We start from the raw sequence: 144179 nt of genomic DNA, 5'->3' as shown, positions 1-144179 counted from the left end.
TGATTAGTTATCACTCCTTGTTTGTCCAGCAGAATGTAAGAAGAATAAGTGGAAAGCAGCTATATTTGATAAATACAGCTGTATTTGATAAATACAGCTGTATTTGATAAATACAGCTGTATTTGATAAATTTGCTCCTGTATTTGATAAATAATAGAAAGTTTCCTTTTGTCTACATTATCACTGCAATTACACTAAGATTATTGCAGCCTTTCTAAGGGTCTCCTGACTTCAAACAGGAGGAAATTCAGGAGGAAAGCTAACACAGATAACAAAAAAAAGTCAGCCCTTTCTTTGGAAGGCATATAAGTTTCAATTAAAAATCAGAATACAATATTTGTTGGTGTTGAGTCTCCCTGGAGAACATATTTCTGCCTGTCATACCCATTCTGTCATTTTGAAAGTCTAAGCACAATGTCAAGTTTTATAAACATATTTTATTTTTTAATTCCTATTTGATGAGGTAAAAGAGGAGATGTTCAGGAGTGTTATCTTTCAAAGAGCTAACGGGAAAATGAAAGAACTGGCTGTATTAATTGTGGTGTCTTCAAACACAGTTCACATCAATTTACAAAACGCATACATGCCTGTGTAGATTTTGGTTGCCAGTGCACTATGAGGTTTCATGCCCAGTTAAGCCAAGATATAAAGGAAGGCCTTAGCAGTGGCATGTGGCCACTGCCCAAAGGGGCTCCAGACTCATGCTGCAACCTGGTTAGTACCTGTGGCACATCACTGCGGGCTCTGTCCTCGCTTGCAGTCAGAATTCGGTTACCATGCAGTAACACATTTCTGTATTGTGTTACTATCCCTGGGCTGCTCATTCATGCTTACATAGTGCTTCTACACATTGTTTCACAGTGGCACAGGGAAGGTTTGAAACACAAATATCAGCCCTCAGCAAATCTTCATTTACCATTTTGCCCCTTGAAGAATTGAGGTTTCAGCATCAGTCCTTGAGCCTTTTTTATGTCTCATCTTAAATGGGGTCGTAACTCAAAATCTGAGTTTCTGGACTCCATTTATTTGCAGAAAGCACATCTGGACACAATATTGCCCAAACAAAGTTTCTAGACTCACTGCCTACACTTGCTCTCAAGCTGCTAGCCTGTGAAAAAGAGTTTTGTGACTAAATATAAACTGAAATCAATTTCTTTACAAAGCAGATTCGTGTCCAGGGAAACTTCTTGGTTTCAGTCACTACATGTCCTAAACAAGAATTTCCATTAAAATTCCTTTGAGATGTGACTACAAACATGTAAGCAGGTTAAATATGGATAAAATTGAATTTTGTTTGTGACTTTGTTGGATGCTATAGCTAGGTCCTTTTACATTTTTCATCCATATTTCACATCTAAATACTGAGACTCTTTTTTCCTTTTAGTATTTGGGACTTGACTTGAAAAATTTAGAGTCTCTTTTTCAGAAGGTGCAGGCTCTGCTTTAAAAAATGAGTCCTATTATGGTTGGGAGCTTTGGGACACATTCATTTTAATGCTTATATGTTTTATCCCACTTATCAATGAGGCAAATTAAATCTAATTTTGTATCTTCCCATATTTACTATAAATACACTTGCTTGCTGAGAAACATCCTGTGAGAACAAAGAAAGAGCAAGTTCCCTGCTTGAGAGCTCAAAGGATTAGGCCAGTTGCAAAAGTTTCCTTTCCTGAAAGAAAACTTAGCCCAGGAAAACACAGCAGTTCGCCCCAGGCTTAACTCACTAGAAGAATCAAATCTCCTGCCAGATATTTTAGCTATGGATTAAAGCCGTTTTGCCATAAATTTTGGATATCTACATTTACTAGCCAAATGATACACTAAGATTCTTTCAAAGAGGTCAGTGGCACATAGGTGAAACCCATACTGGGTACAGTTGGGGAAACAGAGAAAGATTTTCTATAATTATGTTTGAGATTTGAAAAGTTAACAAACATGTTGTGCTATGGGGTGGAGAATGCCCCTGAGAAAATTCAGTAGTTTCCATACACTTCTCTGGTTTTGTTACTCATCCTCCCACATTTCTCTTTCCTTCCTCATTTCCGTCACAGCTGCACTTTAAATAATCTGGGCCTGATTTCCCTTTCCCTTGCCCCTGGTTTCACTACAGTCTGTTGGGGTTAGAGCTTGTTTTCTTTCTTTACTTCAGGTAATAGTAATGTTACACCCAGGGACATGAGGATTGAACTTGCGAGAGTGACATAGAGTTTGAGAATGATGCTCTGAGACAAAAAGAACGAAGACTATCTATTTACACATGTCAAGTGGGTAAACTATGGAGAAACATTTTGTCCAGTTCCTTGTCTGAAGACCAAAGCATCTGTATACAGAAAGTTTTTTCCAGTTATGCACGGGCTGTGGATGACACATCATGTAAAAAATAGTGTTTACTGATTTGTGAGAATTTTGCTCCAGATATTACATTAATGCATGTTGCAGGTAGAAGTCAATTACAGTAATTTCAACACAAAAAAGTAACACTGTATCTATGGTGTACTGGAGCGTATTTAAGAAATTTTCTTTCTATTTTCAATGAATAATGTCCTAAATCATTTGTAAGAAAGAGAATGGATTAGTGTTTGAAACATGCTTAGGTCTACAGCTCTAGAACTTCTAATAGTGAATTTCTAATTTCTACACATGTAATGTAAACAAAAGTAATGCACTTTATGTTTATGAAAGTTGGCACAAATAAGCTGTATAAGTGGAGGCTTCTGTTCCTTGAAAAGGATCTGTACCTGAAGAAGGAACCCCTATTTCCCTTTACATTCTTGCAGTGGCACTTACCAATGCCTTTTAAAACTACATGCTGCAAAGGTTTTGGAGACAGCATCCAGGTCTTATTCTATCACTGAACAGAATAGGTCATGGTTGCTTGGATCTCTTCATGCACATGATCTACTCCCTCAGGAGACCTGGAGTCCCCATCCAGATGTAGCCCTGGATAAAACATAATGTGTAGATAAAACCAGCAGATTTCCTGCTGATGACCAAAAGATGGGAGCAGGCCTCCCTCTGCAGAGCACTAAGACATGGTGTTTACATAACATCCTTAATCATTTTTTTCAAATGTGTCACACAGAAGTTTTACAGTGCTACTCATCTCAAATCTTCTTCCTTTCACGGTAAGAAAAGGGGCTGTTCTTGAGTCCAATCCAAGGTATTGTTCCAACTAAAGACAGATTGTGTTGCTGCATTCAGCTGTTTATAACAGAGCTTTTATATTTTTTGTGTTTTAAAGGTAGATACAGGTCTGGTCCCATCTCTCCAAGCCTTCAAAAAAAAACCCAATAGAATTTATTTAATTAAAAGAAGAGCTTACATCTACATGTACATGTTCTGTACATGTATAATGTATAAAATGCAGGCTCAATCAAGATGAGAAGGGCATTGAATGAAGTGCACATTGTAAAAAATTGTTAAATTATGACAAACAACTTGAGTTTGAGTAGCATATGAAGTATATCACAGAACTTATTCCTAAACAAAATCAACAAGACCTTTAAAAAGTTTTCCATTTGGCCCTCACTTTCTCAGGTTATTCAAGGAAAATACACCTACAATGAAGTGTCACTGATTCAATGCACAAAGCTTAAAAAGCCAAAAATAATATTAGAAGGAAAACTTACTTCGCACACAACATTTCATACTGCCAAGCTACTCTGTTTTCTTTTACATCCTAGAGATTTTAGCATAAATTATTGTTTTACAATTGACAGCTGTTAACATTCATAGTGTTCAGTGCACTCTAATGAACTTCATTTGAGATGAATTATATGAAATCATTCCCCAGTTAGCAGGCTCTCCATTAGCAGTGACTTCTGATGATTCCTTATAAAGGCAGGACATAGCGAACATATTCTTCACTACATCCACAAATCACATGCTAGGGTCAAACAACCTTAAGACTGCAGAGCAACCATGGAATTGTAGAAGTTGCACAATGTCAAGAAAAATACTCCTTCCAGTTCAGGCCTGAAGGAGTTGTTTAGCATTGAGAGACTAGCAACCTCAAAAGAGGATATGCACATTCAAACAAGGATAGATGATACTCTAAATCTGCAGCAGTTTGTCCCACCATTAAGCCTCGTATAGAAATAAATTGAAAGAAGACAGTTCCTAGGCATTAGCTTTGAAAACAAACATTTATTAAGTTATTTATTTTTAATTACATATTAAGCAAGTTAAAAGCTAGCAAAGGGCCATAACAGCAAAAGCCAATAGCCTCCGGGGTTGCATTAGGTAGAGTGTTGCCAGCAGGATGAGGAAGGTGATCCTTCTGCTCTTTTCAACAGTGGTGAGAACAATCTGGACTGTTGGGTACAGCTCTGAGCCACTCGGAACCAAAGAGACGTGGACATACTGAAGTGAATTTGGCCAAGAGCCATGAATGTGATATGCATATGACATTTGAGGAAAGGCTGAGGAAGCTGGGACTGTTCAGCCTAAAGAAAAGAAGGCTCAAGAGAACCTTATAAATGTATGCAAAAGCCTTCTTATTCCTATTTGAAATTTTTTCTTTGTTTTTTGAAATGTAGGTTATATCACTGCTATAGTTTTCACATTAATAAATCACTTATAAGAGACCCTAATTGCATTAGATAGTGGCAGCAGCTGTGAAGGAACTAAGGGCATCTGATTTACACATCACTGTCATGCTTTTGGGCAAAGGCTGTATTTTAATCTGTTCACATACCACCCCTACATATAAAGTGATTTCTGATGAAACAAGGTAATGCAGTTCTAAGTATATATTCACAGACAGAAAGGACAGCAAGTTAGAGCCAGATCTCTCTTCAGGGCTTTGTATTATGTTGCCCATATACATTACTTGCTAATTCCATTCTGCGTATATAATTTCTACACTTAATGAACTTTACTTTTCAGAAGTTACCTTGCTATCAAGAAATGCACCAAGCGTAAGGCATGAAAATAACTAGTACTAACAACTTAATAAAAAAGTCCTAGAGCCATAAAAGTGTTCAGAAATAGAAAATACATTTCAGGAAGCAGCTTGATATATGGTTATGGAACAGTTTGAACAGAGAGCGATCACACAGCACATACAGGACAACCAGGGGATCAGGCACAGCCAGCAGGAAAGGCAGGTCCTGCTTGACCAACCTGATCTCCTTTTATGACCAGGTGACCACCACAGTGGATGAGGAAAAGGCTGTGGATGTAGTCTACCTTGACTTCAGCAAAGCCTTTGTTACTGTCTCCCACCACATTCTCCTGGAGAAGCTGTCAGCCCATGGCTTGGACAGGTGCACTTTTTGTTGGGTTAAAAACTGTCTGAGTGGCTGGGCCCGGAGAGTGGTGGGGAGTGGTGCTGCATCCAGTTGGCAGCCAATCGCTAGTGGGGTTACCCAGTTTCGATATTGGGGTGAGTACTGTTTAATATCACTATTGATGATTTGGGTGAGGAGATTGAGTGCATTCTCACTCAGTTCACAGACGACACCAAGTTGGGTGAGAGTGTTGATCTGCTGGAGGGTAGGAAGGCTCTGCAGAGGGATCTGGACAGGCTGGATCAATGGGCCAAGGCCAACTGTATGAGGTTCAACAAGGTCAAGTGCTTGGTCCTGCCCTTGGGTCACAACAATCCCATGCAGCACTATGGACTAAGAGTAAAAGTGGCTGGTAAGTGGTCCAGTGGAAAAGAACCTAGGGGTCTTAATGAGCCAGCAGTGTGCCCAAGAAGGGCAATGGCATCCTGGTTTGTATCAGCAACAGTGTGGCCAGCACGACTAGGACAGTGATATTCTGTACTCAGCATTGGTGAACACACCTCAAATCCTGAGTTTGTTTCTGGGACCCTCACTAGAAGAAAGACATTAAGGAGCTGGAGCATGTCCAGAGAAGGACAACAGAGCTGGTGAAGGGTCTGGAGCACAAGTCATATGAGGAGCAACTGAGGGAGCTGGGGTTGTTTACCCTGGAGAAAAGGAGGTTGAGGGGTGACCTCAATCACTCTCTACAACCACTTGAAAGGAGGTTGTAGCCAGGTGGGGATCAGCCTCTTCTCCCAGGAAACTAGGGACAGGACAAGACGAAATGGCCTCAAGATGCACCAGGAGAGGTTCACGTTGGACGTTGGGAAGAATTTCTTCAATGAAAGAGTGGTTAAGCATTGAGACTGGCTGCCCAGGGAAGTAGTGGAGTCACCATCCCTGTAAATGTTCAAGAAATGACTCCATGTGGCACTTAGTGCTATGGTTTACTTGGTATGGTGACGTTCAGTCAAAGGTTGGACTCAATGATCTTGGAGGTCTTTTCCAACCTTGATGATTCTATTCTATTCTATTCTATTCTATTCTATTCTATTCTATTCTATTCTATTCTAATAATGTTACAACTACTCAGAAGAATCGCACATCAAGCTCATTTTACAGTCACACTTCATTCCATTTTTACTGTCTCTACTCCAGACAGCAGGCTAAGTATAGGTATCACAAACATACAAAACCAGACGGCAGCCAGTATTCTGGCATAGCTTCCAGCTCAGCTGTCATCCCAGCTGATTCTCAGTGAGCTCAAATGTAATCCATTGAAGATGTCATTCCCACAGGAAGCTGAGGATCAGTTCACACAGGACTTTGTGTTTGTTTGCATATGCGTATTCACTGTAGTTAATGTCATTTTACTGACTGCACTTAAAAATTGCCTCCCCCCGAACCGTGTGAAATGAGATTATCCCTCAAACCATGAGATTGTTTCTGACAAAACACACGCAAATCAAGCCACAGCTAGTCTCCCACGTTCATGAGAACTACTGGTTTCAGAAAAGAAGTATCTAAATAACTTTACATCCTATTTTCTCTGCATTACTCCTAATAGAAATAATGGATTGGCTACCTTTTAAAGCTTATGGTCCAAAATGATTGCAAAGTGATTATAAGCAAATCTTTTATGTCTCTGACAAATATCAACCTTTTCCTTCAGAATGCTATGTCATATCATCTTCCTAGGATAAACTGGAAAAAATGAAACTGTTTTGACTGAAACAAAATTACTGTAAGGATAAATGTGCAAATTAAAACAGCAAAAACAGGACTAGATAATAATAACAACATTATTAGCTATTGTGCAATTCTAAACCAGCAAAATCCAAATGAAGATTTGTGATATATCTGTTACCTGTTTCTGACTGGCTGTGAAAAGATTACATCTATTTTCAAGAAAAATCTTGCTACAACACCTTTTAGCCAGCTAAATCTATTGAAGTAAATGGAGTCACATCAATTATTGAAAGATTGCAAGCGAATGAGGTAAAATCCTTTTTAGCAAAGAGTTCTCTAATAGGGAGTAGTTCCATGGCAAAAAATTACCTTTATTTGATACACAAAGCAAAAGAAGAAAAAAAATTACTAGACAAAGTGGCAAAATTCTATTCTAGAAACAAGCATCTGTCCACAAAGAATAGGGAATAATCATTGTGTGATAAATGTGTGAGGTTCCAACACTGACTAGAAATGCATGGCTGTAAGACTATATGGACAAAAACATGCATTCCACAAAGCTGATTAACTCATACAACTAAGAAAGAGAAAAATAGAAAACAAAATGTTGCCAGCTAGGATAATAAACATGCAAAAAATTCTCATCTTGTATGTATTGTTAACCGTAGGATGTCTGGTATCTTTTCATAGTGTGTCAGAAATTTTTTAATGTCTTGTATACCCTAGAATAAAAGTAGAGCATCTTATGCGGCACAGCTTCCAACCATAACAAAGGCAGCCAACGTTCACTCATCAGTTACGATGCGTTAAGTCTTTACACTGGTGGGACTGACCACCAGTTTACACTGTCTGGATGCCTGAGTATCCAGTTCTGGTATTACAGGACAAATCTTTTCAAATCCTTTAGCAACACTGCTAATACAAATATTATCCTGTGCCAGCACACTGTCAGGAGCCGTGATGCTGATGCTGTCCACAGTAGTCTCGAAGAAGAAATAAAAGATGAGGAAAGTGAAGTGTAAATATGAGATCATGGAAGACAAGTTGGAAAAGTTGGATAAGGATCTTAGTACTTCTGCTTAAGCAGGAAGTGTGGAAACATCTTTTCCCCTTAAACTTTCCCTCTCCCAGTCTTCAGCCTTTGAAAAGGTGTCTGGGACACTCTTCCAGGAATCCCCCTCATTTCTTGACCCGGTTTCTATCCCACAGGTAAATTCTTCTGAAAATCAGAATAGCTTCATACTTTAAGACTCACAAGTTGTGTGGCACCCACCTTTTGAGATCTTAATTCTGGGGCTTACCCAAAGAGTCTCTCTATCAGAACCCAAACTTCATTTCAGTTGATGAGGCCAATGCTGATACATACTTCAGTATACTTAATTCTCCTGAAGAATACTGTCAAAGTTGGCCAGGAAAAAGCTTTGAAAGATCAGACCCAAAATCCTTAATGCTTTCTGGTTTATTTCTGTTAGTTGGGTTTTTTACATTTTAGTAAATATGAACAAATTTTTAACATTTACCGGAAAAATAGATAAATATTCAGGCACAATCTGGAGTAACAAATGTTTCCAGGGAAATTTGTGAAGTAGTATGAAAACAAAAATCCCACCTGGCAAAAAGTCAGCTAATAAAAGGATTTCTGCAATACACAAGCATGCTAATTCCAGAACATAATATGACAAAAGCTCTGATAAACATCCTGAATGCTTCATCCCCAGAAAAATTCCCTCCTACATAATGACTACTCTTGCTGTGTGATCATCTCCTCCTGCATATCCCTGTGAAGAACTAGTACTCCAGGGACATTTGCCTTTGATGACTGATTTGTCTCAGCAGTTGTTGGGAGTTTGCCCTTGACTTCTGCAGAAGCTGGGTCAAGATCCAGAACAAACGGTGACAGATTTCTATTTGAATTTGCACAAACTTGGTGAAACTCTCCCCACCAAGTATAGGAGAAGGGGTAACAAACTTAATTTAAGGGTAGGGGAGGTTCTTTACCTGAGACATCTAACAACACATCAATTGATACTGTAGGTCAACTAACTTTATATCAAAGCAGAAGCAGTCAAATTAAGATACTATGTCCAATTTGGCAAACTTATCTGTTGTTTTAGTGAACAGGCCAAGAATTGACTAGACACTAGATCAGAGCTGGCAAAAACCCTTGCGGTTGTACTAGATTGATTTATGCTGACTGAGGATCTAGCAATATATTGTCCTCTAATAAACTAAGGTATACAAGAGACAATGTGCTGAAACTTCTGATAGTTTTCACTGAATCTATATTACTAAGAGAAGACTTCAGAATTAATTCTGGAAACACTCAAAAATATCCATTTGCAAAATTTTCGGAATAAAGCCATTCTAGTAGCAAATATTTGGAATAGATTTGAAAGGTATTCTCCATAGAAATCTTTTCTTGAAAAAAAGAGTGCACAAAAATTTTACACTGTAGACCAGAAGAAATGGAAGCCCTTTTCATTAGGCATAAACTCTATTTTAGCAATTAGACATAAAAAGAAAAGGATTTTCATACTAGCATTACCATTAATTCAAGAGATTGCTACTGATTACATCTATGTATAATTTCAGTGAGATTATTTCTGATTTGAATTTACCATATCTAAAGCTGATCCCAAAATATTTCAATTTTTCATCCATTATAAAAATATTGTATAATGCCAGAGGAAGTATTTTCTTCATGCAGTTACTCTTCTAAGATGCTTGCCACCTTCTCACTTAAGAAGGAATCTCTTGTTATTGCAAATTACATGAGAGTAATTTTGTTAATGTAAATAGAATTCACTGGCTCTAGAATTCACTAATTATAAAATAACAATTGCAGTGATTCAAGTAAAAATTTCTGAAATTGAACAGGTAAGAATTAAAATAGCACATGGTCAAGAATCTGGAAATATGCCATTATCTTTGTTTCACAGTTCTTTAATCCATTATATTATCAGCGTACCTCTGTTGCTAGTATTTTAGTTTCCCCAATTTTTAATTTGACTTTATACACTACCACCATAAATTATTTTTATATAGATTCTCCTCCCTGATTTAATGGGACAACTATTCAGTGTGTGTGTGGGGGGGAAACAACTACTCTTTTCACAGATCACAGATTTTTTTCTATTTAAATATTTACTGTGCTCACATGTTGATTTATAGCTAAGGTAACAGAAATGTAACTATGCAAAGATCCCAAGGGCAGGAGTAGTCATAACTGTCCAGCTAGTGTTGGCCCACTGTCAGGCTGATTTCTGCTTTCCTCCTGAAACAAAACTGTGATTCTCTGCCAAGATTAAAAGTATGTCATGGGAAGCAACTCTTACAATTAATGTAGCCTCTTATCACTCAGCTTTCCTAATGTCATGCTTTACTAGACTTGTATAAAGAGAATGCATTTTAAAACCTAAAGTCACAAAAAGTAGCAGAAACCTAATATTTAAAATATATGATCTGGATCTCCAGCTGGTACAAACTCTACCTCACTGCAAATATTGACATAAGATCCCATTTGCAATGTTCTTTGGTTCTACAGTTCTCATATACAAGATCACAGAAGTGGATTTTTCAGCTTAACCTCCTCTCACTGGATCTGATACATCACAGAGAAAGCCATCACTTCACACAAGTGGAACGTCCCTGAATGCAGCTGTTTGCAAAAACAAAACCCCATCGCACCCAGTGAGCATTATGCTGAGGTTCACATTAGACAGAATTATGGAGCTTTACCTGGTGATTCTCCAAGTATTATCCACACTTACGTTGCTTCTGTGCACACAGCTGCTACTTGTGACAGAATAGCATTTCACCTACATAAGGTGTACAGACCTCTACCAGACTTGGGATGGACTGTCTCCTGGAGAATTGTTTTCTTGGTCACAAATGTCTGTGTATATAAGGGCATTCATGGCTGGGCAGCATTATGATAGCACAATAATAAGTTTCTCTGTAAAAAGTTCCTGAGTAGATGATGGAAAAAGAAGTGTCTTACTAAATGAAAAAAGAAAAAGTTAGGACATTAAAATTTCTACTAAAAAAGAACTTTAAAAGTCACTGCATGTGGGAAGCGATTGAGCTGTGGACAGTTTGGGCCCTGAATTTGAGTGGTTGCAGCTGTGAAGTTGTGAAGGAATGTAAACAACGAAGATTAGAAGGTGGACAAGGAGGACGGAGCTGCGGGGCAGCTGTGATAGCCAGAGAGCCTGGACTGTTTGCTGAGTGACCCTGAGTTGCAGAAGCTATAGAGGAGCCAGTCTTAAGATGTGTATGTAGTAAGGGCACCAATGGTGGTGAAACACGCTGGCTAGGGGAGACTATAAATTGGCCATGTTTGTATGAAATAAAGGCTTTTTCTGCGTGAAATTCCAGTGTGGTGTCTGTTCCGACAACGACAACTGCACATTGATTTCTGTGGAATTATCATCAGGTGACTCATTTTGCATCTTTCTGATATTAAAAAACTTATTGCCACATGTAGTGGGTTGACCCTAGCTGGATGTCAGGTACCCTCTAAAGCTGCTCTCTCACTCCCCTCTGCAGCTGGACAGAGGAGAGAAAAAAAACCCAGCTAAGGATTCATGAGTTGAGATAAGAGCTGGGAGAGGTCAGTGACTGATTACGTTCACAGGCAAAACAGACTTGAAGTGGGGATATTAATTAAATCTATTACTAATAGGATCAGAGCAAAAGAGTGAGAAATAAAATAATCTTAAAACCACCTTTCCCCCATCCATCCTTCCTTCCATGTTCTCCCTCTTCCCGCCCAGTGGTGCAGGGGGACTGGGAATGGCGGTTACGGTCAGCTATTGTTTCTGCCGCTGCTCAGAGAGAGGAGTCCTTTCCCTGCTCCCGTGGGGTCCCTCCCACATGAGACAGTAAGAGATGGATCTATCTGGCGTGAGTCCATCCCTTGGGCAACAGTTCTACATGCAACTGCTGTCCCGTGGGTCACTCCTCCATGGGGTGCAGTCCTTTATGAATGAGCCGTACCAGCATGGGTCCCCCACAGGGGCCACAAGATCTACCCAGGAAAAACCTGCTCCAGTGTGGGGTCCTCTTTCCACGGGCTGCAGGTCTCTGGCAGGACCCTGCTCCATCTTGGGCCTCCCATGGGGTCACAGCTTCCTTCATGCATCCACCTGCTCCAGCAAGGGCTCCTCCATGGGCTGCAGGTGGGTCTCTGCATCCCGATGGTCCTCCATTGGCTGCAGGGGCACAGCTGCTCCACCGTGGTCTGCACCACGGGCTGCAGGGGCCTCAGCTCTGGTGCCTGGAGCACCTCCTCCCCCTCCTTCTGCACTGACCTTGGTGTCTACCTTGTTCCCATGTTCTCACTCTGCTCTCCCCGGCTGGAATTTTTGCCTGCGCAACAACCTTCTGTTCTTAAATACGTTATCACAGAGGCATTGCTATCACCCTTGATTGGCTTGGCCTTGGCCAGTGGCAGGAAGCCTGTCCTGGAGCCAGCTGGCATTGGCTCCATGAGGCAGGGTAAGCTTCTAGCAGCTTCTAACAGAAGCCACCCCTGTAGCCCACCCCCTCCACTACAAAAGCTGAGCCACAGAAACCCACTACGCCACACATTGTAATTTCCCAGCTTTGAGATTGGTTTGTACGTTCTTAAAAAATTTCCAAAAAGATTTACTGAAAACATTATATTTATCAGTAAAAAGCATGATTCGCAGCCAATTATGGAATGGAAATAGTCCCAGTAACATCGGTGTGCATAACTTTGTAAATTTATTGCAAATCATTAAAAATTATACCAGGAATCAACAGGAAATCATATTGTTGTATTATATGATTTAGGAATTTGAGAAAAATAGTGAAAGGGGGAAACTACCTGATTTGCATTAGCAGCCATACATGTATGGCTACTAATTGATTATTCAATGAATGTAAATGAGAACAATAGATTTTTGACAACTAAAATAGTGTGAAATAATCACAGAAATAGAAAAACTGATATATATTATCTCAGGCAGATATACTGGGAAATGCCCCTCAACATTCAACCTCCTTTTTGGTTTAAGGTATTCACATGGACAATTAAAGCTTCCATACTCTCAGATCAAGGCCAAGCAAGGCTTTGCTGGAATCCTTTAGCTGCCAGATGATCAGAGTCTCAGAATTTTCAGAAATTTTTCTTGCATCCTCTTGCAATGAAATGACTGCCAAGGTTAACTGTCAGATATTTGTAAGGAGCAGTAAATCTCACAGTGAGAAAGGCATTTCCCATTGTTTAGTTAAAAAAAAAAATCTCTTTGGAATATGTGTGAGAGGGAAAGACAAACTGTGCTTTGAAGCCTGGGCTTTTTTCAAGGCTAAACATCTTGAGTCTTTGCACTAAAAAACATTTGCAAAGAATTAATATGTGAATGGGAGCTAGCAGTTCAGCAGCCATTACGGAGAGAATTATAGGCCGCAGTTCGAGGCTTTCCAGGGCACAGCCAGTTTTATATACTAAAAGAACAAATCTATTAGCCTAATTTCTCCTGGTTTGGCTATGAATATAGCTCACAATTAGTTTATGGTTTCTTTTGGGTGGTTGTCCTGATTTTTCTAAATATCTAAATAAAATTCCTTCAGCAGTGTTTTCTGGCCTGCATAACTCTTGTTCCTGTATATGGAGCACTTCCAAATTGGATTGCTTACCATAATCTCTTCCTGCAAGCTATATTCCATCAGAAACACCTGTGATTTTTAAATTCTTGCAGCATCTTGGTATTTATAGATTAAGATCTGATATTTACACTGTACAAGGAACATTCCTGCTGGTCCTCTAGCAAAAGAATAAAAAAAATATAACCAAAATTGGACAGTACCATTTTTAATCAAGATAAGAATGCAATTAAAATACAAAAAGTCTTCAGGATTGCTCCACCGAGCTGAAAGAAACAATAGAACCTATTTATTTTTTTTCTACACAACCCTTATTTCCCTGCCAAGGAATGAGATGGAGTTTCTTTTCTTCTTTTAGTTTGAGTGATGGAGCTTTCAAAAAGTAATTCTACTTGCCCTCAATTGGCAGAGAAATTCTCCAAATAAGGTTTTTATTTCTTCCTTAGAAGCAGTTTCAAATGTCATGTAGCCTGTGATGGCTACCATAGATTAGAGAACACCCATATTATCTGAATTTAAGTAATAACTATGGTGATGGACAGTGCATCTGTTAACACTCATCTTCCTATTACTTATTGCAACATGCTGCCCCAAAAAAGGTAAATATTAGATTGTGCATGAGCTTTCATTCAGATTCCTCTCTGTGTTGTCAGCCATCAATTATAGGTAAAAAAATAGCTCCTTTCATCTCGGTTTTCACACAACTTTTAGAATATAAATGACAGAACAGATTAAAAAATAGATACGGATATTTTCACATTAATAGCACTTAACAATAGTGCTCCTAAATAAAAGATAGAGAAATAGGAAAATTAAAATGAAAAATTATAGGTGCAACACAGTGGCCATGAAGTCAGCAAACAGGTGACTTAATGGGAACTAGGCTGAGCTCTACACCATATATGAAGGAAGATCAAATAATTCAATAGACTTAGCTTCTGTAAATATGCAAACTGGAAACAGGAGAAATTCTCTTTCCGAACTTGTTCCCTCTCAAATATCAGCCATGAACCACAATCTAGATCCTATTTTCTTCCCTACCTAGAGCTGGAATAAATATCTTGGATATGAAATTAAATAATTCATTCTGTGAAATGAATCTAATCTAATCTAATAATCTTAAACTCAGTATTATATATTCTATATGGAAATCACTGTCTGAGAAACTATTTATTCAGACCAAAAATAATCTCAAAGATTTGAGGATCAATGCTGTAAAATACCTTTGTGTTATTTTTGTCCTATGAATACCTTAATTTTCTATAGAGATCATCTTTTGCTAGTGGTGCCTCCAGTGTCATTTTAAGTGTCTAAAACAAAAGGCTTTTGGCTACTTCTGTGTTAACAAATCAAGCACTGCCAGGGAACATTCCTGGGCACTGAAACTTGAACATGTTAAACTCTTAGAGCATTCCCTGGCACCATTTTTCCTAGGCCAGCAATTGCTCTATCAAACAATTTCCAGGTGTGGCCTGAGTGTTAATGCAATCCAGGGACTGATATCAAAGGATGTACAACCTGCTTTGTTGCCTAAGATGACAATGGAATGAATCTCTTCTATGACCCTTGGCCTCAGTGCCAGAGGATAGTCCCGGGTGCACAGTTGCCTTGTAAATATGTAGCCTTTTGTGTCAGGTCAAATAAAGACAGACTTGAAATAACGTCTCAGATTCTGCACCAATGTCTTCTCATATTTTTGGCCATGAGTTTTAACTGTTCCCAAAGTAAAGTCACTTTATTTGACTATTTTCAAGATGTATTTTGGGCTTAATTACCTTGCTACTCTAAGCCCCTATTTTCTGTCATTTTTCATATTATGACTCAGATAATAAAAGTTTCTCATAGACAATTTGTTAGGCATAGCATGCCCTTTTCCCTTGTAAAAAGGTTTAGTTTGGAGTGGGTCTTGAATGTTTCTTAGTTTTTTATCTGCCATTTTTTTTCACCTGGCTTTGTTAGTTCCCTTCTCTAAAAAAAAAAAAAATCTAGCAGCTTTCTAAAGTACAGTATGAAAAAAAAATTGAGACCCATAGTTTTCTACATTGTCTTTCAAGCTTAGAATGGTCTAGGCAGGACTTTTACCAGATAGAGGCTCACATTTAATAACAGTACTATGGGTATGTAATGAGCATTTAATGAACTCATGGCAGTCTACCTGAAAAACATTTAAAGTACAATATTTGTGAATGTGAAGTCTGCCTGTCTAAAATCAGTGCCTGAGTTCCCTGTTTAGAGGATGGAAACACCTCCTTAAACCAGGAAAGGGACAGCCATTCTGTCCAGTAGAACCACCTTCTGCAGTTGCAGTAACATACATCAAGCCTGCCTTCCTCTCCAGATTCTGGGTAATTTAGGAGTCTACATTTGTCTTTAAAAGTACACAGAACAAGGATGCAGCCCATTCTTGGCTTTGTCTTGATAAGACCATGTATTCAGAGGGCATATTTTTCTTTGGTGTAACAGATTAATGATTAGAGAATTCAAGCAGCAAAGAAATAATTCAAATTCTTGGCTCAATTTTGTTCAAAAGAGAAATATTTAGGCACAAAACCATGGAGTAACTGAATGTAAGCTCCTTGCCTTCATTCTCTTTTGAAAGAAAAATGCTGAGTGCAGAAGTAAGCCAGATCTTGTGTTAGGACAGTAAGCAAGAAGGCACCACTTTCTATGCTGTTGCTCAAGTAATTAGGAGAGACAAAGCAGAGACAGCGATTTGGTGACTGCTTGCAAGAAAGTTTTATTTGTTTTATTAATAGTCCAAAATAAAACATATGCATCTTCCAAGGAGCAAGATCTAAAAACATGAAGTGTCCCAGTGCTAGTCATTCAACAACATTTAGTTACTTCTTCCTTAGTCTTTTTTCGTGCTAAGCAGTTTGCAGACTGAACTGCACAATGGGTTTGAATTAAAGTGAATAATATTCTCTACATTCATGACTTATGAATTCAGTAACTAGTCTGGTGCAGGGAGTTCAACATCTTCGCATTTTAAGCTGTGCCTCCCACTTTCTGAATTAACACTTTAACCACCTGGGTATTGTCCAAAAAATAGGTTGTCTGTTGAAATATGGACAAAAGCAAACTTCACAACAGAAGAGTCCCTCTGAAGAAGAATGTTATGAAGAATGTCTGTAAATTGTCTTGGGAACTTCCAAGCTAAGTTAGAATGTGCCTAGTAAATACTGATGCCCAGAATTTTAGGACATCTCGAAGTTAAGACTGATAAGATTCCTGTCTGAAACACGATGAGTTTTAGAAATTCAAATTCTTACTTGGGAAGGAAGGAACCTTAGGACTGCAGTTATGCTAATAAGTTAAAAATACCCAGGAACTGCTTTTGGCACCAAGGCAACCTAGTGTGAAATAGTCTGTGTCATTAACAATAAATATTTTTACCCCTCTAAAGCAGGATGTCTTCATACAAACTGCAGGCTATATTTTTTATAGCACTATTTGATTTATTGCTATACATGTTTTAGGTGAAATGGATCTCATCCAAAATTAGCACAGTTTGATATCTGATGCAATCTTCAGCAAAGTACTGTATTTTATCAGCTGTTTTTCTTTTCTGTTTTCTTCCACAAATGTGAAACCTTTTTCTATGTTTGATTAGTAGTGTCCACGGTCCTTAACTGCTTGCTCAGTGTTATAGGAACAAAGATTTATGTTATCCATAGTGCATATTTTCCAGTTTTCCAAGAAGCAGTCATCTTAACACCTACAACCTTCTATTACCCTGGATCTTCATTTGCGGCTATTATTGCTATAAGTGGAAGTTTGATATGGGGAGTAAAACAAAGCTTTTTCCATTGGGGATTGATGTTTAACAACACTGAGTTATCACATGTGCTCCAATGCTGTTCATTTACTCTCTGCTAAGATATTCCCATATATTTTATGGGCTGCGAAGAGTGAACATATTTTGATAAGAATCAAACATGATATTACTGAAGCCAAATAGCTTAGCTGTTTGTATGAATAGTAAAATTATCTGAGGACAGAATTTTCTTTGATGTATAAGTCCTCAGGTTTTAGGTATGAACCAGTTTCCAACTGCTGAAGAAAGAACTTCGCCATAGGTAGTATCTGCCACGGCAGACTGTGACACCAAGTTGAAATGTCTGCTTCCAGCCACTGCTGGACAGAAATACACACATAATTCTCTGACGATAATTAACATCTTTTGTTGCTTTCACCATTAGCAGCATTCTTCACAAACATTTCCCACAATCACTCATAGTTCTAACATAGTGAATTTTCCAGTGTCATGCCCATTGTTTATTATCATCTTTCATCATGTATGAAAAAAGGTGGGAAACAAGTTGGTGTATGCATCTGAGTCAGAAACTCAATTACAAGAAATCTATCAGCCAATGGGGGAAAAAATAAATACAGATAAATCGTACAAACTTAGCAAGTAAAGCAACAGGGCCTGACTTTTGCGTTTCTCTGTTTGACTGCCAAATGAAAAAGTAGAGTCAAATAGTAAGATATCCAGTCCTGTCAAAAGTTACTGAGAATACACTGAAGCTCAAATAGTAAAAATTTCCAGGAAAACTGGAATCCCACTGTATGTTTTTTGCAGAGAGGTCTTGCAGCAAAGCAGATTGGACTCATGCACATGATTAATTACTATGACCTGCCAGGAGTCCACATCACCATGATCCAAAAAAGAATGCAGAAAGGATAGCAAAATTACAAAACAGAGTATGAAAAAAAGTCTTAAGGAAGGCAGAAGTGAAAAGGGAGCCAGTAAACTAGCTGTCAGGCTGGAGAAAACAAGACAGGAAAAGTAGTAACTCAACGGGAGACAGAACGTTCAAGGGCTCAAGCTGTCATAATAGAACAGCTGGAACAGAAGAACCTTTTCCTATGGTAGCTCTTTCTTCCCATTTCTATTTTATGCTAGGATCTTGGAAGAAGAAACAGACTCCATGTATGACTTCCCCTTACTTTGTTTAGGAATTCACTGGAACATGAGGACAGAGATTACATGAATGTGATTTAAGACAAATAAATTAGAAGTTACATTAGCAGAGATCCTTGCTGGTGAAGTGCTCTCTAATATGACCTAGCAAGCTCACCATGTTTTGTCCAAATGTGAACATGCACAGCATGTTTAGTTTTGAATATCCATTAAAACAGCAGTTTAAACAAGAGGTCTCCCAACAGGAAACAGGCAAAAATGTCTAAAGCTTTGGGAAGAATGCGTTTTGTTCCCGTTTCTGCCAGTGAACTGCTGTTCTTTCTCCATCTGTCAGGTTTCACAGGTCATAGTTGACAGTAATGAAGTGTTGTGTAAGAAATAAATATACCATAAATGTGATAAAGAAGCTTGATAAGAAAATGTTATTAATTTTAATTAATGGTGTTGAATTAACTAAATGACCATGGGCTGTTATTGCCATGGACTTTTTTTTTTTTAACAAACTAAAGAAACCAAATAGCTTCAATTACTTCCTACCCTTCTCTTTTTTCTTCTCCCTCTATTGCCTAATTAAACATGATGCAAAACAATAGTAAAGAAATTACAAAATAACATTGCATGTGGTTTAGGGTCATAACATTTTCGTTGGTGGGTATCTCTGGAGGCTATCTAGTCCAACTCCTGCCTCAGGGCCAGCTACCAAGCCAGGTCAGGTTGTTCAGGGCCTTGTCAAGTTGTTTCAAGTGTTTCAAGCATGAAGACCCTGTAGACTCTCTAGGCAGCCTCCTCCAATTCTTAACCACTGTCACAATAAATCTGGAATTACTCTTGCTACAACTTGTGGCTGTCGCCTCCTTTCACTGACCATGACAGAATCACAGAATAGTTAGGGTTGAAAGGGACCTCTGCAGATCAATCCTCTGTTAATTGTGTAGGGGTTGATTCAATCTATCAGAGGGATCTGGTGTCATTTGAAAGGTCGTAGGATCTCCTTTTTTGGCATCTTGCTGCCATCCAGTAGGGCCCAGATGTTCCAAAGTTCCTGTACAATCTCTGTCATTCTACTGTGGATGTCTGAGCCAGCCTGGGGCATTTCAGATGGCACTCAGGAACCACTGTTTTGATGGCTGGTTAAGTAAGTAATCCTCAAATACTCATAAATCACACTGAACCATATTTTAATTGCCTGTAGTGGAAGTTTAAGCACTTAAAATGCCTGTAGATAACTAACCCCAAGTGTGGAGGTGTCTTTTGTGCCATCAGTGTCTGGGCTATCCTAATGCAGAGTGACAGAGGTGGCACTGCAAACATTACCTGTGGTAATGAGGCATCAGTGACAGTGGCTTTAGCCGCCTTCTGCTAACGAGAGTGATTCTGAAAAAAAAGCTTACAATGGAATCACTGAGCAATTTTAGAGAAACCATCTGGGGAAGAATACAATGAATACATTCAGCAGGAATGAATGTCAAGTTCTGCACATAAGAGCGATCAGCTGTATAATGACAGAACGAATAATTGTGATCTCTGGTACTACAGAAAAGGGTCTGAACTACGGTGAGTCACGAGTTGAAAATGATTCAATGCTAAACTGCTACAAAAAACCAGATCATACCATACTGAGATGGATAAACAATAACTTTGTCTGCAAAACACGTGAAGTAACTCTTTCATTCTACTTGTCAGTAGCATGACCTCAGGGAGAGCACTGTGCCCATTTTTGGGCAGTGCAGATTAAGAAGAATGTGGGTCAGTCCAGACAAGCAACAAGAATGACTGAAGGTCTTAAAAACATGGCCCATAAATGTTGAAGGAACCAGGACTGGTAATCCAGATAAGGCTGAGGGAAGAAAACTTGGCATGACTTAATCTTTTCTGCCTTTAGCAGTAGCAAAGAGAACAAGGAGAAGAGAAAGGCACAAGGCCATTTCTGGTGCTGATCCATACTAATGACATGTGGCCACTATGATTTATTTCTCCTATGCATGTGTATCAGGAGCAGGGTCCATGCAGCCAGTTCGTCCATCACTACTGCTTAGCTCACCCTTATGAGCTAGGCTTTTGGTGGCAGAAGGCTCTGAGGAAATGTGGAGCTACAGCCAAACACTGAGGACTGTCCAATCTTGTAACTTTTTTCCTCTATACTGTGTATCAGCTTGTATTTGCACAAAAGGGTGTTTACACCACATAAAGAGCTGATTTTAAGGATAGCTGTATTTAACACTAATTGATTCTACATAGCACTTTAAAGGCCTACAGAAGGCAGATAAAAATTTAATAAATACAATGATTTATCACCAAGCCTGACAGAGTTCAAGAAGCATTTGGATGATACTCTCAGGCACGTGGTGTGACTCTGCGGGATAGTCCTGTGCAGGGCTAAGGGTTGGATTCAATGATCCTTGTGGGTCCCTTCCAACAAAGCACATTCTGTGCTTCTGTGATTCTGCGATTTGTTCATTACTATTGAATTCAAATATAGACATTTCTACCAACATCAAAACACAAGATGTATTTGTTAATAAATATGGACTGCAGGAAAGATTTTTGGTCTTGGTTTAAACTTGAAGGTTTAAGTTTACCAGAATTACAGTTTGGGTTGGTGGCAGAACCAACTGTGACAAAATGTTTTTTAATAGTTATGTGGTTTTGGAAAAAAATCTCATAAAATCTCCTGAGAATTGTTGCTTTTGAGAATCTTGGCTGCATCTCAAATGGGAAACAGGCTCTTCCAGCTTTGGAATCTTACTGGAAACCATAAGCAAAGTAATGATGTTGAAGCTGGGAATTCAAATGTTTCCCCACCCTTCTTGGCTACAGATTAGATGAGCTGAATGTGACATACTAGGTTCAATCCATCTGTTCTTTCAGGCACTATCAGATGCGTGGCTCATTTCACTGACAGCAAATGCTCCAAATAATTTGTATTACTTGCATTCTGCAATAGCCTCAGTGATCTGTTCTCCTTCCCCAGTTCCCCCACAGACACAGACTTAGCTATTCATCATGTGCTCCTCACCTCATTGTACTATGAGACAGCTGTGCTCTCATGGATTGCTTGAGACCATTTGGCTGCAAAAGCTGGCTGGCAATTCCGTACAGCTGTAACCTTGGCCTGCTAACTTTCTAATGAAAGCCATGCCACGGTGGGTACCAAAGGGAAAACAAATACCCTTTTGTCCACGGAAAGTCTGGCAGGGAAGCAGATCCACTTTTGATTCAATAACAAATTTTCCTTGACTGCAGCCCTCCCTTTAATTTTTTTCACAGTTAGTCAAATTGACAGAATAGCCAAGGGCAGGATGAGACCTGCAGTACTTTGGGCTACTGCTGCCAATTATTTGAAACAAAGAATCTATGAACAATTAGCAAAGAAACTGCTAAATCCTGTCTTACAGTGCTGCCTTATGGGAGGTGGTTTCATTCCTCCAACTGGTTTCTTTTTGGTACGCACAGACATTCAGTAGAAAAGCCTGGAGCAGTGAGGAATGTCTGGCATTTCTGCTGTCAGTGTGCATGTACATTGGAGTGCGTATTTTTAGAAGCCCATCACATCCAAGTATGCATGAATTCTCACGTAACCTCATAGTGTGAACAGCTCATGGAGTCAGGGATGTGAGGGTTTATCAGATTAAGCACACAACTTGGTTCCTGCTGAGTGTTCTCCACACAAACACATGCTGCATATTCCAATCCAGGGGCAAAATATGCTGTATGATTTAAAAGGAGAAGAGAAGCAGGAAAGACTATGGTAGCTGGGGTATAGCATAGCTCTGCAGGGCAGAGGTAAAGTTCATTAACCTGGAGACAGCATGGGGAAATCCGGATGTTCAGTGCATTTTAGACAGATACGTGCCTTTGCAAGTGGTTTTAAGAAAACATTTCTTTCTTAGGGGAAATTTTCTGTAAACAGGAGATTTCTGACCCATGTACTTTTCTGACCCATGCCCAGAAATGAAGCCTTCCTTTTTCTCTCTTGGCTGGACCATCTGACAAGTAGCCTTTAAGTCCCTTCACAGTAGAAGAAAAGCAGGGTCAGCTTTACAAAGAAAGCCCAGGGAAGGTCAGCTTCAAAGAATTTCTGATTTGAGACGTACAGTTATTTATATAAGAAGAGAAAGCGACAAGTTTGGACTAGAATATTCTGGAGCTTTTTCAATTTCCCTTTATTTCCAATAGGGAAAAGGATACCATTTATTACAACACCAAAGCCCAGCAAATGTAAGGAAAACATTTAAGAAAATATCCCAGTGCTAGAGAAAGAGGCTTTACTGCCTGAGTCACAGAACAATTTTACAACACACTTTCAATTAAAGAGGGCACTGTTTTAAAGATAGGGTAAGAGTCTCTAAACTGTTGAGCGATTTTAGTTCTTTGAAATTTTGTAGGCCAACCGAAGGACAGTTTAAAGTGCTTTGCATATCTGCTTTAGCACTGAAACATCCAAAATCACTTGACATGTAAATAATTAGGTGCACTGAAAAAATAAACAGGACAATATTCCACCAGGGTACTTTTGAAAAAACTAATTTTTTGCAGGAAAATAGGGCAGAAATAAATATGAACCATGAGTCAAGAATTTTTTTTTTCATGAAAGGTTTAATCAGACTTTCAGAATCTAATTTTATCACCAAAGCTTGGGCCTAAAGTCATTTACTAAGTAAAATCCAGGTTTAAAACATAAATACAACATTCCTGCATAATGCAGCTTTGATCTAATGAATATTAACAAAGAGGTCATTTTTGTTCTATTACTCCCAGAACACAAATGAAATAGCTTTTATGTTAACTTTCTCTAATCTTGATTACATTTGTATGTCTTGTAGGTCTAAGACAGTAAGACAAAAGTAACTATGATTCTCTTGGCTTAAGGGCAATCTCTGCTTTTGGATCCAGAGATTTTTAAGAGGACTGAACTGACTTTTTTCTCCCTTTTTTATTTTAAGTTTCTTTAAAAAAAAACAAAAAACAAACAGAATGAAGAAATGGAAAAAGAAAAAAAGAGCTAATGAGATGGCTAGTGCTGTTTGTTGCTTCTTGTGAAGTTGCCCAGAATTCATAATACATATTTCCTTCAAAGAGGAGATAAAATCTTAAATAAATAAAGATAACATATTGTCATGCTACTGGAATTGTGCAGGCTCATGCAGCCTGCAAAAACACTGTGTAAGAATATGCTGAATGTCTTTCTAGTCCCTATGGTAACCACAGGAACAATCAGTTGCTCTGAGGACAAGTGGGAAAAAATGCTATGAGAAAAACAGATCCTTTCTGACTAGAGCAAAGGCATGATCTCTGCAGCCTCCGAGCAGTAATGTACACGGTCGTTATAACTTTAAGTATGCAAACAAAGATCCAAGTATCACAAAGGGGATAAAAAATAAAGAGCTGGCACAAGACTGGAATTTTATGATCAGGCTTGAGGTACAGAGGTAATTTTCAGCCTGTAATTAATATTTCCCTGCTGCTGCCAAGGCTTCCTTAGACTAATCTCTCCTCTTTCATGGTTCCTAATTGGATATCCTCTGAACAAAGTCCCATGGCTCATTTTGCTCAGCACCCAACATCAGTCATCTTTAGAGGTGCATCCAAGCCACTGCCAGGCATAAGTGGGATTTCCTTACTCCAGGGCAGAAATACCTATTACCACCAGCATATTATCTCTGTAGCATTCCTGTCAGAGATCATTAAGCTGAGTTTGTTGTCACAGCATTATCTTATGTGAATTTTCACAAGTGAAAAATATGAACTGCTCATACTTGAATGTATAAAAGATCAGCTTGGTATACTAAAGATAAGTAACCCTGTTGTTTTTTCTGTAGAGATCTCAGAGAACCGGAAGGAAACTTTCCTGAGGAACATGGGGGAAAGGAAGAGGATCTGGAGCATGAATTTTCAGCAGAGAATTGGAGGAACTAGCTGGGGGAGATGAACACCTGGCATAGCAATTGAAGTTCATAACATGATTTTACATTTGAACATTAAATCTGTACCAAACATTTAAAACTGTGCATGTTAAATACAGTTTCTAAACCCATATATCTGTGCTCCAAAACATATAAAAATGTCACTAGTATAACAAATACATTAATAACTGTAATAATGAACAGTTTATAGCCAGATAAATATTACACTTGATTGTAATAATTGTCTAAATAACTAATTGAGCATCCCACAATGCTCAAACTAGCAAAGTAGTCTTTTCTACTAAATACATGATTGCTTAAAAGTATTTCTTGAATCTCACTCTAAAGGTTGAAGAGTTCTTTCCTGCAGCTCACCAGAGCAATGACTGCCACTGAAAGGAACCATTTATGTTATGTCTCTGATCTAGAAAACATTGGCTTTAAAATACCAATTTAGAAATTCTTCATCATTCTCAGCAGCCATTGCCTCTTGAAAACTCTCTCCCCAATTATTTGAAAAGAAAGAAAAAGAAGGAAGAAAGAAAAATCAACATATTTATTGTGTTACATAGAGAAAATATGTTTTTCCTTCCTGTATATCACTTCCAGAATTTCAGCAACTAGTTACTGAACTACTAAAGCTTCTGAGACCAGAGAGGCTGCTCTGCCCTAGGTAAGATAAACTGTTTTCAAGGCATTTTTTGAGTGGCACCTCCCAGGCAGAAATATTTGTACATGTGCTCCACCACACAAATGGAATGATCTGGACAGACACCCAGGACACATGTTCCCTGCATGTGATGAACAGATTGACCTCTCAGAGCAGAAGTGTACCTTTGCAATAGGTCTGGTCCATCCAAAATATGATCTATCAGTGAACTGTATGCACAATTCAGTTAATACAGCAGTCTCAATATGCATCAGGCATTACTAGCCTCCACTGTAGTAGCTGTTGTTAGTTGCTAACAAATTGTCCTCACTGGTCCTTGCAACCCTCAAATTTCATACATGTCCATCTGGTAAAGAACTTTACTTTCAGGGAATATTAACAGCATGTACCAATTTACTTTCCAAATCCAGAAAATATATCTTTTATCTCTTATAACTCATGAGGCATGTGAGGATAACATCCTGGGCTGGGCATCCAATTTGGGTATCCAAGTGAAGGGCTGTTTTTTACTCCTGCACGTGCTAAGGGAGAGCCTTAAGGAAGTTGTACAAAGGCAAACTGAAGATCATTGCTTTCCTTTGCCACACACTTCTTGGCCAAAAATCGGAGGGGAACTGATGGACACTATAAATAAGGGAAAACAAATACAAAAAGATTAAAAGAGGTTACAATAAAACAGAAACTGGAAACATGCATAAGTCAAAAATAAGAAACAGTCTAAATAGAGACAGGCTGGCATCAGTGCAAGGTGTGGGACTTAAGACAGTCACCTTTAAAAAGAAATCATAAAAATGCCTTGGTTGTATCAACAACTTAAGTCCTTCTACACAGTAAAACCTCTGTTTGTCTCTCTTTCTTTCATGCATCTTGTCATTTCCCTCAGGTCCCACCCCTCACAGACAAATTTTCCTCATCGTCAGAAAGGCATTATTCAGACTACCTAAACCCAGGGTTTTTTTTAATTATACTGATAAGCTATGGTATTGTACTGGGTCTTTGACAAGGGGTGACATTTTTAGATAATACTAAATTATTATCCTAATTTTTGGTACATTTATTTTACTGTGTTATGACTCAAAATAACAAGACAGTTAAAAGTATTGACAATTCTGAAGAGACAAAAATGCTTAATCTTTGCCATCTATAAAGATGAACAAATAAAAAAAACTAACATATGAAAATGAGGTTACCATAATAAATAATAAAACATAATAAAACAAACTAGAATCTTTAAGGGAGAACATTTTCTGTTGTTTAAGTGGGGATAAAACGTTGTTGAAAATTCTTTTAAAACTTTTATAAAATGCCCTGTTAAGGAAACATAAATGATGTTGGCTATGCCCCAGGTAGAAACAAGCTAAAATATCCACCATGAGGTCATAATGGTTTCCCAGAAAGTCCTTGAATGTGAAGTGTGTTGCACAGAGGATTTTCCTGATGAAATATCTTCAAAAAAGTAAGCAAGGGAGTTCATTCTGGCAGAAGGGATCTGCTTTGAGTTATTTAGAACTTGCTCTCTCCTCATGTATTGCTGACAATTTAAATCAATGGATACTACAGCTCAAACCACCAGAGAAAAGTAAAACCTGGGGCTGGTAACCCAATTACCTCATTCCCAGTCATAGATCTTGGGCTGCTGGGAACCATCTCTGTCCCTTTTTGGTGCAGTACAAGACACTGTTCAACCCATCTGTCTACCCTGCTGCCTTCTTACCACTCTACACACACATACACACTGAGGAAAATCTAGTTGCAGTTAGCTAGGTTAGAAAAGATAATTTGTTCCAAGCTGTTATGTTTCTCAAGTGAATGTCATATGAGTTAATAATTATGGGAACTCTTGAAACATTTCCAGCTTTACACAACATAGCTGTTTTAGGGCTCCAGTGACGTCTGTAATGTGTAGGTCTCCCGAGATTTGGAACAGATGCATTATTTTTCTCAGCCATCTGGAAGAAAGCAGAATATTGAAAAAAGCTGGTTTATAAGGACTCCCTGGTGTCCACAAACTGGTCTGGTTAATAAGAAAAAAATATTTCTGATTTTTTCAACTGCAAAACAAATAGCTAAACATACAATTGCTGCTTTCTGTGAAGCAAATAAAAATGTCGTGAGACTTTCAAGGCTTAAAATCAACACACAGTAGCTTGCCCAGTGTCCTGTTTTGGGGGTGCATTAAAGATTTATGAATGTAATTTTCAGACCTGTCCTGTAAACCAGAAACTGAAGAGAGAACTCAAACCTGTGTGCAATTCAGTGTAGTAAACTAGGCAGTTTTAGCAGGAGTTAGAGGAAATTCATGAGGTTGTTTCAAGTTCCTAAATTCTTTTACTGGGGAAAAGACATACTTGAAGTTTAAGAGCAAAACATCTCTGGGAAAAAAAAGTGGCCAAGTTCAAACGGCAGCCCACAAAACGGGCTTTTATTCAGACAGAGAGATGTTCAGCTTGCTGTAAATGCCCTTGAAATTAACAGGCAAACTACTTCACATCCACAAATATCACCAGCCATGCTTTTTGCTTCCTCTCAATGTAATGAAATGTGGCAAAATCCTTTGTAATCTGCATTCCCTTCTTTGAAAGATAGGCACCTGTCTGTTTTTAGGCTGAAAAGAGGAACTCTATGTCTGCAGCCCTGAGCCTGCGAGCAGGCTGACTGGACTTCATCTACCAACAGTGACTTTGTAGCTCCAGCAAAGTCTCAGGAAGGGATCAGGAACACGTGAGGAGACCCTGCTAAGCTGCAGGGCTCTGTCTGCTGCTCTGCTCATATATGTTCTCATGGCCTCAGAGATGGTGCCATCCATTACAAGAAATCCCCAAGTTGACTCAAGATGGAGCTTCTCTTACGTAGTTATTGTTTCTTATGTAGTTATTGTTTCTTAAAGACAAGATATAATGAATCTTCCTTTATGCAGAGGTCATGGGCTGTTACAGACCAAACTACAGAACCTCGATATTGGCAACCCCTATCCTGATGCTTTCATATCCAGGATTTCTCATGTGGTCAAGCAAAAACTTTTACTTTAAAAATGTGTTTTAAAATGTCTTCACAGGCTGACCAGAGCTTTCCCACATTAAGATATACAAGGTTTTGTCTGAATTATTTTCATAAATTGACCTGAAATGTCATCACAGTTAGGTGAATGAGGTAAGGTGTTTCTTAACTACTGCTGGGAATAGAGAGGACATAGTATATACAGCAAAAAACATTTGTCAGAGACAAGAAATTTTGTCCAAGAGACACACATTTCAGCAGCAAATGTAAAGACCAGTTGCTTCACCAATCATCCTGAGCTGCTGCCCTAAAAATAATATGGTTGGGTAAATAATGTTCTAAAGGAGAGAACTCCATGGCCAGCTGTGTTTGCAGGCTTTACAACCCTGAATGTTCCTCTCCTTTACATGCTACAGCTGAGCTCCAAGACATATACACTGGAATTTCCAAACAACTAGGTTTCAGACCTATTTATTCCATTGAAATTATTTTTTTGCATTTCTTTGGAACTATAAAATTTCGAAGAGAACAATCTGCATCTATTGTCAAGAGAATATCAAGTTGACCTGAAGTTATCTTTTGTTTCTGCATTTCAGAGGTCGAATGGCAATTATTAAAATATGATTTTTGCATCACTAACAAAATTCCTGCATTGTTGTTGTGTGCTGGACAATGTATAAGACCAACTCTTTACCACAGTCAGTTCATCTCATCTTTGAAATATTGTGACATTTACATGGCAAGAGCTGTGTAAAGGGATCAGTGTGAGAAGTAGTTGGCACTTCTCAAAAAAAAAAATAAACCAGATAAAAAGTTTCTTTTCCAAGCCTCTCCTTTGCTAAGTGGGATATAATATAAAGAAATTTAGTTATAATACTAAGAAAACAAAATATGGAATACATTCCTCTCCCTTCACCCCCCAAAATCTAAATCTTCATTATCTAGCAATGTATAATGAGCTACATCTGCAAAACAGCATTGCTGCATTTGAAAATCCCAAAGGTTTAGTGCAATTCCTAACAGATGTATCACTACTTTTACACAAAGAGGAATAACGGTTTGATTAGCTCTTCAGCCCATCAACCACAAGAAATACATCAAGTTATATCTCTGGTGATGGATATAACATCTGGTGGTGATATCATGTGCCAACTTGTTTTTTCAGCATCTTACATGGACCTAGAACTAGGTCTGGCTATGAAGCTCAGCAGAGAATTGCACTACAGTTCACTTCTTATTGCCTTTTCAAAAATGCTATGGAACATTTCACTGAAGTGATAATGCATTTATGAAGTCTATTATTTAATGAGCCATTTGTCATCTTTACATCATGGATATAACCCAGGTATCAGGTTTATAGGAAACGTCTGCTTATGTTAGACTCAAAATTGCTCTGCTGGGGCTTGATGACACGCTTGATTCTTCCAGCTAAACCCAATCTGGAGCCAAACTGGAAGTGAGATGAGCATACTTGGATAAAAAGCTAATGGGAGTAGAAGGATTAAGATGAGGAGTTAAGGATACAAGGAGGGGGAAAAGAGCAAACAACCAGTACAGTAGAGAAGGCAAGCTGAAGAGTGAATCAGAGAAGTGACAGCATGGCTAGATCTGAACAGGGATTGTCAGCTAACAGAGAAATTACATAGAGCTGTAGTCTTCAAGTAGCTCATGTAATTGCCAGTTATTCAAGGCATCATTTAGTCCATTGGGGTTTAGATATCTAAAATTTGCCACTCTTTAAGATTGGCCTATTTGTGCTGACTTTTTGGAAAGTGCTAGTTGGAATGTAGATGAAAATATGCAGGTTCTTTCAAAAAAAAACAGTCAAGTTTGCAGGTATGAAGCTGGCAGTGTTTCATTTACTGTCATACAGAGCTTCATCATTCTGATCCCTTGGAGTCAGCTGCATGTCAGCATCACTGTCTGGGATTACAATCAGCTGTTCTCACATACAGAGCAGCCAAGCCTTTGGATAAAGTTGTTCTCAAGTGTGTGAATTTTCTCTGTCTTCATTTCATGAACATTTAATATTAGACACCACTTAGTTCTCAGCCTCTCAAGTACTCCTCTGACACTTTACAAACCATCAAATTACTGTCAAAGCACTAAAAAAATAAAGTCTCAGTAGAGTTTTAAATTAAGTGTTGGGAAGTAGCTGAAAATTAGCAGTAGCATGCCTTTTCTCAGTTACATATGAAGGAAAACGTGAATTCAGAGTGATTGTTTTAAAAGGGTGGCTAAAGTGTATGCTCAATGATGTTCCTTGGAAGAAAGAATGGTGCTTTGGATTCCAGGGCAAATGGAATATAAAGTCCAGACAGGGTGACATTTAATACATAACCTTAGTCTCAGTGTGTCCCTTTGGCTTAGTGTAGGTCACTCACTGTTCAGCACATTCTTTCATCATATATCCCATTTTTAGTTTCTTAACTTTCATTGTGCATCATATTAAGTTTAATATCCAACACTTAGATTTTAGATGCTTTTGCTAGACCTGAGTATCTAAAAGAAAAATATTTATTTAAGGACGTTCTTCCATTTTAAGACAGGTACTTTTGAATATGAGGCAATGGGCACAAACTGAAACACAAGAGGTTCCCTCTGAACATCACGAAACACTTTTTTACTGTGAGGGTGACTGAGCACTGGAAGAGATTGCCCAGAGAAGTTGTATAGTCTCTCTTCTTAGAGATATTCAAAAGTCATTTCAACATGGTCTTGGACAATGGGTGGCCCTGCTTGAGCAAGGTTGGAGCAGAGGTCCATTCCATGTCAGTCATTCTGTGATTCTGTGACCTGATACAATAAATATGGTTTACATACTATCATCATCAGCAGTGTATTTTCAGCTTTTCTTTTACTTTGACAGAATGCAAAGTCAACCTAGGTTCAAGATTTCTACAGGTGTGAGTAAATCAGTTTGACACTTCTTTAGTTATATTTGCCTGATCAACTCACAGGAAAGGAAATTTCATTATTACCCTTAATGTGCTACTGTCTGTATTGTAGCACCTACTACTTGCAAGCACTTCTCGGTGTTCAACATCGAATGATGTTATAGAATTCCTCAAAGACTGGATGCTGGATATTCACACTATCACATAAAATCAAATAATAGCATGATTTTTACATTTAGCAGCTAATCATAGAATCATAGAATGGTCTCAGTTGGAAGTGACCTTACAGATCATCTAGTTTCAACATCCCTGCTATGGGTAGGGCTCACCTTCCACTAGATCAGGTTGCTCAGAACCCCATTCAACCTGGCCTTGAACACTTCCAGGGACGGGGCATTCACAACTGCTCTGGGCAAACTGTTCCAGTGCCTCACCATATTCACAGTCAAGAATTTCTTCCTAATATCTAACCTAAACCTACTCTCTCTGAATTTGAAGCCATTGCCCCTTGTCCTGTCACTACATGCCCTTGTAAAATGTCTCTCCACAGCTTTCTTGTAGGCTCCCTTCAGGTACTGGAAGGCTGCAGTGAGATCTCCCCAAAACCTTCCCTTCTCCAGGCTGAATACCGATTCTCTCAGGTAGGAGAGGTGCTTCATCCCTCTAATCATCCTGGTGGCCTCCACTGGAGTGATCGAAACTGAAAAAGTTACTATATTTGAAAAGACAGGAAAATCTTTTGATAGCTCTGTATTTTTTATTCAAATATACAAATTGAAAGGATACACCCTTTTCTTTGATAACGTTCTTCCTCATTCACTTCTTCATACCCCTCTTCTTCCTAAAGAGCAGATTTAGACCAGCTATCTACGTGAAAAGGTCTGTGAGTTTTCAATGACATCTTGTTCCTCGGAAAGAGTAAAGGATACATGTCTTTTGCAAGGTCCCACTGATAGTTACTTATCTACATTTTTATCCTGTGTTAATAAGAAAGCAAACCATTATTCTATGAGGAGTTTATATTTTTGCAAAACAACATTAATATTGTAAAAATATTTGCCAATGCTGCACTTTGGGAAGGCCATTGGAGAGTACTACACAGCTAATACAAATTAGGACACTAATCCTGTTTTTCATTTGTGGATGTCTTATAAAATATTGTTTTGTAACATGGAAATGGGAACTGTGGAAACCCAGTCGTATGATGTCTTTCACCACTGCAAAAGTAGACTAGCACAGTGAGAATTCAAGGAGTTTTCAAAAAGATTAAAAAGTTGGTCTGCTTCTATTATAACAACAGCATGCTTATTCCACCATAGGGTACTTAAATGCGGAATGTTCATCAAGCAAAACTGGAATATCACTCCTGGATTCTTGAGTATTTTTAGACATCACCTAAGCAGAAAAAACCACCATCACCACCACAAAAAACCACCTTATCCTGGTCTCCTGCAACTGTAGACTCCTCTTTCTTGGCCTCTAAACACAGCCTGACAAAGACAATCTGTGGTATCAACAGAAAGACACTTCAGTTCTGGCCTGAGGTTATTAGAAACACGATCTTGGTATTCAAAGTCAAGCCTGAAGTAAATTCTAAAAGTATGAGGGCAGTGCTTAATCGCTATAGAACAACAAATTCCTGAGATGCCCAAAGTGATGTCATTGCAAGATTGTAGATGTTACTACTTTTATATCACAGTAATACTAATATTAATGTTTTTCTAAACTGTAAGAAAACTTCTGTGCTGACAATTTTCAAAATAAATAGTAAACACACAGACTCAGGAGCTGTTAATCATGAATAGTTGTTCTTCCAGCAGAATTAAAACTGGTCTTATCCACCACAATGCAACTCTTTCTTGTGGACCCTGTAAACATCCTCGAAAAAGAGAAAACTTGGATTATTTTATGGAAATGTGGAAAAAGCAAACTGTGAAGGTCTAGAGTTGCAAAAAAGGGAAAACCTATGTGCTATTTAACATTTCATGCCAAGAGGGTTTTATCTCATGTCTTTCTCTGACCATAATTTTAGTGGTATTTCTGATAAAGTAACTATCTTCAGATAGATTTCTACTCATTGGAGAAATGTTATATTGATTCTGTGTCTACTATTGTGCACAGTATTTTCTGTCAACAGCATGGAGACGACTACAAGGTTGTTCTTCACACTAGGAATAAATATAAATTTATTTTTGATGTTACAACACCCTGAGATTAGTTTAGTTGGTTAGAACACGGTGCCAATAACACTCAGGTTGTGGGTTTGATCCCTGTATGGGCCATTCATGTAAGAGCTGGACTCGATGATCATTGTGGGTCCCTTCCAACTCAGAATATCCTGTGAAGTCTTCCAACATCAAGCAGCTAATGATCATCTGGAAAACTTGTAAGAAGATCACTGGTGATTATCATATGAATCTCTTAGTAAAAACACCCAGGTAAACTAGATAAGGAATTTGAAGACTGACAAAGAGTAAGATATCTAGGAAATTCTTTGCTTAATTCTACCTCTGCTCAATTTTTTACAGGGAAATCTCTAACTGAACTTCTTGAGTGGAATTAATACTGCTAATTCCTTTTGGAGGAAGGGAATGAAAATGTAATTCATGCCCATAAATATATACCTATCATCAATCAGAAGAATTTGAATGCAGAAGTGAAATAGTTAGACTGTCTCTCATCCTTTATAGGGGGCATTTGTGAAAGGGGGCATCTCTACAACTTTATCAAGAAGTCTGTGATACAGAACTTGGAAGAAATAAACTTGTTACTGAGGATGATTGGATATTGCATGCAGAAGCTCTAGTGTGTTGAGAAAATGGAAGTATGTCTCATCTGATTCCATGTCTGCTTGGGAAAATTTAAGGAAGGGAAAGATGCTAATAGGCTGCAAAGTCAGCATTTTCCAGATGAATTCAGACTGAAGATTGTCTAAAAACAAGCCAGAAATTCTGATGAAAGATTGGATTGAAGACTCATCCAATATCCTGGAAAATTAACTGATGAAAACATGCTTGCGTGTGCCTTGTCTGATGATGATTTCAAGTTCCCTCAGGCTCAGTGAAATCCTGGGATGTTTTATGATTGTTTACAAACTATATCGACTGACATTTCTCCTTCAGTTTAGTTTCAGATGGGTAATCTGAGGTTCAAGTGATTTGAGGATTTATTTTTAAGGGCATAGGCTATCTGACAGGAATTAGATATGTGTAAGTTTGGTCTCACTAATTGTTCACATGCCTAATTCCATCTACATGAAAGGAAGGAAGAAAAGACAGAGAATGTCACTTGTAACTCTAAATCTCCACTATAGAGCAGCTGGTAGGAAATGACAGGCACTGAAAGGCCATTACCAGCTACTCTCAGACCTGAAAAACTTCTATGATAATCAGATCATCTAAGACTCAACTTCCCTTTATGGTTAAAGTTCATGGAGGTGTTGTACATGTCAGATTTGTCTTCTTTTGGTAAACCAAACTCCTATTCAAAATAAAGGCAAAGATCATGAAAATTAAAAAAAAAAAATCAGGGAAAGGAAATAACACATAAGAAGGAAGAACAGTAAGCTTTCTCTGAGACACAACAGGCCACCGGTCATCTTCAGAAGACTTTAAAAGGCTTTAGAGAGGCCTATATTATCATGTCTTTTTTACACATGGCAGACTTCAACACTGAGAGCTTAAATTAATTGCCTGAGCATGATGAAAGTTAACCCAAGAGCAAAACCATGCTGTCTCTTCTCTTCAAGACCAGTCTGCCTTCAATTAACTGTTCCAAATCTAGCCAAACAATGGTTAAGAGATGTTTTCCTCTCTTTCTGCCTTGGTCCAGAATATTTTTTATGATAAAGATGTCAAATAACATCAATGTAGAATCCAACAATTCTGGAGACAGGAGAGTGAGCAGCTCAATTAGCCATGTGTCCTTTTGAACCACCCAGCAGTCCAGATGGTTTCTTTAGAGCTCTTCTGATAAACAATCTCTACAAACATGTTGCAGTGCTGATAATATAGTAATGTTTTTGTTATTGCTGAGCAGGGCTTACCCAGAGTGAAGGCTTTTTCTGCTTTTCATACTGCCATGCTGGCAAGGGAGGTTGGGGGTGCATGGGCGGTTGGAAGGAGACACAGCTGGGACAGGTGACCCAAACTGACCAAAGGGATATTCCAAACCATATGATACCATGCTCACTATATAAAGTTGGGGTAAGAAGGAGGAAGCGGGGGACATTTGGAGTGATGTTCTTTGTCTTCCCAAGTAACTGTTGTGTGTGATGGGGCCCTGGTATCCTGGAGATGGCTGAACACCTGCCTGCACATGGGAAGCAGTGAACTATTTCCTGTTTTGCTTTGCTTGTGTGTGCAGCTTTTGATTTCCCTCTTAAAGTGTCTTTATCTCAACCCATTAATTTTCCAGCTTTTACCCTTCCGATTCTCTCCTCAATCCCGCTGGTGAGGGAGTGAGTGAGCAGCTGCGTGGGGCTTGGTAGCCGGCTGGGGTTAAGCCATGACATACTGTCATGTTTATGTCATTAACAAAGGAGTACACAATTTAGTAATAGAGTAATAGCAACTTACCACCTTTTCAAATACTGCAGATAGTTCTTATACTGCATTCTTTTCACAAAGAATGGAACTTTCTAGATGATGATGAATAAATCAGCATAAAAATAAAAGCAAGTATGATGTATTTATAGATGCTGCAATTCTTGAAAATAAGCCATTTACTATATATTTATTTTTGTGCATCTGGCACTTCTGTGCAAATTTCACCATGTACTGAGCAGATGAACGTGCTCTGTTTTACTTCAGGGATTATTCAACATTTTGAGGAATTGAATAGAGTTGCTCAGTGCTCAATAACCGTTCTTCTCCTCCAAAACTGCATTCTATTTAAACCACTTCAAACAAGCCCTTCCTTCCATTTTCCCAAACATTTCCTTTGAAATAACTGTGAATTGTTATTCAGACACTTTACGATGGTTGTTGGGTAAAAGCTCTTTTAACTCCTTTAAAAAAACCAATCCCTGTTTTTCTCTTAGATCCATCCCATTTGAGAGAATACTTTGGGCAGGACTTCAGATCTTTTTTTAGGTTCACCAGTGTCATGTAATAGAGAGGCAAGCAAACTATAGAGGTCACTAGAGAGGCATAAGAAATATCATATGCATCGTAGAAATAAGTACATATAATCACTACAGTCAAAGATGGCATTATCTCAAGTAATATATTTCATGATTAAAAGAAAATATATGTAATAAAGGAATACCATTTTCAGTGGAAGTTTCCTTCCTGCCTACAGCAGGAAATTCATGTATTCCATAGAGACAGTCTAACTAATTGGCTCTCAAGTTTACAAGACAAAAGGGAAGTATGGTTTTTCTGCCTGATTGCCAGAGATTTTATTCAGGGCCCAAGAGAGAAATGTATTTATGTAAGTCATGATCCTGTGCATGCTTCCTTGGTGTGCTGTCCAAGATTGATGTAATAAGCTCTGGAAATCTTCACTGAAGAGTAAAATGTGCTAACTGAGATCTGAGATAGCAGGCATCATCCTGACAGTCTGGCAAGCTGCCTAGGAGAATTCCTGAATCTGCTGGGAGAGTTACACGTCTCTAAAGAGTGAAGGATTTCCTGATATCTGGCCCAAACCACAAAAGTTAGTTTTTATACGGATTCCAATTTCATTTGTAGCTAGGAACTCACAGGGATAGACCTTGTGTAATAAAAATTACACAGAAAAAAATGTAAAAAATATTTTCTAGAATAATATCACCAAGGTTTTTGTTGATGGTGTCCTGTAAAAGTAATACACTTAGTGAAATCCTGTCCTTAAATTGTAGTCACATATTATTATTGCCTAGCAATTGTATTAGGCAAGACTTGTAAGTAAATTGGTTATGAGTATTCCTTGGAATACTTCTGTTTTCAGGAGTTGCAACTTGAAGTTCTCTGTTTATTCAGTTTTGTTGTACTGGGTACACATGTAAATAAACAAAAGTCAGGACACCATCTTGGGATGTTAGAGAGAATAGGATTTCTTCCTAATAAAAATATATTGTTCAGTGCTGTCATATTGAACTCTAGTAGTTACTACAGTTACTGATGTTACTGAAACTGATCTCCTGATCTTGTATCTTAGACACCAAATTCCTTCTTCCTCTTAATACACTAAATCCAGAACTACAGGAAGATTATTCGATTATCTGGGGGGAAATCCTGGCTCAACAAGGGTCTTTCCCAGGACTGACCATGAATGTCGATGACGTTACCACATTGGCCTGGTAGAGACAAGATTCCAGTGCTGTCTTTTAGCTCCTGTTCAGATTTTTATGGGCTTTCAGACTGCAAAAAAGGCCACCTGCCTGGATGACAGGTGAAACAAAAAAATAATGGTCCATTTAGGAAAGCAGTTTCTACAGCACTTTTGCAAGGTCATACCTTGTTAGGATCTTAAATCGTAAGTGCTTAAATTTTCTATAATCCCATAGGAAAATTAAAGAACATGATTTTAAAACAGCTAAAATGAGCTGGCACAGTCATTGCCATCAGTTTTCTTCAGACCAGACGTAGTATTACCATCTTGTTTGCTTTGCAAGAACCTGTGAAAGTGAAACTATAATATTTTCTGTGAAAGTCTGGGATTAACACTGTAGTTTGTATCTAGTAATAAGCAGTAAACTTTTGCAACTGGACGTGTCTATCTCGTATTGGCCTTTTTAGCCACCAACGCGCTTGCAACAAACGTGGGTAGAGCCCTTCCCAAATCTTCGTTCACGAAGCCCAGCCATGATGATGATGATGACGACTCAAGATTTTGTTTACAAAATAAATGCGTGGTTGTTGTGGCATTTGTATTTTCTTTTTCTATTCTATCCCTTTTATTTTTACTATTTAAAGTAGTAATTAATAAAAAAAAATACCATGCAAGCAACTTTTCTATGCATAAATATTCCAATAGTCCAAATAATAAATATTATGGATTTTAAAGTAGCCATAGTTAAATACTACTGCTAATCTGCATGCTTCTAGAAAACAGGTAAGATGGTTTGCAGTGTTTCTAATGGAGAAGCAAAAGCATTATCAGTAATTTTGTACAGAACAGGGAGAAACTCCTTTCTACCAGCTTGTAAACAAGTAATATCACAAAACCCACCAAGACTAGTACTTACTTGCAGTGTTAGTCTCAACAGAGACATCAAGGCTTGATTGAACTCAGGTCTTCATCTGTGTCTGAATAATTTTCCAGAGTTGTGGTGGATTTCATGGGCACTAGGAAGTCTTCACATCTGCTAACCACGGCTGTTCCGCAGGCCAACAAGGCATTTTATTTTCCAGTGGTGCAAATCCAACACTAAAATATGTAAAATTCCTGACCACAGCTATAGCTTAATGTAGCCCAAACTCTTTAAACTTCTAATATAAACAGTTCTCCCAGCCATATTTTTCTGTTCTTTCATAAATGTGGGCTATTCTCGTTGTAATCTAATTTAAATTAAAGACAGAACTACAGGCTGCAATTCAGACAGACTGAAAGGGAAAGGAAAGACATGATTATCACTAGAAATACACAGACAACACAGTATGTTACTACAGCGTAAATGTGGACTTTCCTATCAAAGCCTTCTCTCAAAGCTCTCACACTTAAATAGTGCGTCGAGAGTGAGGCAAACAGCAGCAGATGTGGAGGAAAAAAAGCTAGACAGTTGCCAGCTTTTTTTCATTTGTGAACATCTTCTCATCACAGAAGGGAAACGGCAGCTCAGCCTTCATTTATTTGTCCTTTACTTTCTTATTCTCTCAAATGTAGTCAGTCATACCTGGCTAATTTTTGCTACAAGGAATCTAAGAGAAGGATTTACCTGTAGCTGCATTAGAACATCTATACCAGATTAAGTAATTTGAAACCTTAAGTAAATTATTTTGTCTAATGAAAATTAAAATAATTACTCTAAATCTGGCTTCCTTTTTAGACTGAGTTTATCTCATTAGTGTAACATAGTTAAATTAAAATTATTCACAGGGGAATAAAAGACATGACTCCTTCTAACAAAACTTGGGCCCATAAAATAGCTAAAAGCATCTCTAAGGTCTGGCTGAATGTGAATTCTTGGTGTGATTCAGTGAACAAAAGTCACCTTAAAACTCTGAATGTGCACCCATCTAAACCTCATAGGTTTTAAATTAAAAAAAAAACAAAAAAAAGTCTGATCTAGTTTAAAAGAGTAACTAAGGGTTAGGATGAGCATTTCAGTACCTGAATAGCTGCACATACACACAAACTATAGCAGGCTGAAACTTTTTGTGAGAGTAAGTAACTCCCTACTACGCAGAGGAAACATTTTAAAGTTTTCTATCAAGACTGTATGTCTTTTTAAGACATTATTCAAACACAAGATGTGTTTTCATATAAGAAACAGTGGATGAATTGAGTTTACTAGACAAGGCTACAGCAACTTTTCTGGGGATTTTAAAAGTCTATTAATCTCAATCAATTTGCACATTCCCAATGTGCAAAATCATTGAATTAAAAAAAGTAAGGTGATGTTTTCTGAATATATCTGCAGATCAAACAGAAAATATTAGTTGCTTGTGAGGTAAGATTTGGGATAACAATAGCATTCCACCACAGAAAAAAAGAAAGAACATAAGCTGAAAGTTTTAAAATCCACACTAACATTTGCCTTCAGCAGAAACAAGCTGTCCTTTTGTGACCGTAAGGCATCTATTGTTTGTTATTGCTTGAATTGATTGTTGATATAAAAGAAAATCCAAATAATCCCACAACAATCTTTAAATACTCTCAATATAAGAGAACAGCCTGACAACATGTAAGGCTGTATGTAATCATGCCAAGACAGTTCAGCTGGAAGAAAGCATTTATTCCACTTCTACAGTGTCTCCAGCCTGCTGTACTGCATTCAAGAAGGCTGTCTCTAAAAAGCCTGATTAAAAAAAAAGAAATTCTTTTCCATGACAGCATTTGAGTTTTTAAATAAAAGCGTAGGTTGTAAAATAACTCACTTGCACCCAGACAGAGAGAAAATGTTTTATTAAAACAGCTTGAGCATTCCTTCAGCAACTGGGATAGCTCCCTGTACATGAAAGCTGTCACAATTGCCTCTCAGGTGTAGCAAGAGGATGGCTTTCCAAAGGAAGAGTGACTTAGGAAAGAGCAAGCCCTCAGCTTGATGTCTCCTAGCAGAGTTCCTTGGAAGTGGGAAACCTGTGTTATTGAAATCCATAGCTGACAGTGCCAAGTCTGTCACTCAAGCACAGGAAAAGAACAGGAACCCAGTATGCCCCTTTGGGTAATGTTTCTAACTGGTTGACTCTGAACCCTCCTCTTAAGGCTCCTCTGAACCCTCCTCATTCAGGCCTCTCTTGTCCTCATTCACCAGCCAGGACCTGCCATTCTCAGGGGTCAGGCTGGTGATTCGCCCCAATAAACATCTTGGCCTACAGTCTCGAGTTCATATTAGTTGTGAAAGCATGAAGGATGAAAAAAGAAAAGGTGACCTGCATTGAAAAAGGGGCAATGCCTCAGAAAGGAGGTAGAGAACTAAAAGCCTGCCTTACTACCACTCTATTAGATGGTTCAATAACTGGTGAAATTGCTTCCCAGTGCCTGAGGACTCTCTATTGCAGTATAGTATATGTGTTGCTTTGGTATATTTAACTTTTTCCTATATTCCTAATGATCACAAGTATAGAAGCCATGGTACTGAGAACGCAGCTGCGATGGGCAGGGCACGTCTCAAGGATGAAGGACCACCGCCTCCCTAAGATCCTACTCTATGGTGAACTTGCCACTGGCTGCCGCATGAGAGGAGCCCCGAAGAAAAGATACAAGGACTCCCTGAAACAACATCTCAGCCTTGGCCATACTGATCACCACAACTGGTCTACTCTGGCCTCAAATCAGGAGGCCTGGAGACACACCATCTATAACGCAGCTGTCTCCTTCGAGAACACACGCAGGATCGCTCTCGAAGAAAAAAGGCAGCGCAGAAAGAACCGTAAATTGCAGAATACACCATCTAAGGAGTCTTTCTGCTGTGCCTTTTGCAATCGTTTATGTCTGTCACGTATTGGCCTCATAAGCCACCAACGTGCCTGCAGCAAATGTGGATAGAGCCTTCCCAAATCTTCGTTTGCGAAGCCTCACCATGAAATGATATTCCTAATGAATCGTTGCATCTGCCTGAAAAAATTCGGAGTCCTTGATGACATCATTCCCTTTTTCTCCCCACCAAAACAAAGCAATAGTTTATTTGCCTTTCTCAGGACAATTTCTGATTACTTTTTTTACCCCTCAGGGTACTTTTTTTATGCTAATCTCTATGAAAAGAGAGATGAAGCACTTAACTGTTCCAATCCTTGGAATGGCTGCAAGCCCAGCTGACAACTGACAGCATCTCATATAGATATAAGTAGGTAATGAGATTTGTTTTGGCAATTCAGCAACGTTTTGAAAGCATGTGACTTGTGGGAGTGTAAAGTTGTGTCACTGAGGGAGGCATCAAACAGACACAACCATCTTTAGTGAATGCAACAATCAGGTTCATTTACCACAGGAATTGCTGTTCTGTTCCATTTCCGAATCTAAACAGAGATATTAAATTTATAGCTTTTCAGATAAACACAGTTGGCCAGATCTTCTTGTAATTTAGACATATCTGATCTGTACTCTGCTCTGTCTGTTACCAGGCTGGAATGCTAAAGCACAGTGAAAGGACCATTCATAACACTGCCGGCTGGACAACAAATACATCAGGCACAAAAGAAAAGGGGAAGTAGTTTGGAGGTGCAGAGGTTTCCTTGCCATGTCACATCAGGCTAAGTGTGAAAAAAGGAAAGAAAAGGAACTAAGCAGCCAGGACAGCTGCAAAACAAGTGTGATATTGTTAGGGTGTCTGCTTTAAAATACACTATTAGAAGACAGCACTGCCTTTTCATGATTCAATATAATCTTCCTATTTGGTAAATCATAATGTAAGAACTGGTCAGGACAGTATTAGTATCTAGCAATTTATTTAATATTTAGCAATTATTTGGTTCACATTGGTTTTAATATGAATAATGTTTCATTCCACTGTGAGATTGAGAAACTTTCAGCATGAGCAAGATACGTGCATACGCTCATGTTGGTATTTTTGTTGACATATTCTACCTAACAAGCTTTTTTTCATGTCAGATCTCATTTTTTCTTATCCATAACAAAAATTATCGAATTCTGAAATATACTTCACTGAACCCTCACTGTAGATGAGAGACCATAAGAGGACAGTAAGCAGTCTTTCTTTCTACTGGTAATTTTATAATTGTATTACCCTGTATATGCTTAATTTAATCTATTTTAACAATACAACAATAAGATAATGCAGGTGTTTTGAGAAAATTAGTCAAATATACCAGCTTTTGATACCTTATTCTATTTTTCAAACTAAAGCCATGAACAGTTCCAACATATCTAAAAATCTCACTGCAAAAATTACTGATTTCGTATATATTGTAGGCAAAAAGTGTGAAACTAGTAAGGAACTGAAAAGAAAATATAAGGAGAAATCTTTTAGATCATATAATGGCACATGCTATGGCAGCAAAATATTTTACAGAACAAAGTTACTAACTGTGGGAGGTCATTCCCTATAAAGACAACTTTAATCATAGTGTGGCTAAATGATTCTTAACTGTAATCAATCAAAAGGAATAAAGTCAAATTACTTGATTTATTTCAAATATAACTGAGTCTTCATCAAAATATATCAGTATTAGTTCAAGAGTTTTTTCTAAATGTCTACACTTCGTGGTTTGTTGGTTTTTTATAACTGTTAGCGAACTTCTTAGCAATTGACCCTGGCTATTATCTTGTTTGGACTAACACAAAATTATTTACTGAAAGAAAACATTCTCTTCAAGTCTCTGCCTTAGTCTCGTGGAAAAAAAAAATGTTGCTGAAATGTAAATACTTAAGTATTAATTATATTAAGCTTAGGAATTTAGGAACTGACTGTCTGTTAAAAGAAGCATGCATTACCCATCTAAGTTACTAGAAAAATGTATAGCAGTACTTTGCTAAACTAATTTTATCTGAATTTGGATTAAAAAAAAATTTTTAATGGATAGTGACTGAGTATTACTCATCAACATTTTTGATGAGCAACATTATATTCATCAGCCTGCTAGAAAATACCTATTGCAGTTCTGGTTGTCTAGATTTGCCTTATGTAATACTCAAACTATAGTGAAGCACAGTTAATTGCAACCCGAAAATTATTCTGAACTTTGTCTCTTGAAGTCCATCTTTAACTTCTCCCATTTCACTGTAAGGCAACTTAGAATTATATTAATTTCAATGATTTTGCATCACAAAATTCTTCACGGAATCAAATTATGAAGAAACAGATGAATTCCAGGTGGATCTGACAAAGGAATTGTCCCAGAGATCCTAACACCTTAGTAATAGATGAAACTAACTCATTATGTGCCCAGTAGTAATTTATATCCTGTGATGGAGAAACAAGATGAGGTAAGTAAGATCTCTTTTGCACAATTCATTTTGAACTGAGATTGCATGAACATGAATATCCATCTGTGAAATGATGTGAATAAAGAATGAATGTCAAATCAAGCGCTTGGGAAGGCAAGTCATGATTGGAGCTATTTCAAGACATGAGGAAGTGAAGAAACTGTGTAAGAACAGGGTGAAGTATGTATGTATTTGTATGTAACTATTATGACATTCCCATAAAAAATAGGAAAAAATGTTCAGCAGTAAGAGTTTTCAAATACACATTTTTGCTAAGAAATAAGAATATTTTTAAATATCCTTTCTAAGCCTATCATATCTTTTTCTCATCACCTAGAAGAAAACAGAGAACAGATACTTTAATTCTATGTATCATAAAATTACAAAACCTACTGAATCTACATGACTCATTAGCACACTGCTTAGTTCTCAGAAGATTCTTGATCACGACAATCCTGCTTAAGATAAGTAATATGAAACTTTGATAAAAGTCTATACACTGGAACCTTCAGAAAATAATCTAAACAATATATGTACGAGAAGAAATCACTTGACATTTACTTGGAAATGTGGCCCATTTTATTTTAACTGAAAAGCATTCATTATACAGTGCAAACAGTTCTTTGGTAAATTTACTGATTAAAATAACAACAACACTGACTTTGTTTTAGATAACATTAAAAAAAAGAAAATAAATATGTAAAATTTGCAACATAGTACAGCAATACTCTCACAGTGGATACTGAGGAAATGGTCAGCTAACCATTGGCCACTGTTTCAGAAATGTTAAAATCAACGCTGATTCTACAGACACTGCAATAAAACTGAACTAGTACAATCCATGACTGATAACATTTTAAACTGTGGATAAAGACCTGTTTTTCCTGGTTTATAAACACATGGATGGCAGAAAATAACTCAATATTACACTTGTTACACTTGTTTAAGCATATTCAGGCTCCTAAGCCCATTTTATATACCATATGAATAAACAGTGAACACCAAAGAAAACCTCCCACTTTACTCTGGAGGCTGGAGAAAAGAAACAATCAGATATAAGGTACTATTTTAAAATGTATAAATGGAAACTCTCTTCTCCTATTAGCAGAAATCTTGAGAAAGTTTATTTAATATAAAATTGGAATAAAAGAATGCAAGTAGTAACCAGCTGGATGTATTACTGCCTTACTTAACTGTTTAGACAGTTAAATTATATTTGGGTTAGTTCTGCAATCCTTTCTCTTTGAGGAATTTCTGCTATAGGTCAATGGGAGTTCCATCTGAGTTGGAATTACAGGGCGAGACGTGTGGTTTGGACTCTCAACAAAAGTCAACAAAATATCAGAGTATCACAGAAATACAGGAATGACAACCTCTAGGAACCATATGATACTCAAACATGCTCGCCACACACAATTTCTAGATGTATTAACATAGAAAATTACATAAATCAAAACACTGTATATAAAATCAATTAAAATATTCTTAAAAATATAAATTGTAGTTCCATGTGTACCACACACCTTTAACACAGCACTCACATGTACATATTGCTTCTACCATAGCATGAAACAAGTTTCTGTAGTAAGCTTTAAAGATACACCAAAGTTTGAATGTGTGTCATGGTAACAGTTTATCAAATTAGAAATTATCAATGTTAGTAATCAGAGAAATTATGTGCCAAAATATGATAGTGGATTTCATATTGCCATCCTAGGTTAGTTATTAGACATGTTCTACCATGTAACTATTAAGTATTCAGTCTGCTTGCATAATCTGAAATGTTTAACATATGAATGTTTAATTCTGTGCAGATTTCTTCGATACCCAAATCTCTGTCCCCTAAATTTTAACACTAAACTCAGAAGTCAGTGACTAAAGAGCAGGTCTGGTTCTAGTTAGTCCTGATTTAGGATTAAATGACAGAGTCATAAACTCTAACATATTAAGTATTCAGGGAAAGAATCAATTCTGAATAAACACAGAAAAGAGCTGTAAAATGAGGTATGATAGTTGTCCTTCACTCAATATAATTCCTGGTCAAAAATATGAAGTTTGCCTTCTAAAAAGTACACAACTTTGAAATCCTAGTGTAGACATATACTCTATAACATTAAACATTTATTAAATGGGAAATAAAGTCCATTGGTAGACCATTTTTAACATGAAAGATAAAAATATTGAGGTAAAAATATATATGCATTAGATGAAACTCAAAAAAAAAATAAAAATCAAAGACCTTGTCAGAAAAAGTAGTCAATCCACATTTTATCATGCTCCTTGACCTTGATTTTTCTTTTTTTTCAAACAGTGCCACAATATAATCAGGAACATATGTCTATTGACAATATGCACAATGAATCAGTAGGAATCTTTGTATAGAAAATGGCTTGTGACATCTTTTCACATTTTCAAAACAGGGCCATACAATTATGTGAGCTGATCTGAGATCAAAAGAAGTATGCTGGACTGGATGCTTATTTTAAAATTATTTAAAATAAATGAAACAAAAAAAAAAAAGTTGCCAAGCAATTACATATGTTTTGACAAAAAAGGATTATATTCATTTTTAAGATCAAATGCTACTCTGCCATGTATGTTTCCCCAGAATGAGGAAAACCGTCAATTACATCTATAATACACATTCAGTTGCTTTTTGTATCTTCCAATTACATTTATTTATATTTCCTTACTATTTCTAGCACTTTTTTTCCCTAAAAATTTTGATTAATTTTGCTCCTTGAATTAAGGAAAGGATTTGAAAGATGCCATGTCGTTTAATTGTTTCCTTGCTGGTTCAGATGCAGAAACCATAGTGTGAATTTCCACGCACTGATGTTTGCAGGAACTGGCCCAACACAACACTGCTTTGGGCACAGTGAGGTCATGTTTTCCGTTTCTCTGTGTCTTACTAAATAACAACAAAGAGCTAAATATCAAGTCAGACTGGTACTAAAAAGGGACAGTAAACTTTCAATGTTGCTAAATTAAAGATAGGAAACAAAGTGTTCATTTTAGAGTAAATCCTAAGCCCAATCATTTTGGGTACCTAAAACTACCTAACAGTGTTCTTTTAAAGTAGCACCAGTTTGAGTTTGTCTAACCTGAGAAGTATAACACACAATTAACTTTGACCTGTTTGCTAATTTCCCTTTTGTTAATTTTTGCATTGTGATTTACCTTCATGGGCAGAAAATAAAATGATACATTAAGTCGAACTGTTACAGCACCATTAGAATATTGTAAATCTTGATTTCTTGCTGTTGTTAAGACTGTAGTTACCTGGTTTTGCCATCAGCAGGCACTGATACGAATTGAGGAATATGCACCCTAAATTCATAAAAAGCAGGCTTATGGCTTCTTTTTCTTAATGTTTTGTTGTAAGCAGACTGGACAGCAATCTCCTTTAACCTTCACAGGCGCTTCGCAGTCAGCCGGTGGGCATGATTCTACAAAACAGGTAATCTGACCAACCTGTGTCAGGAAAAAAATAACAAAACCAAACCACTCTTAGCTATGTGTTACAAACAAGAAATAAATTTTTCATATTATTCATTCTCTTTTAAGATCCTAACTATTATGATTAACTCCACATAATTTGTTTCAGTGTAAACTTCTATTGACAAGTCTAAGGTGCTCTCTGTACTACCACGTCTCTTTAATGAAGCAGCATATACCCTCTTATCTAACATTAAGGTGCTACTGGGGTACCAAACACTAACATATTTCTTTAATTAACTTTCTAAAAATTTTACTAGGATAAAAGAAAATTAAAGTCTAGCACTAAGTCAGACGAGCTTTTACTGATTTTTATGCATTTTAGTAGACTTTTTCAGGAAATGTCTCACTTTGCAGTTAATTCTACCCATATAACTATATATTAATGAAAATGGAAATATAACTAAGATAGATAAAGGCTGGATTGAAAAACAGTGTCAAGGACAGGGATATCTGAAAATATAATTTTCTGCACAAAATAACTGAAAATCCATAAAAAACAATTAGCAAATATTATCCAGAAATTAGCAGGCACAAAACTGGGACTGCTGTTTTAGAAGTAGAAACTAACATAATTTCTATCTCAAAATGAATTTCCAAATACTTACTTTGCACTCACACACAGTACAAGGGTCCCTTTTCCAGGTTTCATTGCTGGAATATGATTTACCCTCTTCATCAGTGCAATCAGAATTACTGAGGCGTGATTCAAGTTTTTTTATCTGAAAACATTTTAAAAAGTTAATTAAAAAGTTAAAGGTTTTTATTTGTGCAAGGTATTCTGTCTTTTCTCTTATACTACATAATACGTGTTAAATACATTTCTGGGTTTTTCTTCTCACTACTTAGTTTTCATAATGCTAAAAAACTAGAAACAAGTAATATCTATGGAGTCAGTCTTTCAAAAGAAAGCTAACAGAAAATATATCTTTCCTACCACTGAAATGTTCAGCTAGAGCATACAAAGAGAACAAAACTACATGTGTTATATATGGAAAATTTAAATTGTCAAAAATGTTTTGAAAAGGAGGTGATTTTTTTAAAAAAAACCCCACTTTAATTACAAATGTTTGCTTTGATTTTTTACTATCTCCTATATGTTGTACACTTTAAAAATGGAATTCCACTATGGCTTAATAAAGAGTATACTTGCAAATATTGTAAAAGTCTTCTTAAAGTGATCTAGATCTTAACAATATTTACAGCTGTAGCCTGGCATATTACTTCCTATGAAGGCTACATTTTAATCATAGCTTTACATAGATTCCATATACATTTCAAATAGGAAAATAGATTTTATTAACACTACACAGAAATTTTTAGAGAAAGGCTAATTCCATGCTTAGTACACAATGGTTACACAAGGCTTCAGGTTCAAAAAGTCAAGAGCGTCTAGTTGTAGAGTACTTCAGTATGATTTCAAAAGAACATAGAAATAAAGAATAATAACACACCATGTTCTGTGTTGTTTTTTGTTTGAGATACTATGTGGTGGATTTTGGCTGCAAGGGATGTCTAAATAATACGAGTGGTGTCAGGAAAACATTATGAATTAAATCTACAATTAGACACTGTTCATTATAGCATCTTACCTGATTTCTGAGGCTTGAAATAGTTTTTTGCATTTCCAAAACAAATTCTTTGAAGTCATTCACTGCAGGTACATTTCTATTTTCATTAGATGCTGATGTGGCATTACGAAAAAATTTACTCTGTTTCACAGAACTGCAACAAATGAATGCCAAGTCAGGATATTCATCTAACTCATTTTTATTTGGCTAGATATTTTGGAACACCTAGCAAAAATGTAAAAGAAGAGCAACTAACAAATGTAGGAACAACAGGAACCACAACAGCATGCAAGACCCACTGGTGCTGAAGACAGACTCAGGACAGGTGAGCTCTGGCTCTGAATTATTGTTAACATCATCAGCAACAGGGAATTTCTTCTACTTAGAAAAATTATGTATTTCATACAGGGGTACATACAAAGTTGTCATCAGTGACACTGTAGAGCATCACCTTAAATTCACTCTTGAGCCTCCAATACAAAAGCAGACATGAGAAATCATTCTAGATATGAAGGATTAAAATGTGTCCCATTTTAACTAACATTTGTACTGACTACAGTACACAAAATATAAAGTCTTTTGTCTGTAGCACTTTTCAGGTGATATCTCTTAACAGATGTGCAACCCTAAATTCTGTTAATCAATTCAATCTGTTGATGAGAAGGAGCAATCAAAGGAATTGTCCATAAATAATAATTTATTATCTAGCACCACTTAACAAAACATGAATTCAAAACCAAGGATAACACTAATTTCTAAGTTACTTATTAGATTAAGATCCTTGTATCCATAGAAGCATTTCTATTTTGTTAACATGTCATCTCTGTTTCAAAGGGATACTCCAAAAAATGAAGAGGCAAAGAAATTCCCATATAACAGGGCTCATGATTTATAATATTTCTGCATAAATTAAACCAGCACTTACTGGCAGGGCTTCAAGCTACTTAGTTTCCCATAGTTTTTCATCTAAATTAAAGAAAAAGAACTCTAAACAACATAACATGCCAAAATTCAAGTAAACCAGCTGCTATTGTATAACAAAATGTTTAATCTTTCCCACCTGGTCAAGTTATTGAAAATGAGGAGGAAAAAAAGAAAGGAGAAAAAGAATCTTCTCACCACAAATGCAATTTAAATACAATGAGCAAGAGAACTGATGGAAACATTAAAGACAGGTTGCTTTAGTTTTATTTATGCTACAAATAAAGTATTGTAAATTTCCAGTTCTGTATTCCTAATTAGTAATTGGACTGTTGAAGATTTCTGAAACACAGTCAAACAGCAAGCTAACAGAACAAGCTCCTACTCAGATACAAGTGTTTACTTTTTCTTGCTTTCATTTTTATTTAATTTAACCCTTTTACAGTTTTAGAATTATGGAACTAGCATCCTTAAAAAGTGAACTGCTGTTCTGCTACCAGTTCACTTGAAAAGACAGACAAAGCATACTTCTTTAATGATTACTTTAAAGGAACCTTCCTTTTCATATTATCTATAAGCCAGCTTATACTTAGCTGTTGTCTTCTCTTGTCTAAAATCTTAAACACCTAAAGGCTCTGTTACTTCAGGACAGATTCCTAACAATTAAGTGAAATAATCGTGGTGTTTCTTCAAGTGCTAGAACACCCACATGAGTATTTGAAATTGCTGAAATACATTTACCTGTCTATGCATCTGTCTAGATGCTTTCCTTGCCAGAGTAGGTAGACTTTGCCTGGTTGTCATCACCAACAAAGTACATAATTTTATTTGCTAACAGAATGTATGCTAAATGGAAAGAGCTATAATTCATAAGAGCTCATCATGAAGGATCTTCAAAAGAAATGCTTGGTCTGAGCAGAACTCATTTCATGTCACTAATTCATAGGTAAGTTTTGATAACCTGGAAAGGGCAGGGACCCTGTGCAGCTGACAATTTGTGACCAACACTCTGATTTACTTCCCCGCTACAGTATTTTGAGGATTAGGGAGTTACAAACAATATTGTCTGTAGCACTACTGTTCTCCTTTCCTGTTCTGAGTATTTTGGTACCAGAAGCCATCCCTACTATTATCACAAATTTTTAAGCCAGTATAATCAAGACTTGGTTTTCTCCATTTCTACAGGAGGAACTAGGACCTCCAAAGAGGAAATGAAATAATTTAGTTTGGTTACCGCTGGCACAGTAGGAACGAGGGATTTCAAGTCACCAAATTATGCTTCATTACTGAGTTTTTTCATGAAAAGCACAGGAATAACAAAAGCACTATGCTATGTCACTCACAAAGAGTCTTACACAAATCTGAGCTTGAAAAAAAGTGGGTTTTTGTTAGCAGAGATGCAGAAGTGTCAGAATGAAATACTGAAATGCTTGAAAAAGTAGGCACTGGAAAACAGTGGTATTCACTAAGAAAGAAATGATTCAGTTTCATTCCATTTTGAAAACAAATGGGATTTTATACTTCTTAAAAAAAAAAAATCTCACCTTACTGTTTTGGACATTTTCATTTTCTTCAGGGGCTTGTCCTCCTGAAAGCTGTAGTCAAGAGAACGTCTTCCTCGAAAGTGATATGAAAATGCATTGAACTGTCCTCTAGTTCTACAGTCTGAAATTAGACAAGAATTTGCATATTATAAACTACAGTATATTTCAGCAGTTATAATATTAATATGGGTTTGCATTGTCTTCTGAATTGATAAAGGCAAGTCATACATTCAGTTGATCCTTCTGGAATCAGTTGATGGCAGATGAATATGTCTCAGTGTTACAACATTTAAACTAGCTGGATGCAGAGAATTTGATTATTCACAGACCAGCTTTTTAGTGTCAAACAAAGGGATAAACCCTATTTTTACAAACCTATCCAGAGCTACTTTAACTATTCTTTTCACTTCTGAAATTTCCACGCTCTTGGCTTTTAATTATTTTCTACTTTTCAAAAGGGGCAGTTACATATGAAGAAAAACAATGACAGAAAAACCACCCTTTGGCTTCCTCATCTATCCCAGGAATTACTATTTGTTATTTTTGCCATGTGAAAGAGAATTTATAATTAAATCCTGGAGAACGTTTGCAGACACACTTTATAGGCTGACCGGCCCCATTTCCAAATTTCAGAAATTTGAAGGTATCACTAAACTCTAAAGCTCTTTCCACCACAGAGTGAAAATCTCAAGCCTGAGAATAATCTACGACAGAAATCTGCTAAAATCCTAAAAGGACATCTTGACAGGATGAAGTATGTCTTTCCTTCAGTTCACTTAGCCTTCCAAACACAGTAAGTATTTGGAAGGAGTCCCATTTAAAAAATAAAAAGAAAACAAAGCAAAACTGCAACAGCACTTTTGAAAGGAGACAATGAGAAAAAAGTTTTCATTTCTGTTCACAGAAGCTTTAAAGCTAAAAGTCATAACGGGCCAAGCTGAAGAAGGAACCAACAGTATGATCAACATTTAAAAGAAGAGTCTGTTAAAACAGAAGGGAAAATGGAAATACAGGATGCCATGGACGTATCCCAGCTAAGTCTGGTATTAGCAGAATGAGGCATGAAAGCAATTGAACATGGAAGGAGCAATTTTCCATAAGTTTCTCTGCACCAAAACAAATTAGTTCAGAAAGTCAATATTTTTCTGAATCTTGGATTGAATACCTAAAGTATTAACAAAAATTATTGCAGAATGTAAAGTTGCTCAGATTATACAAAAATAAGCATCTTGGACTACTCTTAATTACACTGGATTTAAAGTAGACTATTACAATTACCCTGTTAGGAAAAAATTAAGTTTGTCCATGGCTTAATATCACTTAGGACAGAAAGAAAAAAATTGAATGGCAAAAAAAATAGAAGTACTGATTGAATTTCAGTTCAAGAACAATACCTACAGATCATTCTTGAACACAAGTTATCCACAATTCTCCTTCCCTTTTCTTTCCTTACAGTTCTTTAAAAATTCATTACCATCCTGCTATAACAGCACCACCGAAGAACTAGATGGTATTTGCTGCCAACATATTGTTCATTCTTTATATGTGTTCTGCTTTTTCTCACATAATTTTCTTGCTGCCCACTCAGAAACTAAGCACTTTCAGATGGGAACAGACCGATGTGTCTGTTAGATGCTTTGCATGAAGGCATTTTAGAACACCCTTAGACACTCCTGTATTTAGTACAGTGAGAGAAAGGGTCACACTCTGAAAGGAGAAAGAACTATCTTTGGTCAGAGGAATTATTTTCTTAATGTGTTGCTTAAAGTTTTCCTGAGTGTCACAAAAACTAAAGTTTCTTGCACTATGTGAAAGGTTTCTACTATCCTGCTTTGTTTAATAACTGCCAAGGTCATCTTGCATAATATAGATAATTTTTTTGGTACAATAACACAATGGCCCATTGTTTTTTATTCCTAAATTGATTTTTAGAAACAAAGGTTTGAAATCCTGGGAAGGTTTAATCACCTTAGGCCAGTAAATATGAGAACCATATGTTCAGTGACAGCTTTAAGTACACACACCTGATTTTCTGTGTTTTTTAAAGACTCATATATGTATTGCCAAATTAACAACTCTTGTTCTTCGTTTCTGTTTCAGGTACAACCAATTGGATTGCCGCTGCTGAGAGGTGCAGGACAGAATGCTTTAGCTTTCAGAAAGCCTAAACCAAGAAATTTCATCTCTTACACTTTTTTTAATTATTTTATTTTTAATGAAGAATACTTTAGCAATAGCAGTAAATAAGAAAAATAAATCTAAAATTTTCCCTTTTTTTATGCCTACCTAAAATGTCCCCAAATTAGCAATACCCATTCCAATTTATTTTCTGCAGAAAAAGTGAATGTTTAAAAGCAACATAAGGTATTGTTATACTGGAAGTGTCAAGACGATCCATTTACAGAATCACAGAATCATTTAGTTTAGAAAAGACCTCAAAATCATCAAGTCCAACCTCTGACCTTCTCAACTAGACCACAGGACTACGTGCCACGTCCAATTGTTTCTTGAACACCTCCAGGGAATGGTGACTTCACCACGTCCCTCAGCAGTCCATTCTAATGTTTAACAACCCTTTCCATAAAGAAACTGGCATTTCCATCTGTATATGAATGCCCTGTTTCCCAGAAGGTTTTGAAAATGCACCTATAATGTAAATTGGATAATAAAATCCCTGACATTCAGAATTACTGAACACTCCTAAATTCCCCACAAATCACTCCTCAAAATCTGGGCCATGGAGAATTAATGTAACAGTAGATTCTAATTGAAACAACTTGAGAGACTAAACAAAAGTGAACAAAAGCACATATAAATATCTATTTGATAATAGCTTGATTCTCTGAGATTTATTGTAGTGAATTAAATTTCTGTAACTGCAAGCATTTGTATATATCTAAGCACCTGTAGTCGTGCCAGTGGGAGCAGTAAAGTGGAGGAGAAACACTGAAAATGGTTGATGTAAAAATATTTTTTGAGCAGATGTTTTCATAAAGCAGTTACTGACAAACTGGACACAATACAGGAAAATGACTTTTTACATGAAATGAAGCCCTAACCCAAAATAGCTGGTTTTGTTATTGCTAAACAGGCCACATCCCTTCACATTGCCCTGCATTTTGAAATTTCTTCTGTTGAATAAGACTTTCTAACAAATGATAAATTAAACAGCAGTAAAAAAATGTAATATGGTGGTGTTAAATCCAACAGTAATCTGCTCAGATTGGAACAGGTGTATTTTGTATAAACATTTCTTAAACATCTCAGAAAAAAATGGTAGAGAAGACACTGTCTTTAAATGTAAATTTAAATGTAAAAAGATACATTTGAATGTAGAAAGCAAAAATAATTTTCTGTGTAAACAGAAAATGTTTTCAGGCATAAATTGCATACTTTTGGTATTTTGAGGAGTCCTTGTTGAACAATTTCCATTGTCACAAAAGAACTTCCAGTCTCACACTAAGTGTGCTGGTAACATTTTAAAATGTTATTTCCATTATATATTCCACAGAATTTAGTACTTAGCACAGCATTGCTTAGTATTTTCATTGAAGATGAAAGGGCACAATAAAAAGTGCTTAATAAGAGGTAATGTGGTCAGTAGAGAAGCAACAGCATAATTGTTGGTCTGATCTTAAAATACAGGACTTCATAAATATAGGCCTAATCTACTAGAAGATCACACATAAATGCATTCAGATTAAGAATATGTCTTAATTCTTCGAATGAAATTCAGTGAGATTTAAACACATCTAATCAGAATTTATATAAGGTCATATTCCTGAATTAAACCAAAAAAAGGACAATATCTAATAGAAGAGTGTCTTAGTTTAACAAGATTACAACTTAGAAATTAAGAAACTTCAGGTGGAAGTGTGGAAAAGGAAAAGAACAGCTTTTTATTAAAAAAATCTGAATAAACAAGAAATGGTGCAATCAAAAACTTTCAGAAAAAACAAAACAAAGTCCCAGTTCCCCAGGTCGGGGGGGTGGTGGTGAAGAAACCCGTGGCAACCTGGGGCGGGGAGGGGGAAAAGAAGAGGGAAAGGCAGGACTGTTCCAGAAGCTCAACAGCTGCTCGCAGCCACATGTGCCTGCAGCAGCCAGCAGCTGGTGGCTTCACAGCCAGCAATGAGAGAGTCCTTTTTCCCACAGGCAGTCCCGAGGCAGAATACCTCACTCTGAGATGGGTCGGTCTCTCAGTCGTTCTCTGCGAGGTGTCCCGTGGGGGAAAAAAAACTTTCCTCTCAGGAAAAGAGAAGGAGTCAGCTAAAACCAGGCTCCTCGCTCTGTTCGGTCGGCCAACAAAAAACAAAAAACCTCCGAACAAAAGACTCCCGAGCCGCCCGTCCGTCAACCCGCCTTTCCCGAGAGACCTCCCCCTTCCTCCACTGCCGCGCTGCCCAGCGCGTGCGGCTTCGCTCCATCCCACTCCCCCCGGGGGACATGAGAGAAAAAATTCCAACGTCTCTTTTCAAACCTATGACAAAGAGATATATTGTTTGCTAACTGAGAAACTGTTAAGAAAAATCATCTTCCTAAATCAGTTCACACTTATGAGGATGACTTGCATCTTATCTGAATCAACTCCTCTGGGGTTATTTTCCATTGTTCTCCTAGGTCTATGTGAAACTTCATGGGTTTTGCCATAAAACAAAAGGTGAAAGAAATTTTTCATTTCAATTTAGAAAAAAAACCACCCTCAAAAAGTGTGAAATTTTTGAAGATTCACAATTGAGTGATCACAAAAGTGTACACTGAGTACTTTTAAAAAACAAAATCAAAATACACTTTTTGCACTAGACAGCCTGAAAAAAAGCACCAAAATTTTCTTATTCGGAAAATCTGAAGCTCAAATGCTACTTTGCTCGAATAAAGTAACCCAGTAAACTCATCATCTCTGACAAGACAAAGAAAGGTTAGTAAGTGAAGGAAAACAAAAGAAAACGTGTGTACTTCAGTGGACGCCCTACTTTTTGCCATCATAAACTAGTAATTCTGTTGTAGAATTTGTTAATTGAAATCTATAATTTTGTTATTATTATAAAGAGGAATAATGCTTTGCTTTATAAGAAATATATACTAGCTTTACTTAAGAAATCTACAAGGTAGCTTTTGGTAACTAAGAAGTTTTTTCTATTTTTCATATAGAAAAGTATTTTTACTTTTAACAAAACAGGAAAGATAATAAAACCAGATGTGTTTCAAACCAGGCTGGAACAGCTGAACATGGGTCACTAATGAAACATATGTAAAGTGCAATGAACAGTATTCTACACTCGAAATTTTAACTTAGGGTAAGTTCAACTACAAAACAATTAGAAGCATTTTAAATGTGGAGAATGGTTTAACTTTTTTCTTTTAAATAATAACCAATAATAAATTCAAAGAAACAAACCCCCACAATGTATACAACTCAAAGTGCCATTCCAGATTGTATGCTCCCCACCTCAGAGGAGTGGTGAGTCCCTAGCGCCATGGAAGGAAAGAAACTTTTTAAATTAGTTGCTTAAACTGGATTCCCACAGAAAATGTCACAGTCATTCATCCAAGCAAGAAAATAGTTCAAGCCATGCATACTTTGCTTTTTCCTCATTAACCTCTGCAAGGCTTCAGGAGTTCAGAAGTAGGGGATAAATATAGGCAATTTTTTAAAGAACATTAATTATTTACTCTTTCTTTGGCTTTGCAGTTGTCTGACTGTACTGCATCCAGCAGTACCCTCTGGTAGCAGCATTCTCGAATGAAAATACAAGCTAGGTTGTTGAACAGATGAATACTCTAAAGACTTTCCAAAGATAACATCTGCTCTAAAAGGCTCAGTGATAACATAACATTTAGAGAATCAACACATAATTTATCAGAACAGTTTTACTATTTTTCCAAATTGATAAAAAATTGTATTTTTGAAACTGTCTGTCAAGTTTCATGAGCCATGCCAAAGTGAACTTATCCTGAACAGGCAGAATATGCTTCATTTACAGTAAAGCACTTGAAGAGTGATAACTGATTTTCTCTCAATTCTGGCACGTCAGGGATTTTTTTAAGAGATTCTGGAAGTCTTTGTATTAAAATTGCAATGTGTCAATTATATCTAGATTTTTATAAGCTATTATTATTAATTTGGGAATGGCAAACCTGGTAAATATTTAAAAAAAAAAATCTGAAAAGCCTTCAAAAAAAAAGCTATAAAAATTAGAGTAAGGCCTGAAACAAATTATATTTGGGAGATGTATTGTACAAGATTTCACTGAAACCTAAAGTATTTATTTCTGCTAGTATCACACAGATAACTTTTATTTTGAACTGAGTCTTCCAGGGAAGAATTTTCTTAGAGTGTTGTTACACATTTAAAGTCCCTGCTTGAATTTTGCCATTGCCACCAAGTAAGGGCGATTGCTGACAACGAAATAAAAGCACAGAGCGTTCAGCACATTTTCCCCCTTCCCCTCCGGGGGAGGGGGGCCAGCGCTTTAAGGTGTGTGCCACCATGGGACCAGGGGTGGCAGGGGAGATCAGATCCTGCATGTGAGATCCTGGGTCCGAATCTCACAATTACTGATACGGTTTGCAACCAACTCACTGTGAGTGTGTGTGTGTGTGTGGGGAAGGGCTGGGCCTGGACCTGCAGGTACATGGCAGAGCCCGAAGGCCTGCATGTAAGGCCTGTGCTGAGGGCACAGGGCAGAGCTGAAGGCAAGGCCTGCTGCCCACGCAGAGCACACGGCAGAGCTGCAGGCCCTGCAGCCGGGCTGTCAGTCAAAGCAAAACTGCCTGGTAGCCAGCCCACACCACATCCCTGGAGCCTGTGACTGGCTACAGCACAACTCACTCTGGCCTGGAAGGCGCTGATGGGATATCCTGCCTGGGAGGGAAAACTGAACTCTATAAATACACGGGACTCCATGCGCTCTCTCTCTCTCTCTCTCTGCTCCCTCTCCAGCTGACATTGTGTGAACTATCGAATCTTGTCTGTAACTATTTTCTCCTCTTGCTTCTCTCTCCTTCTATCTTTCTTTTTTCCTTTTAATCTGTTTTTTTTCTGTTACTCTTTTCCTTCTCTTGTGGGTAACTTAAAACCAGTGAATTGTGCTTTACTAAAGCTGGTATATTGATTGTTTTTAGTGGGTGTTTTCTGTGGAATGGGTCTTTGGGCTGAATGTTTTAGTGAAATGCTTTTTTCTTGGTTGTATTTTACTCCTGTAAAAACCTTTTGAAAAAAAATCATACTTTTCTCACTAAATTAAAAAGAAATTCTCTTAGAGAAGAGTGTGTGACTCTTTCTCTGGACGCTAATTAGAGGTTATAATGAGCCAAAAGGCTTTTTTAAAAAGTCTTAAATAAAAATGTAACCACTCTGGGCAGTTTATAGCTTAACCGGAGCACAACATTTTTAAAATGGCAACAAAGGTGGCATTAATCTTGAAAAGCAAAGAGAAACTTATTTTTGTTAAATTATGTCAGCTTCTGGCCAATGTTTCAACACTTGCAAAAAATACTGGAAACTTGTTTTTTCTCTTTTCATTTTAAGTTTTTCTAGCCCTCAGAAACGGTGCTGAGGAAAAACGGGTAAAAATTGGTATTTTCACCAAAAAAATAGTTTTGGCAAAAGAAAATAAACCCCTCACAAAAAGCAGTTTTTGCCAGGAGAAAAGAAAAAAAAAACCTTTTGCCGAAATATGTTATTATTGTCACTAAATGTAGTGGTTTGGACTTTGTTTTCCCCCAGAGGCTAAGAAAGTGGTAACCCCCAAGGGGTGGTAACCCCTGGAAGTTTTGAAGTTTTGTCCAATGGGCGCTCCTGCAAAATGAAAACATTCCACAAGCTGACCGGAAGAGACGAGCGGTAGTTTTGGTTGTTGTAGGGAGGGTAGCCATGTTGTAAGGCCACGAGGAAGGGGCTCGGAGCCCCTTGGAGGGCTCTGCCCCCCCCCCAGCCCCGGCTGGGGGGGCTGCAGAGACTTGGAACAGTGTTAAGCTGGACTAAGTGTCTGTAGCTGAACCTGGAGATGTTTCTTCACTCTGAGCAGCAGCAGCAGAACTGCACTGACCGGAGCGGTGGCAGAGAGCCAGAAAAGATAAGATGCGGCAGAGGCATTACAGCCAAGCAGGAGAAACACAGTGTTGTCCGAAGAAAGAGAGCTAGCAGCAGAGAGACAGAGTTTGGGGTAAGAACTGTACCAGACCCCCCCAAACTCCTTTGAGACCTCCTGGAAAGGAGCCTTGAAGTGCGACATGCACTTCAAGAGAGGAGCTGAGAAGCTCAGAGCGTCCCGAAGCTGGACCGGGACAGAGAAGGAGTGCGGGGGGAGTTGACCTTGGCCCCCCCCGCTGCTGCTGACAAGCCTGGCAGCCTGAGATGGAGCACAGGAGCTCTGGTAGAACTCTTGAGGCAAAGGCTTGCAATTGAATGCTGCCCAAGATGTTCTGACTCAGGGGTGAACCCCTGAGGAAGGGACTTTCACGAAGATGCCCCTGCATTTCATAATATACCTGTGGTGAAGCGAGTCTTGTCCCTGCTACGCAGTCCACAGGTGAGGCCTTCGCTTGGACCAAAGGAGAGCCGAGGGGCTTGGAGACCCCCTTGTGTGTACTGAAAAGAGATCCAGCTACAACAACCCAGTTGCAATTGCTGCATGGAAGACAGATGAGGAGGACCTGCTGCCTCAGAAGATACTCCTGCTTAGAGACTGGAAGGGATCTGTTCTTCTTCCCTCCTGGACTTGCATTTGGAGGGGAGAAGAGATCTGATCCATTGTAAATACTTATGTCATGGTAGAGATAGTTGTGATCGTGTGTATAATGTATTATAGTATTTATTTGTACAGTCATTGTAATATATTCTCTTTCCCCCATTTTGAGTCTGGTGTGTTTTGTCTGGAAAAATCATCTCACATTGGATTGAGATGTGACAGGGGGCTAGGACTAGGGAATTAGATTTTGGGGCTATCTCAAACCATGACACTAAATTAAAAAGAAATTCTCAGAGAAGAGTGTGTGACTCTTTCTCCAGATGCTAATTAGAGGTTATAACGAACCAAAAGGCTTTTATAAAGTCTTAAATAAAAATGTTACTGCTCTGGGCAGTTTATAGCTTAATCCAGAGCATAGCACCGCGCAAACTGATATGAGAACAAGACGGATTAAAAGCGAGAGCTGTGCCCGCCATAGCTCTCTTGCTGTCTGGAGCAGACCCGTTGTAGATGCTCCACCAGCTCCCTGCTGCCTGGAATTGCCGTGTGTCAACCGCCACAGCAGCTCTTTTTTCTTCTATCCAGCATTCCGACAAGGAGGTGCCTGCAGGGATTCATGAAACCTCTGCCTGGCTTCCGCAGCCCCCACATTGGCTTGCTGCTGCAGATGCAGTTGTACTTGCCAGTGCCCCGCACCTACCACTGCAGCAACAACTTCGGGAGCTCCAGTGCGGCTCTGCCACTTCCTGCTTGCTATAGGTGTCTGCCTTGCATGGCACTGCCTCACCGTCCTGACCTGCTGGTTTCCCATGCCCATTGGACCCGCACTGACCCTCCCTGCAGACCCCACATACACCTGCCTGCAGCCACGGCGGCTGCTAGAGCTCGAGCCACTTGGAGCGTCCGCTGACACCGCGCATCAGCTCCCGCCACCCCCAGAGCGCCCACCACTGCCAGGAAAGCCTGCCAGTGGCACCTTCTGGTTGCGACTGTAACTGTACTAAAGAAAAGCCGCTTACCAGCTCAACAACACAGAGGTGGATGAAGTGTGTTTTTCTGGGTGATATTCTTTCTTTGTTATTGTTTGTTGTTTCATGTTTGGTTTTGACTTTTGTTTTGCCTTTTTTTTAGTAAAAATTGTTACTTTTGTTTCTATTTCCTGTGAAGGATCAGGAATCAGAATGGGGAAAATCTCAGAAGTGGAAAAAGATGTACAGTGACTGAAAGGACTTTATGATACAGACTTTACAGTTATTATGTATATACACATTGTATGCTTCCCCAGAATTTGTATTTCCCGGGCATGTCCTGCGAATTGGCTGGAGAAGCTGCAGAGAGGGGACAGCCTCCATTCGCCCCTTCTCTCCCCGGTTCCTCCCACGTTCCTCCCTCTTTTGCCCGTGTCCCTATCCTGGTTTGTCCCCCCGCTTGTCTGTCTCATGCTCCGCCCTATGTTCTGGCCCTTTCCCCTCCCGAGCTGATAAAAGACTGGGTGCACGCATGAATAAAGCATTCTACCTGCATCCCACCTTTGTGTCCCAGACTCATGTAGTGCCATGGTCCCCCCCCTTTCGGACCGCGGCAATTTCCTCCCTCATGAGTGTCAATTGATTTTCAAATTCACATTAGGATTGGGGAAAAGGGGGTTCGCTATTCCATCTAAGGTCCTGCTTCCCTGGCAATATTGTCTTTAACCCGAGACAAGAGTGATTTATTTTTTAAAGGCTTGTTTACCTTACAAGACAATACACTAGCCAGTTTAAAAGCTAAGATGTGCAATAACTTTGAATAGTAAATCTCTATCTACTTTTTTTTATTTTTAATGATATCTGAGTTTGTTCTCATGGTACAGTCACATCACTTAGAATCCTTCCTTAGTATTTACTGTATCTGTAACAGATTGCAGGGACATTCTCCATCAGTTTAACTTTTACCTTTTGCCTTGAATTCTGAGCTGTATCACATAATAATTCTTTCTCACTGGGGACAACCACGTCTTACCAGAAGAGTTAAATAGAAACTAGTGAAAGATTGTGACTTCTCTCAGAAATGCAATCCAGTGATTATTTATTCATGCATATCTTTTGACAGAATACTGAATAGCAGACTCAGCAATAGCAAACTCAAGAGAATCAGCAGTAGAAAAGACAAAAAACATAGATCTGGATACCTTTCATCAGCAAATCTACAAGATATTGGTACTGAAAGCTAGAAGATTCATATACATATATGCTAATTATGGAATTTGGTAATTATCATAAACTAGTAGTACCATTATCTTCTCAAGAGCAAGTTTTCTCCAATTAATAATTTGTTTGAGAGCAATTTCTAGATAGTCACAGTTCAACAGCTAAGTTCCCAAAATTCCTGAATATACTTTTACAGCCTGGGCATGCCATTCAAGTTTTGTTAAAAGAAAATGATAACAACATTGTCAAGGAGACCTCAATAAAGAGACGTCATTTTCCTCTGAAGTATTTTGGTTTTGATGCTACTGAAAATCATTCTGCATGATCGAGAAAACTCTGTTAGTTTAAAATCCTCTAAAGGGATTTTAACTATGTCGCAGATGCAGTGATGCCCGTTGGACACGGTTAAGCAACCGGGTGAAAGGTGGAGATGAGCTTTGGTTAGGCCCCCTTTTCTAGGCCCCTCTCCATGTGGAGCAAGCAGTGCTCTCCTTGAAAAAGGCTGCTTGATCATTCAGGGTGCTGCCCAAAGAGACTGTCTCTCTGGGGTCAGTCTCAGACAACCAATGTCCTGTATGCAGGGTTGGATCTGCGGCTTTCAGTGCACTTCATCACCTGCCGTTTCAACCCTCACCTGTTGCTACAGGGCTTTTCAGATGTGGGTATAGCCTTCGAGCCTGCGCAATGGATTTTTTAGTAATTTCTAATTAGTAATTTCTAATTTAGTATTTTCTAATTGCGGTCAAACAAAGATCAAAAGACAAAGGCATACACCAGCCTTCAAAGGCATACCCAAATTGACACTCGCACGCTGGAACATCAGAACCATGCTTGATACTGCCATTCTGAGCATTGTTCTACCCTAATTGCCCACGAACTGTCACGTCTCAACATCGACATTGCTGCTCTCAGTGAAGTTCGTTTCCATTAGGAAGGTAGCCTTAGAGAACATGGTGCTGGTTACACACTCTTTTGGTCAGGTAAACCCAGAACTGAAAGGCATGTCTCAGGAGTTGGCTTCATAATTATAAACTCTATTGTCCCTAAACTCGAAAATCTGCCGACAGGTCATTCTGATCGCATTATCTCCTTACGCCTTCCACTACACAACAAGCAACATGTTGTGGTCTTTAGTATATATGCCTCAACTTTCCAAGCTGACCCTGCCAAAAAAGATAAATTTTATGCTGACCCGCATCGCCTTACCCAAAAGGTTCCTGTAGATGATAAGATCATTATCCTTGGTGATTTCAACGCTAGAGTAGGAAAGAACTTTGAAGCCTAGAAAGAAGTATTAGGTAAGCATGGTGTTGGAAACTGCAACGATAATGGTCGCCTTCTGCCGAAATTCTGTGCGGAGCAGCAGCTCACCATCACCAACACTATCTTTCAGCACAAAAATAGTCTGAAGACAACCTGGATGCATCCTAGATCCAAGCATTGGCACCTCATTGATTATGTCTTGGTGCAACATAATCACCAAGAGATGCCCGTGATGTCCACCATACCCGCGTGATGCCCAGTGCAGAATGCCAAACACACCATTGACTTGTGCGCTGTAAACTTAACTTCAACCTTAAGTTCAAACCTAAAAGGGGTGGTATTCCAAGGAGAAGACTCCAAGTTAACAATCTTCAGTCAGCCACAGTGAGAGACAGCTTTCAGGCAAAGGAGGCTAGAAGATCATTCCATAGATCCCTCTCCTGAAACACTTTGGCAACATATTAAAAATAGCATCCTTCAGTCCTCTGAAGAGTCCTTAGGGTTCTCCTTCAAGAAGAACAAGGACTGGTTTGATGAAAACAATCAAGAGATCCAGGAATTGTTGAGGAAGAAGAGAACTGCTCACCAAGTACACCTTGCTCAGCCATCCTGCCATGTAAGAAAAGCAGCCTTTCGTCTTGCATGCAGCAAGCTCCAACAGAAACTCTGTGACATCCAGAACAAGTGGTGGATCAATCTAGCATGAAAAATTCAATTATGCGCAGATACGGGTGATTACAGAGGATTCTATGAGGCCTTGAAAACAGCATACGGGCCCATGTATCAGATCCAAAGCCCTCTACTCAGCGCCCATGGTCAAACGCTTCTAACAGATAAAACCTCCATTCTGAACCGATGGTCTGAACCACTTTCAGATTCTTTTCAGTACTAGCCATGTAGTGCAAGACTCAGCAATTCATTACATCACACAGCAACAGGTGAAGAACGAATTGGATATTGCCCCTACTATGGAAGAAACTCTTAAGGCCATACAGCATGGGGGCCAAGCACTTCGTGCTTGTGGTGGTTTCACTCTGGGCCTTCCTGGAGACCAGCTTGTAACCAGGAAGGCACTAGGAAAGTGATCACGGAAGTATTCCATGCTATTCCTTTACGTAACTTGAGGTATAAATAAAGCCAGCAGGAGGGACCTCGATCTCTTCCTCTCTGGTGAGGTTCGAGAACGGTGGGTCCCTGTCTCGGTCTTGCTTATCTGGAGCTGAGGCCTACAGTGACTGCTGTTATCTGCCACGTGTGAGGGGAGAGCCCTGGGCTGTGTCTAGCCATCCTGCCTGTTCGAAGGGAAGTGGTGAGATTTTTTGCTAGTTTGCCTTCGGTTGGCTGGTTGACTCGCTCGGTCCTTTCCCCTTTTTGTCCTTCTCCCTTCTCCCTCCCCCTCTTCCCTTTTTGGGAAGCTGTGTGGGATTTCTGGAGTTGTGGTGTGTGGTATTCTCGTTTTGTGTATCTGTCTCATATGTAAAAAATATATATATGTATATATATTTTTGCTATAGCTTTGGCTGTTTGGGTTCTTTCTTTCTTTTCTCTTCCCTCTCTGGGAGACGGGTCCTTGTTGTCGGGTTTCGGGGGCTTGGCAGGAAGCCAGCTCGAAACTTGCACAGTGCTAAATTTCACGAGTTTATAGTGCGCTGTTGGGAACTAGGCGAACTACCATCAGACCTTCATGATGCGGTCATCATCACTTTGTATAAGAAGAAAGGAGATAAATCAGACTGTTCAAATTACCATATTACTCTGCTCTTCACTGCTGGCAAAATCTTGGCAAGAATACTTGTGAACAAACTAATACCCGCCATAGCAGAAGGAATTCTGCCTGAAAGCCAGTGTGGTTTCAGAGCCAACAGGAGTACCACAGACATGGTATTTGTTCTCAGACAACTGCAAGAGAAGTGTAGGGAATAGAACAAAAGACTCTATGTAACCTTTGTTGATCTCACCAAGGCTTTCGATACTGTGAACAGAAAAGGTCTATGGCAGATTTTGGAACGTTTAGGATGTCCCCCCAAGTTCCTTAAAATGATCATCTCACTCCATGAGGATCAGCGCGGCCAAGTCAGATATGGCAATGCACTTTCTGAGCCTTTTATAATTACCAATGGTGTGAAACAAGGCTGTGTTCTTGCACCAACCCTATTCACAATCTTTTTCAGCATGATGCTCCAAAGGGCCATGGCAGACCTTGATGATCAGGATGGTATCTACATTCGATATCGTACTGATGGAAGCCTATTCAACCTAAGGCGACTGAAGGCCCACACTAAGACCTTAAATCATCTTGTCTGGGAGCTGCTTTACACTGATGATGATGCCCTCATCGCCCACACAGAAGTAGCTCTGCGGCGTTTAACATCCTGCTTCGCAGACACTGCTGAGCTTTTTGGGCTGGAAGTCAGCTTAAAGAAGAGAGAAGTCTTCTATCAACCTGCACCTCAGGAAGTCTTCCATCATCCCCATATCACCATTGGCCAATCAGAGCTCAAATCAGTTCAGCAGTTTAATTACCTAGGTAGCCTCATCTCCTCGGATGGTAAGATTGATGGAGAGATAGACAACAGGTTAGCAAAGGCATATAGAGCTTTGGGAAAACTCCATAAAAGAGTTTAGTGAAATAAACACCTGAAGAAAAGCACGAAGATCAGTGTTTACAGAGCCATTGTGCTGTCTACTCTTTTATATGGGTCCGAATCATGGGTCATCTACTGCCACCACCTGCGTCTCCTAGAACGCTTCCATCAGCGCTGCGTCCGTACAATCCTAAACATCCACTGGTCAGATTATGTGACCAATATGTCTGTTCTAGAACAAGCAGAAGTTTTGAGTATTGAGGTCATGTTGCTGAGAACGGATCTGCGCTGGGCAGGGCACGTCTTAAGGATGAAGGACCACCACCTCCCTAAGATCGTGCTCTGTGGTGAACTTGCCACTGGCTGCCTCAAGAGAGGAGCCCCAAAGAGGAGATACAAGGACTCCCTGAAACAACATCTCAGCCTTGGCCATATTGATCTTCATCACTGGTCTACTCTGGCTTCCAATCAGGAGGCCTGGAGACACACCATCTATAAAGCTGCTGCTTCTTTTGAGAACGCACGCAGGATCACTCTCGAGGAGAAAAGACAACGCAGAAAGAATCGTGTCTTGCTGATACCGTCCAAGGAGTCCTTCTGCTGTGCCTTTTGCAACCGGATTTGTCTATCTTGCATTGGCCTCTTTAGCCACCAGCACGCTTGTAGCAGATGTGGGAAGAGCCCTTCCCAAATCTTCGTTTGCGAAGCCTAGCCATGATGATGACGATGGAGATGCAGTGAAGTCTGATGTGATGCTGGCTAAAGACAGGCTGTGTAGAAAATCTATATGAGACAGAAGCCAACATACAAGCCACAAAGCAGTGTCCTGTGCTTCACTCAGTTAAGTAAGTGCTATTTCAGGAAAAGAATAAAAGGTTATTTCTGAAGAAAAACAAATCACCCCACTCTCCTAACTTTTGAAGATGGCAATGAACAAGAATATTTATCCACAAAAGAAAGAAAACGAGAAAACAGTTATCTACACCACATAATGCTCAAATCTATGCTATTTTTATACTGTGTCTATTGAACATAAAATATGGAGAATTTGTAATGTCTTAACAAAACCCAAACAACAGTAAAATACATTCTTTAAATAAAATGGACACTCAATAAGCTGCACATACATCAATGCCCCCAAATCCACTTGTATACAGACCTTCACAGCAATCTTGCCACATCCTGAGGTCCAGTTTAGGAATATCTTCACAGCTACTATATCCATGTGGGAATTCAGCCACCTTAAAGACATCATGTTGTACCCTGGTTATGTTGTCACCATTATCACACAAAACTCTGGCAAGAGATGTCTGCTTGATCTGAGTTAGCTGAGCAGGCGTGAACACACCGGGGTTCTCATACCATAACCTGTAATCTCAAAGAAAAGACAAGTTTGCTAGTGAAAAAAGAACAAACAGGCAGTTTTCCAAAGATATTTCAATACTGTGTTCAGTACTTGTCACCAGTAACGTGGAGCTCATATGGCATATATTTCTCCTTTTACTCTCACTGCCTTCAGGAATGAGAGTTCTATGGTTCACAGCTCAATTTTTAAACAGATTTTATGCAAGAAAGTTTGGTGTTTCTTTTAAAAAAGCATACAAAAAGGTTTGAGTTATTGACTACAGAAATCAAAAAGTCTTTATAATATCCTAAGTAGCAATGTGATAACTTAAATAAATAAAATAACAATAAATAAAGTGAATCAAATGTAATTTCCTAATTCTTCCTCTGTTTCTCTGTCATTAGGATGAGATTAATCAGCCTCAATATTTCTACCTTCATGCCATGAGAAAACCAGGATTCTAGGTCACAAATTATGTTAAAATGAGGGAAATGTTGATTTTCAAATATTGAACGAGTGTGCTGGAAGTATGTAAAGGAGATCTGGCTGCTGTGACAATAGCAATGAATATTCTCTTATTTCAGGTACACCAGAAACTGAAAATGAGAAATTGCTTATAATGTGTTCTATAATTACATAAAATAATTAAAAAACAGTTACCAAATTGTGTTGATTGGGTTAACCTGTCTGCTTTTAACACTCTTTTGGTGCACAGACTGCTTGTAGGAAGTATGTATAGCGATTATATAAACAGAGTGATACTTTTCCAACTTGTGCTTAAGTAACAGAGATGGTAAAAGTGTCTCAACAACCACAATCTCTTTGCCAATAAAATGACTAAATAACAATGAAAGGACATAAGTATCATCCACTTTTCAAGAAGGTAAGTGACTTGAATATCTGGTAAAAAGAAAGAAATTCAGCATGTGTTGGCTGTTACGCTATTTGGGAGTCAGTATGACATACTCATAATAAAAATTAAGAGATTTTAAAAATAATCATGGCTTCTAACAATGTTTTAAACCTGTATTCTTCATCTTTTCAATTATATTTCAAAATCGTAAATGAAAATAAAAAGGAGTTTAGTTTGGAAACATGACATTGAAACTGTTACTAAGCATCCTCAATTTAAAATTAATTTTGGTTTCCATGGTATTTCAATTTACCTGTCTCCATCCCGAATACGCCTAAACTGTGTGCTTAACAGGCACATCAAAGTTGGCCCCAGACGGCTCCCTGGAACTAAGTCTTCTACCATTAGAGCAGGAAATAAGTCTATGTTCAGTGGGGACCCATACAACCTATAAATTGAAAAACACAAATATTGAATAACAAATATTTTACAATTACAAAATAATCAGTATGGCATGAAGCTAAGGGCAAGAGATACAAATAAATCACAGTAAAAATGCCAGTGCTACATCCTTTGTGAACAACCTGTGGGTGTATGTCCAAGAAATCCTGCAATGTACGTTGTATGTGTCTGTAACACCATGGGGGTCTAAGTCTACTCCACAATTTCCTTTCTCCTAGTATCTTTCTTCTGATTTCTTGGAATTGTTTCTTTTTTATAGCTTCTATTTCCTGCCCCTCTGTACACACTTCTTCTTTTACTCTAGATGAGACTAATTCTTTGATTTTGTGCAGATAAACTAGGAATGGCAGGTAACTGAAGACTTATTTTCAAACACTGGAGCTCTAAAGAACAGATTACTGGTAGTGAAGGAGGTTCACATGGCACTACAGTGAATGATAATGCAGTTTGTTTTACTGTTCAGAATGAATGGAACTGAACATGTAACTACTTGCATGAGACTGGCATTAAATATGACCTTACACTGAAATAGCACTCATATTTAACAGCATTTACAAAATCAAATTAATAATTTCTTGAACACATACTGTATGTATTAACTTATTGTTCACAGAGATGTTTCTTAAAATCCCTTTAAGTCTTTCTTAACAAATATCTTTTTCTAGATAAGGCATTTAGTAACTAATTTTGCATGCACATTTAGATAATTGACTGTTTTTCTTCACCTCAGGCTCACCTGCTAAGCTTCTCCCTGATTTCAGGATTCTTAATTTCATTTTTCAGATCTTCAAAAGTCTGAGCTGAAGAAAGATTACAGTAAACTCTAAAATCATGATAGGGAGGAATTCCATGATCTCTGCCTCTCTGAATATTCATAGCTGCCAGATCTAAAGCCACAGTACGTGCCATGGAGAAGAGTCTTTCTGTTAATTCTGTATTGAGTAATTGTGATGGGACACGCATCTTACCAGCAACACCAAAAAATCCCCTTAGAAGTGGATCAATGCCTCCTTCATTTACAATCCGAAATGGAGAGAAGAATGCCTTATGAAGAGGTAGATGGCCTTGTGGAATTGGTTCAAAGTTTTCATCCAGTCGATACAGAAAAGGATTAATGAGTGTGTGACCAAACCTAAAAGCGGCAGTTGCAAACTCATTAGTTATGCCAGAATTAACACTGGGATCATAACCCTTATATTCGCCAAGCATCTTCATGCCTACCTCTCCAAAGATCTTAGGGAGCCAGTGGCTAAATGTTATGTGTTGCATTTCTGCACCAACAATTTTGCGTGTTTCGTGATATATTGTGTCACCGTCCCAGTGCGGATTGAGTTTCAGTAGCTCTGTGGCAATTCTGTTGTGTTCTCTAAACCACAGCGTGTGGATGCTGGTAAGACCCAGCTGTTCATTGGAGCGCTGATCACCAGCTAAAAAGCAGGGTATTGGGCTCTCATTTTCATCTCTCATACATTCTGTTGGTGGGCCAGTGGCAAATGGGAGAAGAGGCTTGCCAGATCTCTGTACGATGCCTTGTCTAAGAAGACCCCTTTGACTCGCCAAGTCTCTGATTTCCAGTGCTTCATGGTCCGAACTGCCGTACACATTTGACGCATCGATGTATGAAGTCAGCTGGTTGATCTGTTCTCGGGGGTACACAGAATTCATCAGGAGAGATGTCATACCACTTCCACAAACTGGACTGGAGCGTACGAAAAACATGCAGCGCGCACCGTTTCGAACTCTGGGATCATTTGGTGGTATCATAATCGAAAAGCACGGAGGATCATTTGTACAAACAGAACTGCAATGCTGACCATCTGAAAATCTGGCCTCACTTAGGGCAGCTACGGTGAGGTCAAGGTCATGGTCAAGAAACTGACCCCACTGCATGAGCATGTGAGTGTACTGGTCATCAGGAGTTACTGTTTCTGTCCCAATCAGAGTAGTTGAAACCAAGCGAGGCATTGGGAGTGCATAACCATTAGAGAGCCTCCTGGGTTCAATCCCTCGAGGCAAATTAAATCCATTTTCATAGACTGACTTTAACAGACGTTCAAAAGCTGTCAGAGAAGCACCCCACATGGGATGCTGAAGGTTGTTGCATGTTCCATCGTGTGTCCTGTACTTCTGGTGAAAACACATATCTGAGCAGTTGTTCACTCGTCGATGGGCTGTACAACCTGAGAGATTAGCTATCAGATTCAAGTACTGGGGAGATACAAGGTCATTATAGTGATAACCTGAAACCAGAAAAGAGAGAAAGAGAAAAATCAAAGGCTTTATAGACTCATTGTCCCCACAAATTTATTTAAAATTTTATTTTATTACATTTCCCACTAGATTAAACATCCTTATTTTTGAAAAGGAACAGTAATAATCATATACGTGTATTTGAGCATTAGGTCATTTGAGCAACAATTTGACCACTACTAGGTCAGGAGGAAACTTTCTAAAATGCCAATTAAAGTACAACTTTTACGAAATTATCAGAAAAGGAGCTTATTACTTATTTGCTTACTTAAGAGAGCAGAGATATTTTCAGAAATAAAAGCCTTGCATTGAGACAAATGGAACATTTTCCCCATATTAGTAAAAGCATTTAAAAAACTATCATTAACACTTATGTGGACTTCAAGTCTTTATCTTTTTAGACTTGATAATTCACTGAACATTACTACTTTGTTTTGCTTTATTACAGTGAAAGTTGCAGAATTTTAAGAAAAAAAAAATCAATAAACACTATAAAAGAAAATAACCACTAGTAAGATAGCCAAACATGGAGTGTGATCTCTAGGACAAGTGATGTGGAGTAACTCCTATTCGCACTACCCAGGACAAGTTTCTAAAGAAAACTGGTGTTTGTGTAGCACTTGGCACAGGTTTCCTCTGCAGTCCACACCATTTTCCTCTGGAACTAAAACATACTTATCATTTTCCTGCATTTTTTCTCAGTTCATGGAAAAATAATATATACAAAATATATACCATAATTCATTAAAATTATGTATTTAGAATCTCAGATTAAGACTGTGTTGCATGATCTCTGTTGTGGTACGACAGCATGTGGAAGGATTGAAGACCATAAGGTCTCCTAGTATAATGTTGGATGACTGCGAATAGTAGAAGAGTCAGGCTGTGCCTTGTCCCTGCTGCCTATTAGGAATCATTATAAAAGTGATTTTTACCTAGTAACATTTGGATTTAATATCAGGAAAAACAAAAGTCATTGACTCTGGCTATTCTGCTACATCTACATTATCTGCTTGTGTAGACCAACAGAAATGTGTCTGTAAAGTGAAATTTTTGCTGCTGAGAGACATGTGCCCACTGTATCCATTGTAGAATTGGAGCAGGTTTCCTTCAGAAAATCTTTAGTTTGTTCTCCTGGATTGAGTGTGGCCCTGAACCTGATTTTTCATTTAAGTAGAAAAGAATTCACACTGTTCAAGACCATATCACAAATCACACCAAAGCACAGTAAGTGGGGACACCTGGGAGATTCACTTCAAAGGGGAGCTGCTGATCCAAAGCAAAAGGCACATCTTGAGGGACTAATGTATATACGGATGAACGAGGTTCCAGGATCCAGGAAGGAGTCCAGGAGATGGAATATTTGGCAGTGTAGCTGTATGTTTAGCGAACTAGAAACCATCACACATCACCATGGACCTTAATCTGGAAAGCCTTCAGTCAGGAATAAAACCAAACTAGCACTACATCGGTAAAAGGAAAAAAGGAAACGAGTGAATGTACAGTGGTACCGTGTTCCCACAGGCTCAAGGGGTTCCCAGCATGATGGTAATCGGTCAAGAATATGAACTGAATGCAGTTTTGCAAGAGGTTGGAGCTGGCTATTTGCACACAGTCGGGAAATGTTATTTTTAGTCCTGAGCTCAGTCCCAGAGTGCCTGCAAAGACACTGGTCTTCATCTAAATTCAACACATAAATGTGTGTTAGGCACGCTGGATCTCTGCCAACTTCCACAATGCAGGGCAATTGCAAACAAACCACCTAAATTCCCACTTTTTCTTTGTTGAAAGGGACTAGATTGCTCATAGCTGCCCAACTGTGACAAGACCTGTGCTCAGTCAGGGCAGCTATGTTTTCTCAGCCTCAGGCTACAAGTACTTTACATGGTTTACAAGTCAAAGCAATCAGAGACCTAGTGCTTCCATTAGGCAAAACTAACAGGCTCACGTAGACATACAGAAATTATTTTATAGAATATTCCAGACTAGGAAAAAGAAAAACAAACCACAGAGCAAAACCAGGAAGTGCCACTGAGTAATGCAGCAAAATACATTCTTTAAGGATATTATTGATAGCCTATTATAATATGCTGGCTACCAGGGCAGTTTAATTCTAAAACTACACCCAGAAAACATATCTTCGTTATAATAACACTCCTGCTTAAATGATTTTCATTCAAGTTGGAGTTCTTTCCTTATGATCATTATTCATTTGAATAAACATTTGTCTGCTGTGGTTATCCTGGTTGCCATCCCCATTTCTGAAATCAAGCTGTGAGCAAAACTTGACTGTGGGTCATCTTGTGGGTGGAATAACCTTCAGTACTAATTTAAAATAAAAGGTTCAGCTTCTCTTTTTAGAAGTTCAAGTGGGATGCAATGTCTCATTACAGATTAGAGTTCATAGCTTTCTGATGCCAGTCTTTAATCCTTAATTACCCCTCATGCTGTAGGCACTAACTCTATCTCTGCTTTTGAAAAGGCTAGGTGCTGAGCACTTCCAGTCCTTAGAACCTGGCTAGCTTAACTCACATAATATTACTCTTTTTTTTTTTTCTTCAAACTGCAAGGAAGAGGTTTCATATAATCATAGAAATATTGATTAGAAGGGGGAACTCTTATCCAGACCAAGCTCCTGCTTAAAGCAATGCTGTCTTCAGCACTAGATCAGCTCAGCTGTATACCTGCCTAGAGGGCTTGAAAACCTTCAAAGGCTGAGACTCCTCAGCCTTTCTGGATAAATTGTTCCAGTGTTGCACTGGCCTTCTGGTGAGAAACTGTTTCCTAAAATCCAATCCGAACCTCCAAAGCAGCAATTTGTGGCCACTCCCCTTGTTATACAGTCTGGCACTGCAGAGGAGAATTTGGCTCCATATCTCCTTGAGATATTCCAAGGTTTTACGTTAAAAAAAAGTCTCTGAATGGGAAATTGTAAAGTTTCTCAATTGTTCCCAATGCAAAACTGCTAAATAACACCTGCCATTGGGCTCTCCATTTCGAAATAAAATGAAATAAGGACAAAAATTACCATTAAAAAATCTGAGTATTAGGCTATTCAAATGAAAACAGATTTATTTCGCTATTCGAGTTTCCCTAAAAGCCAGGCTTCTGTGGATTCTGTATGGCCAAAAAGCATACTCTGACTGTTAACAGAATTTCCCGTATCACAGTTGGCTGATTTTGTGTTCATTTATCTGTATCCATAGGCTTTAATACCACTTTTTGGTAAACTTTAGGTGTTTGACTACTTTTCACCAGGATTTGTAATAGTGAACCAGTTCTCACACACTGCATTTCATATGTTGCTAGTATTATATTCAATACTCTTGAATATGCATCTAATCAGAGAACCAAATCAAATTAGCTTGCTCTTATAAAACATCAGCCTTCAAAGAATTTTGAATAAGTTTTTGTGGTAAACAATTCATCACAAATTATTTACTCAGCCTCTAATAATGAGCTTCTTTTACTAGTAAATGTTGCAGTACTCCACAAACCTTGCAGCCTTTGGCCCCATAAATACTAGTTCATAGTCAGAGTTAAAGTTTTCGGAAGTTACAATAACTACTCAATTATAAACATCAGAAAGAATATAATAAGTAAAAGTATTTCCTCTAGATTTTCAGTGTAGTTTTTGGCTGTGTCTCAAATCTCTAAAGCTCTCCTAAAACTATCATTATTTCCAAACGTTTCAGTACTATGTTTCAAGTCTATCCACACACATCCACACATTAGCTGTATATGCTCCAGCTGGACTTCATGAATTTGAACTTGAACTCCAATACCTAAAAGGCAGAAACTAAACTTCACCTTTTTTTTGCTATTTATTAAAAGCAATAAGAACTGCATTTCTCAATACATGAGCTCAGTGTTAAAAGAAGCAATTAGCTCAGTTCAATGTGCACTTATAGAATAAGTAGCAAATAATTCTTTGAATACTATTGTGGTACATGCAGAAAGCTTGGTTTCTAAAGTATACAAATCCTTCTTGTTATATCATTTTTCCTCCTTGCCAAGGCATGCCGACACTAAATGGTTTTTCTTAAAGAAACAGGAACAAAATACTGCTTATTTTCAACACACAACAGAAAAGTCTGTTCTGCTATGAGACAACGGTCCTAATAAATTAACACACATGGAGTTAAAAACCAGGATGCATTATGCACTTCCATTATACTAATTTTGACCAGTAGAAGAATTTGAATCTGAACTTTTGCCTAATATGTCAACATGAGAAAAAATTAAAACATTCTACTTGGAGAGCTCAAACAGAGTTACATCATAATGAACAATGTGCAAACCAAGGACTGAATTTTGTAAAGTTTTGCAAAGTCAAATACTTCACCAATTTCAATGTAATGGTTCTGTAATTGGGACCAAAACTCAGAAAATAAATGTCTCCTGAAGTATAATGAATTAAGAAGGCAAATACACTTCAACATTTTAAAATAAGGAAAGAGTACTGACTTGTTCCATTCAGGTCAACCATCAGACCATCTTGTACATGATCTTGAATAAGCTGTAATGTCCTTTCAAATATTTCCCCAGCTCTTGCTTGCTCAACAGTGTATGGGTCCCTTGGGTATCGAAATAAGGCTAGCAAATCATTTGGAGAACGAGGACGACTGATAGATAATTTGGAAAAAACAGTAAATGTACACAGGAGTTACAAAACAACAATACTACATAAATCATGTAAATGTTCAGCAACGTGATTAGTACATACCTTGGTCATTCATCTCAAAATGGAAGGCAAACCAAAAAGGAAAAAAATTAATAAAATAATAATACATTAAATATTTAGTCGCATTTTAATACAAATTATCTCAGCAGAAAAACTGCTGCAGGAAACAGAGATCTCAACAGGACTGTATAAACAATAGGAATCCTTACATGTTAAACTGTTAGCTTCTCAGAACTAACCAGATGTTAACAATGTCTTTTAAATAATAAAACGGTTTCTTGTTTAATAAATCTTCCATTATTTCTAGTACATACAAAATTAATTCTGACTTCTCAGAACAAAAAACCCCGAAGGAGATACCTGTCAAACAGATGTGTACGTGTTGAATTTATTGCTCTGTCAACAGTCGCAATTGCTTCCACAATTGATGTTTGTACAAAAGGATCTCCATTTCGGCTGACATTGGGAACTACAGAAAGAGGAATTCACGTTTTATTGCAAAAATGGCCACACACAAAAAGATACTTCTGTAAAACAGAGTCTAGACACGACATCATTTCGGTTGTACAAAATAAACCCTTGTTCATTAAGCATTAGTTCATCCAAATTTAAAATTCTTAACCATTTTCGAATTCTATCAAAGCATATTACAGTGGAACAAAACTTATTTAAAACAGAAGTTAATGTAAGTTTAAAAGTCATCTTGCTTATAACTCTAAAACAAAATAAAGATAAATACATATAGTGTTTGACTGTCCATTAATCAGACCTACAATTTCAAGTACAGGTGATCAAATAAAAAATGAGTTGTTATTATGAATAGTTTTTTTTCTGGTGTGGTGTATTATCAAGTTTCAGGTGTTGGATCAAGAGCCTGACCTATATCCTCTGAAATCAGTGCAGCTTTCCCTTTTGATTTCAACTAGTACTGAATTAGTATTGAATTCAAAGAAAGAATTTAAAGGGCTTACAGGAATATGTTACAAGTGGTACATAATGCACATATTTTACTGTACCTATTTGGTACAGTAAATTAATATTGCTCTTCTCTCGAGCACAGTATAATAAGTAACACACAATAATTTTGAAGGGCAGTAAATATTTTATCTATTTTGATCACTACTTTGTTTTCTACTTTAAAATTATCTTTTTCATACTAGATTAAAAATCACATGCTTAAAAGTTACTTAACAACTCTACATAATACTGGAAACTCACTAATGGATAGGCATCTGCCTTTTAATGGAGTGGTCAGTTACAGCTGGACGTTTGTACAACTATCTAGGGCTAATAACCTGCCTTTCAATCTAAACAAAGAACTACCAGATTCAGGGGTAACAGCTAACAATTTCCAAAGGGTGTTTAGATGGGAGAAGTCACACAGGAAGAAGAGTAGAGTAGGAAAAAAGTCCAAAGCAAACATACTGGAATAAAATCAGCAGATGTACAAAATCAGATGACATAAAAACTGTTGTTTGCAAGCTTTTCATTATTTTTTTTTTCTAGGCAGTTTTTCATTATTCCTGCATAAATGGCAGCTTAAACTGTGTCTATGAGTTTCATACTCTAGACCCAGGCAATCAAATCTAACTATCTATACCATCAAATAAAACAGTCCCTGGCACTTCATAGCTGTAGATGAAGCCCCGTTCTGTGTCCTAAGGCAAGCCTCAGGCTTCTGACAATCTACTCCTAGCATCCAAAATGAGCTGACCCTTTCCATGGTTCCTGAGGGCAAATAGTCCCTGATCTGTCCTAATTACCAAGTGTCCTCCTTGCTTGACACTTTCATAGCAACCATAGAGAAACATTATCAGATAATATAATTTACACGTTTGCTAGTCTCACTTTAGTTGTTTCAGAGAATGTTTGTGTGCCACAAACCATCTGGATAGAGCAACACTGCAGACTGTAAAAATAAAACGGCTGGTTAACTTCCCTAGTGCTGTCTACATTAGATGCAAGCTTGGTGTTCACATGCAGAGCTATTTTTCCTGATTAGCGGTGCATGTGGGCTGAATTATAAACCTCGGTCAGAGTTTAACTATACTATACTTGATTTTTGTTTAGACTATTTATTGCTAGCAGTTCTCTTTTTAGGCTGAGAAAGATTAAAGCTCCTCGCAACACTTTTCACAAAATACATTTTTTTTTAATTTGGGGAGGAAGGGGAATGATTTTTACAAAACAACAGAAAAGGACAGAAGAAAATGGCAATAGAAAAGGCAAACATGGCCAGCAAAAACTGCTCCCCAGCTTGTCTTTATTCTGTCTCAGTGTTAAGAAAATATTTTTATGCTTTAGGAATACTGATAAAACATTATCCTGTTTAAAAGAAATGTTGACATGCAAGTTTTTAGGCATTTCTGGCTATGCCATTATTGATACTCTCCATGTAGCAATTATCCAGTTCTTATAATTTGTCCACTTGTCCTTCTTGCTTCTCTGAGAGCTTCATTTTTTTAAAACAACCACAGAGAAACAGTATCTGATATCCCATTAGTTTTAAGGAAAAGCATCATTTACTGTTTCATATTGAATGCAGATTAATCAAGGGTAGTTTCACTAATTTTAGGTATATTCATGCTACTGTTTACAAGAAATTAACCACATTACAATTAACTACTGCAGATCAGCTAGCACCAGGTTTTGTAGTTTGTTGATTTCAGTGGATGAAAATGATCAGTTGACACCTTCACTACATGAATGAAACTCATTACCACTAGGGTTTTAGTTCAATTTATGGTTTCAGAGCTCTTTCAGAGCTCTTATTGATTTGAGATCTGGCTAATATTCCCTAAACAAGAACATTTTTTTGCTATGCATCTCCAGAGTAACCAAGATTCACCGATTTCTATGGACTTCCTTTCCTTTGTAGACTTCATATATGTAGATGCAAACTTATTACTGAACAATTCTTAGCCCTACAATTTTTGTCTCCTCAATCATCTTTACAGGTTGAAGAAATATTACTTTTTATAGAGGAAAGTATAGATTAAGTCTATTAAAAGCAACTTAGGCCAGGGAACATCATAGTTTTATTGATAGTATGTGATTGATATCATGGCAATCAATAGATTAGAAAAATCACTGACATATTTATTAATAGCAAACAAAACACAGAACATCAGAAACAACACTGGGAAACAATATGCAATATGCTGAAGAAATCACTGCTCTATACTAATTTTTCAAAGATACAAAAATATTGTCTCATATTTTCTACTGAAAGACAGAAATCACAGAGTTTTCTTTTATTTTCCATCAAAATAATCGGAAAAATCAGCAGTTTGTCAATAAATTAGAAAAGCGGTATGGTCAATCTTTGTAAGAAAGTTATTTCCTTAGCTTCTTTGGATGTTTTATTATGAATTATTAGATAGAAATAATTGATAATTATTATTTGCCATTATTTCTTTTGAATAATTAGAACAAGATCAAATACTCTCCTTTTCTTTCTGTTTTCTCTTTTAGCTTCTCAAGATCTGTATGAATTTCCTCAATTCTTTCACAATGGTTGCAGCCTAATTTTTAACCAAGTACTATAAGTGTCCATTTGAAGATGCCAGAAGAATTTTGTCAAGTTATCCCTAAAAATCAGATTGTGTATTTGACCAGCAAATTCTAATAGGTTCAAATAATATCTTAAGAAAGTTGAAAGACTGACTTGAGTCCAAAGCATAGTTTCTTTTGAAGCTTAACTCCTAGAGACATTCCTATTCTAACATATCCCCATCTTATTCACATCTGTAAGATTAATGATGGAAAAAAACCGAAAAACAGAAAGAGATAATTATGGAAGAAAAAGAAAAATTTGAATAAAAGAGCAAATTTAATATTTTATTAATTTTTTCATCTTACACATTAAGCAATTAGAACAAAACTAATTATCTAACTCATACCTCTCAATCATATATCTTACCATTTACACTAAGCACCATACTAACAGAGGAGTATCCTATGGTGTTCCGGGCAACACATTCATATCGACCTTCATCAGCTGTTCCAACATCGCGAATGGTAAGAAATCCCTCCGGACTAACATGAAATTTTCCACTCTCAGTCACTTGTACTCCATCCTGCAGAAAAGCCCAGAATTTAGTTATTCGAAATACACTTGTTTTCATACATGAATTTTTTGTCATCTTTTTCTATTCTATTTTTATTTTTTTATTTTATCTTTCTATTTTGTATGCCAAGATCATAGTCAGATATATTTAGATAAACTTATATAGGAAAAGTACATGTAATTCTAAATTGTACAATGTATTTCTTTACTTTTAGAAGTACTCATTATTATAAATCTAAGTATTTTAATAGCTATAGGCTCTCATCAACTAAAATCTATGACCCAAAATAAGATAGTACCTCTTTAGAACATATATATTTAATTTTTCTCAAAATTAACCAGCAGAAATAGATCTCAAGAGCTTTATGTGTATCAGTTCTTCATGTGCTATGCATTTAGAAGCTATTTAAGGTTCATTAAAGTACATTTTCTAATGCTTGCTCATTGAAGAGATGAAGATAATCAGAAAAATTGAAAATCAATATTAACAACTCATTAATTCACTGGTAACTCTGCTAATAGCTCTATAGTTTGATATAGCAATTATTACACCAATGGAAATCAAAGCCACAGAGAGGTACTAGTTACTGAAGCCTGTCCTGGATGAAGTGTCAACCTAACAATGTCAAAGAGTTCAGCAATACAGTATTTTTTATTGTTTTATATCTATAACATCATTGAAAGCGTGATTATTAATAAGATATTTGCACAGAACTGTCTCTAAATACAGAGACACTTTAAGGAATATATGTTATGAATTTTAGCTGGTCTGTATAATGATTTGCATAACTATATATGTATATTTATCCCTTTAAAATTCATGTTTAGTATTTATATACATGCTCTGTATTAAAGATTTACTGATTAAACTTCAGGTAATGTTTTCAGACACCAGAGCAAGCAATAATTTGATAATGTGCACTTTAGTTGGCTAATTACGAAGTGATAGAAAGGCTGCTGCCCTTCTGCAATAACTGAATATCTAGTACCTTATTCCATGTAATGACTGGCTCCGGCTCTCCTTGAGCACTGCATGGGATCTGCACATTTGTGCCAACCTCCACTGTCATGTCACTGGGAACACTGGCAAATACAGGGGTCACTAAAAAAAAACAAATGATCCATTGATAAGGTATGAAATACAACTTGTGCAGAAAATCTAAAAAGAGGTCAGCACTCCTATTTTTATTAGTTACTGAACATTTCTTAATCTATAATACTAGTCTATCTGCAATTTTTTAATTGCTTATAACTTTGTCTTAAAGATCAAATTCCTTTCTCCTGGAGAAACTGGCTTCCCATGGTGTGGACAGGTATGTTCTTAGCTGAGTTAAAAACTGACTGGATGGCCCAGAGAATGGTGGCAAATGGAGTTACATCCATTTGGTGGCTGGTCACAAGTGGTATTCTTCAGTGTTCAATACTGGAGCCAGCCTTGTTTCCTATCTTCAAGGATAACCTGGATGAGGGGATTGAGGGTACCCTAAGCAAGTTCACAGTCAACACCAAGTTGGGTGGGAGTGTTGATCTGCTGGAGGGGACGAAGGTTCTGCAGAGGAATCTGGACAGGCTGGATCAATGGGCTGAAGCCAATTGTATGAGTTTCAATAGTGCAAAGTGCCAGGTCCTGCACTTGGGTCACAACAACCCCATGCAGCACTACAGGCTTGGGGAAGAGTGGCTGGAAAGCTGCCCAGTGGAAAAAGACCTGGGAGTGTTGGTTGACAGTGGCTGAACATGAGCCAGCAAACTGGCCAAGAAGGACAAGGGCATCCTGGGTTGGATCAGCAACAGTGTGGCCAGCAGGACCAGGGAAGTGATTGTCCCCCCGTACTCAGCATTGGTAAGGCCACACCTCAAATCCGGTGTTTAATTTAGGGCCTCTCACTACAAGAAAGACATTGAGGTGCCAAAGAATGTCCAGAGGAGGGTTGGTAACAAGAGACAGAACAAAAGGAAATGTCCTTAAATTGTACCAGGGGAGGTTTAGATTAGATATTAGGAAAACTTTTTGCATAAGAAAGGGTTGTCAAGCACTAGAACAGACTGCCCAGAGAAGTGGTAGAATCACCATCCCTGGAAGTGTTCAAAAAACGTGTGGATATGGCACTTGATGACATGGTTTAACAGCGAACGTAGTGGTGGTGTTACATTGAAAGTTGGACTTGATGATCTTAAAGATCTTTTCCAATCTTAATGGTTCTATGACTCTCTTCCTGATGTCTGCTTCAGGGTGATTTTAAGGTACTGTTAACTTCTAACATAACAGGCTAGTACTTGTCAAAATTATTTGAGTTCCATAAATTTAGAGCTCTGGAAAAAAATTCTGTCAATAGCTAAATCTGTACAAAGTCATCACAATGAACATTCCATTAACTTCTGTCATCTATTTTTAAGTTTGAACTTTTTAAGTAGCAACAACAGCAATTTTTAGATGATGGAAGCAAAACCTTCCACAACACATTCAACCATGAAATTCCCAGCCTGACTTGCTGAGGTGCTAACTCTTGACAGAGTTCCTACCTCCCTGACACCAGCAAGCCTTAGGCCTTAAACCATCCTCCAATTCTAAGGACAGAGTACACACTGTTACCTAAATCTAGTGTGAAGAAAATTAATGTATTTTTTAATTCTAATTTTTTTCAAATCCAGATTGGCACCTGGTACTCAGATATCATGAGAAGCACACACCAGATCATGAAGACGTTAAGAATTGTATTTCTTCTGTAATGTATTAGTGTTTTGGGGGGAGTGTGACAGGGCAGAGGGCTGTGCTTTTACAGAAAATTATTTGGCCACACAACATACATTTATACTACCAACCAAATCTGGCCCTTCTGTTAAACTGTTCGTAAGCAAATGGCTATCAAGGACCAGAAACTATTTCAAATAAGGCATCCAGAGGCTGGTATCCAGCACTGCGGGATAAGAGAGCTTGGCTCTATGGATGCGAGCCACACCATGCCAGCAAATAGGCCTGGACCACTAATCCGTATTCATTAACACTGATTTAGCCACAGTGACCACTGACTAGACATTCCTCAGATGAACAGTCCTTTTGTTACAAGCCCAGAATTAAAAATGTTCTCTTCTTGCACGACTGAAAGCAGCATCACAATTAATCTATGGAGAGCTCCAGTTTCAGGTTGTATATTCAGCATTCAGTCTTGTATTTACTATCTTTTAGTGACTGGAGTTTGCAACCTGAGTTGCACAAAAGTCCTTATATTAAATGTTACTCAAATTCAGTGAAGTTTAACACAGCTGGAAAGTTACAAAACTTTTTAAAACTGAGATTTGTTTAATGTAATTCTAACCAACAATTTTATATAAGTAGAAAAAATTATCTCAATTTTGACAAATCTATCTTAGTACTACTCTTAACCAAGAAAAATCAATGGAATTTTTTTTTATAAACTTATAAGTTTAGGAAGACATTTGAGTCCCTTTTGTTAAAATACAGTTTAAAATTTGGTCACTAAAAAGAAATGCTTTGAATCAAATGGTTAATCTCCTTGAATTTAGTTAAACATCAAAGTACTTAAATAAGTTATGAATGTTAATATGATTATAATTTATCCTAGAAGCAGCTTACTTAGAATTTACTTGAAGAAAAATATTAAAAAAATAGAGTTTGGGGTTGGTTTTTTAGAGGGTTTTTTTGTGTCAATTTATTTTAAGTATAAGCAATGACTTTTCTTTGTGAAGTTCATTCTGCTGTTGTAAAATAAAGTGTTCTGTTCATGGAGATAAAATATTATGTGAATAACACTATTTAATTAACAGTATAGAGCCCTACCAGAAAACAGACTTTTCACAAAACATTTTCCCAAGCATAGGAATACTGTCATCCTCAAAGAAAACCTCCACTCTTTACCAAAAAAAAAAGTAAATCAGATAAATCTCTTTTCAGGAAGACAGACTGTTCTAAAGGAATGATACCCTGCACAAATATTGGTAAGTATCCATACATGTTATTTATTAAAAGCCACTTGGGATCTAAAAATAGATATACTCAGAAACAATCACACACACTACTGTGTATTTTAATTTAAGCTTAAATATTTCTTTTTTTTTTTTTTTTCCCAGCAGCAGTGCATGGAGAGCATACCTCTAGGCTGTACAGTCAGATATACAACAATTCGTTGAGATCCGATAATGTTGACAGCTTGGCATTCATACTGTCCCTGGTCATGCAGAGCAACCCTGGAAATCCTTAGGGTTCCAGATGATAGGACTAAGTGTCTTCTGTCAACAGACAACTGGCCTCCTGGAACACACAACAACGGCATTTGCTGTTTATAGCAACAAAGTCCCTTGGTGTCAGAAAAAGGGAAACCTAGAAGACTTTAAATTTCATAAAACACTGGAAAAAATTAAAGTTTCTTAAAAAACCCCACACTTAACAGCAAAAAAAAAGCCAAAATGTTTGAAACCTTTACTTCTCAGAAGATAAACATGAAAAGCAAACAAATTATATGTGTGTGCACACAATCATAATCCTGATCTTTTCTCTGTTTGTGGTAGAAATAAATATTTTCATTTAAAGAACATGACAGAGCATCCAAATGAGAAGGCATAAAACACCAACATGTGTCACTGTTCATTTCATTCTCTAAGCCATGTAGGGAATTCACAGAAAAACACATAACACAAATGAACACACATCAGTGTCTGTACCCTATCCTTCCCTTATGAACATTTCATTTGACTGGAACAGTCTCAGTAGAGGGAGAAAGAGGGACATTATCAGCATCAAAATGATCAATAGTTTGTTAAAAATCTGCTTTATCTACCATAATTAAGAATTTCCTAAGAGTTGTTTTACCTGCTAGAGCTGTTTCATTTGAATCAAGTGGAATATTTGCTTACTGATAAAACACCCACTACAATATTTCTTCCTGCTGGATTTGTCTTAATGCCTTTAGAGCCATAACTTGATAAAACAGACAGCAGAGCACACCCCAGTGCTCCTGTCAATGTGCATTAAGTGACAGAGATGTTCATATACCGATGCCAGTTACAGGCTGGACCGTTCTGGTTTCTGAAGAGAGCACATCCCACCTAATTTCCGATCTCCAGTTAATAACAGTCATCTCTATTTCTTCTGCAGTACACCAGCAGTGACTGCTGCATGTGATTTGCCCTGTATTTCTTAAACATTTATTACTAGGAATCTATTATGGATACAAATATTTTAATGGCTCTTTTTTACTGAATAATGAAATATGCTTGGGTAGCTAGCTTCTATGGGACACCTTGTCTTTTCTAGCTAAATGAGAAGGAGATGTGTTGCCGGAACAGAGATTTCTGTGAACAATTTTTTCCTGCACTCTGTAGGCCTTGCTTGCCATGGAAGTGGCAAGCGTGTATTGTTTATACTTATAGACTGTGTGATGTTAGCTGTGTGTCTAATTATAAGGTTTGAGAACAGAATATGTTTAAAGAAAGAAAACCTTGAGAAACTGAAGATAATGAAACACCTGCAAATTTAGTAAAACCCTAAGAGCAGATTAATTAGAAAGAGGTTTCTATGCCAAGGATGATTTCAGATCGCGTGGACAGGACATCAGGTCCAATGAACTGGAGACATGANAGCTAGCTTCTATGGGACACCTTGTCTTTTCTAGCTAAATGAGAAGGAGATGAGCTCTGCTTCCTTCAGAGACTGAAGCATCTAAACAAATACATGCAACTCCTTTCAATATGTGAGTGATTCCAATATGACAGCTAAACTATTCTAGTAGTTTAAAAGTAAGAACAGAACACACTTACCTCCTTTAGTCCAGGCAATAACAGGCTGGGGATAACCTTGTGCTTCACAAGGGAAGTCAACAGTTTGCCCTTCAATCACTGTTTTGTCTTGAGGAGTGACAGTAAACTGAGGTAGAGCTACAGAAGAGAAAATAAAGCTGGTTGAAAAAAACAACTGAAAAATGCACGACTGTCTGAAATTCTGTGCCATTTCCTTTGTGAGTTGAATAGCTCGTGTTGGTGGGAAGAAAGAGGTTATTGGGACTCTTTTATATTGTGACTGCTATAGAGCAGAGAGCTGGGTAGCCACTTGTGCAAAAGAAACACCTCCCTGGCGTCAGTGAAGTCATGTGGAATCTACTGTCAGATTCAAAATAAGAGGTACGGTAAGATTTGTAGAATCAAAACACAGAGTGTTCCATGGATTAAAAATACCTTCTTCTCTTTCTCTCAAAACTCCTCAGCTAAATTGTGAAGAAAATGCAATGTAATCAAAACCATCCTGAGCTGCTTGTTTTCTTCCATACACTGAAGGAAAGTAGCGAGTAGTGTGTGTGGGCCAGTTTCTGCTGTAACACTGTTCACTACCAGTGTGAGAGGTGATTTGTTCAGCTCTCACAATACAATTGTCTACCAATGAATAATAAATGAACAAGTCACACAGATAAGCTGTTTTGTATAGCTTTTGAACTCATTAACAAGGGGTTTGTAAGAACGCATGCAGGATCACTCTCAAGGAGAAAAGACAACACAGAAAGAATCGTGCCTTGCAGAATATACCACCTAAGGAGTCTTTCTGCTGTGCCTTTTGCAATCGGACATGTCTATCTTGCATTGGCCTTATTAGCCACCAGCCTGCTTGTAACAAATGTGGATAGAGCCTTTCCCAAATCTTCGTTCGTGAAGCCTAGCCATGAATGAATTAACATGAGAACAGGAGCAAACTTGAATTTAAAGGTTACTCAAAGTATTTTGTAAATTAAAGTTCCACCATGAAAGCATGTGCAAAAAATATTATCTATATACACAGGAGACTTTTGATAATTGTTCTCAAATACTCTATAAGCACAGTTTTGACAAACAATACCAAAATTATTGCAATCAAAATAACTTAGAGTACTTTGACTTTTGCTTTGCTTCAGCTGGCAGAATGATAGTTTCTATTAAACTCATCAGAGTTCTCACACTCACTGAAGTGTCTACAAAAGAAAAGCAGCACAGATCTGTATTCAGAACTCCATTTCTAGTACTCTGGTTGCTGCCTGTTACAGAAAAAATTTAATCCTCCAAAAATTTGACTTTTTTGTTCCTCCAGGCAAACAAAACATAATAAATAATAAACATTTCAAAACATCAAAATAATAAAAATAATCAATGAAACTTAACTTTCAGGAAGACAGTATGTCATATCTTACACTATGTGAAATGTATAGCAACTTTCTTATTCACTACAATAGTGCAATCAAAAGTAAAAACTCCATGTTTTTAGTTTGGCTCTGTCAATACAGGAAAAAAAAAGACAAATCCACACAATTTCAAGTAATGCATCACTCCTAGCTTAACGTTACCTACCTTGGACTATGATGTATGCAGTCGCATGGATGTTATCTATGCTGTTAGTTGCAAAACACGTATACTCGCCACTGTCCTCCTGCTTTACATTTTGTATATAAAGTCCCCCTGATGGAGTTATTGTGATGCGAGGGTCATTTGGCAAAGGTGTTCTGTCACCTTTGGTCCAGGTAATTCGTGGCTGAGGGTGCCCAGTTGCACTGCACTCCAAGGTAACACTCTCTCCAACCAGCACTTCTGTATTTTGTGGGTGAATCACAAAACTTGGCCGGGCTGTGAGAAAACAGCAATGCCTAAATATGACTTTTAGATCACATAGCACTAATTTAGACAAATATTGCAATAGTTTGGGATGTCTAGTGGGGTTTTTAAAGCTCTGTTCCAACATACTTCTATTTTGGTGCAAACTCTGCCTTGCTTTAAGTCTAATCTAATCTGACATTTACAAACATCAATAAATAAAAACCAAAAGCTCATAATTGCACTGGTGTTTTTTTTTAACTCCCATTAAAACAATTTTCAAACATTTTGTTCACCTATGTTGATCTTTATAAAGATCTCTTCAGAGGCACAGACACTGAGACCCAGAAGACAAACTGGCTAAAAATTGCCATAAGTGCACAAAAGACAAAACAGATTAAGCAACATTTTAGTAACTTCTCCCAAGTATACGAGTACTTGTCATTGCAGGGACATTTTCAGTTTACCTGATGCTGTGTGTCAAAACAAAATGTTCTCACAGCAAAGTTTGATGTTTAAAAACATTACAGTCCTGGACAGGAATTTCGTGCTTGTAAGCATGACGCCTTGGCTAGACAGGGGTAAAAAGCTCTTGAGCAACAATGGCTACACAGGGTGTGCCAAAGCTTCCATGAGTAGCCTGTTCAGAAGATTGTGGTTTTCAGGTACCCAGAGAGAACATTATTGCACTGACCAATGTTACAATGCAACAGTCTCTTTTCCTAACCCTCCTACAGTCTACAAGATTATAATCAAAATTGCATACTACAGTAAACATATTAGCTACCTATCTGATTAGCATTTTTGTTATAGGAATATTATAGCTCCAGGATCTAATTCTTAAGATGCCCAAGGACAACAAATCTGCATGTCAAGAACATACAAGAGCCAAAGCATTTTATAACAATCTTATTATCAAAACAATTCTCTACCTGAATGCAAAATTCAGACTTGATGTTCTTTACCTGGTGACTCAAAGTATCTAAGAGTAACTTCCTGAGTTTTCACTTCTCCAGCCACATTTTTTGCCATACACTGGTAAATGCCTTGGTCTGTTTCTTGAGTATTTTGAATCATCAATGTCCCATCATCTAGCAAGTTTAGACGGGAATCTTCTTTCATACTGAGCTCGTTACTGTGAAGAAAAGAATCTGCTGGAGTTAAACCTTTAAATCACAAGCACAGAAAACTGCCAAATAATAAAACCCAACAGATAAATGAGCCAAAATAACTTGGGGGAATTTAATTTGGTAAGTAAAATAATAGAATTTTGCATTTTCTCTTAATGAGAAGAAGAGGAAAAACAAAAAATGAAACAATTTTGCTTATGCAAGTATTACATCTTCAAAATAAAAAGCTGAAATACTTTTATGAGTAAAAGCTTACAGGGGAAAAAAGTGAACAAAACAGACATACCTGATCTCATTTTTCTTTAAGGCTGTTCTAGCTGGCAAAATAATTTAAACTGTTTCCACTGGAAGTATATCATGTAAGTTCAACACTCAAGATACTTTCTACTAGGAGAGAGGTTAGTTGCTATAAAACCATCTTTGTACCAACCTCTCCCTGGACTGTTTAAGGAACACCAATGAACCTGATTATAATTTGTATTGGTTTAAAATATAAATTAAGATCAGGTCTTCAGATTATGTCATGGATGCATTTCTGTGACATTAACTAAGAAGTGTTAGGGCGTTTTATTAAAGGAACTGTTTCTCAGTTCACTCCTCACTACATGATGAATAAAGAACAGGGGAGGAATGAGTTCTCACCTCCTATGTACAAAACCCAGTCTACTGATCTATTCAACATACTGCTCAACAGGTCAATGGCTTTTGACTGAAATCTTGATATACTCAGCTACCTTGCAAAGAGCTTTGCTCTCATTCATGCAGCCAGGAAACAAGCCAGAGTCAATAATCCCACACCCCAAGCTAGAATTTCTTCTTAAAACTCTTTCATATGTGTATTCTGAATACATGTTTTCTTTGTTTATTATAAAAAGTACATGAGCCAAAGAAAATTTTAATGAAATAATTACACCATCCAAGTTCAAGTCTCTGTTCTTTACATACTCCATAAATCCCGAACCTTTGCTGCACATGGGGTTCTCACTGACTTTAGCAAAAAACTACAGGACCAGGACTCTATACCATTCCATTTTATCAGAATCTAACAAGTTAAAATGCTTTACATAAAATGTGAAGAAAATTTATATTACCGATCAGGTTCTCCATTTGTGTAAGAGCATTATTAAGCCAAAGTCTGATTAGCTAGTGGTAAACTTACAATCCACGTGTCCATTGTAAATTCACACCACTTTAAGGAGGAGGATGTGCTGCCACATGGCTGTTTCAGCTGTGCTGTGCCCAGTGCTGCTGGAGAGAGCCAGGCTCTGAGCACAGCTTGAGCAGTCACCCTGCAGCAGGCTGGCCCTTGTACTGCTGAAAGAAAGTCATCCTTTATGGAACCTTCTTTCCATTCCCTAAGCAGCGAGGAGAAGCAATGGAGCAGGTTGCCCACACAGCTTGTGCCGCCTCCAGCCATAGAGGCTTTTAAGACCTATCTGGATAAAACAGAGTGGTATAATCCTGCTTTGAGCAGATGGCTGCACTGGAGACCTTCTCTGACCTGAATTACCCTATTCCTATAAATACTTACCTGCCCTCCATGTACCTGGAATTTGACCTCTCTTTCTCCTCTTCTGGAATGGAGCTTGGAAAAAAGCTACCTCCGAAGAGCTGGGGCTCAAGGAAGACCTAACTCTTATCCAGCTCAACTCCTATAAAAAAGAAGCTTTTGCTTTGCCTCAAAACATATGCAAACACTAAGTAATCTACAGACTGTACATGCAACATGTACACATTGGATTGACTGGTATTTATACGTAAAATGACTCAGTATTACAGGGGTGAGCAGCTTTGCAGGTATAGCTACTACTGAACACCTTACAAATAGTACTAGAGTAATAAAATAATATTTTCTAAAGTTATCAGCTCTTAAGTGTTTAGATCTACTAATAAAAAAGATACAGGCCATTATTACTTCATATGCTTATTAATTATAAGATGTTTCTGCTGTAACAATTCCTTGAGCATGTGGACAAGCACGCAGAAATGTACATGAAACACACACACACATACACACACACAGACAGGCAAACATACTTACATCAAGTTTCTCTCTTCCTTTTTTAAACTTACTTGTTTCGAAGCCAGATAATTTCTGGTTTAGGATTGCCTTCAGCCCTGCAAGTGAAGTACACTGTATTCCCTGAGGTAACGTCCACATCCTGAGGCTCTGATGTAATTCTTGGCCTCTCTGTATCAACAATAAAACATACAAGAAACTCTTACTTGTTTTAAAACTATTAAAAAACAGTAAATAAAAAGATTTCCACACACCTTGTAAAAAAATAGTTTTCACAAATGCTTTAACTTAAAATATGTATATGCTTAATCAGGATTAAATGCACTTTTCCTGATCCAAAAGTGACTGTGTGGGATTACTGATCTCCATTGTTCCTTAGGACCTTTTAGCAGACTGGAAATAGATTGTGCAAATTTGTATCAGGTTCTAAAGTGGCTGTTTTATTTATTTTAACAGAGACTCAATTTGCCTATGAAGGAAAAACTTTAGAGCAGCAAGCACAAGTACCATTTAAAATAACTTCCTCTAGATAAGTATCAATGCCTAACCTGCCTCTGACAGAATAATTTGTACAGCTTACTCCCTGCAGTTTCCATATTCAGGCTCCTTAGATGTGCAGAGAGCTGGTAGGATGCCATGTGAATTCTTGCACCAAATTCCCTTTGTACTACCTATTTCAAGAACCTTGTAGATGCTTATGATCATAATTTTCATGATCAGAATTATATCCAACACATAACCAAAAGGACAATTCACTTATTTTATGCCTCGGCTTCAACAGGTGGTTGGGCAGGCAAATGATCATAGCTTGAACAAAAATCACAGAATCACAGAATATGAGGAATTGAAAGGGACTCACGAGAATCATTGAGTCCAACTCCTGGCCCCGCACAGGACCATCCCCAAGAGTCACACCATGTGCCTGAGACTATTGCCAAATGCTTCTTGAACTCTGTCTGGCTTGGGGTTGTGACAGGTTGAAGAGCCTGTTCCAGCACCCAACCACTCTCTGGAGGTGAAGAACCTTTTCTCTAACATCCAACCCTAAACCTCCCCTGACACAGCTTCAGGTCATTCCCTCGGATTCTGTCACTGGTCACCACAGAGAAGAGATCAGTGCCTGCCCCTTATTTTCCCCTCATGAGGAAGTTGTAGACTGCAATGAGGTCTCCCCTCAGTCTCCTCTTCTCCAGGCTGAACAGACCAAGTGACTGTAGCCACTCCTCATATGGCTTCCCCTCAAGGCCCTTCACCATCTTCGTTGCCCTCCTTTGGACACTCTCTAATAGCTCAGTATCTTTCTTATATTGAGGTGCCCAAAACTGCACAAAATGTTCAAGGCCGGGTGAGGCCATCCCAGTGCAGAGCAGAGCAGGACAATCCCCTCCTTCGACCGGTTGGTAATGCTTTGCCTGATGCCCCCCAGGACACGGCTGGCCCTCCTGGTTGCCAGGGCACTTCTCACTCATATTCAACTTGCCATCAACCAGGACCCCCAGGTCCCTTTCCATGGCACTGCTTTCCAGCATCTCATTCCCCACTCTGTACATACATCCAGGGTTGCCCCATCCCAGGTACAGAATCCGGTACTTCCCCTTGTTGAACTTCATGTGATTGGTGATTGCCCAGTCCTCTAATTTGTCAAGGTCTCTCTGCAGGGCCTCTCTGCCTTCAAGGGAGTCAACAGCTCCTCCTAGTTTTGTGTCATCTGCAAACTTGCTTAGTATCCCTTCCAGTCCTGTGTCCAAGTCATTTATGAAGGTGTTGAAGAGCACAGGGCCTAAGATGGCGCCCTGTGGAACCCCACTAGTGACAGGTCTCCAGTCTGATCTTCCCCCATTCACTATTACCCCCTGTGCTCGATCCATGAGCCAATTGCTCACCAACTGCATGATGTGTTTATCCAGCTGTGTGCTGGACATTTTGTCCAGAAGGATCCTGTGAGAGAGAGTATTGAAAGCTTTACTGAAATCCAAATCTGCATTTTGATTTCAGGACACAAGAGGCGCTGCGCTGAACCCCAGGGTGCCCATGGGGCCAAGTTTTTGCACCCCTAAGATAAAGGAATACAGACAAACAAAAGGATTACAAAGGTGTTTATTCATTAATCCTCAGTGACAGAGGATTTCAGTGCCTGCGTGGGGCACTCCTTATAACTCGCTGTGGTTTGAAGCTGGCTCCCTGCCAAATCTCCAAACCTCAACACAAGAACTCCCCCCCGCCTCCTGAACCAAGGGAAAAGAAATAAAAACCAAGAGAACCAAAACGAGAGAGAGACAGCTAAAGCAATATATATAAATATATTTACACTTATACTACAGTTATATACAATTGATATATATATACAATTTCAGAAGGAAAAGGGAAAGGGAAGGGGGAGGGGGAAGGAAGAAAAAAGAACAAAATCAAAATAAAATATACATGATTAATAGCCCAAGATCTAGCAACCAAAAGAATTAGCAAAAGAATATCCTACTACTCTCCTTGGGAAAACAGAAAGTCGCGCTGGAACAACTGCCAACAACCTCTGTCTCCCAAGGTTGGCAAGGCCTTACCAGGTCTCACTCCCCAAGCACGACAGACTCAACAGCAGGGAACCTGCACCTCCAAAGAGGAAGGAAAGAGGGCGAAGGCCTTTCCTCCTTTCTTCTTATACCCTGGCTTACGTAAAAATCATAGGGAATACGGGGAAAATCTGGGCACTTCCTTGCTTACAAACTGGTCACCAAGGAAGGCCTAGACTAAACTACCATATAACTATATATGAGTAAAAAATAAATTCAGTAGCTCAACCCTGATTCCAACAATATCAACAAAATTTTAACAGCAAGAACTGTGTCATAAGGTGCAGTTCAGTAAAGCTTCTTTGTTTCTTTTCCCTTCCATAAAAGGAATAAAGGATAACAAACAGTATTAATGCAACACCAAAGACCCTAGCTGAAAATCTGGTTATGATCAAAACTGAAATATAAAAAGGAAAATTAAACTCCTTCAGGATAATCACATTTAGCTCCTCAAGGAGAAATTTCAAATATGGATGTGTTTGTTTCATTAAAGACAGGTTGAGGGGTAAAAGCAATCAATTCTGTCAGAAACACACAGAAATAAAGACGAAACAGAGGGATATTTCTTATTAACCAGAGGTGGCCAGTGTTATCAAATAGAATAGAATAAAAAAAAAAAACAGATTAGATACACCTAACACATTAAAGAAGCCATCGGGAAGTGGCAAACTCACCACAGTTCAGTTCTTCTGGTGTTATTGTGGCCACTGATCTTCCCTGGATCCTTCGTGGGTACTCACAGGTAGCTGCTGCTTGAGCATTACCCGATTCTGCGTATGTCTTCAACAGCTCCGCCAGCCACAGGATTTCACAGTCACAGTGAAGAGCGTTTGAATCCAAACGCCTGCACAAAACACAAAGCAGCCACAAGTCTGTTAGCAAGCTTCGACTATTTTGCTAGGATCAACATGGTTTGTAAATGGAGCAAGGCCTTTATCTGTGAATACAATGGGCAAAACACAGTGCAGGTGATGGTTACTTGCTTATAGGCACTCTGGTAGCCTTTATTAGAAAAATGTGTATTATTTTTACTGCACAGGCAGTAAAAATTACAGAATGCATCTAAACATCACAGTAAGCATCTACAATGTTACTTTTTAACCCTCGCATTTAGTGAATAAATCAGATTTTATTTAGATGTTATACAAACTTTGCTTAAATAAGGAACTTATACCGTTCTCCCTACATTTTGTCTGTTTAATACTTATTAGTGCAGCAACTTCATAGCAACCCTGACATTTTTACAACTTCTCATTTTGCTGATCAGGCAAATGAGACAAAGACCCACAGTTTTATTTCAGCATTAAGCTCTCATTGAGTTCAGAGGGTCAATGTTTGTAAAACATTTGCCTATTGCAGATAACGAGAACCTATAAATTCTGTTGACTTTCTTTCCAGTAGTGAAGTGCCCTGTTACTACCTTCTGGTAGAAGGCCCTGTAGGAAAGAAAACATTAAGTACAGAAATCTGTACTAGTCTAAATATATCTGTATCTAGACTAGAAACAAAACTGCATGGCAAAACAACCTCAGTTTGGTTTATCTTTGGGGGAAGTAAACTTTTAGATCATTTTGTCTTTTACTATTTCTCTTAACCTCTTGCACAAATGCCCACATATAGTTTCTTCTCTGTTCTCCTATGAAAATCAGACACAAACAAGCAAAACTATTCTAAAAGTCACTGTACAAATGTCTCCCAGTATGTCAGATGTTAATGGTAAAATTTAATCTGGAACTCAAAAGTCAGGGTGTGACTTTCAGGGATAAGTTCCCCCAGGCCAGAGGACACCAGGTCAGTGTAGCCCAGTGTCCTCTTCCACTAGCATCCACTATTAAATTTCCCCTCTACATAGGAATTATGTAAAGAGCCCTCCTTTTCTGTTTCATTTGAACTACAGAAGAATCTAAGGAAGGTATGAGTGGAGCAGCTACTACTGGAAAGTGCATACATCATCAAAATTTACAGTGCTCTGACTTTCACAGTTGGAGGTGTGATTTCACAACCATATTAAACCAACAGAACCACCTTCCTGTTGCGTCCCTTGCAATCTCTTTTCTCGGTGGAGATTGTGCTGCAACTCACTGCACTGCACAGCCTCAGCAGTCCTCCTGGAAAGGTGGGTATGAATGCATGACTACCTTTCTCAAAACAGCAGTCTGGGATAATTTAACAAATGTTTATCCTAGATCAGTGGAGATCCAAAGTGAAGGGCAAAAAACCCTCTGAAAGTCATCTTACAATGGTACTCATTCAGTTCAAGTTTTCAAATGTTACTGAGGGACTAAAAACCCTCTAGTTTTCCAAGATAATGTCATTTCAAGAAGAACTGGCTCTGGAGTTGTTTGAAGTATATAAGCTATAAGAATGGAAAGTAATATTTATATTCTTAAATCATTGAGTACCTTTTTATAACCATGCTTTTAGGATCAAATAAGGACAAGTAAACCAAAAGAAAACACCAAATTATCAAATATTGAAAGACATCACAGAAGGATCACCCAGTAAGACATAGACAAGAGGAGGGGAAAAAACCCAAAACAAAACCCAAAGAACAATCCATATATTATTTAGTCTATAAAACAAGACCACATGATTACAAATAATCCCAATATAGGAAATAAACTTTAGTCAGACACTAAAGACAGTAAGATATGAGGCAATGGTCTCAAACTATGCACATAAACAACTGGAGCACAGCTTACGAAAAAAATACTTAATATTTAAAACAATTAAACCATGAACGGCATTTACAAGGAAGACAAATATTCCAAGAGGAGAGACAGTCTAATTGGGTTATTTAAACTTTCTTGGGTAAGAATTTCATTTACTTACAGTCTCTTCATAGATTCTAAGTGACTAAATGTTCCAGGAATCAAATGTGCTATTCTGTTGTTATGCAAAAATCTGTTAAAAACATAAAAAAAATGCATGTAATAATTAAGATTTTGAGATGTACTCATTTCATTTACATTCTTCCAGAAGTATTTTGAGAAAAAGTAGTCTTAGAAAATTTAAAAAAAACCGAAAAACCTTTTTCAGCAACTAATTGGGTACTGTTTTTTAAAGTGGCCTCCAAGGTGTAATTATGTCCGTATGGGGAAAAAGAACCCATAAGTAACCAAAAGGAAGGGAGTTCATAAGCATTCAAATGAGAAATTAAAAAAAATACTTATCTTCTAATTCTTTATTCATAACATTTGTTTTAGGTCAAACATTGATCACAGCTCTCTAGAAAATAGTTTTGCAACAGAAAAATATACCACATGCAATGCTCACTTATGCATGCTTCTGAGGTCAGTCTCACTATGTAGTAGTTACAGTATAAAGTTTAGATTAAAAGTAACCCATGGCAATGATAAAATGCTATTTTCCAGTTTCAAACACTTGATTTAATTCAAACAAAGAAGCAATCTGACTTCTGAATCTTACCCCAAGAAAAACAAACTTACAGCCTTTCAAGTTTTGGAAGATGAGTCAGGTTCCAGCGTTTCTATTTGATTAAAGTGCAGATATCTGAAAATATGTTAAACAAAAAGAATACTGTAACAGTTTTCTTAATGAAGATGACATATCTTAAAGAATTTGTTACTGTTTACAGTTCTAAATGGCAGTAGTGATGTAGCGCTTAACTTTTTTGTTACCATCTGAACCTCGTACTTGAATCTGAGAAATACAAGAGTTTGCAGATCACTATGTAGAGTAGGGGTGCGTGTGTGTCTGTGTGTGTACGCATACATGAGCAAAAAAAATTGTTTGAAAACCATGGCTTTGGCAATTTTGGAGATAATACTTTGAAAACTCTTTTGCCAAGTGTGATTTTCATTAGTATGCATACTTGAAAAAATGTATCGAGAAAAGAAAACTGTTATTTTTTTTACAGGAAAAATATTGGAGGCTGTTTAGAAAACACTCACAGTTTCCAACGGAATAACATTTTTAGGGGACAACTGTTTTCATTTCAGTGAGTGAAAAGTTCAGATGATGATGAGAAATAAGCTTCTCTAGTCCAGGAACACAAGCATTTAAAATATTAATGCTCTCAAAAGGCAAATTTGTAACATAAACCCAAGTTTGACTAATTTGACTTTATACAAAAGGCTACCCAGCAATTGGTATACAATTAACCGCCACAGCTGTGCTCTATTTGATGCTCTGTTGATGCTTATGTAAGCTATTAATATTACACAGTAACAAATATTACACGGCTGTTACTCCTGTAAAACTGAAAGTTAACACAACAAGATAATTAACCAGACTATTAATCTGTAACTGTTGTGAAAAAGGACTGCAAATGCAGGATCATTCCAGCATTGACTATATTGTGGAGGTACTCCATAACCTTGCAGATAAGAAGACAAGATGAAATAGATAAGACTGGCACAAGTAACTGTGAAAATTATTTATAGACTTTGGATTCTGATTATATCCAAATGTATTCAAAACTCCTAAAATTTCCTGTTTGGCTTCTGACAAACTCAGGAACATCTGGAGAATGTGCATATACAGAAATCACTGCAATCTGAAGAAAGAACAAGCCCATGATTTAAAACCAAAAAGGACAACTCAGAGCCCAGTATTTCCTGAAAAATTAATCCTTCAGCATGAAAACGTCAAGAACGTGGGAATTCACTTGCTCTGAAACACCGCATGTGCTCTACTCCCTGATCTGAGCCAAAAGGTCACTGCAGAGCAAGGAAAGCGGGAAGAAGCGGTGATTACGGCAGAGTCCTTGCAGTGAGCTCTGGAAGGCGTGTGCAGCAGGGAAGCCAGGCACGTGCCTGGTAGCCTCCCAGACTCCTGCCAGCAGCAGCACGGCCAAGCGCGAGCCAGCGAGCAATGCCAGGGAGCAGTGAATGGGGACCACAGAAAAAGCCAATAAATCAGCACGGGTGTGATCAGGCACATCACAGTGTCAGGTCTGCCTACTGCCAGTGCAACACGTGGCCATGTAGTGTATTAAGCATAGAGTATGATCTTGTTTGCATAAGGAAACAAGTCCATCACTATGACTGCCAGTTTTCATCTCTCTTTTGAAAATACAGGCCAATTTCTTCTAAATTAAAAAGACAGATATCTCAGAGACAGATATTTCCTGCAAGGTTCATTTGAATTGCCAGCAGAGAGGAGAGAAACCCCAAAGTCCATCCCTGAGGAAGGACCAGCTGGTATCTGCCCCATGGGCAAGGCCCGGCTGTGAGGTGAGCAGGCACATCTTGCCAGGAGCCAGGGCTCTGCTCATTCACCCCCCAGCAGCAGCAGCATTTGGGACGGGGCAAGGCAAGGTAGGGATCACTGCAATGAAAGAGGATGAAGGGAAATACCAGGTACAACTATAGGGTTCACTACTTCTTCTGATGCAGCTTTGATTTTGGAAAAAATTACATCCGCTACTCCTTGTGCAGGCAGCAGTGATTTTTTCCTTTTTAACTTTGTTAATTCTACTTGCATTTTTTGCTTCATGACCACTTTGCAAACACCTCTCTTTATATTCCCAATAAATTAATCTCTTATACTTCTTTGGCATTGACAAGGAAAGATTTATAGGTACAAGTAACAGCTCTTATGAGAACAACAAAAAACATTGGCAAAAGCAGATACATGGAGTCACAACCTCCCTTCTTCAGGGCCATGAATCGGAAGTGAAATAAGCAAAGGGCGAAAAAGGAGAACACCTCTCTCCGATGGTTTAAGTGATGCATACATCACGAAACTCAAAGCAACAGCTCACAGGAGCAGTTTAGTACTCAAGACTACTATACTTACAAATGGAATGAATACTTTATGTGCCTGAAAACTCACCTGGTTTTTCCAACCAAATTAAAAAATATTTTTATTATAAACCTTGTCTTGTTTACAACCTCAAATCATCACAGATACAAATGATTCAGGTGCTGAAGCACATCACAACAGTTAATTTTCCTCATCAGATATCATGCTGTCTAAACAGCTCAAAAAAACAAATCATGAGTTCCAGCTGGAAAATACTCTTAAGTGCTTCATATTAGTTGGGCTAAACAAGTTAGTTGGGTTTTGCAGGTCTTTAAATTATGACTTGAAGAAGTCCTGACCAACTTGTCATACAACTTAAATATCTGGTCAAAATAATTAGCAACAAGTGTAATTCAAAGTAAAGAGATGTAGAAACTAGATTGCATTGTAAGTCTAAAATACAAAGAATAAAAAAGTCCATGGCATTATGACCTATATTTTAATCATATTTTATCACTTAGGTTTATCACTTTCATTATGTTCTTCTATGTACCGCATTAATTTATTTAAAAAATCTTTTAATATTTTAATTCATATAATAACTCCTTGGATTTGAAATTCACTTCAAAGGCAATTATACTTGGGAAATAATCTCACTCTAATGTACCTTTATAGGCATCTTTTATGTTCAGATTACAAAATGCTCTAAAAATAGTAGTATCATGTAATAAATTTGACATTAAAAAGACTTTCAGAATGAAAATTTATAGAAATAGCATGGAAGAGTGATTTTTAAATACACATGTCTTTCTTTTTTCATTCTAAATTCACTATTAAGAATGAAACAGAAGGAAAAGAAATACTTATAAGAAAAAAAAGTCCAAACCAAACACTCATAGATGAAGATAAAGATTTTATCAAATAAACATGGTATAGATTTTTTCTTTCTTATTATTAATCTTGGAGGATGAAAATTTACAATAAAATACAGTCCCAGTGGTATTTTTCACAGCACTAAATTTAGAATTATATCTTCTGTAGCTTTGTATTTTTTGTGGGGGAGTACTTTTATCATATATGCCAATTGTTCATTTCTAATAGTATCACCACATTTTAGGGGAAGTACTTACCAATCCATCAGCCAAGTAGGTTCTGAATTTAAATAGCATGTTTGCTATTTCGATTATTTGAAAGAGAATTAACAAACATGTATTTCCCACATTTATCAAAGAGCCTTCCCTGCCCAGGGAAAAGAAGTAGCAGCCTTAAACCACAAGGAAAGAGATTTAAATGTGTGTTATGGTAATGAAACAAAATACTAGAACAGGATACTTAAGGAGATTACGAAATCCTCTCCTTGAAGACTTTTAAAATAAGGCTAGACAAATATCTGTTTCCAGTTTGTTGTCCCTAGCTGATCTTCTTTTAGAATAGTAAGGATGTACTTCTCAAGGCCCCTCTCATAACTTTTGGGTTTGTTTGTTTATCAATTAATTCTCTTTCATTACTCCTTACCATAGGTGTTTTTAGCAGCAACTTTACAGAGGCTCCACTGTGTTAAATGTCCATAACTGCTGACATAGTTAAGCAAAATCAGAAATTCTTTGTAGTATAAAACTTAAAAAAATAATTAGCAACTTTTCAAAGCTGAAAATTGAATCGAGGGGGAAAAAAATGATATAACAAGCTGCATCACTTACATATAAGTTAATGTTTTTGTCCGTTAATTTCCTCCCCAAACATCTTCATATGTACACAAACTAGAGCATAACTCTAGTAAGAGCTTATAAAGAGCAAAATTAGTATGTTAATATGAAAGTTAAAAGAAAATGCGTAACTAGTATTCCACTAAGATTAGGTAAACAGATTTAAATAGTTCCATTAACTGTCCAGTTAAGGACTGCAGAGTACACTTTTTGTCCCTGATACATACGGCTCTTAAGCTGACCAAAAAAATACAACAGATACTTGGGAGAAAAGCACTGTACACACATATGGAAAGGGACTGCATTTAGAGCTAGATCTTGGGATCCAAATTCGTGACCTCGAAAGCCAGGTCTTTGTGACATTCCAGGTGGGATTCAGTTGTCAAACACAGGCATACAGAAGCACATAGCAGTTGTCTAAGCACCAGCACACAGAGGCAGCTTTTGTTGTCTTTTGAGTGCTCTGTGCCTTCCGGTTGCTGCTCCAAAAAAATGTAAGTCTCCCACAGCTCTGTGATGCATTTGCCAGACCTAAACATATGTCTTGCAGATTTAACAGTGTCTAACCTGGTACTAAGAGGCTACTTTTCATCAGATGACTTTCTCCCTTATGCCCAGCTGTGACTGACAAGTTAGATGAGGAAATACGTATGGCTCAGTGTGTTTGAGTATCTAAAATTGCCATTTTTTTTCAGAATTTACTCTAGCACAAATGAGTTTTAAGATCTGAATCAAGGATCTTATTCCCTTGGCAGAAATTTCTGAAGGAAAACCTATTTTCACTACATCAGCAGCTAAGAATTCTGCCACAGAGGTTTAAGGAGGAATTTGCCAGCTGCAGTAAATACTGAGGATTTTTTGTCCCTTATATATGCAACAGGCCTCCTAAATCTAACTATATTTAGTTTCTGTCAAATAACAACAACAATCACCAGAAATGTGTTTGCTTTGCTGTTCATTCTGCTTCACTGGAGTAGAAGAAATTATTATGAAACAAGTCTTTCCCTGAAATCTGGACCACAGTATCTACTTCTGAGAACTCTGCTGAGCACTGAGAAGAGCATTTGGCAGAGTCAACACAACCAGTAGCGAAACGTATTTGATAACTTGAGGCCACAGAGGCCTCAAACGCAGAAGCATCAACTGAGTAGTTGATACAGTCTGAAACTGAAGTTAGGACCCTTGGGAACTTGCTTGTCAAGAGTAACTCTAGTCTTGTCAACAGTTTTTCTCCAAAGGTAATGTAATAAAACAGATCCTATAGATCCAGAACATACTTTTATGCTAAAGATGCATAAATGACAAATCTCTCATAAACTAAAAATCTCAATGAGTACTCTCCATTAAATTTATTTCCATGCCTGCCACTGGCTTTATGTGTTCCCACTTCTCTACCTGGCAAGCCTTCTGTTTAGAATCTGCCTGGGAGAAGGGCTCTAAAAAGCAGTGAGCTCTCTGACATACACCCAGTGGGGAAGTAACTGCCCCCCCTGCCCCAGCAGCTCACCAGACCAACTTAGGTGCTGCCATGACACAAGGGTAGGCACTGGGCAGTAGTTGTGCCAGGCTCCATTTCCACACTTCCCAGCTAGAGATGAGACTCAAACCCTTTTTAAAACTTAATTTCATACAGAATAATGTTGATGTCTCAAAAGTTTGAGCTTAAGCTGATACAGTGTGACATCACTGTGGGCAGAGAGGCTTAACTGCAATCTAGTGGAAAAGTACACTCAGAAGGTGTTAATATTTCAAAGTGATTTATGTTATTCAGTCATAACATAGATCAACAGGAAATAGAGCAAAAGAAAAAAAGGCAAATGTTGCCACTTGCAGCATATAAGGCTTGTGGCATGAGGAAAAATATTCTGGAAACATTAGTACTTCAATAAATGGGCCTCAGTATTTCAAATTCTATACAGAAATTAAGAATTGCTATTAGCATGCAAGTAAGCCCTACCAGTTGCTGTCAATATGCTGCAGTAATCATTTCTGGAGTAAAACAAGGAGGAAAAGTAAGGCATTAAGGAAACAAATTATATATATTATATATATTATGTTTTATAATTAAAACTTTTGTTTTGTATAAAAGCTCTTCCTTCAAAAGGCATCTATTGCCCTCTAAAATGAGCATGTATGATTTTGTACAGATTTATAGTAACAAGGAAACTGGTACATACAGAAAACTTGTAATACACTGATACCTTTCGGGAGTTTAAAAATTTATATACAGCCTCCCAAATTTATACATGACAAAACTCATTGGTCTACTACTGTTATTTGGTACTCAAACTGTGAAACCACTACGTATTTATTTATAGCTCTTTGAATGTATAGCAAGGCTTTCTGAGTACAGAATCATAAAGGTTGGAAATGACCTGTAAGATCATTAAGTCCACCCATCAACTTAGCATCACCACCATGTTCACCATTAAACCATGCCCTCAAAGTGCCATATCTAGTCATTTCTTGAACACTTCCAGGGATGGTGACTCCGCTACTTCCCCGGGCAGCCTATTCCGATGCCTTACAACCCAATCCATTAAAAATTTCTTCCTAATCTCCAATCTAAACATCCCCTGGTGCAACTTGAGGCCATTTCCTCTTGTCCTGTCACTTGTTACCTGAGAGAAGAGACCAATTCCCAACTCGCTAGAATCTCCTTTCAGGTAGTTAGTTATACAGAGCAATAAGGTCTCCACTGAGCCTCATTTTCTCCAAATTAAACAACCCCACTTCCCTCAGTTGTTCCTCATAAGACTTGTGCTCCAGAACCTTCACCCGCTTCACTGCCCTTCTCTGGAGTTGCTCCAGCGCCTCAACCTCTTTCTTGTAGTAGTTGTAAAATAAAATATAGTTGAACTTTAGGGAATCAATACAATCGGGTTTTGACATACTAAGGACTGCGTTTTTCATTATTTTTCAATAGAAATTATTCTTCAGTCATTATACAGGAAAAGAAGTATGATTTTAATCAGTCTTTCTAGAGGACATTAATGAAACATCTACATTACAAATTATGAACTTTCTTACTTTTTAAACATCTATATATTGCAAAGATTAACATATAAATAATAGTAAAGTTTTAATTTAAAAATCTATTCTCATTTTCAAATATAACGAAACTGGGTTAAACTTCAAGAGTCTAATTCAGCTTTAGTTATGTTCCATAAAACAAAGTAACTGCTGCAGTCAAAGAAATTGCAATATTACAAAACCTAGAGGAATGAAATAAGGTTCTCTAAGCAATACACATTAGTTTTCAACATTTTCCACAATAATGCTTCTCCTTTTTCAAAGCTATGTGTACGGACACCAGGAATGCAAATCACAAATAAAAGACAAACACAGAAATGAGGAATTTGACACAGAGATCACTTGTGTTTTTTACATGCAAATGATTATGGGGCTCTCTGCCCGACAACCCAGGGAGTGCAGACATGCAGAGCATGCGGGTAGGATGTACGGATCAAGGCGTGCACTTTTCCTCTGCAGGGGAACCATGGAGATGACAGCACAGAAGAGAAAAGGCACTTACAGTTGTTCTAGAGAGGCAAGTCCTTTAAATGCTTGCCTGTCAATTGACTGGATTTCATTCTTGTACAAATAGCTGAAACAAGAAACAATCAGTAATATTAGTACACAAACAAGAGCTACATGAAGGTGGAAAAGAAGAATTGACACGTGAAGACAGTTTTTCAACTGCATATTAGGAAAAAAATACAAAACAAAAATTAAAATACTTTGTCCTTGAGATTTCATCCCAAATGTCTGCTAAGGAAAAAAAGTCTGGGGCCTTAAAGGCCCTGAGGCTTTAACCCAGATGGTCATGGGCTTCCCAGTGCTTACGGTATTACTTCCTGGTTTTTTGTCCCCTGTTTGCTTGATTCATTTGCCAAAAGTCAAAATAAATTCCACTCAGTGGGACAGAATTGCATTAGAAGTGCCTTTACCAGAACACACTGGGGAATGGCACTAGCCTCTTGTTTTCTTTAAAAATCTCAACTGAACACTGGTACAAATATTCAAATTATGATGGAATATGTATTTTTAGTGGACTTGGAGAACAAACAGTGAGAATTTCTCTAACTCTGCCTGTGTCACCTTTTGAATATTTATAAAAAATACAAGTTATAATATTGGTATTGCATCCATAAAGCAGCTTTGTATATTTGTTTTATCACTGTGTAGAACATGGACATTAGGTCCCCATTGATACTCTATATATAAACAGAATAAATACATGCAGAGTACCAGAATGATCATGTTGTCTTTTTTACAGAATTAAAATACATCAGGATGGATCAGTGTATATGCTCACGTTCATCATGCTCTTAAGAGCAAGGATGGTTTAGTGAGGGGGTATTGGAGAAAAATCACACAGTTTAGCTGATGACTGCAGTTTCTGCATGGAGGCAGCAAATGGAAATACTCGAGAAATACTCAGGGGGTTCAGTGTCAGTCACTCTTTTTGTGTTAGGATAGGAACAAGTTCATGGTTAAAAACTTTTTAACAATTATTTGACAAATTATTTGAAATTCAGTTAATCGGGAATGGGTTTCTATGAAAAAGGGATGAAGAGACTTTGTACCACAAATAACTTTATTAGCAGGCATCTTATTAGTAGTGGTTTTGGCTTTTCTATTATTACAGTTTTCCGTAACTTACTGGAAATATTGCAAACTTCTTGGATGCAACAGAAAAAATATCGGCTCTGCTGGAGTTGGTGGCAGTTTTTACACTGACATGACAATGAGCAACATTTCACAATAGGCCATAACAAGGAAAGAAGTTGCCTGTATTTGATATTCAACTAATAACAACTTTGGGTGACAATATGGAGTAGCATCCTTTCCTTGAATCTAAATTAACATTTCCAATGCACTGCTTGCTGAGAATCCAAAACATGTTAATATACAGAGACTCATGTGTGCTTCATTAACATAGATATACATCTGAATAAAAAGCAGAGTTCTTCCAAGAACAGACAACAAGCAAGTAAAAAATTCTGAGGTTTTCAAAATGATCAAAATTATGAACAAATTAAACCAGGCAAAAATTACTGTCATGTGAAATTACTGTAAAAACTTTAAAAGTATTTTGAAAAGAGCAAGAATAGATGTATTACGCATTTTGTATGTGGAACTGGTTTTTATTCTGTTTGAAAAAAAAATATTTCATAAGTATTCAAAGATTTGTTTTTACCCAGATTTACCAATTAATTTGATGATCACGGTATTACAGTTTTGTCTCTCCTTAATTTTCCTCTTTGTATGATATTAAATTCCTATCTTATTTTCCCACGAGAATTTTAAATGCACCATTTCTTCTCACTCCTTAGAAAATTTTGACTGAACATCTAAAGTGTTATTTATCTTCCTGAATACACTTCATTTAGCAGTGTGGAAATTCCTCTTATTCCTGAGTACTTAATTTCTGATCAGACCAGAGAAATAAAGTGGCCTTAAGAGAGTTTTGAAAACCCACCTCAGTTAAATATCTCTTGTGGGCATTTCAGTAATTTTATTAAAGAAATCCAAATTAATGCAATTTTTAAAAAAGTTTTAGCAGAATCAATCATGTAACCATGATTTTATTTACTCTCTGCAGACAAAAGAAGCCAGAGAGTGAAAATCAGAGATGGGTTAGAGGAAGACTGGGATAATGACTTTGTACTATTGCAGGCTTTTACCACCATACTGCAGGGAAGGGAGCAGCCTTTCATGTCCCCTTTTGGAGCTCTTACCAAGCCACTGAGGTGGGACTTTATTTGGGATTCAGCTTTAAACTACAGCTTTTTCCATTCTGGTCAGAAAACCCTCAGCTGCAGGACACTCAGCTGACCTCAGGCCATCACGTCCTCCCTTCAAAGAGTAACCCCAGCAACCCCAGGGCTACAACAACATAAGTCCTATGACAGACATGTTAACCAGACTTCCATATAATTGTGTAGCTATTTCTCTGAGGATAGTAACAGAAATAAAAATATATAAATATTTGCCAAATGGAGAGAGAGATGACAGAATACAAAGTACAGATAAGTATCACTGACAAAAAAATATTTATGTCTCTCTACAAGGCTACTGTGCACATATTGTGTTAAACAAGTAACTCTGTAAACACTGTGCTAATCTTTAATATAAACATTCTCAAAATTTATCCCAGTTACATTATCAGAAAACAAATTTAGAGTATAATAGAGAAAAAGCAATTTATCATTTCATTTACCTAAAAGCTCTCTTACAGAGCTGAATCATTAGAGTTTTACAAAGGATGAATAAACAGTGGATTAAGATAACAAAAGGATATATTCTATTAGGACATTAAATTATTTTCTGGCAATTACTAACAATTATTTTCAGAAGTGTTAAAAAAAAAAAAAAAGAAAAAGGAAGAGCTTTTTTCCCAGCAATGCAAGCAAGGCTGACAGAGATCAGAGGTACTGGTCACATACTTAGGAAATTAACAAATAGGTAACCAGTTATCAGAAAATTAGGGAAAAAAGTAGCTGTAATTAAAATGTTTGCTAGATCCCTTATGAAGGTTTGGTTGGTTTTTTTTAATGGACCACATTAAAAATCATGTGATTCAAGGAAAGTCAGATCCAGATACATTTGTTTGGAACTGAAGGGAAAAAAAAGAGAAAAAGTAACAGCAGTATCAGGTATTATGGAGTTAAATCTGACAAGTAAATAAACGCAGCAAGGGGATATTTATATAGAAACATGAAGGAGGCAGTGAAATTAGCAACACGAATTGCAAAGAAAAGAGATCTGGAACCACTGCAGGTGTTCAAAGGAAAAAGTCACGTGACCATGACAGCCACACTGGCAGAAGGCACAGAAGGAAACGTGACCTAATCTCACTTTGGAAGGGTGAGCTCAGCAACTCAGCACTTTGGCAAACCTGTAACATATCTTCTACCACTATTACTTCATTCACCAGACACAAAACAGAACTTGTAGGCTCCCTTTTAGTATTTCCAGAACTGATACATTTCATACAGTCTATATTACCATTTACCATATCCATGTGGCAATACTTTCATGTCTGATTCCTCATCTCTCCATTTCATACTAAGTGAACAGGTGTCAATGTTGTTGATAAAGTTAATTTCAGCCTCCATTTCTATCACTTTCGTCACACTATCTTCTAGTTCACTGCTCTGTAAATACCAATATACTTTCTCTATCTGTAAAGGTTTTTTTAATAGCTAACCTATATTATATATTTTTCCTATCTTCTCCCTAAATTCTTTCTTTTTTAACTTAACTTCATTTTTTCCACTTCTAATTCCAAATCTTCTGATATTCTATACACTAAAATGGTAGTATGTGTCTACCTTCAATTCCCAATCATCATCTCTCTTGAAGAATAAATTGTTGACTAGAATAAATGAGGGTCAGGAAGGACTATCCTACCAAGTTTCCACAAAACTACCTGCATCTCTATTTTTAAGGTTGAGAAGGCTTATTAAAGAACCATATTACCAAGACTAAGGTATATGAAATAAAGACAGATGGACAGAAAGGCAGAAAAAAAAGTACCCTCTTGGTTTCACAGCAAAACAATAATTACACTTCTTTTTTTCCAGCTTTTAATATACGAATCCAATATTACCACAAACAGCACAGAAAAATCGCCCAAAACTGCTTTTATAACTATCAAAATTTCAATTACATAAAGAACAAGATAACAAAAAGGCCTAAAAAGTAAGGGTCAAAAATTGTATGTGCACAATTTTCTTTTTATAATGTAAAGACCAACTTCTACAGTGATAATTTTTTTTAATGCATAGAAAATTGAGAAAATATCATTACTCTTTGTCAAAATGTGCCCTTCAGACAGGTAATTCTGAAAACATATATTGCTCATAAAACTCTAAGCTCAATTTCAGAAAGAAACAGTACAAAGAAGCATTTGAAAATTCTAGGGCCTTCAAAATAATTTTGTCTGAAAGCAAATACACTGATGTTCATCAGACATAAAGGAATGGGTCTTTACATCTATCTCTCAGAAACTGGCTATTTAAAAAAAATTAAATATGCTGCATTATATTTTATACTTACATAATTTATGTATAACTCCACAGTTGCCAATATTTTATACATCATTATATATTCATGTTTACTAATTGTTATAGATTTTATATTTACATATACTCACATTTTGCTAAGACAGAGACACTGAGAAATGATAGGTTTTATAAAATTAGTCCGTGAATTATAAATTTTCAGAACCATATGCAATCCAGTACTTGAATTCTCATAAGAACACAAGTAACATCAGGGACCAGTGATCTCATTTTATGAAACATGACAATACAAGTTAAGTTTGCAAATATCCACAGGATCAGACCATACTAAACCTCAATTATTCCAGATGATTTGACTTTATAATAATACATTCTGAGCAGTATTTCTAACTTTTGAACAATCCTATCGGGAAAAAATGTTCTGCTTTGTTCCCTTCATTTCACAGAATATAGTTTCACAGAATAGTTAGCACGTACTTACTCAGCTAAAACTTTCACTGCTGAACAGTATCGATTTGCTACACTTAAGCCTTCTGTATTGTTAACCTGACCAATACCAGCAACTTTATAACTTTAAGGTTGTACAATTTAAACATTCATATCACAGCCACTGAAATAGGCAAAAAAATCTTAAAGTTTATTTTTGCAAAACGAGGGATGGCTTTAAAGAGCTTTCTGTAGTTGAATAAACTATCACATTGAACTTTATGTTCAAATTTTCCAGGGAACGACAGGAAAACAAAAAGATCTTCCTCTTAACAATATAGATACCGATAACCATTGCTACATGTATATGAACACAGATCAGAGTTCAGTTATCTCTTTTCACTCTTTCATTGAACTGCACACACTGCATAATTCAGTTTTATTTCAGGTTCACTACAGCTAGGCAAAAGCAAGCATATAAAAACAAAGAACTACTAAGAACCAAGAAGAATCTTTGTACAGTTGCTGACTATGAAAAGAAGCTTAGCCATCCTCAATTAGTAAACCTTATGTACTACACTACCAGATCCACCATTCAAACATAGCTTGTAACAAATACAACCATCACAGACTTTAATCATTCAATGACGACAGTCTGTTCAATATTCTTTTCCTTCCTACTCTATATAGATTAAACAATGTTATTACTGAAAGACAATACACATAAAAATGAGTCCAGGAAATGTAATCAAACACAGCTTGGAAAAACAGGTAATGCGTCTGCACAAATTTATGCAATTTTCTCCCTTCTCCTGCCTCCTTAGAGCTATTCAGGCTGCATTCTTGAAAACTATATGGAAAATTAAGCTTCTGAATTGTTTCCAAACAATATAATCCCCATGTGACCATTTTTTTTCCTGTACATCATTGAAGTAATGATCAATCAGTTCTCCAAGACAATGGAGTGAAACTTTTCTTAATTACAGTACATAAGGTGGACTCCAGAGCTAAGGATCCATGACAACTCACTATGCAGCTTTAGACTATTATACAGATAAAAATAACAATTTTGATTCCTTTTGTTTATTCAGATAATTCATACACTTGGTTATGCTTGTTAAAAATGGGAGAAATTATTCTTAAAATATACAGGTTGATGGAAGACATAGAACTTACAGCAAATCATATAGGTACTCTTGTATTTTGGGTTTGACTGAATTTTACACTTATGAATTTTTACTGCATTCAGTGACCAATTTAAGACTAGTTAGATTACGTAAGCTTCTGCAGATACAAGTCTTGGACTAGCTGCTTTTAAACCACTTTTCTAAACACAAACTTAAAATGTACCTGAGTAAAGACTTCAGTGAACCTTTAACAAAGTGGTTTCCTAAACATTTCAACATACTCCTTTTTCAATTATCTTTTAAGTTGCATATAGTAAACAGCAATTATTAAGTCCTTTAAAATGTGTTGCCTACAGATATCAGCCTTTTACCAGCAACTACTTAGAGAAACACATTTGCTCCCACCCCATAAATTAATTTCACAGATTTTCAGTGTTGTTTATCTCCTGATTTAGTGAGTCAGCAAAAAATTACAAATCAGATTAAAAAACTTTCCCATGAAGAAGCTCAGCTACACATTGATGAAGAAAGTGACATTCATTTAACTTACAGATATTTCAGATTTTCAAGGTCTTCAAATGCCCCACTAGGAATTCTTTTGATTTGATTGTTGTTTAGAAGCCTACAAAAAGAAATAAAGAACCATTTATTTTAGCATACAGAAACACTAGGGGGAAAAAATGTGTAAAAGCAGGTGCAACGTAGTATTAAATGGAAAATGCTTTTCCTCCTTACAGCAACCATTAGAGGAAAAAGAGTTATGTGCTTAGAGCTGCTCAGCCACTATCTTGCAGGTGAAAACTGAAAAAATTAAACTTTAAAAAATGTAAAAAACCCCAAAAAAACCAACCGAAACAAAACCACCAAAAAACCAAAACAACAAAACAACACACCAACATAAAAATATCAAAACCAAAAAAACCATAACAAACAAGAAAAAAAACAACAAACAAAACTAACAAAACAAACCACACACAACTGAAATAATGTGGCTTTCTGCAGGTATCTGAGATGTAGATGAAGAGTGAAAAAAACTTGGTCTGAAGTCTCTACATAAGTTTGAAATCGATAAAAATGATATTGACAAAGATTTGCCATTAGCAGGTGCATTAAAGTGACTTTTTCTAGATGCTTCTTAGCGATATCTTGTTTACTGGGCCCTTTACATCTTACAGGAACACAACTGTCTGTATGCACAGATTTGCACTCATCCCTCATGCAGTGATTTTATGAAGAGAATTCAAACTTCACATATTCTCTCTTCATTTGGGACGTGTGGATCTCAGATCAGTGATTTGGATAGTTATAACTTGATAGTTAAAACTTGAGGCTGAAAGAAATTGTAATTCAAAACTGGGGATCAACTGCAAACAGAGATATGATCAAAGGAGACTGGAAGCAGAGATAGCTAGTAAAAACATCCTGGCAGCACAGATTTGGACAATATACATTTGGGGAGAGTCCTATAATTTCTTCCGGTGTGAATATAAAGTACAAGATGTATAAATACATTTGTTGTTATGTGCCTGCAGGTAAAACAGTGATCCAAAGCTCACTGATATCACTACTGCATTTCATTTCACACACTACTTGTGTTCTGGGAAACAGTCACATTTGCAATGTTATGTATATTTAAAAATAAAAATAACTGTCAATCTTAACTCCTCCTGCCTGCTAATATATTAAAGAGGAGAAACATGCATTTGTTTCAAAAGTGACATTTCAAGGAACGATAAAGGAGATACAAAGTTAAAACTATAATACACATACTATTTGTATTATTGGTTGTAAAAGGTCTTTTAGAAAACATAGATTTTTCTTCACAATCATATGTGACAACAAAGATCTCCATAAAAAGCAACTCAGTAGGGACAAAATCTTCCAAGTCCTGCCAGTCCTGGTAAGCACATTAGAAGAGGAAGGTTCAAAACATTAGTTTGTCAAATAATTTGTAACTGCAATACATTTGCATATCTGAGCCTTTGAACAGGTTTCTTGTAACTCCATGATTATGTCATATACCACCAAAGTAATTTAGCACTATGTGGAAAAAAATTATAGATTAAAGATCTGCATTTTCCTTAAATTAAATTCAATTAAAGTATGTTAATAAAATATGCTTTATATGTTTCATATGCAAATAATTTCCTTTTTAATTTTGATAGACATACATCTGGTTTTGCTTTTGAACATTTTGGTCTGTATTGGGGATGTGTGGACAGGTTTTGTAGCTGGGGGGCTACAAAGGTGCCTTCTGTGAGAAGCTGCCAGAAACTTCCCCCATGTCCAGCAGAGCCAATGCCAGCCAGCTTCAGGATAGATCTGCCACTGGCCAAGGCCAAGCCAATCAGGAATGACAGTAATACCTCTGTGATAACATATTTAAGGAGAAAAAATTGTTGGGCAGATGAAAATTGCAAGCAGGGAAGAGAGGAGTGAACATGTGAACAACTCTGCAGACACCAAGGTCAGTGGAGAAGGGGGGGTGGGGGAGATGCTCCAGGCACCAGAGCTGAGGTTCCCCTGCAGCCCGTGGTGCAGACCTTGGTGGAGCAGCTGTGCCCTTGCAGCCCATGGAGGACCATCAGGGGTGCAGGGATCCACCTGCAGCCCATGGAGAAGCCCTATGCCAGAGCAGGTGGATGCCTGAAGGAGGCTGTGACCCCATGGGAGTCCCATGCTGGAGCAGGGTCCTGGTAGGGACCTGCTGACCCGTGAAGAGCCGAGCCCATGTTGGAGCAGGTTTTCCTGGGTAGGACTTGTGGCCTTGCGGGGGACCCACACAGAAGCAACCTGTGCCCATGTGGCAGCAGTTTTGTGAAGAACTATTGCCCATGGGATGGACCCACACTGGAGAAGTTCGTGAAGGACTGTCACTCAAAGGAGATGCAGGGAGCAGGGGAAGGACTCCTCTCCCTGAGCAGTGGCAGAAACAACCTGTGATGAACTGACCATAACCCCCATTACCTGTCTCCCTGTGCCACTGGGGGTGAGAAGGCAGAAACTGGGAAGGAGGGAGGCATGGAGGGATGGTGCTTTTTAAGATGTATTTTAATTCTCATTCTCCTGCTCTGATTCTGTCAGTAATAAATTTAATTAATATCATCATTTTGACTCTGTTTTTGTCTGTGTCAGTAATGAGTGAGTGACCTCTCCTAGTCCTTATCTCAGTTTATGAACCCTTCATTATATTCTCTCTCTTCTGTCCAGTTGCAAAGGGGAGTGACAGAGCCATTTTGGTGGGTACCTGGCATGCAGCCAGGATCAACCCACCACATGGTCCTAAGCCCCACTTCTCTCCCCTGTGTAAATACTAGAGTTCAAATTTATGAGGCTACTTACCTGGGATAAGTGAGCAAATATGACACATTAACAAATTAATCATATTAAAACAGGAAAGGGTCTTAAGACTGAAAAAGAACTTACAGTGTGTTCAGGTTTTTAAGTCGTCTAAACTCTCCAGGCTGGATTTCTTTAATCCTATTAAATCTTAGGTCTCTGCAGAATAAAAAAAGAAGAATCATGTTATTAAAAAACTATGTATTCTTTCATAGGAAAAACTGAACTAAGCACCAGTCTTTTGTGATGACTATGACCAGCCTCTGTCCATAAACCATAGCTTTTGATCAAAGCAAAACAAATCCAAATGCTGTTTGACAAGTTTAAGCAGAGGACTGACCGAGTCCAGCCTCAGCAGTCAATGCTGAAAGCTGTATCTAAGTTAAACCTGTGGTCATGAGTATGTTCCGTTCCACAGTGAAGCAACTTGTAATGGACTATTGAGTTCTAGTTCACTAAATTGAATTGTCTCCCTATTTTAACAGCTGCTTGTAAATAACACAGTAAATAAAAATGCCAATAAATAGATATAAAGAAATTTGGATCAGAATAGAAATTGGTAAAAAAAAAGACAGCTTTCAAGACTTTTAAGCTACTCAATTCTTTCAAGACTTTTAAGCTACTCAGTTCTTCAGTTTTGAGTAAGGAGGTTTAAGTGCCTTATGTTGTCCTGCTTTTAAAACCTATAAATCCAGCTGCAAGAAGTTAGCTATTTCCTTATTTATTTTTACTTTCTATTAGTTTTTTAAATGTTTTTCCATCTTCAGTTTCCTATTAGATCTATAGCTTAATGACAACTTCTCCAAGAAGAAGGAAACCAATTTCTCAAGCGAAGTGCTGCAGAGCGAGCAGGGACAGGGAGTGAGGTGGCAGCAGTGCAAAGATGTGGGAAAACACCACAGCTGTGCCAGTCTCACACCTCTCTTCTGCTGAGAGCAGGCAGCAGTGCTTTCCATCTCTGCCCACCTCCTGTTCTTCCATGACTCCAAGCCTGGCTGTTGTATTCCCAGCAGCTCAGAAATTGATTTAACCAACTTGTCTGGACCAGCAACAAACCTATGCAAAAAAAAGTCCAGAAAGCAATTTTCTGCCTGATAAGCGAAATGAATAGGCTTCTTGGGAGAGCACCCAGGTGAGAGAGGGACTACAGGACCAGGGAAAAGGAAACAGGTCAACAGGTCTGTCCTCTTCCCCAGCAGCGGACCAAGGACACCAGGACCCTTGCCCTTCTCATATGAAGTTGTTAAAACTAAGTAACACATCCTGTTTGAAACTCTACCCATTTATTTTCATTCTACACAAAAGTATTAAAAAAAGGAGCTGTAATAAAACACAGCACACAAATTTTCCCTAGATCACAATACATTTGGTATCTGTAAGTAAAATTAATTATAAAGATTAATTATTTGTTTTATTTAAAGCTAGTACTACAATAACATTAAAAATCAAGAAAAAAACCCCAACATTAACCCTACTATAACATATAAATACAATTTTGGTACATTTCTTTCAAAGAGGAGTTTCTTCTTCAAAGGAATTAAGATTCTAAGTGTTCACTCGAAGTATTTTCATTAATATTCAACATAAAATCCCCCCAAGAGTGAGGCAGCTGATAAAGAATGTGCAATATCTTTTGTTCTCTAAATTAATATAATTATACGTCATGATGTATTTCTTGTACACAGAAGGTAAAAGTTGTTAAGTCATAACCACTATAGATTTCTTAAGAAGAAATTCTGTCAAACTCTCATAATTTCCTTATATAACAAGATAATAAGACAAGTGGAAAAAGGAAATAGAGTTTACATTGCATACATTAGTTTAAAGGATTTAATACAGGCCATTCACGTAAACTAACCAAAGAAATACACTTTAGAGGAAATCTCTTTAAACCAAGTGTTCAACTTATAGGGAAAAAGATAGGCAAAGACTATTTATTTAAGTGAAAGGTTGCATCAAGTAGAATTGGGTAGAAATCTGCCATGAGGTAATAAATATTTTAAGACAAGGTTTGTAGAAGAAAAATAAGTTTATGAATCTGGAATGGCTGCAAATATTCCCACTGTTTGAGATTAGAAACAAACCTGAAGTTATAAATCCTTGAGAAGTGGGAATAACTAACTGTACAGCAATAAGATGGAAGAATACAAAGCCACCTGTTCTTGTAAAGCCAATTAAAGGTTCAGTGAAGACAGAAAAAAATAATAATTAAAAAAAAAATAATCTCAGTCACCTTTACAAAATCATCACAGGGAAAAAAAAACCTCCAAACATTCCATACTAAACAGGAGCACCATTTCTCAGGCTTGCAGTGTCATCCTTCCATGGCACAGACACTATATCCAGCTCATAATAACAGAATGCACTTCAGGGAACAGAAGAGTTCAGAACAAAAGCCCAACAGAACGGGAAACATGCCCTTGGAGAATGAATGGCAGGAATAAGGACTGCATTAGACTGAAAAATGAGTATGGGCAGCTCAAGCAGGCCATTATGGTGCAGATCTTCAAAGGCATTTTGTGTTGCTGAAATAATGTGTGGTCAATCAGCATAATGAGGTTTCTTGACCCTTTTTTTCTGACTACTTCCTGCCCAACCATACTGCCACATGACTTGCACTCACAAAAACATGTTCCCTGCCCACTCTTTCACCTTTTTCACCTTGTTCCCCATCTTGCTCTCACAAACTGTATCCTGGCTGTATGCTGTGCTTTGGGGCTCAGTGAGCCTGACTCCTGCTGACCAGTCAGAGAGCACCAAGAGGTTAAAACAGTAGACTGAGGGGGTCTTCCCCTGTTGCTGTCATTTTTTCCCCTTCTTAACCTCTAAATAGTAAATGAAGCAACCAATTAATGAAATGCAAACACCTATGATGATGGCATGGGGGTTTAGGGTACATAACAACTTTTTCAGAACAATCCAAAGCGAAATGCCATGCATTTGGTTTCTCAAATAAAAATCTAGTACACCTAACTCTTAATTCAGATTGTCTCCTTTATTATGTGTATCAAAGTGAAAATATTTTCTCCTTAGAATTATAGCTGGACAACATAATTCAAGTTGAAAAATACACTTCAGCCATACAGACTTCCGTAGAAGCTAAGCCCATCTCTTTGAAGTATTATGTCTTTCCTGAATAATACAAACATAACATGTCCATGATAACTGGTAAACTGAACACTCTCAGGATTATTTTCCTGGCTCCACATCATCTGCTCTGTGCTAATCCGTGGAGCACGACCAGGAAATGTTCGGCAGAGCGGGAGGCTGTGTGGGCCAAGAACGTGCCAGGGAGCATGCAGTCAATTTAGCAACTGGATGCCCCTGAGATTCACATTCCAGCACCTAGGAATGGCTGGAGTCCCACAGCACTGCAAACAGCCGTGGGTCAGGACATGTGCCAAGCAGCACACGATGTGCACACACAGCTGCTTTGCAGGCTTCCTATGCACCATTGTGTGAATAAGGTTGTATGAAAATCTGTAAGATTCAGATGTACGGCATATAAATAAATACAGTATTTGTATATTTGCTTTTCTGTCACAAAGCAATGACAACTGTGCTGTGGACACTTTTTGTCTGGATGAAAATTAATTCCTAATAAATTCTTTATTTGGGCTAGTTGCATCCATTTGTTTTCCTTCCTTAGAATACCCATTCTTAACTATTTCCAATTTAGCAATGCAAATTGACTTCTACAATAATTTTATCTCATTAAACTCAGTGAAAACTTCTAAATATATAAATATTAAAAAACTTTATGCAGCTATGACTGTCCCATAAGATCCAGTGCTCCCATGGCAGCTCCTGGCACTCCAGGATACCCTGTTTAAAGCTTGCACCGACAGTGTGCAGTAATGAAAGATGTAGGTTCTCCGTTAACACATCCTGATGGTGCAAGGCAATATTAGGGCATATGAATTCATTGGAAGTTTACAAAATAATACTTTATAAAAACTAAAGGCCATAATAAATATTTGGAATATGACAATCACACAAGGTAAACACAAAACAATATAACTTTCAAATACATTTACTTAAACATCAAGTAACTTACAAGACAAGTCAATTAAAGAAGTTTCATATCACTCTGTTTGAAATACAGGAATCCCTTTGAGAGGAGAGATTGTTTTTCCTCAGATCAAACCATCCACTGAAACTAAAACTAACTTTTTTATACAGAATGCCTTAAGCAAAGTTTTCCTTTATTCTTTTGTTTTCTAATTATTGCAAAACAACATACAAGGTGGAAAGGTAAGGCTTTTAATTTCATTACTTTTATATAAGATTCAACTTCATGTACTTTAATAATCTTAATTCAGATTCCTTTTTGCATATGTTTGACTTTTTAAAGATTCTGTTGCTTCATCAAACTCAGAAAAATCATGAACTGATCTAAATCAAATGGATTTAAAGTGGGGCTACCAAGGCAATGTCGCACGCCCTTGTCATGCACTCAAAATGTGGATGCCTTTGTATCATATTGTGGATACTCAACACCAAAACTGGTCACACCCAACCATGACCCCAGTGATGATGACCTATTTGATGCCAAGCGCTCCTTAGTCAGCTGCTACTAGAAAAGGTGTTGTCTTAAGCCAGGCAAATGGGGAAATTCCTTATGAAGAACTGCTGGAGCAGCAGCAGGAAAGACACCAGGCCTTCTCTGCTTGCTCCACCCCAGGCATGTCCTTCTCATCTCTGCCTGCAGACTGGGCACCCTGTCACTTGGAGGATGTCCCTGAGATCCCTCCATTGCTAGAGAGAGTATATAAAAAAAGGCTTTCATTTTTTCAATTTCAGTCTGTGTCAGAGAAAAAAATCATCATGGCACAAACCCATTATACTAAGATCTTTAACAGAAAAAAGTAAAACCAAAATACAACATGTTACGCTATTGCTTGTTCCATAGTCATGTCTCTCTCTATATAGACATATAATTAGCCAATTACATGGATTAAAAACAGTTCCAAAACATTTATTTTGGGAGATAGTGTACATATGCAAAGCATACTGTCAGGGCATTCACAAAAAACTCTCTCTGCACGTCACACTCACATCTGACAGAAACACTGCAATTACAGAGATTTCAAATTTAGTACCACAATTAAATTATTCTTGCCATTTTTAAAGGCTATTTAAGTTTTTTATTATACACAGTCTTCTACAGATTAATTCTAGTGCACTTAAATCCAACTGCAAAAGCTTTCAGAATATTAAATAAAATATTTCAAAAGAGCAAAGACAGCCCAAAACATTCAGAATTTGGGTTGTCCTTTTCCATCTTCCTGCCTACAGGATGGAAATGAAATCAAAAATATAACTCATTTTATTTAAGGCTCATTTGTTAGGGTGTAAAGAGATCTACAAAATGTAATATGAGGAAAGAGTTTCCAACTTTAGCAGCTAGAATCATCAACATACCTCCAAATCTTAGACTAAAGTAAGAGAGATAACTTTGTTTGCTTTGCACACTTTTTTTTCTATTATTGAGAGGAGAACTCTATATGCAGAAGGAAAATTTTAGGCACAATGTGTAATTTCATCTTCTGTTTATGGCCCTCCTGAAATTGATAGAGATCAATGCAAAAATAGACTATTGATCTGATCCTATTTCTTTCTCACATTAAGGAATAATTCTTTCATAATACGTTTATTTGTTACTGTTTTCACTCTTGAGGCTGAGGAGGACACACAGCTAGTCTAACCAAGCATTCATACTTGTACTAGCCCCAAACAATTTTGTAACATAAAACTATCTCACTTAATACTGTTTGGGTAGATCTACTATTTCACATCACTTGTACTTCCCAACTTCAGAAGATCCCTTTAATCATTACTTAATCTCCCAGTCTCTGGTTTTTTTCTTGTCCAAAAATGAAAATATTCTCTTACTTTGCTTAATAATGTTAGATGCAAACAAGAAAACAGCCTAAACCCTAAGTTACACTTACACTTGTTATATTTGCTCTGCAGACTATTTACCAGCATATCGCTCTCAGGTATCCTAAATTAAAAATCATGTTCACGTGCTTATGCTAAGAAACACTACATGGAAAGGAGAGTAAGTGAAACAAAAATAATTTTAAAAAAGCCCTAAGTGTTCCAAGGGTCTCCAGAAACAGTACCTTTCAATACAGAATAAAGCCAAGGCATCAGACTTACCATTGGCAAACTAACAAAATGCATTTTAACTCAAGTTTAGATCTACTTTTGTATTAGCCCATCATATGGAAAGCATCTGATTTCATAGTTCAAATTGAAAATATTTGTGTATCTGTTAGCTTTGGACAAGAAAAAGGAAACGTGGATGAAACCAGCTTAGTCTGATCTTTCAAACATGATGTTTACGCATTAATGACTTCTCTTATCGATCTTCATTTAAAAGCAAAATACTAAAGCATTTACCAATGAAATCAAACCCCAATTTTTACTAGCAGTGAAGGTAAGTATCTCATTACTTTGTTTCAAGGGCTAACCAGTATTGATTGAGGACATGAATAAACTTAAATTCAGAGATATTGCCTCAGCTAAGCAAAACCAACACAGCAGCAAAATGGAAATATCTGAAAGGCCACTGCTGTCTCAAATATCTTAAACACTGAAAGGTTCTCAAATGCCCAATCCCTGCCTCAAAAGTAGGCACTTTTAAAAGGTCCAGTGAAAACTATTTAATGCTAAACCTCTTTATATGTGATCATAAAGCATATGGTAATAGAATCTTCGTTACTTTAATTTGACCAATTAAAAGTAAGCGGTGGCAAAAATAACACAAAATACTTTGAAATTATGGATTTCTCATTGTCATAACTTTCTGATATTGAGAGATATATTGAGTCTGAAAAAAATGTTTATGTGAAAGGCAATGCACGCATTTATCATATCCATCTGTAAGGCTTATCATGAAATGCTGATTCAACCAGAAGCAACAAAACAGAAAAATATCAATTCCTTCAGCTGTATGATACATACTGGATCTGGAAAAAAAAATGCAAACTAGCTAATCTCATTTTCCTTTAAAAAAAAACAAAAGGGAGAAATTTTAAATATTAGATTTGTAGATCTGTTAGGTCTAATAGGTTAAATTAATAATTTAAGCTAAAGAATGGCCATCATTTGTCTAGCTCTCTTCAGATGTTTTAATAAGGTAGGAATTGTCATAACTGGATCACTTTACCATTGCTAAATTCAAAAGAACAAAATAAGACCCGTGTTTTTTTCTAACCACTGAAGATTATTTACTACCCAGCACAAAAAATCTATACCATAAACACCAAACTGCTATGTTTCTCAACACAGAACAAAAGATGTGCAAATGCCAGCAAGACTACATTGCTTATGTCTACTTTATTCTTATTCTTTTTTTATTCAAGGTCATCCCAGCAGGAAATGAAAAACAGTCATCAGCATAGTAAAAACATTCAAACAGAGCAGAGCATGAAAATTGCACAAAAGAGGTTATATAATCAAGTCAGTGGAGTAACTGGATGATGTCAATGGCACTTTAATGCTGCTTTAACTACTGCCCTGCAAAAAATGTGTCACTTTGTTGAACAAACAAAGACAGAGCCACCACTTAAAAAAATAAAACCAAACCACACTTGCAGCTATAGCATACTTACACTAATCCTCACTGCTAGCAGTGTAACATGTTAGAGTACCAGAGGAACCAAGTTGGTTTTTTTTTTTTGCCTGGTTTTAAGATTTAGCCCTAGTGCTTCCTTTACAAGCAAAATTATATTGTTCTCCATTTTCTTGGCAATTCATTTTCTGGATTAATTCTTCCCCAGTCTAACTACTAGATAAAATATGTGATTTTCTCTAATTTGCATTGAGATTATTTTTATTATCTGTACATCAGCATGCATAACATAAAATAAAGCCACTGCATTTTTAGATGGGAAACTAAAACATTACTCTTACATGGTAAGGGGGCATCACAGTCAATAATATTTAGTATATTGCAATTTCAGTAACAAAAGTAAATGGTAGGATCACAAAAATATTGAAATCTGTAGAACAGGGTGCAGAACATTTGGTAGTACTCGTCTTGATCATAAAATTATGAAAATGGTTATGATAAGAAAATTAAGACATTATAAAGTCTGGACAATCTACCAATTAAAATAATACCTGATTTGCACAGATATGTAAAATTTGTTGAAAGGGACTTTGAGTTCACAAGACTTAACAACAGTATTTTATCAGGTACGGCTTTGGTGAATTGAGAGCTTACGATATATTCTTCTACAAAAACTAAGGATTTGCTTTAATGAACAATTATTTTGCCACTAGATTTGAAAGGAAAACATTTAAATGTGAACTCTACGAAATGCAATACAGTATTGTCTTACTAAGTCTGCAGATCCCTCTGCTGCCCTTGTTGCCAATTTTTCCAACCAGCTATGCAGTGCCATTAACAGGACTCAAGTGGGATTTGCTGGTTCAAAGTTTTAGGCCTGTAGGCTCACCTGTCAAGAATTATAGATGGAAATTTTACGCTGGCATGATCATGGCTCTTTTTCTCACTCACCTTCAGAGTCCTCCAAAATCCATGAAAATCCATAATACTCCAAAATCCATACATAAATACTATATTTTGAAATTAGAAATTGTATTTTATAATCATTCCTAATTCTCATGCTATCTTAAAAAAGCCACCACCAAACAACAAAACAAAATCGAAACCACACAACCAACCCCCCCTCCTTTTAACAGCATGAATAGAATTCAAAAAATATAATGCTGTTTCTGCAGTCTGAGAAATAACAAGAAAAGGCAAAATCTGTCTTTATTCCTCTCAGAGGGATCTATTGCTAAAACCAAACAATTAAATGGTTGTTGACAGGATGGCCATATGTTTCATTACTAATTATTGTTCACAGAAATATCCATGGGAAAGGGCTGTTTTCTTGTCTTGTGTTTGTGCCGTCCCCAACAAAATAGAGCACAACAGCTGAACCCGAGTGCTGTCCTAACACAAATACATGATGGTTAAAGTCTTGGATCAAGCAAAGCATGAACTCATGGTTGGCATAGTCTGTATTGTAAAGAGCAACCAACCTTTTCTTGGTTTCCCTCTTAACATTTATTTTTTCAACTGCACTTTTAAATAAAAAAAATTAATTTCTCCTCCATAGTAGGCTAAAGAAGACAGCAAAAAGGGAAGCTGACCAGTTTATCACATACCATGAAACCATCAAAACAACTGTATTAACAGTTTTGTTTGGGTTTGAAGTTAACAGCCCTGAGAATTACAACTGTGAAAATCCCACAGAAATTCTGCTTTTATGCTATAGTAAAAAATTAGTCCTTTTCTCCTCCCATCTGTCACTCTGTTCCTGCACTTCTCTGTCTCACAGGGATGCTTAAGTCTAAACTCTATATCCATGAAATACTAATATTCTCAGAGGACGGAACTGAAAGCCAAAAAGAAATTTTATCATCCCTGACCTCTCACACAAGACAAGTCACACAACAATAGAGAAATTCCTGTCTTAAGGCAATTATTGCTATCAGAGCTGGACCATTCCTTTGAGAAAAATATAAAACTGTGATTCAAAAAACCATTAATCAAGCAAAACTTAATGACTTGCTAGTCATTCTAGTAGTTAACTATATTCACTGTTAAAAATGGGATAGTGTCATCCTGCTCCTAGATTCCAGCTTGAGCATGTTTGTCTTCAGTTTCTGCTCACTAGAAATAAGCAGCTTTAAGTGAGGAATAGCACTGACCATTTTTCTTAAAACAAGTCAAAACACTGAAGTTGATACTTTTTTGCAGCAGCAGCAATAGTTCTTAAAAGATGTAAAAATAAATAAATCAATCATCAAACTTCAAACATGGGTGGGTAGAAAAATATACTCACAACTCTGTTATTATTCTGATTTTGCTCTATAGCAATTAGTCCTTTCTCTCTTTACTGCCAGGAAAAAAGATGCAGGCAATGCAAGCAAATGAGTGTACATATTCACAATGAAAAATACACACTGACAGAGAAGAATCACCTGTGCTTTACCAGAGTGCCTTAAGCTTCCTTTTAGCTCTGACACACCAGCATCTTTCACACAGGCGTACCCAGCTGGGTACCTACTACGCTGGGTGTTAGTGGAGAGCTGAGGGCAATGAGCTCTTAGCAACAGAAGATCCTACAGCTGAAAACAGAGATTAGAGTGAGGGATAGGAAAGAAGTAACAAACTGGGCAGTAAACTAATATCCTAGTATATAAATGTGGTTTCCCCATAATTGCAATTTTAGGGACTTTTCTTTCCTTGGGGCAGGCAGCCTCTGATGCACTGCATGCGAGCTTGCATTATATTTATCATACCAATAAATAAATAACACCTGGTACCTACCATGCCTATGACCTTAATAAAGAATGCCCATTTTGTCTCCTTCAATTCAAAAAGAAGTTTTGCAATACAGGATCAACATCAAGCTAAAGAATGTGGAAAATCAAAGGAATTACTGCATTAAAAAATAACATCTAAATTTGACTCAAAAGCCTTTATTCATTGTAAACCTATGTGCCACTCTTCCCCCTACACTAGGCAGATTCTGTCAGAATGTATTTCCAACCATTATGTAATTCTCAGTTATTTCCAATACAGTGATAGTCATACTAGATTCAGACTTAGAGATGGTGTTAGAATTTATCTGGGTAGTTGTTCTTGTAGAATGCTGAGAACATTTTACTGTTAATAAGGAAAGCACTATTGGCTTGCATAAAGAGTAAGAACAAAAATTCAGGTACTCTATCACTTGGCAGCAGACTGGCTTCCTGGTTGCAGACAAAGCAACAGTTCTTCCTTCCACTTCACAGGAAAATCCCAGGTCACCTCACTGAAAAAGCTGCAGCTCTTGGAATCCTATTTTCTGCTTCCTGAGGTTAAGGACAGGCTGCAAGAGCAGATAAGTTAACTAGTTTCTTACTCTGCCTCCAACTCCTCCTGCTCCTGGCAAAGCAAACTCAGAAGAACAGGGAGTGACAGGGCTACTTTAGGACTCTTCTGATATTTATCTCCTCATTTCTCATGAGTGCAGACAGCCTCAGGGCAGGCCACTGGGCGTTCCTGTCTCTTGGGAGAAGTTGTTTTCTCCTTGTGAAGAGCAATAGAGATGGCTACTTCCATTCAACCTTAAAGCACCCAACTGAATGATGTTCAGGGAAGGGAATCTCTGGGAACAGTGACTATTCCTTCCCGTTTCTTATGTCAAGTCCATCCTCATATAAATATCAAAATTATAAACAAAAAGCAATTTTGGAGCTAATACTCATTAGGTAACAAGTTAGCATACAGAATGGATCAAGAGAATAATAAAAGACTAATAATAAACATGCTTTATCCATTTTTATTATGTTCCATAACTTGAATTAATCAACATCATCTCCTTTTATCTCACATTGCAAAAGTAAAACTGAACTAAAGAATATCCCTATAACTTGTTCCCCTGCACGTTTCTTTTCTTCTTTCTCTACCTAGATTAAATTGATTGACCAAAAAAAAAAAGCTTGGAAAACTGGATTGCTACAAATTATGGATGTGTCTGAAATTTCCAAGTAAGTGTTACTAGTCTTATGTTTGTTAGCTATTTTAAATTCCAGTAGCCCCAGAAGATCACATATATTTTGCTTTAAGTCATCCACCCTCTTGCTAGCAGTTCTAATATTGGCAGAATTACATCAACAATGAATTACAAAGCTCACTTTTTGATATCTCTCTAATTATTTCATCATATTGACAGAATACTAAAGATACCAGAAGAAAAAGTATGGAACACTTGTAGACAGAAAAATGGTTTTACAAACTTGCGTATTATTAAAAGGCAAAAAAGTTCATTTCTGAATAAAAGCAAAGACAATTCTGTACAGTCTTCACAGTTTAATGCCCTTTTTAAAGTTATATTTCAATCTGATTTTTCCATTTTGATCACATTTCAACTTACATCCTTGGTTTCATCACCCTGTACAAACTAGCTATGACCCAGGCCATATACACACCATTTGGGCCATGTGGAACAGCTTCTTGTGCTGCCCAGTAACATATCATAGCTGATGTGGACTCTCAAGGGGTCTTTCCTACTGCTCAAACATGAACAATGCTTTCAACCAGGTGGATATGCAAAAAAGAAAGGGGGAAAGTTCAAACATTTGATTACTCTTGCCAAAGTAGAATGAAAATATTAGAATTAAGTCTAAAATATTAAATTAAGTACAAACCTGCCTTTGAGGAATATCAGATGGTCTAAAGTATCCACATATTAAACACCTAGCATGACAAGTCAACAAAGGGGACATTAATTAAAAATTAATCTGTGAAAAGTAAGATTGCCAACAGTTTTGAAGTAGGACACTTGCTCTGGTGGGTGGGTGGAGCAGCAGGTCCAGGGAAGCATGAGCAGGGGCTGGTAGCACTCTCCTCCCTGGCAAGGAAGGAAAGAAGGGGGCTTCCTCTGCAAGGAGGTCTCAGCAGGGGCATTTACAGTTCTCTGTGTGCCCAAACCTGCCCCTTCAAGCTGTATCACAACTCAGCTTATTTTTATGGTTTTCTCTGAGGGCAGGTCCCAGGGGCAGGTTAGCAGTTTCCCTCAGGAGGCAGTTCCTCTCCTTCTGCTGCCTGCCAGGCCACCCTCTTTCACCAGGGCTAACACGAGTGGCCACAGTTATCCCAGGCCATGAAATCTGGGAAAGGATTCAGAGTGAAAAAAAAGTGTTTCTCCCTTGTTTATTTTTCAGCTAACTCTGAGAACTTACTGAGAAGACCAAGGGCAGGAATGAGCAACTACTGTTGGCACCTAGCAGCCAAAAGAAAGCCAAGTACCACTCAAAGGGTATTTCTGAGTTGTTTTGGTTTTAACTGCAAAGGGGTACAATCTCTGTTGTAAATTAAAAAAGAAAATTGAAACAAAACAAGCATTCATATACTAAATAGACCAGCTACTTAAATACGTCATGCTTACTATTTTCCTTTGAGATGCAGTCTAAATAGTCAAATAATAAAAAAAACAACTCTGAGTACTATCTGCAGCCAAAAATTAAAAAAAAAAAAATCTTAGTTTCAATAAGCAGATATATCTACTAATTTCTTTTCAGCTTTGAATAAAAGATTCTTAGAATGTTTCTGCTATTCAAAACCACATACCTACATGTCTTGGAAATGTATAAATTAGTACTACTCCACTTGATTAAGATAACTGCCATATATGCCATATATATGCCTTAAAATCCAGTGAAAAAATTCTTTCCCACAAATATTAATTATCAAATTGTAACTTCAATTGAAAAAGAATCCTCTGGACCCACAGCTAAACTATCAGTAGTATAAGACTGGTCAGAAGCACAAATACACCCTCTGATGCAAGGCATAAAAATGCCAGTTTATGGCTGGGGTTTCCACAAATACTTTAAGAGGAATTTAAAAGGCTGAAGAGTGCAAGCCACAACCCCAACATTTAGCCACTTAAGAGAAAAAATTTCTACTGGTAAAGTTTTCTCAGGTATCATATGTTTTGCTACTACAGTAGTGCCATGGCTAAGATCTCTCCTGAGAGATTATACACTTGCTCTGGATTCTGGAGGGACAATTCCTTCCCATGTCCAAACCATATGGCTAAAAATGAGGCTGAGCTGAATGGACATTTTATTTCCCACCTACTGAAGCTTTATCACTATGCAGTTAAAAACAACAGATTTTCTGAATGAAAGAGGGACCAACCAAGAAAAAAACAAACAAACAAAAACCACACAAAAAACAAACCCACCAATTTTCAACAAGTTTTTCAAATCCTGATGCTATCAGAAATTACTTACATGTGGGTCCAGATCTTAAAAACAATTAATTTTATGGGCATCTACCATCATGTCCAATTATATACAAAGTTCAAAGTTAAAAAATAAAATAAATTACTTGCACTCTAATCATCAGCTTCTTTTAAAAAAAATTTTTGTTTACACTGTCCAAAGGATTGACTCCTGAAAAACTTAATATCTTTTCAGAAAAATAAGAATATTTTCAAAGTGAAATCACCCTGTAAAAGCCAGTAAGTAAATAAAATATATTTAAAACAAACAAACAAACGGGATACAAACTCTGTCATAGACAATGTCTGATAGGCAAGACAGGTACTTGCTGTATGCTAGCACTATAACAAAACAATTCCTCATGGACATCCACAGGGAAAAAAATTAATGAAAGGTAATGAAAAACTCTTACCTAAAGAATCTGGGTTGCACAGATATCACTGTGTCCTATGTACTCTGGGAATTCAAAATTTTACCAATATTGAAAAGACAAAAGTAGTTTGAATTCGAGTTGATATTGTTGAATAGTGATTATTAAACCACAACTAGTTGTTATTTCTTTCTTTGATGAATAAGGGATTATAAACACATGCCACGGAATTCTAAAACTGGCCTAGATAATATACCTGAGTGTGGGGGCTGTACACACATTATTTGCCTACCTCTTATATCTGTTTTCTAAGTGTTGTTCACATTGCAAGTTCATCAAAGATGGAAAATTTCCCCTGTACTAGCTGAGGTGTTTGGTAGTCACACAACTTTTTCAAAAGATAGTTCTATCCTACAACTTTTCAAAAGCTAGTTCTATCCTACACCTATTGATGGATATATAAGTTCTATATAAATATAACCAGTATAACAATTCACACTGAACGCTGGGAGTTTGGGTTTTTCTTTTGTATAAACCTTGCTTTCTGCCACTTAATTACTTGGCCAAACTGTTCAGAAATCTCTAATGAATACTGTGTCTTAGACTGTTTTTACATATTTCTTCTCTATCCAAATCTTTCATTCAATTATTCACATGTGAGATATATCCAAAAGGTTTAAGTAAAATAGAAGATGTCAAAAAGAAAACATCGACTGCAGAAAGAACACAAAGCTGACACAGTATAAAACATCTCAGAAAATTCACATATCATTGTGATATGTGAATATCACAGGATACAGGATTTTCTGGCTAAGTTTTCAAAACTTTTGTTTACTGAATCAAAAAAGACATTTCAACATGTCTAAAAATTTAGAAATTTCAAGTGATTTAGCTTATTAATAGAGCACTCAGACAAAAAAAAAGTCCTCTGTTTTAAAAATTGGTTTAAATAAAGTATAGATGTTTCTACACCAAGGTATTTACAGACCTTTAATAATTGTCTGGTGGCAATTATTTACATTCCTGACAACTATGTCTTCAATCTACAAATAAAACATGCTTTAGCTATACATAAAATTCTAACTAGCAAACATTTTGATTGATTCTACTCCCTGCATGGATACTATTGCATTAACTTAAGCTTTTCCCAGGGCAATAAAATTAAATCAGAAAGTTAATTATTTGAATCTGGCCAGAGCAAACAACCTACTCACATAATCAACTTGCTCTCACTGCTCTTGCAGCCCTGCTGCAGCTCTCCCTTTCTTTTTGCCTGAGGGAAGTCTCTTTTTACTGGCACTTTAAATCAAATGCCTAGGCCCTTTTTATTGGAGACTGAGAATATTACCTAAGTCAAAGATCTGAATTTTGTATTCAGTTTATGTCTACAAAAAATAATTTGAATACTCTCACCTCTAAAATTTCTTGGAGAGTTTATCAAAATACCATGAAACCAAAACCATTTTCTTGAATCCAAATTAGCTATTACCCCAAAGAGTGACATAATATCTCTTAAAAGACATCCTCCTTTGATAGGCAGTTTTCCCGCAGCAAATTAATTGCTGGGTACTTTTTTATATACATATGCCACACCATCACACTGCTGCTCCAGCTTTTTGTATTATATTAGCATACAATGTAATGTAGCATTTATTTGTGTTTATTTTGAGTTTTGAAGGGCTCACTAGAGTGATCTGTGCACCAGAACACACAATGCTTCCCATATTTTTCAAAATATTTTTGAAAAATTGGGAAAAAAAGCTTTCTCACCGTTAAAAGATTACAAGATGTTCATTTACACACTTTAAATTTTTAATATTGGTGACTGATTTAATCTGATTATCATAATAATCAATCATTAAATAGAAGCCACCATGAGATATCAAATAGTAAAGTTTTATATCAAAATGGCCAGCAAAAGTCTTGCAAAAGTGAAATATTTACCTTTTATACAGCATGGTGGACCTTGGAGAGAGGCTATAAACCCTGAAATTAACTGTTTTGAGAAGTCTGCACTGAATTTCATGCTGCTGTGAGCAGTCACGATGCTCACAATGCCTAGAGATAAATCAAACATGCATGGACTCATTTATTTTAAAATTTTTCTCCAACAAAGGAAACCAGAAACAATATGGCTAATAATATGCTATTAAATACATTGGTCTGGCTAACACATTGCAAAGAACTTGACACTTAGCAGTCATCATCCTGCTTACCAAAAGCAGTCATTAGTTTAGGTAACACTGTGTACCAAGTAATATTTTTCTTTTTTTAGACCAGCCAGGCAATGAACAGTCTGTTGTAATAGGTGATTTAAGGGGAAAGAATGCTGGAAGAAAATGTTTCCGAAAGATCAGGGGAGTGGCAGTTGGAAAGAGAATAAAAAAACTGAAAGTCTGAACAAAAAAGGGAGAAATGTCACAGGCATTAAAACTAATTGGGAGTTAAATACATTTACTCATTGTTTTGCTTAGTAAAACTTAAAAAAAACAATCCAGAAAAAAAAGGCAAGAGAGAACACTACATTGCACAAAACTTCACACTTTTCATTTTACAAACTTTCACATGGTTCAAGAAGCCATGCCAGGCACTGCACAAACTCATTAATATCCTATCTTTGCTTATTTTTGTAAATACAGATTAAACAAAAAGACATGAAGATAAGAGTCCACATCAGTCTCTCCCTCATGTGTCTTTCTCAAGAGTTTGAGAATCTTTGTTATTTGCAATATGCATTTTCTGTTTAAAAGAATCACTTGACTCTCATTAGCAAGAGTAATAATGCCATACCAAAAAGAAATCAAATTTGGCAGCCTGATAAGCAAGGGAAGGAAAAGGAAACATTTGAGTCATTCTGTTCCAGCTCAGTTAGCTCCCATTGCACCATCTCTATGGATTGTCTTGAAACTCTGCCCACAAATGCAATAATAAAGCCTTTAAAGCTATTTTTGTTTTGGTTTGGGTTTTTTTTTCATCAAATCTAAATGGAACAAATGATAAAGAGAATTTGGCTCAGTTGTTTCCCTTCTACTGTATATATATATATATGTATACAATATGTATGGCATGTGTATATATAAGTACGTAGATACAAACATATATACCCGTATTTAAAATACAAACTTCTTTTTATACATAAACTTCTCCAAAAAGACAAACAACTATAAATATTTAGATTGTGTGATGTAGATTTTAAATGTCACCCTTGTAAATGAAACTCTTTTATAAGTGAAGTTTTATCCCATAAAGCTGTAAACTCTTTGGCTTGCTAGAAAGAGACTCAGCAAGTGTCCAAGTCCAGGAAGAATCAGAAGCTTGGGGATTAGTCATGTATACAAAGCTATGCATAAGTTCACATTTGCAAAATGAGATCTAAGTGTACAAAATATTTGATCACAAAAATAGATATGAAGTGGGGAAAAATTCTGTAAACAAAGTACAACTTTAAAAGTCTTACAAATCTGAGTCCAAAAAGAAATAATGAAAAAAACACCATTTTGAGAGCTGCATCAAGATGGAGGAAAATTTAGTTTGTTTTTCAGTTGTTCAGAATAGAATTGGAGTCTCAAAACATTAACCTAGCATTTTCGTTTTACCCACTATGCACAGCAAAATATTCCTGTAAAAGGCCATTTTATAATTTAAAAACGTAAAATATTATATAATTTTACACATAATGCACAATTTCTTTTCTTCTTTTGTTATTTTCTGAAAAGTTGTCTGCTATTTTTTCATATCATAATAGCAATATCAATTTCTTCTATTACATTATGTTGGTCTCTTTCCACAATTTTCTTCTATCTTCATGCCAAGCTCTGTTCTTTACTGGCTGTACTTCCAATTTTTCTTTTCTGCTAGACTTTCAACCTTTTAATTTAAACCTAGTTTATTTATAAGCCAATCCACAAGCACATGTGAGCAGTTTAACATTCATTTGATATCTAAACAACCAAGTTTTCTGCTGGCTAATGACATGCCCTTGTCATGTCTTAATGAGCACTGACCTCACCTGGGAGAGAAGTCAGTAAGAATAACTCAGAAAACAGAGGAGTTTGGAATATTTATTAGTCATATTTTTCTCTTTGGCATGTGTTTACCACAATTTTAGGTGAGACACACCTCTTCTTGTGTCTCAGATCCAGACCCTCCTAATGATGCAAGGGATAGGCATCTCCCTGTTATTTTTCCACCAGCTGCCTTTGGGAATTAGGAGAGAAGGAGTATATTTACTCATGTCCAAGCATCCGTTTCTTACTCTTTCCAGTGAGTAATCCCATGTTTGTCTCCGCTAAACAAAAATTTCTTATTCAGTGTCCCTCATGCCCCTAAATTCCCCAAAGTAATGATGAAAACTCATTTAACTCATCTTTTTTTTATTATGTTGTTGTTTGGGAAAACTGAGTAACAGCAGAGGCACTGAACCTATGTGTTAACAGAATCAGGAAAACAGAAGAATGTTTAAAACTGTGATTTTGAACTGGGGATGTAGACAACAATACCAAGCAATCCACTGATCTGTATAATCTTTATAGCTTCCTAAAACATTTCAGTAGAACAAATGAAAAAAAATCTTGTGCTGACGACAGCCCAAACTCCCAAAGCTTTGGGAATTAGAAAACAATCTTTTGAAACAGCTATAAAGCAAATACCCTGCACAGATGAGCATATGAAGAGATGTTTATAGTAAATGGTGAATTTTCCTAGTTGGGGAAGGTCACAGTAGAATTTCAGAGAGAGCTGAGCTGAGTTCTGCATTGTTCAATTTATTCCTAAGTGGAAGGATGATGAACGACAGAAAAAACAAAGTTTTGCTTACAATACTCATCTATTTTAATGAAGTCTGACTAGGAAGTACAGCAGAAGGACTTGTCAACAGTCCGTGAATGGCTACCAAATGCAGAGCTAATGCATGTATTAATACAAAATAATGTATATGGAGAAAACCAAACTTTACAAATAAAATGGTGGGCCTGGAACTGATCATTACTACTTACACACAAGATCTTAAGCTACCCCTTGATTAGTCCCTGAAAAAAACCCAACAGTTCAAGAGAAGGAAATACCACATTGGGAATTATTAGAAAAGGAACAGAAAATAAAAACAGAGACCACCCTAACACTGCTCTATAAATCCCCAGTTAGTCCACGTACCAGGTCTGTCCATGCAGATACTGGGGAAAGTTATAATTCCCTCACCTCAAAACACAGCAGAGTGGGGAAGCAGCAGTCAAGATGATGAGAGGTTAAGAACACAGACCTTACACTGAGAAGACTACAACTTTAAAAAGAAATTAATGGAGAAGTTTAGGATCAAAGATCATAAAATCATGGCCAGCACTGAGATGATAGAGAGGGATCAAGTATTCAGGGTCTCTTCCAATAGAAGAAATGGGGGATGCTAAGTGAAACTAGCAACTTGGAGGCTTCAAACAGAAGAGAGCAATTTACACCATGTGGTTTGTGTAGTACTCCTTGTCAATGAAAGTTATGAGTGTAAGTTAACAGCTAAATTAGTTGAAAAAGAGGTTGAACAATTTGTGGAGGAGCGATCCATCAAGATTTACATATAATATGGAAATACCCTTAGCTCAGAAAATCCCTATCTACAAGTTACTACAGGGATAAACCACTATATGCTACTCTATACTGTCTACTTGTTTATAAGATGCACTTTCAGTCGCCCTCAAAGAACAGATATCAGGTAAAATGGATCTTTAGTTTTATTCATTATGGATATCTTTCTGTCAATAAACACATATTTATCATTTTAACACTCAAATGTTAAGTATTTACTGGTCAAAAATACAATTTAGTAGAAAAAAGATGAAAATTAGAAATTATATTTATTAACTGTAACGTATGACAATGTATTCCTCTGATGACAATGGGCTGAATATACAGTCAGACACTTGCAAGAAATGTTTGGTATGATTTTGTTCCATATGTTTTCCCATTCTCCAAAAAAAAAATTTGATGAGGGCTAACATACTGTTGAAATGACAAAAATATTTTCACCTTAGTGGATCCAGTGACTGGAAGTGAAGACTCATTTGGGCCTTCTGCTGCAGGCTTCAGCAGCTTTGCCTAATGTCTCCCAGTAAATGTCAAACACTATCAATGCTGTGCCCTTCTGTCCCCTGCTAATGACCAAGCACATTCTGCAAGCTCGGCAAATGTCTCCTTAACACACTCATGCCTTGGTCCTGGCTCATTCTATCAGCAGTACAATCAGACTGCCTGGGAATGGCTTTAGCAGGGTACACATCCTACACACCCTACACAGCTGCTTTGCTAGGGAGGATTGGTATCTTTTGCAGTATCCACTTGATTAGCTGGGACACAGAAGATGGGGCTTACTAGAGGGAAAACACTGTCCTTTGAGCAACTGACATACTTTAAAAGTTAATTTTTTGCAAGTAGTTTCTTTCTCTTGAAAATTCTAGAAAAACATTCTTTTCTGAAAAATACTTGAAGCTTTTGTTTAGACAAATAAATATTAACATCTACATATGGATGTTTAAACCCTTTTTATTGTGAACAGAACACTAGTTAACATGCTCATGCTGGAGAAGGCACAAGTAAATTGATAAGTGGCACAAACCAGTAGCAGCTTAATTCAGTTGTCCAATCAATGTCTCAGGCTATCTGAGACATCTGTTGAGAGCAAGCAGGTATAGCACAGGTCCAATGGGGACCTGAGTCCTTTTTGGGAAGGTACCCTGAGGCTAGAAATTACTATCTCAAATGAAGGTGTCCCCTTTTTGAGTGAGCTGAGTCCACTCCATTATGAACTGTACTGGCCAAGTTGTTACTCATTAGAAGAGAAGTTCACAAAACAAATATGGCTGTAGACTCTTACGGATAGAGACCTAAATGTAGGTGTTTTAATTTCAAATGTAATTCTGCACTTGTTCATAAAATTTCTATGAAGGAAGACCTAAAATAATTTTTATTGAAATAACCTTGTGGTTTCCCTCCTGTTCTGTGTCATTCAAACAAATCATCACTGGCATCTATTGCATTTTGCTGCCCAGCCAAGAGTCTGTCAATATCTGTGTTAGTATTCAGTTCAAATCCTTCAAATAAATCTTCAGTATCTGTTCTTTTTTTAACAGTAAGTATGTACAAATCTCTGTGTCTTGAATAAAATCTTAGACCAGTGTCATATCTCTTGACTAACTCCCATATGCAAATTGATGTTCAGCAGTGAGGTGATCAAGGTTACTCACAATCCAGATTTGAGAATGCAGTCCTTTGTCCTTCACAGCGCTGAGGTGTGTTTATTTACTGTCTTAATATTAATCTACCGGAATTTTTCTAAAAGGGTTTCAAAGATCTGATCAGAAGCAAGGATCCTGTATTTTTTAGATGAAAATGGGATGGTTGTTTGCTGACTGATAATGCATAATTTCAAACAGCAGATCTTCAAACAGCATGCAGTAAGATTTCTGATATGATAGCCCAGAGACTCCTGCGCTGACAGATTCCATACATATCACCCATTTCATTTCCCTAAATGCCTCTGTTAAGAGGCATAACGTTATCACAAATCAACAGTGAAATGTGAAATGTCATTACACTTCCATTACTCCTACCTCTGTAGTAATTCACGTATCCTCCCATAGATAATACTGAGTGACTTATTTCAAAATAAAATTTTCTCCTCGATAATTTGAATGCCATTCTTAGTGCAAATCAAGTCCACTTTCTTTTGCGACAACTATTTTTGTCAATTTTTACCTTTTCTGACAATAACAGAACATTAGTTTCTTTTCTTGTTCAGTCTGTTAGACCCAAATGCAGTGAATACAATTCTGCTTGTACAGCTCCAAATGCAGCAAATACAATTCTGCTTGTACAGCTAGTAAAAAAATAAGAGGGCAATGAGGTGCTGCCAAGAAAAACTGCGAACAAATTTCAGTATGTGTAACTAGTCCTGTAGGCGGGTTCTGATTTGGATCGTGCTTAGACAGGATACAAATAGTAACATATTGCATCAATATTCAAAGGACTCCTATAAGAATTACCAACATCATATACTAGAAATTGCTGCAGAACACAACTGAAAGACTATGTATGATAGGATACAATTATGGGAAGAAGTGATAGCAATAGTACCATACCCAGAATTTTACATTCCTCAACTGTTTAAGTGGTTTAATATAAGTACGATTCAGCAATTTCTACAAATACATAAGCACTCTATATTTAGTTTGAGATGAAAGGAAATTTCCACAATCATACTTGTGGCACGAAGTGGTGTTTCAAACCACTTTGGAGGTGGGTCTCTATTCTTAAGGGAAGTCAGCACAGGAGCTTCTGACTGGGATGCTGGACCTAATCCTACAATGCATCCAGGTAACAATCTCATCTTGGGTGAAACCACATGCTCATGCAAGGCCCCACGCGCTCTTTCAAAGCTGGCAGAATCCACCTTGAGGAAGCAATATAAACCATGGATCCCAGCCTCCAGCAGGGAAGGGGGAAGTGCCAAAAAGTGGGGGAAGTGCCAGAAACTGGGGGAAGCAGGAGAGAGTGAGAAAATGTACAGCCAGAAGTAGCACTGGCAAGGTCAGCAACTAGTAATGTTATGAACAGTTTTCAAAAGAGAGCCCGAGATTAGGAGTAGACATTTTTTATATGTGGGGAAAAACATTTGGCTGTACCATTGGTCTGGGCCCCACCGTTTTAATCCATGTAACAAATTATATGTGAAGTAGAGCAAAGTCAAGTCGGCTTCCAGAATGGGATATTTTTCAGAACCACTGTTCAGCAAAATACTTATAAATGGGGAAAAACTTAGGGTGATTTTTTTTACAAAATTACTTTGCACAGTCAATCTGTGTTGCAGGGAAGAAATAAAACAGATGAGAGTGTGGAATTTATCAATGCCAGTAAAAATGGACTTAACGCATCAGCAACACACTTTGCAGGATTTCCTAAGTTTATGCTTTAAAGGGGAAGGCATTTAATTGCAATTAGTTCATTATTTTTAAGTACTTAACTATCAACACCATTACTAAAGAAAATACATTTAATATACATGCTCCACATAAAAGGCAAACTGTGAGAGTCAAATCAGAGATGAAAAATGAAACAGCTTCTTACTTTCATGCTTAAAAAAGAAACTATGCTGAAAGCATATGTAGAAAGCCCTCTGTGGGTGATGGGCTACCTCTGTGAAGAGTAACACTACTGTGCAGAACTGCAGTTCAAAATAGCACGTAAGTAAAAAAAATGTGTGGTAAACTCTCTTGTAATTCAATGAGTACCTCAGACATGTAATAATTATTCTGAAAGTACATCCTACAGCTAAAAGTAGGCAATTCATATACAAAAGGTAATTGTTACCAAACTACTGATTATTAAATAAACTGTACCATTGCTCTTTGTCCCAGGGACTCATGTTGCCTAACTATCTTCTAGTCCATCTCCTCCCCATTCACAGCAGCAGAAGCAGTAATTGAGTATTTGCAGATGTAATACTGCTTATTTTATTTATAAGGGTTCCCTAATCAGTTGTTGAGAAAGGGACATTACTATTGACAAATAAGGCCACCATTAGGTTTTGAAGAATCCTGGTCATCTACAGGCATATTTTGAGAATTACCATTCTTTGTCAAGCTGAAAACATGTTTTTAACTTCTTTTGCATTACTTCTGCAGCACTGTAGCTTGCATTACAACAAAATGATAATTCAATTTGGGATACTAGACAATTTGATATATTAGTGGGGTTAGATGAGTATAATGCTTGCATTGTTCACACATTCTCCTCTGACTCGCTGCAAGATTATAAATACCCACCGTAAGGGGAGCTCCACCCTGGCGAGGTTTAATCTAATAGTTTCTGCTGTTGCAGACCATTCTACCTTTAACATGAAACCAAGCCACTGAGACTTGACTCCACACTCTGATTTTTTTTTCATTTTACATTTAAGATGATTCACAAAACTAGCTTTACACAGTTTCCTGTAATCTCAAGGCAAAAGGTGTTCTGTAAATGTACTTTGTTTCAAATGTAAGAAACATTAACCACCCACTTCCTGTACTGTTCCCTAAAAGGTTTACAAGTACTGCAGGACTAATCCCATTCTGCCAAAAGCCTGCGCTTCTTGCCAAAGAGGGACTCGGCTAATGTTAAATGACTGTACTCTTCACATTAAATAATACTTGGAAGCTGAAACACAGCAAGGCTTTATAGATCTCTCTTGAAAATATCTGACAAAGTCACAAGTTAATTTATTACAGGAGGCCCCGCAGAAAATTCCCAGGGCCAACCTCTGCTCAACTTCCACGGCTCCATGTGTGTAAAGAAAGGGCAGGGCTGGTGCCAAGAGCTTTCTGAGCCCAAGTAACATATAAGCAGATCAGTGGAACAAATCTGTTCCTCTTAGTAAGCCGCGAAACAAAATAAAATGTCATGTTCATTTGTAACTTTATTATAGGGAAATATGGCTGGAAAGGTAACCATTTCAGTAATATCAACGTGAACTAAATGTCAATCGTTGTCAATGCTGAATTTTACTACCAATACAATCCCATCCAAAACAGTGACCAGACACTATAGAGGAACGGCCGGGCACTTCAACTGACACATTTGGGTCTGAATTAAAAAACTGAACGTTAAAAGTCTCTGCAGGAATTTAAACCGAGTTAGTTTTCAACAAGCTCACGGTTTGGGTCCCTGTTTGCTCGAACATCCCCACCGTGTCTCAGAACTGAGCAGAAAGTGCCACCTATACCCATGTAGATCCCCCTGCCGACTGAATATGGTCTTAAGCAGGATACTAAGGAAGCAGCGAAATCCTTCTAGGGACGAATAAGCTGGGACACAACGCCCGCAGGCTAAACCAGAACATCCACCTCTAGCAGTCCCCGCAAAACCGGGGACACCGGTCAGAACCGACCGACCCCCGGGCAGAAGCGGGGCCCGGGGCGGCGAGCCCAGCCCAGCCCAGCCCAGCCCAGCCCTGCCGAGCCACCCCGGTACCGCGGAGCCCTGGAGCAGCGCGGGGGCGCCCGGGCCCCTCGGGCAGAGCCACCGCCGCGGATCCGGCCCCCTCCCCCGACCGCAGACAAAGAGCTGAGGCTCCGCCGCCACCCACCCCAGTGCCTCTCATCCCAGGTATCCATCCCCTCCTCCTCCTCCTCCTCCGCCCCCATCCCTGCCCGCGGGCCGCCGCGGCAGCCCCCCCCCGGGTACTCACAGGATGGTGGTCTGTGGGGACACGGCGGGGACGCTCTCCAGCATCAGATGCATGCAGCGCACCGTGGTGCGGAAGCAGAGGCAGCGGCTGGGGCACCACACGCTCCCGCGCTGCGGCGGGGGCTGCGCGGCGGCGGGGGGGAAGAGCCGCCCGCTGCTCAGCAGCAGCAGCAGCAGGAGCAGGAGGCAGAAGCCGGGGGCGGCCGCCGCTTCGCGCCGGGCCATGCTGCGGGCAGGAGGGCGAGGAGGAGGAAAGGAGCTCCGGCAGGTCCCCGTCGCGCCCGCTCCGCTCCCCTGCCGAGGCTACCGCTCTGGTCGGCGGCGGGGCGATCCCGGCCCCCGGCGGGCGGGAGGAGGGGACAGGGCTGGGCCCGCCCTGGGCTGGGGCCGCCCCGCCGAGGGGGCTCCGCACCGCCCTGCGCACGCACCGCGGCCGGAGCTCCGGGATACGGGCGCTGCCGCCGGGATGCAGCTCCCTCGTCCTCGCCTCCGCCCCAGGGAAGGCACCCCCTGAGAAGGACGGCAGCTTGCACTTCGGGAGAGGAGAGAAGGAAGGCAAAACGAGGGGAAGTGAGAGGAATGGAGAAGGGGAAAGAAAGAGGAAGGAGGGGAAAGGAGAACAGAAAGAAAAAAGATGAGGGGAAAAAAGAATCAGGGAAAGAGAAACCCTTATGGGAAGAAGTGAAGTTCCATTTCTGCCCTGATCTGAAAGAACTACGTACACAACCCTTGGACTGTCCCCTGTGAGTGCTGCAACTTTGACTGCTGAACCAGGACAGTCATTTGCCCTGAATTACATTGTTTTGGTGTTTTTGGGTGGGTGGCTACATAGACAAGGAGGTGTAAGAGGACCACTAGAATGCCACGTAAAAGAATAATGGTTGCAGCCATAGCTCACGTGATCTAAACACTTTCTCAAACCGAACTTTACATAAGAACAAAAAAATAGATTGCCATGGAGATTTCTAACATTGTCAGTCTCATGTGATGTCAAGCCCGAAGTAGATTGATACCTTTTCTCCAACCCTCTCCACACTTTGACTATCCCAAGTGAGCATTGGAATGTCATTTCTTATAAATGATGGGTATCAGCAACCCCAGTTCCACCCCAGAAATAAGCTGCAGCACTTCTGCAGAATTGCCTGAATCCCTTTTTCTTCAAGGAACAATGCAGAGGCCATTCTTGTCTAAAATTTAACTACAGTCATTCATGGAACAGATTGCCCACAGAGGTTGTGGACTGTCCCTCACGCGAGATATTCAAGAACCGTCTGGATGCAATCCTGTGCCATGTGCTCTAGGATGACCCTGATTGACCAGGGAGGGCAGACGAGATGAACCACTCTGGTTCCTTCCAACCTGCTTCTTTCTGTGATTCTGTGATCCTGAATCTCACTGTGCAGATTTAGGTTTAGCCATGAATCAGTGAATGAGTTTTGGACACTTTTTTTTTTTTCTTTTTTAACATCAAGTCAAACACTTCATGTGAAAAATCAGAGCCTGAAAGTGTGCTACAAGTGCTGGAAATCAAGAATCAAAATATGCTGAGAGGAGTCATTATCTTTGACTATGTTTTTCATGAGTCACTATGACTCCTTCTCCAACGCAAGACATGGCTCTTTATAACTTTTAAAAGAAGTTAGATAATGGAAATATAGAAGTGCTTTTTGTGTTCTTTAAAACATCCTTCAGCATCCCAGCGAGCTGGAGGCTGGCCCACTGGGAGCCTGTGGGCTCAGTCTGTGTCTGGACATAGGGGAGACTTACTGACATGTCAACAGTATGATTACTGAGTTTCTAGGGTAGCCAGAGACTCCTAGAAGATTCTTACCATTTAGATATACTTCTAAATTGGATACATTTCTAAATACTGGTGCAGGACTTGGCTTAGTCTGCTATTTCAACACACTAAGTTGCTCAGAATCTCATATACATACATATCAGCTGTTTTACAGTAGAGGATACCAGTCTGAAGTAGAAGAGAGTTTACAGAGCAAGCAGGTAAAAAGTTCATCACCTCAATGTCAATTTAGCAAGCAGCTGCTACATGTATCACCTCCTCTGCATTTGTAATCAGTATTGGGATATATGCATGTCTTAATCTGAAAATTAAATTTGTTTCCTGGTCCAGGAAAACCTCAGGCACTTTTGACCTACAAAGTGCAAGTATTGGCACAAGTGAGTTTTTGTTGCGGAAATGCCACTCACATTAGAGCATCTTGGCAGCTGTAAATCTGTCATCCTGCAGTGCCTGTACTGAAAACAGCAGAACATCTGAGGTTAGATAATTAAACACAGTAATATGGACAGATCACTAAACTGGGATATTTGTAGCATTCAAGAAAATATGATGACAGTTAACTTTGTGTCATTTTGGTGCATTATGATGATTTTTTTTTAAGAAATAAAGTACGTAGTTAAAATTGATTATGTTTTCTATAGGAAATGAAAATTGTTCTGAAAAGTTTTTAGCATTTGGGATATTGTTAGACTATTGTGCTATGCATTAGAAGTATTAGAAGTAATTCTGAGAATGAGAATAAAAGTGCATAGACATTTTCACTGGCAATTTAGCCTTAACATGCTCTTGCCATTTACTTTGTTACATGCAACTTCACAGGCTCTTGATTAATATGTTATTGATGCCTCATAAGTTGTTTATGTTAGGCTTTTTTTCATGCCCTGTGGAATCCAGAAGTATGAGGTGTTAGGTTTATGGTTGGACTCAGTGATCTTAAAGACCTTTTCCAACCTAAACAATTCTATGATTGTATGATTTTAATATTCGTTGCATACTGTTCTAAATTGGTGGCAGGAAAGGTTTCTGATAAATAAGACTTCCAAATGGTTTTGATATATCTTTCTATTCTTAGCCAGTTTTCATAGAAGAATTTTTATAAAATGTGCAGGGTTACTTTTGTTGACCTTGCATATAAATATCCATGGGAAATTTGTCTTCTGTTTCCAATTTCTCTAGTTGAAGAGTTGACCTAACAAAAACAAACAAACAAAAATACTCTGGAAATGAGACATCTTTCTTTCTGAATGCTAGTAGAACTGCTTACCTGATAGTTAAATATAGTGTAAATCTCCATTTGCTTTTAAAAGTTTCCTACCTACCTCTCAAATTTTTGTCAAATACTGCCACTTGCTGGTTTTATTCCATACCAGTAATTTAGTTTTATAGCTTTTGCTTTGCTGAAGTACTAAAAGAAACTTTTTAAAAGATCAAATAGTTAATACTTTTATCTTTTGTTTTGCTAAAAATTCAGATATAAGCAATATATGCTTAAATCCTCTTCAATTTAGGTTATATGTCTACATTAAAATTCTATCTTTGGATATAAAATCGAGCATTCAAAACATTTCAGTATATCTTCAGATACCTGACAATGGAAATACTTTGCTGAATCATAACCTAGTTTATTATTTACAACCATTTTGGTCAACAATAACAGTAACATTTAAGAGGAACAGATTGTTGAAATAGCTAATGAAAAAGCACCATAGAAACTTATAATTAAAGTGTTTTCATTATAATAGAGCAGCACAGACATGTAAAGATTAAACGCATCTGATTTTTTTTTTTTTAAAAGGCAGAAACAAAACTCAGATTGGTTTTGAAAGTACAAAAGACTGAGGATGTTGTCTCTACAGAAACTAGACTCACAAATTCTTCTTCCTCTCAGTTGAGAAAGTGATGTTGATATCCTTAAAAGCTGCCATTCTTCTTTCTTGAATATAATATGAATTTCTGGGGGAAATTATTCCTTCACTGGTTGCATTATAAAAAAGGCTCCTTCCAAGTTTGACTAAAAGTGTACCTAGCACTGGAATGTGCTAGTTGTCTTTATTTGCCTTGTGATTTGCAGACATCTGAACATTCTTTGTTAATTTCTTTATAATAATAAATTTTTCCCGGGACTAGTAAAAAAAGAAAAGGTTGTCTTCCAAATTGTCTTTGAATCTTCACTTCAACCAGGCTACCTGGTGCTAGTGTATATGTCCAAGGAAAGATGCTTACTATATTTTAAATCAGCCAGTGTAACTTCCATCTGCCAGATATTTCTGTTCTTTCAGAAAATGCATTTTAATGTGTCTTCCCTTTCAAAGGGAGGGTTTTTTAGGCTTAGCTATAGGAAATGGACCTTGCTGACTCCTTGTCTGATATTTAGGAAAATAAGCTATAAACTTGTTTTTTACTAACTGTGAATATGGATCTATTAGACCTAATTGCCTTTTTTTTTTCGATTCAACAAAACTCTCACAGGTAACACAGTGGGGGTAAAACACTTATCAAGCTGCACTGGCTACTGAAGTTAGGTTTGAAAAGTCGATAGCACAAGAGGATAACTTGTTTTTATCATTTTGGCTTTTTAAATTATACTATAAGAAAAATACTGAATAAAATTAAAAAAATAAGATTAAGCCCTGCTTTGGCAAGCCTCTTAAAATGTAGGAAAGCATAGGCAGCTAACGTAGAAGAGTTTGCCTGTAATGATAAAGGAATATAAGAAAACTCCTCTGAAGAGACTTTCCCAAAGGAAAAGTCTCAAGAACCAAGTCAAAGAACCAACGAACTCCTGGTTTCCCACAGAGTAATTTTCTTTAATATCAGCATAACGGGAAATTGGGTGTTTTTAGTTTAATCCCTTGACTACACTGAGGAAATACCTCACCCAGAAGAGATTCCAGGCTGTGATTTGTACTACAGCTGTGCCTAGAGGCCTCAGACAGGATCAGAGCCACCAGCCACATGTTTTACAGACATAAATAAAAAACAATGCCCTCTCTGAAGACAGGTGAATGAAGTGGGACTGTGCCCACTTCCCAGCTGGGTACTGTCGGGATCCTGGGCACCTTGAGCCCGGAGCCCTGGCTGTTGGGATGCCGAACCAGTCTGGGAAGAGCAAAACTGGCCCGTGAGGAGAGGGAGCTGCTGTAGGGAAGGCCAGGGCCCCTGTGAGGGCAAGCAGACCTACTGTTAAGCACACTGCCATTTCCAGCCTAGTCTCAGCTCATCTGCATCCCTGCAGTCCTGCCTAGCCATCCCAGGGCTGCGTTGGACACTGGCTTCCCCCATGGGCCTGATCCCAAGCCCGGTCTGCAGGTCAAAATCCTGACCCAACCTTGTCTCATGCCATCCTCAGGGAGGTGCCTGATGCCCAGGGCTGAGGTGGCTGTGGTGCCCCCCGGCTGCCCTGCTCCTGAATGGGAGGTGGGACAGGCCCTGGCTGCCTGACCTTGCCCTGCTGCCCTAGCCATGGGCATACCAAATCCTAGGAAGGATCCTGGAGGCGCTGTTGAACAAATGCCATTGAACTCTCCAGGACAGTATAGATGTTTTCTGTTCTTAATTTTAAAAGAATGAACATCACTGGGAGAAATATAGCCAGCAGATCAAGGGGAGCTGCTTTCCTCCATAGCTGGGGCACATGAGGTCCTGGCTGGAAGGTCCTGCCTGGAAGGACACAGCTTGTTCTGGTCTCACCAGATCAAAGGGGATGAAAAAAGGCTAGAAGGAGGAGCACCAAGATGCCCAAGGGCCTTGAGTACATGACTTGTGAGCACAGACTGAGGGATCTGAGCTTGTTACATCTGGTGAGCTTGGGTTAAGGTTGTGATCCAACAGTAACCTGTGATGTTTTGAGGAGAAACTACAAAAACTGATAAAGCAAGGTGAGCTTGGGTTAAGGTTGTGATCCAACAGTAACCTGTGATGTTTTGAGGAGAA

General features: G+C 37.7%; 1 protein-coding gene and 2 long non-coding RNA genes across 3 annotated transcripts in view; 2 read left to right on the top strand and 1 right to left on the bottom strand.

The window, feature by feature from the left end:
* The window catches only part of LOC108506619, a 10080-nt gene extending 7729 nt beyond the window's left edge, over positions 1-2351 (top strand). The window contains exon 4 of the long non-coding RNA XR_001877817.1: positions 2150-2351. This is a non-coding gene — a long non-coding RNA (uncharacterized LOC108506619). The remainder of the gene's footprint in view (positions 1-2149) is intronic.
* A 24147-nt stretch (positions 2352-26498) lies between these two features.
* LOC108506620 lies at positions 26499-31572 on the top strand. Its single transcript, XR_001877818.1, has 3 exons — positions 26499-26548; positions 28148-28242; positions 31537-31572. It is a non-coding gene; the product is annotated as an uncharacterized LOC108506620 (long non-coding RNA).
* A 12501-nt stretch (positions 31573-44073) lies between these two features.
* Positions 44074-138517, bottom strand: PXDN (peroxidasin). The gene is given in 24 exon segments (XM_017833858.1): positions 44074-46991; positions 47624-47737; positions 48608-48740; positions 51052-51172; positions 66941-67149; positions 68293-68427; positions 69178-70681; positions 75159-75316; positions 75736-75844; positions 79298-79454; positions 80434-80546; positions 83556-83714; positions 85220-85336; positions 86771-87043; positions 87976-88145; positions 90214-90331; positions 93399-93568; positions 95557-95628; positions 96174-96203; positions 96205-96237; positions 103675-103746; positions 110276-110347; positions 113152-113223; positions 138447-138517. Coding segments are annotated over 24 exon segments (4287 nt in total). The 5' UTR covers positions 138500-138517; the 3' UTR covers positions 44074-46868.
* Between the last annotated feature and the right edge of the window lie 5662 nt (positions 138518-144179).

This window comes from Lepidothrix coronata, unplaced genomic scaffold (genome assembly GCF_001604755.1).
Source record: "Lepidothrix coronata isolate B3197 unplaced genomic scaffold, Lepidothrix_coronata-1.0 Scaffold222, whole genome shotgun sequence".
In the NCBI taxonomy this organism is placed as follows: Eukaryota; Metazoa; Chordata; class Aves; order Passeriformes; family Pipridae; genus Lepidothrix; species Lepidothrix coronata.
This window is presented reverse-complemented; position numbering and strand designations above follow the sequence as displayed.